At 39.8% G+C, this 118,087-nt stretch overlaps 6 protein-coding genes and 3 long non-coding RNA genes across 11 annotated transcripts; 5 read left to right on the top strand and 4 right to left on the bottom strand.

Moving 5' to 3' along the window:
• Positions 1-212: 212 nt before the first annotated feature.
• Positions 213-5,453, bottom strand: LOC122672000 (protein trichome birefringence-like 2). 2 transcript variants are annotated; one of them, XM_043869506.1, is made up of 6 exons: positions 4,695-5,453; positions 4,329-4,664; positions 3,623-3,815; positions 3,336-3,526; positions 2,945-3,103; positions 213-727 (listed from the first exon to the last, which is right to left on the bottom strand). In XM_043869506.1, the coding sequence occupies exons 1-6, from the start codon at positions 5,330-5,332 to the stop codon at positions 385-387; spliced, it is 1,860 nt and encodes a 619-aa protein (XP_043725441.1). In that variant the 5' UTR covers positions 5,333-5,453; the 3' UTR covers positions 213-384. The 2 variants fall into 2 exon arrangements, with proteins under 2 accessions (XP_043725441.1, XP_043725440.1); XM_043869505.1 differs by having other exon boundaries at positions 4,329-5,453.
• Positions 5,454-10,584: 5,131 nt separating this feature from the next.
• LOC122672811 (protein NSP-INTERACTING KINASE 3-like) lies at positions 10,585-15,942 on the bottom strand. Its single transcript, XM_043870306.1, has 11 exons — positions 15,797-15,942; positions 15,347-15,476; positions 15,144-15,215; positions 14,741-14,884; positions 14,456-14,527; positions 14,283-14,342; positions 14,102-14,199; positions 13,864-14,013; positions 12,862-13,203; positions 11,662-12,053; positions 10,585-11,086 (listed from the first exon to the last, which is right to left on the bottom strand). Exons 1-11 carry the CDS (start codon positions 15,897-15,899, stop codon positions 10,769-10,771), a joined length of 1,881 nt encoding a protein of 626 aa, XP_043726241.1. The 5' UTR covers positions 15,900-15,942; the 3' UTR covers positions 10,585-10,768.
• LOC122672813 lies at positions 13,210-14,017 on the top strand. Its single transcript, XR_006334485.1, has 2 exons — positions 13,210-13,571; positions 13,775-14,017. It is a non-coding gene; the product is annotated as an uncharacterized LOC122672813 (long non-coding RNA).
• Positions 15,943-26,517: 10,575 nt separating the features above from the next.
• LOC122670846 (isocitrate dehydrogenase [NADP]-like) lies at positions 26,518-38,815 on the top strand. Of its 2 annotated transcripts, XM_043867854.1 has the most exons (15): positions 26,524-26,800; positions 26,927-26,970; positions 27,056-27,165; positions 29,412-29,449; positions 29,747-29,824; positions 30,396-30,449; positions 30,530-30,631; positions 30,779-30,867; positions 30,950-31,053; positions 31,196-31,264; positions 31,353-31,468; positions 33,855-33,889; positions 34,371-34,513; positions 36,359-36,481; positions 38,644-38,815. In XM_043867854.1, exons 1-15 carry the CDS (start codon positions 26,542-26,544, stop codon positions 38,735-38,737), a joined length of 1,458 nt encoding a protein of 485 aa, XP_043723789.1. In that variant the 5' UTR covers positions 26,524-26,541; the 3' UTR covers positions 38,738-38,815. The 2 variants fall into 2 exon arrangements, with proteins under 2 accessions (XP_043723790.1, XP_043723789.1); XM_043867855.1 differs by lacking the exons at positions 34,371-34,513; positions 36,359-36,481; positions 38,644-38,815 and adding an exon at positions 34,277-34,313 and having other exon boundaries at positions 26,518-26,800; positions 33,855-33,933.
• LOC122670850 lies at positions 31,481-31,970 on the top strand. Its single transcript, XR_006334270.1, has 2 exons — positions 31,481-31,873; positions 31,924-31,970. It is a non-coding gene; the product is annotated as an uncharacterized LOC122670850 (long non-coding RNA).
• A 12,091-nt stretch (positions 38,816-50,906) lies between the features above and the next one.
• Positions 50,907-115,334, bottom strand: LOC122672033 (F-box/kelch-repeat protein At1g23390-like). Its single transcript, XM_043869542.1, has 3 exons — positions 115,246-115,334; positions 54,433-54,439; positions 50,907-52,108 (listed from the first exon to the last, which is right to left on the bottom strand). The coding sequence occupies exons 1-3, from the start codon at positions 115,312-115,314 to the stop codon at positions 50,907-50,909; spliced, it is 1,278 nt and encodes a 425-aa protein (XP_043725477.1). The 5' UTR covers positions 115,315-115,334.
• LOC122670847 (F-box/kelch-repeat protein At1g23390-like) lies at positions 78,722-96,189 on the bottom strand. Its single transcript, XM_043867856.1, is given in 3 exon segments — positions 78,722-79,231; positions 79,234-79,731; positions 96,136-96,189. Coding segments are annotated over 3 exon segments (954 nt in total). The 5' UTR covers positions 96,182-96,189; the 3' UTR covers positions 78,722-78,821.
• On the top strand, positions 80,827-81,342 carry LOC122670849 (60S ribosomal protein L27a-3-like). The gene has a single exon (XM_043867857.1). It carries the CDS (start codon positions 80,852-80,854, stop codon positions 81,290-81,292), a length of 441 nt encoding a protein of 146 aa, XP_043723792.1. The 5' UTR covers positions 80,827-80,851; the 3' UTR covers positions 81,293-81,342.
• LOC122670851 lies at positions 84,640-95,985 on the top strand. Its single transcript, XR_006334271.1, has 3 exons — positions 84,640-84,651; positions 90,244-90,246; positions 95,850-95,985. It is a non-coding gene; the product is annotated as an uncharacterized LOC122670851 (long non-coding RNA).
• Positions 115,335-118,087: the final 2,753 nt, after the last annotated feature.

Here is a 118,087-nt window from a genome sequence, read left to right as displayed (position 1 = left end):
CCTTTGACTGAACCAAAAGAATTTTCCACCGATGATGTAAAAGGATTTTAGAAGGATTTGATAGTTTGCTTTCACGGCTTCCCATTTCATGATTAGCAGTCTACAGAATGATGTGGGAGGAGTAGAGATTTTTCCACCGTAACTGCAAGTAACTAAAGAACTTCATAACCTTTCATATAGTATGACTAAAAATGTAAAATTTACAGATGGATTCCTCAATTTACAGAATCTTGTCCTTTTGCCAGGAATCTAATACCCGGCACACTTCACTAGCCTGTATAAGTTTTCAGAGAACTCGCTGAATTTGATACATTTGACGTAGATTTTGAGTAGAAAGGAGAGAAAATTAACAAAATTGAATTTGAAATTAATATGAACTGGTGTTCAGTTTCTCCGTAATCCTCCGGTTATCTTCAACAGAGAAGCATAAAGCAACTCATTCCATACGTCTGGTACTCCTGGCAAACACCAATGGCTACAATCCTGAGATGTCACAGCTGCAATCTGTTCTTGTACAGTCTTGTATTCCTTTCTATAAATTGAAGGGTGTCCATCTTTCCTGTAATCTGTAAGCCTGCTGATATTCAGATACGCTACAGGAGTCTTCATCTGTTGTAGCACATACTCCAGAACTCTCATCTTCGAAGGGTACTTTCCTAAGTAAGTTTCATTGAAGATTGGCTCAATTTCCTTGTGGCACTGCCCCCCTGAATTCCACTGGCCCCCTCTGCAAAGAGATAATACATCTGAGAACAATTTGCCAAAAAATCACATAGACATGCTCTCTCTCTCTCTCTCTCTCTTTACTTTCCCCACTCTCAGTGACTAGAGTTCAGAAAAACTAAGGGAAAAACTCACAGATGCATAAACCATTGCCAAGTTTAGAAGAGTTTTAGCTAATGGAGAAGCAGATAAATACTGGAAAATGTCAATGTAATTTCCTTTTGCAAAATATAGTTCAATACAAGACCTGTTGCAAGCATTGAGTTGAGAGAGATGGAACTTCATGAATAATCCATTCAATGAAACTTTATGGAGAAAATGCTAGTAATGGAATGAATGTAGATTCTGTCCATCAATGGTTAGTTTCATGACAAGGCTTCTGAGCCCCTACATATTATAAAATAGGACTTAACAAACCAAGTATTTCTGACCATAGAGGAGGAGATAAAGAAATGCTGCATTACACTTGTTTCACCTTAGTCATGAGAAGCAGCAATTTAAGTTGGGTAGAAGAAATGAATTTTCGTATAATTTTAAGAAAGTCTTAAAGAATTCCATTTTGAAGTTAAAAATTTTTTTTAACAAATTATGTTTGAAAAGTTTTCTTAAGAGTGAAATGGCTGAAGTAGGATTTTTTATATGGCTTTTTGTGTGCATGCTAGATGCATGAGTCACCTAACAAAGACATACAGTTTTCCTCAATGTGTGGCATCTTAGTTGAACTACAAGGGCTCCTTGTGGAAGATATGCTTTTGGTAGAAAGCAAACATGTTGATGCTTCTCCTACCCCTCTAGCATGCTGTGAAACTTCAATTGATACCCCAAGCTTTCACATAACACAGACTTCAGGTTGTCTCCCATTTTGTTTAGCAGAATATTTCAAGCTTCGATAGGTCTAAAATAATTTAATCCTAGTATAACAAGGAGATCTTCGTAAACTTATTTTGTAATGGAAATTTAAGAAAATGAGCGAGACAGTTTATTATACTCTCAGGCAGTCTCAACAGCTGTATTTAATGTGTCATGAATGGGTGCTTTCTGAAGGGTTTTACTCCAACAATGGTGAAGAATCAAATACTTAATCGATATTTTATGGTTTTACATCCAAATAATTGAGGATAAAAAATTCATATCCGCAAATGGATTACAGATAGAGGGTGATATTACCTATTGGCGACCTCTGCAGCTCAGATTGTGTAAAAGTGTAAAACAAGCTAAGTAAATGGGGTAACCAAGAGTAGGGTTTGGCTAGAACATGAATTTTAGTGAAACAAAACTGCCTTTTGCTTTGAGTTTTCACGGACTATGGTTTACAAAACCTTGTCATAGTAAATATAGGGCGTCAAACCTTATAGAGAAAATACATGTTCAAAGTCCATTCTTAGCATTAGATAATAAAAATTTGTTAAATCTACTGCCATATTCAAAATAATAATAATTCTAATAATAATAATCCTGGTAGTGTTCATAACACTTTCTCTTCATGTCTAGTTTTGTAAGAAAGAGCAATAATTATTATCATTCAAGACAACAAGAGGATGACTCAAAGACCCAGTTCATAAACACAGACTTTAACAACACAGCCACGCATGAATATACAATTCACCATTTCTATAAACAACAATAATGATTAACTGCCAAGCAAGAAGGATATTGCGTTTACCAGATAGAGCATACTGTGGCAAAACTGTGTCACAGTTCAATTATCTGTTAAGCATTAGATGAGGAGATAGTTTATCTTTCTGAGTAGTAGCTTATGGAAAATCTGAAAGATGAAAACGTTATACACTTTATCCTTGTCAGATGGAAGGCAAGGAAATTCTGGAGTTCCTTATTCCAGGTAATAAGCTATATATCTAAGGCATATAACTAAATTCAAGCTAGGTCGATGAAGATTAGAACCCACACTATAGCACAAACTTGAACAAATACAACTTTCAGTAGGGAAGGGAGCTCTTGATATTTCCTTCTTCTCTATATCCTCTAGACAGTGAACTGCTTCCTCAAGGAGATCAAATTCAGGTCCAACAGAAATGTAATTGCATGTACTATAAACACACTACTGGCAGAAGGGGCTAGCCCATATGGAAGATTAATTAGTTATTATTCAAGATCATCAAGAGTAGATATTTTCCTTTGAAGATTAATGATGAAGCAAAGAATTTTATTCAGGTTAAGCACACACTGCATAGTACAAGCAAGAAACAAAATCAGTCATTACCTGAAATGGGTGACTGAATAACCTCTGAAAAACACTTTAGTTCTATTGGTATTGATGTTCCCATCAACCCATCTAGCCCAAGTATTAAGAGCCCTCTTGTATGCTTCTAGGACTTTGAGTCTTGGGTACACATGATTGCCTTCCTGATAGTAGTCTTCCCTGTAGGAACCGTGGAATAAAAGCAGACAGTAAGGTTTAATGTTTCAGATAAACCACATGAGAATTCAAACTAAGTTGATTGCAATGATCCTTTTTACATATAAACTCTATTTTCTTTCAACTCTGGAATTAGAATTTTCCAGAATATCTCAACTTAGTTTGTAAAGTTTTTGTTCAACTGCTACAAGAAGAAAGATGCAAATATTTCAATAATCATAAAAATGGCATTCACCCTTTAGAAGTTTTCTCATGAGTCCACCAATGTCCTGTATTGAAGACTACAATATCAGCTTCATGATACATTGATGTTGTCCGGTCCATCAAATCCAGTCTTAGGGTCTCAATTGATTCATTTCCACGTTTAAAAGATGATTCTCTAACCAGAAACGGAGTATTCACAAAATCTATGGAACATTTATAGTCCTAAAATACATCCAAAACAAATAAGCTAGTCAAAAGTAGAAACTTAAGAAAACAATATTCTTGCCAAATTGTGAAACTAAACTCAATAGGACTTGCCTCATATCTGAAAGCATAAAAACCTTTCTTTTTGAATTCCTTTTTTCCTGAGATCTCATAGACTCTTTTCTTGTTTCTAATTCCATGTCGAAGGATACAAACAAGAGATTCCCACATATTTCTGCTCAGTGAATCTCCCACAAAAACCAGTCTTTTTCCTCTGAGTCTCTCCAGAAAATCAGTCGAGTTCAAGCTGTAGAAGAACTATATCAGTATTTCAAGCATATTTAGGAATAAATTTTATTGGTGAAAGGTTTCGCATTGAGCATAAATGGGAAACATTGACAAAGATTCACAAAATAGCCAAAATCCTTGACCTCTGTCGTGCATATCCATAATCTTTGGAACAGAAACTCCCACAACTTGCTCAATAGATGATTTCTCCTGACTAAAGGAGAATGTATACATATTCAAATATTTTCACTTGTTAATATCAATGGATTAAAAAGCACATTAAATGCTCTTCACTAAATTGCAAAGTCCAACTATTTTTCTGATTGAGCATGGTATGAAAGTTAATTGTCTCTTCATTGATTTCATGTAGACTACAGCACTCTCAATAACCTATATAACCTATAGCAAAATAGGTAAATGCGCACAAGCAACTACAATTGACAAAAAAAAAAAAAAACAGAATAATAAAATTTTGTAGGAAGAAAATTTCAGTGACTTTTTTTTCAAGTAGGAATTCAAGATGAGACCTTACCGAGGGATGTCGCATCCATTAGGCTTCCATCTCCATCTCAGAAAACCATCATCTGGCCTTCTATTAAGGTGGCAGTTGAAATCTCGATCAATATGAGGACAAGAACCTGCTGGATAATGTGGCATTCTTTTGTCTCTCACCCATCTGCCATCAAAGATGTCACAGTTCACCAAATCACTGTCAAGGCTTTCCACCTTTTTGTAATCAATAGAAGAGCTCTTGTTATCTTTTTTGGACAAATCCCCTTCATGTGTTGTCTCTGAAGCCCTTTCATATGTGCCAAGAGATCCCACATTCTCCCCATTAGAAACATTCTGCATACTAGTAGTATCAGTAACCCTGTTTTCATGACCAAGGGCGTCAGTATCTTTTCCGGCAGATTTCCTCGGGCAGGTCGGATCCACCACCAGTTTCCCTTCACATTTCTTCCCTACATTCTTTTTTTCAATACTGGAAAGATTTGCACTTGCATTGCCAACTTCTCCTGACAAGCTCCACTGGTAAGTTTTCTCAGCAACCCTCTCATCTTTACTGATCAAGCTTTCATTTTTATTCTTGTCAGAGAAATTCTCCACATGGGCTTCCCCGATAACTACATTCTTGGGTTTCTCTATGTAGTTTTCTTGATGGGTTTGTGAGGTTTCTTCCCCACTTACATTTTTAGATTTACCTTCCCCGTGGGTTTGTAAAGTTTCCTCTGTAACTACATGTTTAGATTTCTGTGAGAAATTATTTTCTTGGGTTTGGGGTTGAGGTTTAAAGAAACTAGAAGAATAATTTGCAGTTTTTGATAATGGGAATGACCAAGAAACAGGAGAAGATTTACCAGTAGGGCCATTAAAACCTTGAAAGAAGGGATTGAACATTGAGACCTTGAAGGGATCGTTGAGGAAAATCACTGCAAGAATAATGAGTGAAGCTCCTATACCCAAACCGAAACCAGACACCACCTTTCTCTTGGAATCCGAAAACGAGAGCTTTTTCAGAACCTTTTTGAAATCCATAACTGTAGAAAATCATAAGCAACCAAAAATAACCAGAAGCTCTCTGTGTTCCCACTAAATTTGAACGGTTACTGCTAAAAGTTTACAAGAAGAGATGAAGAAGAAAGCCTTCGGAGAAATTACTAGTAGAAGGAAGACCCAAAAAGGAAATCATGAAATATGAGAAATTTTCTGAAGAAACGATAAAGAAAGAAAGCAGAGAAGCAGTAGTAGTAGTAGACTCGTAGTAGCAATGGTGAGAAAGGATTGCCCTTCTTCCGTTTCTTAGGAGAGTTTAGCTCTGAGAGGGAACTGTGGTTGCGTGTTAGTACAGAATTAACCCTTTACGAGATGAGAAAATTTCGCTTATACAAGAGAGCAACACACTTAATTTAGTTGGGGAAGGGTATTAAAGTAATTTCAAGATCTGTCACAGATCCGAACACTTAAAAATGGTAGTTTGTTAGTTGAAAAGCAATTAGAGGGTAACTTTGGTCATTTCAGTTATAATTACCGAGTTAGAAAAAACTACCGAGTCACCACTCACGATTTGTATAATATCACGCCGACACACTCGACGTATTTATGAGTGACAGTTAGCAGATTTCGCTAGTTTCTTTCGCGGGTCACTTCTTAAATCGCTATCTGAAGTCTGAACTCTCGAAATCGATTCTCCTCCACACAATTCAAATTCCAGGTTCTAATTTATTAATTTCGGAAACGGGTTCGGATTAAAAAAGACCCGATACCGCCAGCGTGTACGACGAATGTAATCAAATGGGAGTGTCAGAGAGTCAGACACTCAGATCAGAGTAATTGAAATCAAAATCACTTTTGAAGAGTTAAAGAGTGATGATTACCCTTCATGGCTTACTGTGGGGCCCACCACGAGGGGTAACTGATTTTGGGCTTTGGGCCGTCCAAGTGTTGGTGTGTCGGTGGTCTGGGCCAGGGATTAAAGCCCACGAGTAGAGACGGCAAGACTTATTTGAACACGTGGCAGACATGTAGAGATCTTGAGACGAAGCTTCTGACCCAAGTAAAGAAGGGGGAGAGTTCTCCCAAGGATAGAAAAAGGCGAATGGACCGTGGTCGTGGAATGTTTGGCAAATGAGAAAAATGAAGGTGTATCAAATTATGGAAAGCAGAGAAAGAATGTTGTTTCCACAACTCGCATTAATTACAAGTTAGTTAATGAGACACATTCTATTAAAAAGAATTAATGAGCCACGTAACGATCTGACGGTCTGGATTCCTCCCAGACCGTACATGACTGGTACAGTGGCACATTATGCGCGTGGCCTTCGCCTTTATCTCATATGATATCTCCTATTTCTAAGGTTTTAAAACACAGAATCTGAGATGGATGCCGTGGTTGGTGATTCCGATTTGAATGGGATTGGAATCGACCTGAATCGATGCTCAATAAATAATAATAAACAAAGAATTTTTAGGATTTTTGAGTGTGAATCAATCGTTTGGGATCAGTGAAAATTGGGAATTGGTCTGATTCTAATTCTTAAAACATTCTATTTCATTTTTTAGGGTTTTAAGAATCGGATCGAGCCGATCTTGTATGAAAATAAAAAAAGGAAACGCGGACCGTGGCTCCTGCACTAAATACGAGGGTCAATGGGGAGGGAAAGATCCTCTCCAACCACCGACAATACCACTTTTTCTGTACGATACGTGAATTTTTAAAATCCAACGGTTGTAAGAAAGTTGCCTCATATTTGCAATGAAAATCCATTTTTGGATCGGATAAGACAAGAATCCGCCCCAGCCCCGCTTTCTTTCTCTGCTCTGCGATTTGTTTTTGGCTGAAGGCCGGCTATCTTCTCCGGTGGTTCTCTCACTGCTATTTGTTTTGTGTTCGGAGTGGAAGAAACGATTTCACCGTCAATATTCGGTTTGGGGAACTGTGATGTTGTTTGTGTGAGGTTTGGGGATAACTCTTCATCCCCTGATATTCTAGATCCTTTCGGGTTACTCTAGAGCTTCTTAGGATCATGTTTTTTTTTGTTCCTTTCTGCCAAATCCCTCCTCTTTTCCCACCTTAGATTCGTAAGTTTTATTTCCTTGAATTCAGAAGTATGTGATTGCTCCTTGAATTTTCAATCCCTTCGATCTAGATTTGATCTGCTTTTTCTTTCTAAACCTTTTTTACTGGATTCATGTAATCTTTTGGTAATTATTCGACAAAAGAAGGATACAGAATCGAATTGAAAAGCTCAGGTATTTTGATTATCATTTTTTATTATGTTCTAGTTTTTTCTCTTTGATTCCAACTAAATTTCTATAAATTTTGAATATTTTTTTCCCTGCTTGATGATGTCTGCTTTGGGTGGTGGATTATGCGGATGCTTAAGATAGTTTATTTTTCGCTAGTTTAAGAATTTTTTTTTTTTTTTGGGGGTAAGAGGATGGCCTGCGATTTGAAAGCCTCTCCTTCTTTCTGCGTTTTTTTTCCCCTCTGATTTGGGTTTACGAAGGCCTAACAAGTACTCAAATGTAAAATAAAAAATGCAGAAAGTAGGTCTAGTGTCAAACCTGCAGCTCTCCAATGGTGGGAAGGGAAGAAGATGAACGAAGAAAGGGAAATCGGAACGATTTGAAAGCCTCTCCTTTCTGCATTTTTTTTCTTTCTCAGATTTTGGGTTTACATTCTAAGGTCTAGTTTCAAAACGGCATCTTTCCAATGGTGGGAAGAGAAGAAGATAAAGGAGAAAGGTTTGAAAGCCTCTGCTTTCTTCGTATTTTTTTTTTTCTCAGATTTTGGGTTTACATTCTAATCAGGCCGGGTTAAGAGGAATCAGCTATCAAATCGGGTTATGATTCCTGAAATGGTGCAAACTAATCTCCACCACAGGGATCTTTTTATGCCATGATTTGCGCAGGGAAGGTGGTATTGCCATAATAAAGAATTGGAGAGGATTTTTATCCTTCAAAAGAGGGAGGACCTGAACACACATCTCCAACTCTTAGGATGTATGTCCAAATCCTCTCCCCAATTGGATGGGTGGTTGAAAAGGAGTTGGATGCCCAAGTTGTTGGAGTGGATAAAAAAGGGTGGCATTTCCAGATTCGGGTCCTCCGTAGCGCGACATAGTGTGTAGTGCATCATCCGACAGCCCTGTGTACTCGGGAACGTAATCCAACACATAGGTAAGGTGTTGGGTTGTGTGCCCGAGCACACAAGGCCGTTGAATGTGTGTTACACATTGTATCGCGCTGCAGAAGAGCCCAATGCAGATGTCCACCTTTAATGGGGAGTGTGGTGATCATTTTGCCCCCTATATGGGCGCTTGGATGAGAGTCATGTGAAGGGAGAAGCTTCCTTTAGTGATCGAAGAGGGGTTAGTGTGAACCTCTCGTCAAGTTTCAAGATAATAAGAATTGGTCCACAGGCCAAGTGGCAAATTAAAGCATTGAAAATTCCAAGACTACCAAGAAAGTGCCGGAGTCTACAAAGAGGGTGACCCTATATTTTTCAATGCTTTTTTGGCCCCTTGGCAAACTCCATTTAAGTCTCTTTTCATAGTGATAAATACGTTCTAAAAAAAATTACAATCAATGGTTCTTACTCTTGTCAAGGGTTGATCTTGCATTCAGGGCTGCCTCTGAAGGGCCATTATACTCCCGTAGGGCTTGACGCCGAGGAATATTTTGGGGGTTTACATGGGGTTAATTCAAGAATTTTGTATATCTTTGTTTCCCTATAAATAGCTCTATGTGTTTATTCGGGTTACGATAATTTTTTATAAATACAGAGAGGTGTGAGGAAGAGAGTGTGTAATCTTTTCTTCGTTGTTAGTGAAAACTGCTCTCATGTCTTATGGGACCAGTTTGCTACATATCACATGTGATAATGGTACAATCAAAATGACAAACAATGTTCAAAGAAAGATTGTAAAGACCCAGAGGATACGAATTCACATGTTTGATTGGATTGTGTAAACTTTGACTGGGTTAGACATGTGCCGAATCTTGATTTTATTGGGAACATTGTTTTCAAGAGGTTTCAGATGCTCATCTGAAGGTAGAGTTCTCATAGTATTTAGAGAGGCCATGATTATGATGCATGGATGGATGGGTGATAACATGTACAGACTTACAGGAGTGTTGAAACAGGTGGAACTGTCATCGAAACTTAGGAAAGAGATACAGTGGACAACAAAAGTTGCAAGCAATTGAAGTTGTGATCAATCTGGAAAGAAGCAGGTCTCTTTTGTTTTGGACTATGTGAGTGAAAGTTCTCTAATTTTTTTATTTTTTTTTATGAAAGTGTAATCGCACAAACCACACACCAATCCCAAAAGGTTAACTGACTTTTAGGACCGTGGAATGGTGAGAAAGTTCTTTAATTGGATTGTAATGGTAGGAGAGGTGGAGCAACATCACAACGTACAACATGGTGAGCTGTGCGGGGCACCCTAGGTAGGAGTATGGGCCATGATGGTTTGGGCATTGCATACACGCAGAGACAATGGCTGAGTTTACAAAATCAATATCAATCTTCTTTAGGGTGACTTGCAAAATCCAAGTCAGGTGGCAATTGTTGGGTTTCTATGTATTGTATTTTGTATTGGTCCACATAATTATTATTGAGCTTGTATATGTTTGGGTTGGGTTTTAGGTTCATTACATGTATACAGGTAAAATTGTAATTGTTTGTGGATTAAGGTTTTTTTGGATTTCCTATATATTGCCTCGATGGAAAAAACCCTAGTTAAAACTTAAAACGGAGATCATATTGTGAGGTAGAGAGTGGTGTAAAATGTTTTTTTGCATAATGAAAAAATTATCTGATTCCCAAGTAGATGTAGGCATTCGTGCCAAACCATGTTAAATTGCCCGTGTTGTGTGTGATTATTTGCTTGATTTCTTCCTTGTGATCGTGCATTCATCCCCAACAATAGGAGCAATCACCACTCTGGAATTTCAAGGCCTCATTCATCAATCCATGATCCACACATCTTAGATCCTATGATTCCTAGATGAGCAGACCACAATCATCCTTGCTCTCTGCAACTGCTTCAGCCTTCTCAACTTGAGTAACTGAAAAGAGTGGGCTTGTAAGAGATGAACAAACTACACCAAACACTGAGGGTACTGACCACCGAAACAGTCCCAAGCCCAACCTGGATGAGTGGCAGAAAAGTCACTCATAGCTCACTTAATAATAATCTTCTAGAGTAGGAGAAAAAGATTACTTTTTATCAATCTAGCACTTCACATGTTATCTCCAAATCATCAAAATTTTAAGCAGAAGCTCAATCAGCCCACCCAATTCTTTTAGTGGATGAGAAAGAGTGATAATTTTACATTATCATCCTTTTGTACAGATGAATACATGCATTGAACAACTATAAACAAACAATATATTTCTATTTCAAAGCTCTTCAAATAAAAGATATAGAATAAAGAGGTAGAAGGTGGTGACAAGGATAGTTTTAGTCACCTAGGACCAGAGAGCTCCATTGCTTCAACCACATGTGAAGTCTCTTCTATAAACTCTGAATATCTCTGAGGGCGGTTCGCAGATGATCGGAATCTTGGCGTCTCAGTCTCCTGTGAAGCCTCCCATTTCTCGGCTAGGCCATCACCTTCTAGCATTCTCGCCACTTCAGACATTTTTGGGCGCTGGCAAGGATGGAATTGTGTACACAAGAGAGCAATCTGAGCCATCTCCTCTAATTCTACTCTGTCAAAATAGTTTTTCAAACCTTTATCCACCATTAGATTGAGTTTTCCCTCCTGATGAAGTTTCTTCACCTGCACAAAATTTGAACCACATTATAAAGAGAACCCAAAGGAGACAAGAAGTTATACAGAGACCATAAAGAACCAGTCCATCATGCTCCAGTTGAGGGACAATCCTTGGAACATTACTGAATCTGAACTCATCTTCAGACATCAAGGCTGCCTCTATTAAAATTGTATAACATTCTTCAAAGAGGTACCCAAGGTACAGCCTCATATGGTTGGAAGACTTATATATGTTCAGTACATGCAGTGGGCTTTGGAACAACCATTCATTAGGCACTACTTGTTAATTCTCTGGGCCACCAACCAAAGAAAAACTGGGGGAGGGTTTCTGTTTCTGGTGGCCTGTTCACTATACTGTATTGGGACAGAGTGAAATACATGACAGAAAATGTTAAGAAGGTCTTCTAATGGTACCAAATTTTGGTATAGGTCATCAAGGTGTAAACTGAAGAATGGCGGCTCAAATTGAGGCCTGGGTTGCAATGTAATTGATGGAAAATTGGATGAAAATAGACTATACATATTTTTGTAGGGGGACAGTTAGGGGTGGGTGAAGAGAGAGAGAGAGAGCGAGTAAGTACCCAATCAAGCATTACACCTTTCTGGTTTGCTTGCCGTCCAAAATCTAAAGCCCTCTGACCTGTAATGAGTTCAAGGAGCAAGACACCAAAACCAAAAACATCAGTTTTTTCTGATGACTGGCCTGTTGACAAGTACTCTGGAGCTATGTGGCCAACAGTCCCACGCACTGCTGTTGTTACATGAGAATCCTCGTGATCCAAGAGCTTTGCCAACCCAAAGTCTCCAACAACTGCTTCAAAGTCTTCATCGAGCAGAATGTTGGCAGCTTTCACGTCACGGTGAATGATTTTGGGGTCACACTGTTCATGCAAATACAGTAGTCCTCGTGCTGTCCCTAATGCTATCCTCTTTCGTCTCGCCCAGTCCAACACTGGCTTACCATGATCATGATCTGAAAAGGAAGGGGTGGGGGACCACAACTTTACAGAACTGAAATATTGGGATGGGGATATACAAGTAATTCATTGGACATAAGGCTCAAAAATTGGAAAAGTCAGCACAAAACAAGGTTTGTGAATTTAAGCCAGCCAGTGTTAGGCAAAAAACCTAACTCAGTAAAGCTAGGTTAACATTTTTACTTAGAACAGTTACTAACAATTCTGCAGTTATCACCTTTTACAGAAAACAACATGAATTAAAAGAATGTGAAGGAACTCAAGAGAACTAAGCCAAGGTAGGGCATTTTTAAGTCCTTTAATCACTGGCATTTTGATTCAATATATCTAGAAAGTAGCATATTTACATGGGTCACAAGTTAATCCAGGTTTCCAAATATGGCACATAAACCACAAGGTCCCATATGAGTAGGGAATGAAGTCCATAACTAGTTAATCAAAAAACAATTATGAAAACTTCAGCATAACAGAAAGGATTCAAAAGCAAATTATAACCTTATCTAAAAGTAAAAAAGAGTAAGAAGGAAGTAAACACTAACCATAAAAATTTGTGATGGAAAAATATAGTGAAATATATGTCTGCATATAATTTATCATAAATGTCGAATAATCTGCTGAAAATATAATTATAATAATATATAAATACAACAGACTATGGAATAACGCAACAAAAGTTCACAAATAATATGGATAAGGTACAAAGATGGTCTGTATATTTTGGAAAATATCATACAGTGTGTATTAAAAAAAATGGTAAACACAGGAATAATTTTCAAATAATAAAAACCACCAAGTTCATCTCACCTCTTAATCGAGCTGCAACACTTCCATTTGGCATGTAAGGATAGACCAGGAGCCTTTCGTTCTCTGTCGTGCAAAATCCAAAAAGTCGGAGTAGATTTCGATGGACAGCTAAACCTATCAACTCAACCTCTGTCTGAAATTGGTGTTCACCACCAACAGCATTATAGTCTTTCAACCTTTTAACAGCAACTAGAGTCCCATCTTGCAAGCATCCTCTGTAAACTATTCCAAAACCACCCCTTCCTAAAATGTTCTTTGAGTTGAAATGGTCAGTCGCCGCTCGGAGCTCCTTAAATGAATACCTCTTCAAATGACCCAAGCATACCTTTGCATCATATTGATCTGCCATGCAAAACATAAGCTAAGAAATGCAGGCACAATCATATCCATGGACAAATACACAAGCAAATAAAGAAACATTCGCATTAAATACCATATAAACGTAGTTAAATATAGAACAATTGCAATACAAAAACAAAGGGGTAAAAAACAAGAAAACTGCAAATTGGAAACTAGAAACAAGTTCAAAAATTGATCAAGTAATCTTATTTGAAGCTGCATTAAATGCTACACCAGGTAAATGAGCTGAGATGCTCACAACTGGCTCAACATGTTAGTGGATTTCCAAAAATCGAAGATAAATCTATCAAAGTAGTTTGCTAGGGTGAAAATAGATTTCATCCAACTCCAAAAGAAATTTGTATTCTATAGTTGGATCACTAGGATCATCTCATCACTTTTTGAATTTTTGACCTTTGACCAATAAGATGTTCACAGTTACAAAATCTTGATACGCTCATCCCCAATTTCCACATCATGCATAGGTAGCACTGGCATAAAAACGATCCTTCAGTACAAGATAAAATTACAGATACAGATGGCACGTCAAGGGATGTGGATGGGTGTTTATGAGATTTAAACTATTAACTGCATCTGCATCTACTAATAAGAGAAATGATTGACCTGGAAACCGAATCGTAATTTAAGTATGAAGGAACCAACCATTGACATCGAAAAAGATCTGTTGATCGTGCCTGTGCCGCAACCAAAGAAACAACCCGACTACAATGATGATAAAAAATACAGATCCGAAGCTTAAGCCCAATGCAAGAGCTAGCCGGTGACTTTTTGTTCCCTCAGGTTCTGATTGATCTGGGAAGGCATAGATTCCAATAGATTAGAATAGCCCATCCAAGACACATGATCTTACTTTTCAGGAGAACAAGCATATTATATTCACCTCTTAAAGGATCTGTTGGGGAATAGAGTGGCTCCAGAGACGCAGCAGAACAGTTGTTCTTAGAATTTAACCCACAAATTAAAGGGTTTCCAATGATTCTGCATGGAGAAACAGAGAAAAAAAATTGATATAAATATATAAACTCCAAAAGACAAAATGCGCATTAAGGGTGAAAGCTTACTTGAATGTTCTTGCAGACACTTTTGGCAGGGAACCACTTAGATTGTTATAAGAAAGGTCCCTAGAAGCAAAGTAAAGCAAATCCAAAATATTCAGAAGCAAGCAAAAAATCCAAATGCCATTCCAATAAATGTGAAATTGTTCAAGTAGAAGACTTCAAGGATATGGAAATACACGACAATGAGAACTGTAACATTGGATAGAGACTCAGGCAACGGTCCAGAAAGGTTGTTGTTATTCAGTCGTCTGGCTTGCTCACACATGAAATGCAAAGAAACATCAGCTAGCTTTCATTAAAAATAAAACAGTAAGGAGGAAACAGAAAGAAACTCATCTAATGGAACCTTTCAAAAAACAAATAATTTAATCAACTTACAAGCTTAAAATAATTTTGAAGTAGAGACTAGGTTTAGGGCCTTGTTCTAAAAACCAAAGCAACGTGAAGTTCTTCTTACTTACAGATAATTAAGGTTCTTAAGGCCTCCCAGGGTGGTTGGTATCCCACCATTTAACTTATTGTTTGATAGATCTAGTGCTTTTAGCTTCTCCAGCTTTCCTATTTCAGCAGGAATAGGACCAGAAATGGCATTGTTCTGCAATGACCTACATGAAAATAAAAAACATTTCCAACATGTTTTATTATGTATTCATGATGAAAAAATTATGATTCTTGGACACTCAAAACACGTTTATCTGTATCACCTTAAGCACAAAGAGAAGAAAATGAAATTTAGAGCACTACACATGCTGAAGTAGCCCAGAGCCAGTAACAAACATAGGCAACTTCAAGCACAGAATTATAATATGAATCATCATTCATTTGTTTAGTAACAAGTTTAATAGAAAGGTGGCTTCAACTTACACTGTTTCCAGTTTACGGAGATTTCCGATTTCAGGAGCTAATGTCCCAGATAAGCTCTGACTAGGAAGCTCTCTGGTTGCAAAATAAAAAAACACCAAAAATGAGATTGGAGCAGAAATTGACAAGATTATTAGTTCCTTCGCCTGTATTGTGTTCTTATCAGATTACTCAGAAGGAAGGGAGGAAAGACTTTATAATCTTACAGAGAAGAGATGTAACCATCAGAGCAGGAAACAATCGGCCAACTACAAGCATCTGCAGAAGTCATGTCCCAGCCCGCCAATACGTTATGAGGATCGATTAGAGCTTTTTTTATAGCCGTCAAAGCTTCAACTACATTCAGAGTTAAAGAAGGATGAAAGGGTAAAGGGATAATTAAGACCATTCATTGTTATTCTCCTTCTACCAGAGCAAGAATTAAAACTAGATTAGAATGTCACTATATCAGAACGATATTATTAGATAAACCTGAAGGAGAAAAACTATATTTCTCACAAAATCCGAAATCTGGGGCAGAACAGAAAAGGGGAGAAAAGTTCATTTAAGCTATCAGGAATCTCTGCAGAATCCTAATGAACTGTTCTCCCATTGAGCACCATTATATCTGTATTATCAGCGTAACTAAACGGAACTTAAAAGAAAAGATTACTGACCTTCAAAGATTGAATCAGGAGAAGATAGAGTAGTCAATAAGCCCTCCATCCATAATAAAACCAGTAAACTGATTCGCCAGAAAAGCAAACGCGTTCTTTCCATGCTCTGTTTTCAGTAAAGGAAAGGATTCAACTACTCACGCTCGTCTCACCACACTCTGTTCTCCCACTAAACCACCATTCCCTCTTCAGAGGTCATACCCAGATGCTAAATCACCAATGCTTCAAAAGGAACCCTATTAGCTGAAAGAAATCTACTGCCAAACCCACCATTGCAGCAGAAGAGAAAGAGGAAAGGGACACTTCACTGAGAGAGAACTTCACCAGCAACGAGCAGGGATAGATACCCAGATGCCAAAGCTACTGAACCGACCCAACAAAACTCCCGCAAGCTGACAAAGAAAACGGAGTAAGGAACACTAGTTCTACTTGAACTACTTATCCTCATCGCCATTATAACCCAAACGGAAGGCCATGTATCATATCTGAAATTCTGAAATCCTAGAGATGATTTATATTCCTTCTACCCATTCCCCACGTATAACCTGTGGATATATGTTGTTGATTTTAACTTTTAATTCCTGCCTTGTTCATCCCAGCGATTCTCCCATGATACCCGCTTGAGCAAAAAGCGGAGAACACAAACACAAACAACCAAGTACACAAAAGCTAATACAAATAGGCCAAAGACGACATAGGTAAAGATGCAGAGAAAGGAAAGTGAAAGGTAGTAATCTCAATAAAGGCAACTAGTGGCAGTAATCAAGAATCATAAATTAAATTAAATAGAGAAGAAGAAAATTTAAAAACAGGATCTTTTCTACTCTAATAATTTTGCTGATTGGGTTATTACACTGGATGACAGTTTACAGAACAGGGGAGAAATGATCAAAGAAGAAAAAGACGAAGATATTAGAAAGAAAGCAGAGAAGGACAAAAAGGCATGAAAAGGCGGGAGGTAAATTTTGACAGTTCACGTGCTTGGATTGTCTCGGACATTATTGGCTTTTTTTTTTTGGTTTTTGGCCTGGATCGAACAAATAACTTCTAAATTAATTTTTCTTACTTTAAACGAACAAAAAAAAAGAAGCCATTCTGTTAATAATCAAAGCTTATTCTACACTGCCCAATGAGAAGTTGAAAGAGATCAATTCCCTTCAACATTCATCATCTCTGTACAATGTTTCTGTTCTGGGTTTCTGGGTTTACATTAAAAAAATTTATATTTTAAAATTGATTGGCTCTGGCTCGTTAAGTGGGGACTGGGATTCTCATTCTCTCTAACTCCATTAAAATCTCACTGCAACTGCATAGCCATCTGGTGGGGGGAATTGGATTCTAGGGAATACCCTCCTCCTTCCTGTGGTTAGCGATTACTCTTCAAAGCCTCAACTGATCAAAGCAAGCTAGTGGGTTTGTTCACTTTTATTGTGTCCTGAATCCTGGAATAAATATCAAGTAGAATGAATTCCTATTCCATCTTCTGTTTGTTAAAAAGTTGCTGCACAATTTGCACTTGGGCGGCTTAATGGAAAGGACTGGGTCCTGGGGGGCGTGTGTGGTTTGCGAAAGTTACCTTTATGGAGAAAGTTTTTTGAACTTATGGGATACTCTTTAAGTCTTATCTTTGGACTTGAAAAAAAAAATTAATTGACTTTGTTCATGGTGCCTTTTTCATATCATATTAGGATATGTTCATGAGTTCATCCTTTGTTCTTCTCTGAAACTAGATACAACTTCTTTACCCCAAAAAAAAAAAAAGAAGAAACTAGATAGAACTTCAAAACATAAATTTTCTTGTTTGATTATTAGGCTTTTTAAAATGCGGCCAGAATTTTCCAGTTTTTACAATATTCTTTTCTAAACTTGAAGAAATTAGAAATATTACAGTTTAATATATATTTTTGGTGGAGAGAGAGACCATGAACTACTGAGCTTGAGTGCTTGACAGAAGCCATGAGCTATCAGCATCAATGCATGTGTCCAATTCCGGAATTGTCTTGGATAATTTAAAAAAACCCAAAACTTCAACCAACAATCAATCCCTCACCGCTCTACCTACTGACGAGTCAATCAGTTCGACCCCTCCCTCATTGTCCATAGCTCAAACTCCAAAGAAAATTTCTCAACCCTCCCCACCCTCCCCCCAAAAAAAAAAAAACTCGAAAGAGAATATTGTATCACATGTACATGGAAGTGTTTGAATCACATCTCTGGTATTTAGAACTTGACATTCAAAATTTTTTTAACATTAAAACTAGAGTGGGTGGTAGCAGCGCTGCGGGTATTTTCGTTATAGGCAACATCTTAAATCAAGACCGTTGATATATTCTAAATCAATCTTAATCGTTCATTATTTTATTTATCTCTTAAGTTATTACCGGCTGTTACGGGTCTCTTCTGTCTCTCGTTTTTGACACTGGCTCCGGAGCTGGATTTCTCACCAGTGCCGACAGAGATCGAGAGACATCATGAAGTTGATCTCTCTCTCTCCACCGGTTACCGTCAATGAATCTCCGTCATCTTCCTAAAGACAAAAGTGAAACCCTACTGAGATGAGATGAAAAAACAGAGCATGGATAGGGACTGGGATGGGGAAGGGGATGGGGGTGAGGGCTTATGGGAGGAGTAGGGAAGAGAGAAGGCGTGAACAGGATTGAAAGAGCAATAGTCATCTCCGCCTACATGAGGTACCTATACTGGATGACTACGTTGGATTCGAGTTCTTGATTTGGGGTTGGATTCTTAGGGTTCTAAGGACTCTGTGTTTCTAATCTTCTGAAGGCTTACACCCCCAAAAAAAGAAAAAAAAAAAAATTTCTCAACTTTCCACGAAGAACAACATTGTTCAACACATCATTGATTGAGGTCTCTGACAATAGTCTTAAAAAATAGTTGGTTTTCAAGAAAAATTTTAGTCAACCCTTATGTTCCACAGTCATATTCATACATCAGTCCTTGTAGGATTTGGGTTTGCAAATCCTGAACCTGTTTAAAATCCCTTACCCTTAACCACAAAAATTAATCTATCATTAATAAAGAAGAAGAAGGCTAGCAATTCAAAGCCAATCTACCATTACTCTGTTTCTGCTTTTCTGTTTTTATCTTCCTCCATGTGTCTACAAAGTACAAGTTAGATTTTCTCTCTCTGTATTTATTTAGAATTGATGCAAATGGTGTAAACAAGGGTAGGTTCGGCCGTAGGGAGAAGAGTTGGGGCGGTAGTGTTCGTCGCCTTTGCAAAAGAGAAGGAGAGGGGCGACGTTGCAGGAGCTTTCAGCGTGTGACAAAGACGAAGAAGAAAATGATTGAGAACTCTTCTTGCTTCTTCCCTTCTTTTGAACAGAATTAGAGCTCCAGCGGCGGTGGTCCTTGGAGAAGAAAACTAGGATTTAGCCGGTTATAGGTTAAAATCTTGAACGATTAGAATTTTTTGGATTAAAATCAATGGTTGATCTTGATTTGGTGCGTTTAATGTTGCGTTTATCCATTTTATCAGTCGCACTGCGACTTTTTTCCCTTAAAATTAAGATTAAAAATAATTTGAAAGGGTGACTTATCGTTATATGATATCAAAATTTGTCATTGTCTTATACATTGATAACACAATACACAAGTGAAACTGTGATCATTTTTTGAAGAAAAAACAAATAGTATATACTAGATGGGCGAAAATTCTGAACTATCTTACGTTGGGTCAATAAAAAAAATTCTTCACCAAATCTTTTGTTTTTTTTTAACACTACTTAATCACATGGCTCTAGCAACTAGACACAAGAGCATGTGAAAGTATTACCTTACCTCTCATGAAATGAAAAATTGCATCTATATTGATGCCCCTGCATATAATCTCATTAACCCCGCATTGGTGCAAGCACTATACAACCAAACACTGATTTCTTGCCATTTTTTTATTGTATTTCCCTCTCCTATTTTGACCATGTGGTTTATTTCATCCCCTGCATCTCCCTTTCAAATATTGAAACATATTTGATGGAATGATTCTTACTAAAAGTAAAAAATTTTAATTGAAACCAATGGCAAAATCATCTAATATAGCGTGACACGACCAATACATATTGGTATCAGTATGACTGTTGGTAGAGATTGGTATAGATCTTTTCCCCCTCCCCCTCCTCTTCGCATGTAGTTGTGGTTAAAGTCCCATTAGGAAAATGTTCTCTTAAACGGTAGGATAAGGTATTTTAGCACTTTTATGTCTCTCTTCGTCATTGCCCTCCAAGGTATGATACCGTTTTACCACAACTCATAAGGTGGGTTTCTCTATGCCGCTTGCTCAGGGAATCCTCTTCCTAACGTAATTTAGGGAGAAAGAACGATATATATTTGGTTGTGTAGTGCCTCCTTATGTCTATCTCGCTCCTCCCTCCTATGAAATTACCCCCCACTATGAAAGGAGATATACAAGCAACAAGGTACTAGTGTACGCTATGCAACCGAACATGGAATTTAATCCCTTCAATTTAATTTGATTAAAATAAAATCTCTCCCAAAACGTAAAACGTTATAGTATTATGGGAAAAAGTTCTTTGTCTGGGAATGTGGCCTACGCTAGCACTCCCATGAATCTATCTCTCTCCTCCCCATGTGAAAAGACACCTCTGTCCCCTTGGTTTAAGGAGGAGAGAGATAGACATATGGGAGTGCTAGCGTAGGCCACACTCTCGTATAGAAAACTACTTCCCTAGTATTATTTACCTCTCACATAATGTTATTGATTAACAACGTTGCTTGATCGAACGCCTCCTATGCTAGGCTCAAGGTTGGCAAAATGATCAACCCAACCCCCCATGTTGGATCCTAGCACTCCCATTGGCCCCACGTTAGTGTAGGGGTCACGCAACCCAGCAGTGTTTTCTCTCTCTACAAGAATAATATTTAAATAATAATAAAAGTTTCCTCCAAAATCTAATATAATGAATCTTTTCTAAGAGTTTATTCCAGTTAACAGCTTTAAAGTATGACAAAATGGATGCAAGTCAAGTGGTATAAATGGTTACCAAAAATAAAGTTAAGTGGTATTTTAACATTTGAATTTTTTTTTTTTTTTTGGTTTGTGGGTAAAAGTCTTTTACATTGATTCTCACTACCCGACATGTCAACTTGATAAATTCAAACTATTAAATGGGAATAAGAGACGACCATGAATAGTTGATGTGGCAAAGTCTGAGGCCATAAAGGCAAAATCTTATGGGCCACATAATAATATATGAGGGGACCTACCCTACCCTACGGACCAGGATCTTAGGCTGTACCGGCGGGGTGGCGGTGCACATCTAACGGTACAGCAGAGGTCAGGTGGCACACATGACACACATGATCTCTGTTGTACCGCCGGATGTGCACCGCCGCCCCACCAGTACTACTGAGAATTTTAATACCTACCCTACTCTCCCCCCCCCCCCCCCCCATCATGGGTTGTGTCTAGTAAGACCAAGATTTTGAGCTGGGTGAGGCCCAATCCACAAGCCACTGGGCCCCACGCCAATTACTTTGTAAAATCGAAAAGCCCATGTAGTATGTGGGCGTAGGTTGAGCAATGTTTTGATGGTGTGGGTCTGTTATTGACTTAAACTTCAACCTCCTCCACCACTGCCATATTTGGCCTCACCCTCTGAAAACAAAAATCCAAGATAATTCTAGGAAAACGAATTTTACATAACAAGCATAGTGATGAATTGAAATAAATATAAGGGAGAGGGTTCTCAATGCTGGTGGTGTGAAGGGCTCACCAATGAGTTGGGCATCATGGTTCGACCATAAGAGAGGCATAGAAGTTGGAGAGCTAGAGAGAGAGAGTGTGGCGGCGTAGCATCATCGCTAGCTCGTAGATTTTTTTTTTCTTCTAAATATAAATTTAAAGCGTTATTTATCATTTGGCAAAAAGGTTTTGTGCACAGTTGTATATGTACCTGATCATAATTTACACCATCGGATGAGAAGAAGGGAAAATGTGTAATACCAACTCTACCCTTTCTTCTAGACAAAGCGCCTGATGTACGACTGCTTATGTGGACCTCTCTTTGGTAAGGGAAAAAATCAAAGAATGCTACTTGATCGTGTGTTGCACGTGGCACCTGCACCCAGACACAAGGCTGCACATCATGCCTCCATGGAAAGGTAAAAACCCTTGGGGACATGACAGTCATTTCTTATGACCCTATGTTTCGTTGCAAGGGCCACACACCGCATGATCAAGTGGTGTTCTCTTTTCCCCACCCCCCCCCCCCCAAAAGAAAGAAAGAAAAAGAACCAGTACTTTTATTGTGGGAATACTGCTCTACCACCTTTTGTCAATCACGTTTGGTATTTTGGTTTTTATAAGGTATCTTTCCCTCAGGAGGTAAGGTCTTAATAAAGGATTAAAATCCTCTACGGTGTGGGCCTAAAAGTTCGACACGTGGAAGAAACTTCATCCAATGATGCGAGCACTACAGAAGATTTTTTTTCCCTTAATAAACTTCTTTCACATGAAGAAAAAAAAATGCAGCCACTCATTCTTTGAAGTTTTATGATTTTGGTGCTAGGCCCACGTAGGAGTTAGAGGGGGACCACAAGGGGCCAGCAAAGGAGCACAATGCCACACTTATTATACCTTTAATGTAAGACTATTAGTTTACCAAAAAAAAAATAAAAATGTAAGACTATTATATGTCGAAAAGGGTGGGGGTTAGGGTCTAAGTGTCTAACCCTGACTACCTAGACTTATACCACGGCCACCGGGTGGAGGACCGGAGGCCAGCCACTGAGGTAGAAGTCCATACCAACTCGTTGTTTGAAGTTTGATTATAGGTGATTTTTAATCATAGAGACTAGAGGGTGACAGACAATCTTTCGGTCAATGGTGATGAGTTAGCGTATGGGTTTGGCACAAAAGACAAGAACGTAGGGTCTTGATCACCTCCAGTTCCCTACCCGGCCCAGTTCCCCAATTCCTCTAACAAGGTGGGACTGGATGATCACCCTACCCCTGCCCAAATACTCTACCCGTGTGGAGTCCATCACCCCCTATAAGAGGAACTGGAGAACTGGGCGGAGCAGAAAACTGAAGGAGATAATTTTCCCAAGAAAGTAAGCTCCAAGGCAAACAAATCAATCAAACCCCCCTTTTCCCTTTCAAAATCTATGTGGGCCTAAAGCCCTAAACCCTAAAAGATCTGGTATGCTCTGGCTTTTCATGGCTTGTTTGTTTCTTCAAGTTAAGAGTCATGACAGAAAAGAGGGTCGGCTCCTCTCCTATGACCACAACAGCTAGGGAGTGCCCAGGAAAACATCCAGTGGAGCTGGGTTCGCAAGGGAGGAGCTGAATCCTAAGAAAGAATGCTTGGCTTTCTTCCAAGGAATAAGGTGGATTTAACTAAAAGAAAAAAAAAAAAAAAAAAAAACTGGGTCATGGAAAGTGACTAGGGGTTTGGGTTTTAAACCCTACATCACCTTAACTTAGCCCAATCCAGATGATCTTGATAACTTTGACATTGACAGTTCCTATTTTTGCCATTTTGAGGCTAGTAGGGTTGGGCTAGTAGTCCCACACATGCTTGTTTTTTTGACTACAGGTACAATATAAGGGAGGTAGTTTTCCGTCCCATAAGGGAAGTAGTTTTCCGTCCCAGAGTGTGGCCTCCCATGTGTCTCTCTCTCTCCTCCTCAAAACAAAGGGGTAGATGTGTCTTTTCATATGGGGAGGAAAGAGATAAACTCATGGGAGTGCTAGCATAGGCCACACTCCCGGACATAGAACAGTTTCCCTATAATTATATATGGGAAAAAGAATGCTAACCTGATCGTGTGGTTCTTGTGCCTAGACACAACTCACAAGAGCGCATGAAAAGTATGTTCAACTTCAAGTGAAATCGAAAATCCCATCCAAATCAATGCCTTTGTGCGCACTATCATTGACCCTTGCACTGGTACAGGGGCTACACGACCGGTTAGCGTTTTCTTACCCATTATATAGAGGTGTCTTAGAATTAGACACCTTCATTTAATTATCCCTTATCTTTTCAACAAATCTTTAAATTAGGGGTATAAGTTTTTAAAAATAATTTGAAAACGACTTATCATCATATAATTATCAAAAGCTTAATTGTCTTGCACATATTTGGAATATATTTATGAAATAGCATTATTACCCTTATTAGAAAAATGGCGTGTTATAGTAAAAAGGTAAAAAAAAGTAAATTACAAATCATTTGACACAAAAAAAAAGTGTCAATAAGAAAATCCCTTATATTTTGTTATATATTATTTTGTTTAAGGGCTGACTAGGTTCAGGCCTCAAAATATATTAGCCGTGGCCCAGCCCACAGGCTGATAAGCCCCAGCTCAGCCACCCACACCGACACCCAAAAAAGTAAAACCTCAAAATGAGGAAAGAAAACTTATATTTGGACCTTTCCCTTGTATTTTAAATGTTATCCATTTACCTTGTAGCTTATTACTGGCCTTTTCGACCATGTATTGACCATCTTTCTGTCGGAATTGGGCTGAAATTTTAGAGGTAGTTAAGGTAAAAGGGTGCACCAAAAATTAGGGGGTCAGGCCACTGTGAGGTGACAGGGTATATTGCTCATTATGTTAGGTTTGGTGCAACAAAACCATCCATTGTGCTACACCTTGCCAAATCTTATTTCTTTGTTAAAATTGAACTCAAAGAAAGGCAAAGGTATCTCTATAAGGGACATGGCTAGACGTTTTTGGATGGGCATTGCCTTTTTTTGGGGTCATATGGAAGAATGATTTGGTAATTATGACAGGTAATTAGGAAATTGCTTGAATAATACATTTTTCAAGACAACCATTGGTGCAATGTGTAAATTTCTTCTCGCATTGGTTGCGTAGGAAACCTTCTTCCTTCAAATAAATATTGCTTGCAACTTTAGCCCAAGCTCAGGAGTCGGGAAACATATTTTTGCATACGATTCTGATAGTTGAACCTTTGCCTAGCATGGGTGAGATTTCAACATCGAGGTTGTTACTAGCAGTTGATTAACCTTCTCTTATTGCAACCAAGCAATTACTTTTGCTCCACTAGAACACTATTCTTTTTACCTTGACTCACTCAATCTTGATTTATTTTGAAATGGCACTCACAATAGGCATTCTTTGAATTGAGAAACTTTTCAATAAAAATATTATGGGCAAGAGATTGTTGTCTCGTCATGTGGTACCTACACCAGTACAAGAGCCAATGAGAAGATGTGCAAGGGTATTTATGATTTTTCATTTCACTGAAGGCTTAATGGTAGGATTTGTTTTCCTACTTTGTATTGTTGAAATCGCACTCACAATAGGCATTCTTTGAATTGAGAAACTTTTCAATAAAAATATTATGGGCAAGAAATTGTTGTCTGATCATGTAGTGTCTACACCAGTACAAGAGCCAATGAGAAAATGCGCAAGGGTATTTATCTTAATAGGATTTTTTATTTCACTGAAAGCTGAAATGGTGTGATTTGTTTTCCTACTTTGTATTGTTGGATCCATGTAGCCGACCCCATTAAATTGAGATAAGATTGAATTTGTTGTTGAAGGCTGAATGGTAAATTCATGCAATCCTATGTCTAGCACAAGAGCCACATAAGCAGTTAGGATTCTTTTTCCAAGTATTACAGTCAATCGATATTCCTCTCTAGAGAAAGTTCTTGAGATCATAGTCTTACTGTCAAATCCAACCCATGATTTTGTTCTTTCTGAGCTTGGCCCAAGCTCAGAAAACCTAAGCCCAACTCTAGACTACGCTTGGGCAGTTGGGCTAGATTAGGACAGCTCAATCTCAAGATCAAGATTGATTGATTTTGACCTTTGGGCTTATCTTTGAAGATTATCATCTCAATTTGTCTGTCCGTCAATTTCCTCAATTCCCGGGCCCTAAGGTTAGCCAGACACGCATTGGCACTATGGGCCTCCTTGGCTCCTTACAAATTGAACTCATGGTCACTGGCTCTGTAGTTTTAGGAATCCGTATTGGTAGTGGCTATACAACCAATCTTGTTGGGCCGACACTGATATTGATACCTGGTTGATATCAGATTGGTAATCTGATATAGACAGTTAAAAAATCGGTATCTTTCAAGACAAAATCATCCGATACAGTTGATATGGACCGATACATATCGAATACAGTATCGGTTTTGCAATTGGCCGATACCTGTTCCACCTTGCACTAAAACCCTTGCCACTGGACTTAAGACTTTGGAGTTGGTGGACGCAACGTACTACGGTGAGCCGATCAATCTTAAATCATATGTGTCATGAGGTAGAAAGTGGGCCACCTCTTGTAGTCTTCTGATGAAGAATCATACCGTACAAAAGAAGTTCTAAAGAATGATCTGTTGAACTATTCTGATATACGCAAATGATGCAGCTGCTGCCGATACACCAGATCGCACGGTTCTTACCTCTCTTCACGACGAATTGAAGTCAAAAGATGACACAGACAGCTCACCGGGGTGAGTGGGAAGGAATAGCGACTGGTGAATAGTCTCTCACTCTTTTTCCCCAAAAAAAAAAAAAAAAAAAGAAAGAAAAAAAGCTAGTCTCCCACTCTCTCTCTCTTACCTATAATAAAGCTACGGCGTACATGTGCTAGTTCCAGTGTTCCACACTTGCTCTCGTATACACTGTATTCTTAGAACAGAATCAGCCAGGTGGCCTCAAAGGGCGAAGTGCCAGCTTTCTTTTCGTTTTTACCAGCCCCGCTTACCAAAACCGAAGAAACAGGAATGCCTGGGTTTCGATTGGGCGCCATGGCTGGTGCCGCTCTCTTTTCTTCTTCTTCTTCCTCTTCCTCTTACATGGTAGCTCTAAAGCATCCATGCTTCTCCACTGCTTCTGCAAAACCTAAATTCTTTCATGGAGTTTGTTTCAGAAATCAAAACCGGTTCTTCCATCGCTTCACTAATGGCACTTCGCTCCGTTATTTCGCATCCGCGGTTGCTAACGAAAAGATCAAAGTTCAGAACCCCATCGTCGAAATGGATGGTCTGTCACCCTTTTACTTTATTATTTGAATCTTTATTCGATTTCCTGCGTTTTTTTTTTTTGGTTTGACCTTTCGAAGAAATTTAAATTTGTTTTCCTTGTGGCCTATAACTCCCTCAAATTTAGGCGATGAAATGACGAGGATCATTTGGAGCATGATAAAGGACAAGGTAAGTTTCTAAACATTTTATGATAGTTTTTCTTTCGATACGATAAAGGCATTTTTGGTTTGATACTTTGATAAATATATCACAGCTTATCTTTCCGTATCTGGATTTAGACATAAAATACTACGATTTGGGGATACTAAATCGAGATGCTACCGATGACAAGGTTACTGTGGAAAGTGCTGAAGCCACTCTCAAGTAAGTTTTCATTCTCTGGATTTTGTTTTTTAGGTTCAGACAATTCGGAATAATACAATTCAGCTCGTCCTGGTTTATTTTTTCTGTTTACTTTTGCAAAGTGTATAGTGCAAAATTTGTTTTTAAAAAAAAATTCAATATTCAGTTTAGTGGTTTGCTGGAAAAATTGAACGTAATTATTATCAGTTCCTTCGATACTTCAATGATATTTATACACACGGAGCAATTATTTGTAATTCTAAATTGCACACCTAATATTGGGAATTTATGCTTAAGTGAGCCCAATCCCGAGTGGAATTTGAACTACTAGGTGTTCCCACCAATGGCAAGAGGTGTTCCTTTGACAACTGACAGTTTCGTGTATTGCTTGACATATCTTTTTTTTTGGTAAATATTGCTTGACATAGCTCAACACAACGTAAAATGCATAACCTTTTAAAGGTCTCTACCCTTTAGGTTGTTACATTGATCCATTCTCTTTCTAAACTTTTGAGTTCCTGTGTTGTTATTTGGATGCTCACTTCAGCAAAGCAAAGTTCTTCTGGAGAAAGAGCCCAAACTAACCATATTGTCTGTATGAAATTGGAATGACTGGACTAATTCTAACCTTGAAATATTTTCATTGCAATTCATTCTGGCATGATAGGCTGAAACCTTACACATCAATGTTAACAACATTCTTGAATCAGCTCAGAATCATAGGATCTTGTTTGAGAGGTTTCTGAAGAACATTCTGAAAAGTTGCCAATATATGCCAAGTGTAGTAGTTTTTAACTTTCCAAAAATAGCCCGTGAGATAACTGTTAAAGATACATATCATGGGTGGTAGTCTGTTTGGTTTTTAATTCTTATAAGTTAATTCTTACCTATTGACGCTATGTTTCAGTTTCCTATTGTAATTAGGTTCTAGGCTTATCTAGATAAGAGGTGTTAGGTGTTAGTGTCATATTCCCTTTGTAATTCTTATTATTTGGTTTCTATTTATAAGGACATGAAGGCTGTACAGTAGAAACACCATCTATCGTCCAGCTCTCTTCTCTCTCTCTTCTTCCTCCATAGATTCCGGTTTGTTTTCTCTTATCTTTGTCACAATAACCATAAAGAAAAATGGCTCCAAACTTAAATAGAAAACTGCATATGCAAATTCACACTTGATTGACCTCCCTTGAATTGAATATGGACGTTAAAAAAAAAAAACTATATAATGGCTCCAAACTTGAAAAGAAAACTGCACATGCAAATCTGCACATGCTTGGCCTCCCTTCGTAAACACCGTTTCCTGAAGCTTGAGATGCTCCTGGATCAATAAGGCAATACTGGTGAATACCAGGGGAGAAATAGCCTGAAGCTGGAAAAGGACCATGGGGTCAACGAGCAAATAATCAGCTATATTGAAGTTGTATATCAGAAGATTCTTTTGACTTAATATTGATCGTTGACCCATTTATCAGAAACACAGCAGGTTTCAGCCCTCTAAAATCCATAAGAATTATGAACCAAGCAAAAGGACAACTAAATATCCATTCTCTAATCTTCATCTCAAGGCTGAATCTCTGTCCAGAAAATAATTAGGTTTCTCTCCTAAAACTCCACCTGGTTACCATGCATGGGAGGTTGGAGAACAAATAGCCCAGTAATCAAGCTAGATTAGGAAGCCTCTATTTGATGAACCAATCCATATTCCATCTAGAATTTCCTAGAGAGATTCCATTATTATATTGGTATGCCTAAAACAAGCTGAAAAAATCAGAAATTAAAATACTCATATGATTAAATGACTGACTCTAATCTAACCTAACCACATGGATCAACAACCATCCTAACTGAGTTCACCCAAATACTAAAGCATCTGTTTTGATCCTTTGTTGGCCACAACTTCCATTTCCTTGATGCATAGAAGTCTCTATATCTTTTTTTCTCCACTTGTATGGCTACCTTGATAAAATGAGTGACACCTTCTCTACCATTTGATAACCTTTACACATGGATAATCTTGTTTTTTTCTGTGTATATATTTATCTTTAAGAAAACGTACCCATAAAAAAATGTTAGTTATTTGGAAACCTGAGAAGAAAGAAGAGAAGTCTGCATCTTCCCCTCTCCCCTTTTAATTAATTTCTGACATATTTTCTTACCTTTGCTTTTTAAAATGCATGGTGAGTTTTTTTGGTTATGCTTCATTCCTAAGATTTTACATGCTTCCATGTCTTTTGTCCTACTGAAATTTAATTTTTTATGGACTGCAGGTATAATGTTGCTGTGAAATGTGCAACCATAACTCCTGGTTAGTTGGATTATATTCTTTCCAGTACTTTTCTTATCAGAAGTAGTTAGAAAATGGTTTCAAAGACATGAATTTGTTCCTTGGTAATACTTTTTTGTGACAAAAGTACTAGAATCCAAACTTTAAACCTTTAGGTGTGTGAGCTAGTTCTTGTTGCTCACTAGCTATAGCATCTAATTGGAAACATTTCGTAGGCGTTTGCCCCCAATTGGATCGGGGGATCGAATAAGTCAAATTGTTCCAAGAGAGATTTAAGTATGAAATGGTAATACTTACAGATGCTTTCCATTCATACAGATGAAACCAGGGTTAAGGAATTTGGGCTAAAGAGTATGTGGAGGAGTCCCAATGGCACAATAAGAAATATTTTAAATGGTTTGTATTTCATCCTTTGCTTTCTTTGTATTTGTTTGGTGATGGTCAAGCATATGGCATTTGCATCCAACAAATTTGAAGGCATTGAAGGGTATACTTGGGTGATCAAGTGTGGAGCATTTTACAATTTTTTTGGGGGTACTACTGGAGCATTTTACATGAATGAACTTTGTTATCTATAATTGTACTTTTGCATATTGTATTGCTTTGCTAATAGTGATGTGCATGTACCTTTTATGAGACATATTAATAAAAAATTCGTATTTCCTAAAGCCAAAAAAAGAAAAGAAAGAGGAGTTATTTGAAAATCTTTTTCATTGCATATAAAGAATGGCTTATTTGTATGACGAGTTGTATGCATAATAATGACTGAATAATTTTTTTTTTTAAAATTTATTTGTGATTTGCACTAACATGCTTCAATACAGAACCTGGACTACCTGATCCTGTAAGTCATATGTATTTGTGAACTTCACATTCCTTTTAGCTAATGGAAACTGATGTCTTAAATGTACACAGTATACTTCTCTTCAGGATTTAAAAGAAAAATATTACTCATTTTCCACTGCAGGTACTGTTTTCCGTGAACCCATCCTGTGTCGGAATATTCCCAGGATTGTTCCTGGTAATGTTCAAATTCGACCCTCACAATGTATCTGATTTATGGTGATAAAACCATTCAGTACTTATTCTAAGGATATGCAGGTTGGAAGAAACCCATATGCATTGGCAGACATGCATTTGGTGACCAGTACCGTTGTACTGACACAATCATCAAGGAACCTGGAAAGCTTAAAATGGTTTTCGGTAAGATTCTATAAACTGCCTTTTTGTTTTATAATGTGTTTTCCTTGTATGTAAAACTGATAAATACTTTTTTCCAAAAGGGAAAAAGTTTTGATTAATGTTTTGATACCAATCATTATAATGCTTGCGTTATATTGTAAATGCCAGTCCCAACAGAGGGGGGCAAGCCCATGGAGCTGGATGTTTATGATTTCAAGGGTCCTGGAATTGCACTTGCCATGTACAATGTTGATGAGGTTTGTTTTATACTTCCCTTTGGAAATGATCTTTGAGATACCTTTCCTGGCAATTTTAATGAAGGCTTTTGTAACTTATCAGTCTATTCGAGCTTTTGCTGAGTCATCAATGTCAATGGCATTTACGAAGAAATGGCCTCTTTACTTGAGCACCAAGAATACAATCCTTAAGACATATGATGGAAGGTAATGTAGTATTTCTGCTTGTGATTTTGTTATTTTGTTATTTTGGTTCCTATATGATGTAGTTATATTTTTCCTTATAGCTGGAATTTCCAAATTATGATGCTTGCACCCAATCAATCTTCATAAAATGGGCTCATCACAGGTTTAAGGATATCTTCCAGGAGGTATATGAAGAGAAATGGAAGCAGAAGTTTGAAGAGAATTCAATATGGTCAGTTCATGTCATTGATTTTGACCTTTTACCTTTATTCCAGATACTTCTTGAAATAATTAAAGAAAATCAATTGTCTGACATTCAGGTATGAACATCGCCTTATTGACGACATGGTGGCTTTTGCCATAAAAACCGATGGTGGATATGTATGGGCTTGCAAAAACTATGATGGAGATGTCCAGAGTGATTTACTAGCTCAAGGTCCATTTATGTGCATTAATACTTGAATTTGTTTTATTAATGGTGTATGTATATATTTCTTGATATTAAAATGGGTAAAAAATATGAATAAAAACATTAAGACGAGTGCTTTATGCACACAGAGTGACTGCTGCCAAGGGTTCTGAGATTATTATGTGGACGTAGGTGGGTGGAATGAGAAAAAAGGAATCATCGGACATTGTTTTGTCATGTGGAGGTAGATGGGTGGAATGAGAAATAAGGCACCCATGAAGAGTGGGATTGTGCTGTTCATTTCAAAAACTTCTAAAAGAAGAAGGGAAGCCTGAATAGGATGTGTAATTGAGGTGGTGAATGACTTGGAGGCCTATGAAAGGAGGATATGATCCTTGACTCTGGATGGTGTCATGGTGGAACTGAACTCATGTAGTTAACTCTATACTGTCGATCAAGCATTGGTTGATTATGATGATGAGAAGTTATGCATGTCTGCATGGCATTGCATACAAAGAGAAAAGGAAATTGAAAAAAATGAAGAGCATTCAATATGATTAGTGGATATCATCAGATGTGATTCTTCTTTCTCATAAATCTTGAAGTAATTGATAGTAAACTTGGACTTGAAGTATAGGCGCTAGCTCACTGTTGATGTGGTGGGTTATGCATAAAAGGTGGAGGTGGATGTATGATGCAGTATAGTAATCCACACTCTGTCTGTGGATGAAAATAGGTTCCAATATCACAATCTGCTACACTTTGTTTTGTTTGTAAAGGCTGAAAATAGATTCTTGGATGTAAAAAGAGCTTTTTGAATGGACTCAACTAAAAGTTTTCAGTTGGGTCTTACGAAACTTAACCTAGAGCACTTGGGTTTTCAAGGAACTCAAAGAAAGGAGTTTATAGTATAACATATGGTGACAGGTAGACAATTTTCTCTTGGGTAGGTGTAGCTAAGTGGTATGGAATTTCTCTCTACGACATGATAGATTTAACAAGATTCTGAGTTATTTTCTCGTCATTGGAATGGTTTCTTTGGGTTGTAGGGCTGATTGACTTGTTCCTATGGGAATTGAAAGGGGATATGAATTCTCGTATATGGATGTTTCTTGGGGTTATAGGGCTGATTGACATGTTCCTATGGGGTATTGAAAGGGGATATGAATTCTCGTATATGGATGCAAAGATTGATGGATGGGTTTTGAGGGATGGAGTAGCTGGCCCTTGGGTTCAGGTAGTAGCTTGTTATCAATGGTAAGTGGAACAAAGAAAAGAGTAGAACAAGGAAGAAACCTACGAATCCATCTAAGGTGTGAAAAAATCCACCGTCACGTCTGTGAATCTACACAGAAAAAGGAGATCAGAGTGCAAAACAAATTCAATCGGTTGTTTAGAACATGTTGTTACAGCTTCTTTATTAACAATTATTTACTACTAAGAATTAGGGTGAGCACAGTCCCATTACAGCTCATATGACACCTAAAGACTGGTCATCTGGCAGAAACGAGGAAAGTAGGAGATAATCAATACTTAAAAGATTCAAACTAATCAAATGATTTCTATTAGCGACGTTATTGCCAAACCTCAAATTCATTCTCTCTGTGAAAGTGATTGGTTTAGATATGGTTAACTCAGCTTCCAGTCAACGCTGATTATAATTTAAACCCAGCACTATTAAAATGTGATTCAGTTTACATGAGTAGAGGCTTGGGGTTAATCAAATCTGAAACTAGTCTAGCGAAAGTACAGAACTACCTAAAGTTAATGGGAATTGATTTTATTTTTTTTCCTTTCTTAATAAGTGGTGGGAATTAAATTTTTAACTGATTATAAATGTTGGTTTTGCTGAGATAGGTCAGCCAGACCTACCCCTCCTGCTTATTTGATGACTTGCCCTTGAAAGTGGACAATCATATAGCATACTACTATCAAACAACAGGGAAAACAGAAGCTATGTGAAAGCATATAAACCATGATATGGCGACTGTGAGAAGACCTTCACAGCCAGCACAAATTGAGGAAACCCCTCTAATGATTCATATCGCATCACTCTCTGCCTTTAACTGGGACCAAATGAATAAAACAGATGAGTTTCTAAATTGTAATCCCTGAAGACCCTCCTATACCAATTGGATATTAGATTGATCATATCCTTCACTGCCTCTTTGTTAGACATATGGCATCAAGTTGGATTTATATTGCTGTGTGTGTGTGTAAAATAAACTACTATATGAGATTCTTATCTATATTTTTTTTGGTGGTCAAATTCTTATCTATGCTGCATGTTTCATACAATGAATCTGAGCTTTGTCCATCACTCCATCTGCATTTATCATATTTAAATTTTCTTAAAACTTCCAGAATAGATCACTTTATCTCTTGCACTGAAAATTTGCTTCGGTGGATGCAGGATTTGGTTCTCTGGGCCTCATGACATCTGTGTTGGTTTGTATTACTTTAGCATTTCTTTTCCTTCATAGTGAATTATTTACTGATGGTAGAGGGTTGTCTGAGCAAATGGCTATTAGAGGAACGCACCGATGAGGTACTGGATAACAGTATCGTACATTGGAGGGCTGAGGTGAGGTCATTTCATGAGAGAAGGATAGAGATAGATACAGAGATGCTAGTGTACCCTGCCTCGGCGGCTCAGAGAACCTTTTCCCTTTATTGATTAAGGTAAAAGGCTGGGCACGTCGCCAGGGTGCCCAGCATGTGTCTTCCTCTCTCCTCCCCCTTTGGAAAACACCCCTTTGCCCTCCTGCGTCCAGCCCTGTGATTGGTGTATGCTGCTAATTTGCTGAGAACTGGCGGCATGGCCAACCCTCTCCCATTGATTAATAAAAACTCATGATTTAGTTATTGTTTCTTAAGATGCCCAGTAAATTTGAATACACGTGGAAAATTTGTTTTTGTTGTTGAGCAGTTATCTTCTGATGGTAAAACATTAGAAGCAGAAGCGGCTCATGGAACTGTAACACGGCATTTTAGGCAGCATCAGAAGGGACAAGAAACTAGTACTAACAGTATCGCTTCCATTTTTGCATGGACACGGGGGCTTGAGCATAGGTAGTTTTGCTTCTGTAGAATGCAGACCTCTTTACTAGTTTTTCTTGGTCCAACGTACACAAAGTTAATCCAAGCTACATTATTCATGTCTTTGCATTATACTCTATTTTTTTTTATTTTTTTGGGTTTATGTTTTCTCATCATACCAGTACGTATAGAAGGTGTACAAAGCAAGGTATCAAGCTTCACCCAAAGTACAGAAGGTGTACTCTATATATTGGGTTTGGACCAGGCCAGATTGAACAGAAGGCCCCTCAACCGGGCCCAGCATGGCCATCAGGTTGGAATTTCCCAACCCCACAGACCAGAGTCTGGATAAGCCCTACCCTGCCTTGCTGGTTATGGGTTTGCCTGCTCAAGTTGTCCTTTTTTGAATAATATACATTGTCATTTTTTGCCTCTTTAAGTGTGGTGTGAGCTGAGAATTCTCACACATACTGTCTTCTGTATACAAAAACAAAGAGATTTCTTTCTTATCCTCTCCCCTACACTGATGTAGTCCTAGGTAGGAGTAATCCCATTAGGAGCCAAGGTAATGAGTTCACCTAACAAGGCTGGCCGATTGGGACAGCTTAGGCTAAATAGGGTGGAAATTAGGGTTAGGGTTAACTAATGTTAAGGGGGTTTATAGGGTTTTAATATGCAGGTTTTAAAGGTCTTAATGAACTAGGTTTGAATAAGTTTTTAAATTTCAGAAATTTTAGGTTTAGGGTTTCGGGAATGAAGGGGGAGATGAGATTTAGGGTTTAGAGCTGGAATTAGGGCTGGAGCTCAAGGTCGAGTGTTAAGGGCAGTGTAGGGGTGTTTCGGTTGTAATATGGGCAGATTTGGATGGTTGGATTAGTCTGGGTGATTTTTAGGGGTTTAGGTTTTAATGGAGAAGGAAGGGGATTAGGGTTTTGATTGAGGAGATGGGTTTGAGGCTACAGTCGAGTGGAAGGGTTGACTCAATGATGCTGTGATTAAAATTTGAAAGCAAACAGTGGAGGGAATAGGGCTGGACTGATTATAGAAGAAGCTAGGGTTTATGGGATCGATTAGGTTAGATGGGGGGAAGAAGAAGAGAAGGATAACTTGCAGAAACTGTAAACACTTACTGGATTTGCAGATCTGCAACAACAGTAGCTTGAAGAGGCTTGACTGAAGAAAAAGGACCTCCCGATCTACAAGATGCAAGGAGTCGCCGGAGTCCACCAGCCCTCACCCTTGATATGACTCACAAGGGCTCCTTGATATTACCCACAAGGAACACTCTCAAAGAGCACGCAGCAGCATTCATGGCAGCAGCATAAAGAAACGATTTTTTTTAAAGCATAATAGGTGGGGGAGCCTCTCCCACGATCTCTTATTGAATAAAAGGCCAAAGGCCTGATTCCTAGGACTAATACAACTCGAATCTCCATCCAAAATCATGGAGAGGTACAATTAAGTGTTTTAAAACAATTCAAAAGTATAAAAAGACTCAATTGACCCTAATGACTTAAAAACAACTTAAACTACTTAAAATAAAAGAAGATTCCCTACTAGCCAATAGGATATAAGAACCTCTTAGCCAATAGGGTCACTTCACTTAAGTTAGACCAATTGAACCAATTGGATGCAACCAATTTAAACCGGTTCAATTAAAAACACAAAATAAAAACTAAATATAGAGCTAAAATAAACTAAACTAAGGCTCCTACTGAAACCCTAGGCTTAGGGTGGCTTCTTCAATTCGAGGAGGCTAGGATCTGCATCATACACCCAATAAGAATAACCTCATTTATATCATTACAGCTATTTAGAATATATCTTCAGGACCTGTTTTCTGTTTTGAATTTCTTTTGACTGCTCAATTCTCTACAGGGCTAAACTTGATAAGGATGAAAGGTTGCTGGATTTTGTAACAAAGCTAGAGACTGCATGTGTTGAGACAGTGGAAACAGGGAAAATGACGAAGGACCTTGCTCTTCTGATCCATGGACCAAAGTCAGTATTATAAAACACTAAATTTTTATAGTCCTCTTTCATGCTACTTCTTGCATTTTACCACATCTTGAATTCAGGTGGAATCACACCATATGCTTCTCCCAGGTTAATCAGAAACCTTAAGTGTTGTCTGTTCTTCGTTGCTAATTAGTTAAAATCATCAGGAAACACTGTTAAAATAAGTTCTTGTACATGACTCAGGAATCAGTTTACTGCATTATAAGTTCTGTTAGCTGACCGAGTAGACTTTCACACAATTTTCGTGAAAACTAAACTAAGCTTTGTACCATTGGGGCCTACCTACATGAATGTTCTTTCATCATTTCTCTCAATTTAAAGCCAAAGCAGTCAATACGGAAGCGATCATTTATCTTCTCACCACTTCAACCCTAGTCATTCTCAGTCTAGCCCTCCCTCCTTCCCCCCCCCCCCCCCCTAAAATTTTTGCAAGTGAGGGCATTGTCCTTTTCAATGCAGAAGCGATCAAATCCTCTTCAACCCGATAAATTTTTTGGAAATTGGGTGTTGTTGGTTAGATTTGTATGACCACCAATGTCTTTTAGGAATCCAAACTCTTGACTTAGGACTTCTCTCTGAGGTTGCAAGGCTCCTGCATCACCGGTGTCTGTGAGTTGAACTTGTATGGGGCTGGTCTCTGCAAGTGGATTGGCCTCAATTTGCATGAGAATTGGTTATGGGTTCTAGATAATCAAAATAAGATTTAAGTACAAAATAACCACCGGACAGCATCTGCAGTGATGCAAGGACAGTTAGGTAGAGAAAGATTTAATGATGAATCAGAAACTCATTATCGAAGAGTCAGATGGGAGTGGAAAACTAATCTGACAGACCTTATATTCTGTAGGATTTATTCTCCAAAACTGAGAATGATCCATCGGATGGATCTGCAGAAATTTACTAGAACAGTAATTAGTAACTATGAAACCAGAAAATTGGTAACTAGAATGACACAGCAGTAGCTTAGGATCCACTAATCAGATGGACCTCCAAATCTGGTGGAATGAAGTACTGTAAGAGGAGAATAACAAAAACTTGAGCCATATCCAAGGTCTGGATTGACTCAGATTGCTGGGCCCAAAATACAGAAACTGAAAAGAGAAAACAGTTGTCGCAGATGCTGTAACAGAGGTAAACCTTAAATAGAATAAAGGTAACCAATGACTTAGAGTATAAAAGAAAGGTTTCAGGTAAGTATTCAGATCTGAAAATCTAAGTTTCAAATCACCTCTAAACCTCCCACACAAGGCTTGTTTAATCTACTGGAAAATTAAGAAGAGGGAGCCTTGTGCTTTGTACTCCTATGCTGGCTTTGTACTGCATTGATTGGCACGTTATTCTCATGACATTTGCTCCAACTTAGAAGACCATCCATGAGAGACAAAGTTTGGAAATTCTTCATCCTGCACTTGTCTATTTGCCATGAAATTTTTGTAGAGATTCATCCAATGTGCGATCATTTAATGTTTATGCCTGTTACAGATGTGTGGACTTTTTTTTTTTTTAAATATATATGATTTATGTAATCTATTTCACATTTATAGACAGTATTAATGTGTTTATCTAGTTGTCTAGTTAACAGAAAACTGTTAGCTCGACTATTCATGCTCATTAGGTTACCAAAGTTTTAACTGACTAGTGACTATAGGTACCAAAGTTTTAACTGAAAAAGGTTACCAAAGTTTTAACTGAATTTAGGTACTATCATATTAAAAATTCTGCCACTACTTTCTGGTATCAAGCCCAGGTAGAGGAGGATTGATGTGTCAGGTTGGCCGCCGGCACTGGAAAACTACATAACCAAAACTTCAGCATGGACTCTAAAGTTTGGTATTTCTGGAAAAACAAGATCCATGCAGCCAAACCCATTAGTTGGGGAAGCCTTGGTAGCATCGGTTGAACCATAGGGACTTTGTGATACTTGAAGGTCAAGCAAGCCAGGCAATTCAGTTATCTAGTTCCTGACCCGTATCTGTTCTGCTGTGGATTATGGAATAGTTGATGGCTGCTATATAATGCTAAACAATTGCAATCCTGATTTTACATGATCATCTCCCTTGCTAATCAATTCTCAAAGCAATTGAGAAGTCCTTTTTTGTTTCCCCCCTTTTGGTTATGCTGACTACTCTTTACAATGTGTGCAGAGTAACTAGAGACTTCTACTTGAATACAGAGGAATTTATTGATGCTGTTGCACAGAATCTCGAGGCAAAGCTCTTTACTCAAGGTAGTGTTTGAATAATTTGTAGCAGCAGAGAGAATCATATGAGTCATGTGAGGTGGTTGGACTGTATATGTACACGAGCACATTTGTTTCAGTTTCAAAAAATAAAGTAGGAGCTAGTTCTGCTGTCTGTTCAATTGTTATCAACCTGTATTTGACAATGGAACATCCTTCCCTAAACACATGACGGGGTTAGCTCCTTCAAAATAAATCAGTGTCCACGCATGCACAAAATTTAGACTGATGCGTGAATGCCTGCTTTGATACCGTCCCTGCTGGGAGACTGAACAAGGGCATGTTCCATTGTCTGATTTAACATTCTTGTTTTGTTTGAGAAACAAATACATGACTGTGGAGTACCTTTTTCCTAGATGTTGGATGCTTAGTGTGCACTGGAAAATTTTAATAAGAGCTGCTTTTTCAGCCAGTTCAGAACATTCTGATCAATGACAGTGGAATTGATTAAACTTACCATGTTATGTTTTCTCTCCCTTTGGATGGTCAATTTGGTGAAAGCTTGGATTGAAGGTGATACAAAAGAGATAGTTGTGGATGGTATTTAAGGGAAAATAACTTCTTGTTTGCAAATTCACACTTATTGAAGACATTCGGATTGCAGCTCTCTTCACCAAGTGAGGTTCAGTCGTGCATATAGAGAAGCCATCCAAGCTGCAAATTGGCTTGTTAAAGTTTGAGCATTCTTAAAGTCAGGGTCCTTGTGGGATTCGTCTTTCCCCCACACTTCCCGGTCTCTATACTTTCCTTTTCCCTCGCCGTGCACGCTTGTAATCTTCCACTTTGTAATCCCCACCAATTTTTATTTTCAGAGATCTGAATATGTAACTAATAAACAACAATGAGCAAACTGTTTGTGCCAACTGGGTTTCTCAGTATCTGTTGCATGCAAGCTCTTCTATGTTGTGTATGGCCTTGGTAAAAAGGGGTATCTGAGGATTTGTTTATCTTGAAGGTTGGGATGGTTCTGCTCTGTGCAGTGTTATGCTTTTGCCTACCTTAAATTACAGGCATAGATAAGTCGTCAGATAAACATGGCCAATGATGCTGCAAGACTCTTCTGCATTGGTACAAGGCTAAGTAAGAGTTAACCATCCCCAGGTAGGCATTGCCCGAATTGCACCGATTCAGAATCAGGGCAACCCTGGAAAGATCCTAGGATTACCCAAGCTCTCTCACCTTTAGAGAATTTCTTCATCTACGGTGATTTGACCCTGTGATTGGACTCATGGGACGGTAAATCTTATTAATTCCGGTCCTACGGGCATACTGTCAAGGTCCAAAGTACTCTTCCTAGTTCAAATTAGAGGTGTCAGTCCCCTGGCTGAAGAGATTCTCTCCTCACCATGGGTGAACGAAAAGTCAGGTTTTTATCTCCCTCAAACATGTGAATTAAAAGTCATCAATTTTGAAACCATAACCAAACCGTTTATTAAACGGTTTAACGGTTTCCGTTTAAATGATTTGGTTCGTTTTCGATAAATGGTTTCGGTTTGATTTTGACACCCTTACATATAGGGACACTAATGGAGAAAATAAGTGGCTAGTCAGTGTCAATCAAGGTTAGCTTGGTCCTGAAATGGCAAAAATTACGGGTTAACAAGGTCAATCAGGGCCTACCTGGCCCAACCCAACCCAATTTGGGTCATCAGGGCCGGCTTGGGATTGGCTGAGACCGACAAGGCCGGGCTAGGATGAGATATCCCAGCCCGACCTAGATCTAGACTGAACTGGGATTGGGCTGAGTTAAGAGAACTTCGGGTTGGGGTGGGGTTTTATAAAACCAAGCCCATCCTGGCCTATTGACACCCCTAGTGCTTTCCTAACCTCCTACCAAATAGTGGTACAAGGGTGAAGCCATTTTATATAGGATTCTGCACATCATTTTTTTTTTGCCCAAAATGAGTAAAGAAAAGTGGCTCAAAACTACTGAAGATGAAATTGTTTCTTAAGGAAAAAATTCCCCACATTACTAGAGTGCAATTTTCCTCTCACATGGATTATTTTATTATTTTATCTTTCTGATTATGAATATATGGGCTTTCATGTGGATGATATCTTTTTTAGGAAACCCATTATAGATGTGACATGCAAATTCCTCCCCACATTGGCAGTGTGAGAATCCTATCCCATAATGGTGTCAATTCGGATGGTTTTCGGTATGGGTCCATACTAGTACCAATACCAAAGGTGTCAATCCCAGTACTGCCCCATTTAGTTAACAAGACCAAACCTAGGTCTCGGTCTTGATTATTAACAGGATGAGATGGTATCGGTTCCTAAATGGTTCTAGGCCCGGTAAAAAAGGAACAAGAATTTTAATGGCTCCTAAGAAGATGATTCCATTATTAGTGTTATAGATCTTTTTACTATTATGAGATCTAAGGTATTCCTTTCTTTAGAAAGCAACTTAGAATACGAAACAGGAGTGCTTCGAAGGAGCAGATGAGACGGGAGCACTTCTCTAGTAGGTAGAGTTTACTGTCGGTGGCGGCAGTGGAGATCCAAGGGCTGTTGGCGGAGTCCTTGAGCAAGAACGGCATGGGCTGACACGTCTCCCATCTGTCGGAGTTGATTTCATACATTTCGATGGCGAGTCGGTCATCGATGACGTGGTAGGTGCCACCGGCGACGAAGATACGGGAGCCGAGCCGTCAACAATGGGGTTCTTGCACCACACAAGTGGGTCTTTCACATGGTGCCAAGTCAGGTGGAAGGGGTCGAAGGAGAAGGAGAATCCATGTCCAATACAAAGCGACCCGGATTATATCAAATCAATATCGACCAAGACTGATCCCATATCCGATATTGATTTAGTCCCGTATCCGATATCGATTCCTAAATCCGTGCTTCACAGTCTAAAAGTAACAAAAGCTGAATGGCAACCAACCATGAAGTCCTGTGAGGCTGTGACTAATCTACGCATATTAGCTCTTTATATCTTTTTGTTTGGGAACCTTCTATGATCTACTTTTCTTTGGTCATGTAGGAATTCTAGGAGACCACGGACCACCCCTCTCTGGAAAAAATAAAAATTGTTTCCAGTGAACAACTACACATTAGTTCCAAAGACTATCTAGAACAAACGAATTACCTAATTTATATAATACATTTATTTTATTAAATTAATCAAATTCTAATGGTTGTGAAGTAATATATGTATATGTATATGACTTCTTATGGCAATCAATGCTTGCATAACCAAGTTGACATTAAACCCCGCCCCCCCCATTATTTGCACTCCTCAATTAAGATTATTAAAAGAGAGAACATTTGCCAGAAAGGTGGAGGCAGCTTGGTAGACAACAACTTTTTTTTACCATGTTGGAGGTTGATTGAGACCCAAATTTCACAAGAAGTAGACCAAAAGTGTTGTTGAAAATAAGTATGGGTAATATTCATACAAATTATAAAAGCTTTTTTGGGCTGACCAGTCGATCAATAATCATACACATTAGCCAGAAAGGTGGGGACCATGATGATATCCCCATACAATCAAAGCTTTTTTGGGCTGACCAGTCGGATCAATAGATGCCTTTTCTGTTTGGTTGCTCAGGAATCAACTTAGCATCTCTTCTTTTCGTGTGATATAACTAAAAGGATTTGAGCTGCGGGGTCACTAGGGCTACGCACGAAAAGACTTACTGACACCACCTCTCTAGCTGCCCTTCATAATTTATTCCACAGTTGCATAACAATGACCACTGACCATTCCTCAACTTAAAGCATTAACTGCATCACATTATACTTTATTTGGACCCATAGGAATCAAATTCTCTTTGGCCCCAAAACTCTTAACCCACACCACATCATGAATAATATTATGCGATGGGTTTATGACTTGCATCTCTATCCCTCTGACATTTAGGACCCTGCTCACACTCAAACCATATCCTTCCACCCCGCAACACATCTCCAAATCTGATTTTTTACAGCTGGGATCACAGAGTGCTTCTATTATTGTTTCATATGGTAGCTTCTGTCACACGACCAAAATTGGGGGGTGGGGGTTTTTGGTTATTCATAACAACAGCTTTTGTGCTTCTTCTGTGCATCATGGTCCTATAGGGTCAGCCCAAGAGATTGAGTTGCGAGGACTCAAAGCAAGGCTCCAAAGGACACTTCCATTGGATTGCGAAGAAGTAATTGTGTGGACTGACTCACAAGAGGTCGCAAATTGGATTGAGTACCCGGCGGAGCACCCCTGGCCGTATCATCTTTACACTTGGTTATTTGATATCTCCCACCTTTTTTCATTCCTAGGGTCTGTGAAAATTATAAAACAACCTAGATCATACATTACTCCGGTAGACAGACTATCCAGGTATGCTAGACTTAATAACTTCTCTTCTGAGGACCTTACTGTTAATGTAGGTATTATGTTTAATGAATGAATTGACGTTTTCTTCACCCCAAAAAAAAAAAAATAATAATAATAATCATACAAATTAAGAATGGATTCATGTGCATTTCTTTGACAAAAATTGAGGGTCTCACACATGTTTTATTAATTTTATTTTATGGGAGAAAGAATGCCACCCGATCGCACATTGCAAGTCATCCCTGTGCTCAAACACAAAGGCACACGAAATGACTGCCATAACATGCTCTTTTCTTTATTTTATATATTTTGAAAAGATGGGGTCTACATAGATGATATTTTTTTCAGAGCATTAATTGATGTGACGTGTAGTGTGGGAAACCCTCTCACATAAATAAATAAGGTAGTCAATAGTCATTTATGTAAAAGCGAAAATCACAGGATAAATCTAAGCTGTCCATTTTTTACCTTTTCTTTTATCCTTTAAAATCTAAACCTTAGAGTTGGGTGACTGCAAAAATAATGTCTAGAGCATGGAAGAAAAACTCGATTGAAATCTGTCGAAAGTCGAAACCACTAAGTTAACTCGGTTTCATAGATTTTCGAGACGAGTTGAAGGGGGATTTTATAAAATTCTTGGATTCGATTGGGTTTCGATGGTTTCGACTGTATTTTGGTGGTTTCGACAGATAGACTCATCGAAACTAAGGAAAACTTGGCTTGAAACTAGGACAAACAGGTATTTATGCTAGTAACTGCCAGAAACGAAGACACACACTTAGTTATGTCTAGTATCGTTCAAGTAAATGAAATTCATTTACTTAAGATATTATTTATAAATAAACAAATACCTTATATTTGAATCCAATAAAAGTAATTAAAAAATCGAATTTCAAAAGGAAAAAAAGTCAACCCCCCAGTTCAAGAACAAAAACTGAATTTTCGATTGTAGGTGCAATATTCAACTTTCTAATGCTGGGGTTTTTCTCAAATCTAAAAATTTCATAAATCTTAATATGGTATAATATTGCTAAAAATCAAAAGTGCGATAAAATATTCATTTGTTTTGATGTCCAAAAAAATATTTGCATTCAGAGCGATTTTAACAACATTCGCGCACACCAAATTAAGTTTGACCGGTATATAACTCCTGCAATATAAATCAGATTTAAGCAATCTTGGACTTGTTGGAAAGGTATCAAAACAAAGCTTTCTAACAAATCCAAGATTGCTTAAATCTCATTTATATTGAAGGAGTTATGGTCCGGTCAAACCTTATTCGATACCATGTCTAAGAACAATATACAGTATCAAACTTGGATCAAAACCACAAGTAATATTTTTAGTGTTCTCTATGTGAAATTAATGCATGGATTGGGTTTAAAATGTAAAAAATAGACAGCACAACAAGAATCAGGACAAAAATACAACTTTTGTGCCTCGAAATCAAGGTTCGAGTTAGCGTGGAGAAAGTCCTAGGTTTTGACCGGGATTTAGTCGAAACCGAAACGAACTCGATTTTTGACTGATCGAAACCTAGTCGAAACCCAAGTTTTAGAACCTTGGTCTAGAGTATTGGTATACATCCATGGATGTGTCATGTGTGACAATGCAAAATGAGATATTTGGTTGAATTAAACTTTGAAATTTGAAATGGCCAATATAGAGATCTCGACCATATTGTCTCTATCCCTATATAAATGGATATCATCATCTGTATACGTGGTAGAATAAATATCTTGTACCTTTTGGGAAAAAAAAAAAAAAAAAAGATCAATGTGACAATAATAAGTCTTTTATAAAAAAAATAAAATTTATATTACAATGTTTGGCTTCTAATAATTAATTTAAGATTTAAAAGTGAGAACTCGAGAGACCATCCCTTAAAGTCCGCTTCCTCTGCATGTACGTGCAGGTGCATATACATGTGAGATGCAACCACTTGTATTAATTTTGCTATTTACAATGTGATGAGGTGTATTTATAGAAACAAAATAAACATGTGCAAGCTCTTCTATGTTGTGTATGGGCTTGGTAAAAAGGGGTATCTGAGGATTTGTTTATCTTGAAGGTTGGGATGGTTCTGTCTGTGCAGTGTTATGCTTTTGCCTACCTTAAATTACAGGCATAGATAAGTCGTCAGATAAACATGGCCAATGATGCTGCAAGACTCTTCTGCTTTGGTACAAGGCTAAGTAAGAGTTAACCATCCCCAGGTAGGCATTGCCCGAACTACACCAATTCAGAATCAGGGCAACCCTGGAAAGATCCTAGCATTACCCAAGCTCTCTCACCTTTAGAGAATTTCTTCATCTACGGTGATTTGACCCTGTGATTGGACTCATGGGACGGTAAGTCTTATTAACTCCGGTCCTACGGGCATACTGTCAAGGTCCAAAGTATTCTTCCTAGTTCAAATTAGAGGTGTCAGTCCCCTGGCTGAAGAGATTCTCTCCTCACCATGGGTGAACGAAAAGTCAGGTTTTTTCCTTCCTCAAACATATGAAATAAAAGTCATCAATTTTGACACCATAACCAAACCATTTATTAAACGGTTTCACGGTTTCCGTATAAATGATTTGGTTCGCTTTCGATAAATGGTTTCGGTTTGATTTTGACACCCTTACATATAGGGACACTAATGGAGAAAATAAGTGGCTAGTCAGTGTCAATCAGGGTTAGCTTGGTCCTGAAATGACAAAAATTAAGGGCTAACAAGGTCAATCAGGGCCTACCTGGCCCAACCCAACCCAATTTGGGTCATCGGGGCCGGCTTGGGATTGGCCGAGACCGACAAGGCTGGGCTAGGCTGAGATATCCCAGCCCGACCTAGATCTAGATTGAACTGGAATTGGGCTGAGTTAAGAGAACTTAGGGTTGGGGTGGGATTTTATAAAACCAAGCCCATCCTGGCCTATTGACACCCCTTACTGCTTTCCTAACCTCCTACCAAATAGTGGTACAAGGGTGAAGCCATTTTATATAGGATTCTGCACATCATTTTTTTTAGCCCAAAATGAGTAAAGAAAAGTGGCTCAAAACTACTGAAGATGAAATTGTTTCTTAAGGAAAAAATTCCCCACATTGCTAGAGTGCAGTTTTCCTCTCACATGGATTATTTTATTATTTTATCTTTTCGATTATGAATATATGGGCTTTCATATGGATGATATCTTTTTTAGGAAACCCATTATAGATGTGACATGCAAATTCCTCCCCACATTGGCTGTGTGAGAATCCTATCCCGTAATGGTGTCAATTCGGATGATTTTCGGTATGGGTCCATACTAGTACCAATACCATAGGTGTCAATCGCAGTACTGCCCCATTTAGTTAACAAGACCAAACCTAGGTCTTGATCCTGATTATTAACAGGATGAGATGGGACCGGTTCCTAAATGGTTCTAGGCCCGGTAAAAAAGGGACAAGAATTTTAATGGCTCCTAAGAAGATGGTTCCATTATTAGTGTTATAGATCTTTTTACTATTATGAGATCTAAGGTATTCCTTTCTTTAGAAAGCAACTTAGAATACGAAAGGAACGCTTCAAAGGAGCAGATGAGACGGGAGCGCTTCTCTAGTAGGTAGAGTTTGCTGTCGGTGGCGGCAGTGGAGATCCAAGTGTTGATGGCGGAGTCCTTGAGCAAGAACGGCACAGGCTGACATGTCTCCCATCTGCCGGAGGTGATTTCATACATTTCGACGGCGAGTGGGTCATCGATGACATCGTAGGTGCCACCGGCGATGAAGATGCGGGAGCCGAATCGTGCAACAATGGGGTTCTTGTGCCACACAAGTGGGTCTTTCACATGGTGCCAAGTCAGGTGGAAGGCGTCAAAGGAGAAGGAGAATCCATGTCCAATACAAACCGACCCGAATTATATAAAATCAATATCGACCAAGACTGATCCCGTATCCGATATTGATTTAGTCCCGTATCCGATATCGATTCCTAAATCCGTGCTTCACATTCTAAAAGTAACAAAAGCTGAATGGCAACCAACCATGAAGTCCGCTGTGACTAATCTACGCATATTAGCTCTCCATATCTTTTTGTTTGGGAACCTTCTAATCTTTTATGATCTACTTTTCTTTGGTCATGTAGGAATTCTAGGAGACCACGGACCAACCCTCTCTCTGGAAAAAATAAAAATTGTTTCCGGTGAACAACTACACATTAGTCCCAACGACTTTCTAGAACAAACGAATTACCTTATTTATATAGTACATTTATTTTATTAAATTAATCAAATTCTAATGGTTGTGAAGTAATATACGAATATATATGACCTCTTATGGCAATCAATGCATGCATAACGAAGTTGACATTAAAAATAATGTGAATAAGCATGTCTCAATATTTTAGTGGTCTTCTATCAAAATATATATATAACTAGATATATATATATATATATTTTAGTGGTCAAATTTTTTTCTGGTAATCACATAAACTACACGTAAATCTCAAACGGTTAACCAACTTTTGCGACTATGGAATGACACATATACACAATACACATTACACATCATACTCACACACGTGATGTGAATAGAAATGGTTAAATATGCCTTCACAATTTCTGTAGATCAACTTCAGCTTGACGAACAACAAATAAGGCATCCAAATTTTGAAATAAAACTTCTAAACTATTAAAACTACTTTAAGGATCAAACTAATCTATGGTAGTATGTTCCAATTCAATGGATCAAATTTGTCTAATTGTCATGTGCAAAAAACGTACCCCCCCCCCCCCCACATCAATTTCACCTTATTTGCACTCTTCAATTAAGATTATTAAAAGAGAGAACATTTGCCAGAAAGGTGGAGGCAGCTTGGTTGACAACAAATTTTTTTTCACCATGTTGGAAGTTGATTGTGACCTAAATTTCACAAGAAGTAGACCAAAAGTGTGGTTGAAAATAAGTATGGGTAATAATCATACAAATTATAAAAGCTTTTTTGGGCTGACCAGTCGACCAATAATCATACACATTAGCCAGAAAGGTGGGGACCATGATGGTATCCCCACACAATCAAAGCTTTTTTGGGCTGGCCAGTCGAACCAATAGATGCCCTTTCTGTTTGGTTGCTCAGGAATCAACTTGGCATCTCTTCTCTTTGTGTGATATTATTAAAAGGATTTGGGCTGCGGGGTCACTGGGGCAACGCACGGAAAGACTTACTAGCACCACCTCCCTAGCTGCCCTTCATAATTTGTTCCACAGTTGCATAACAATGACCACTGACCATTCCTCAACTTTAAGCATTATCTGCATCACATTATACTTTATTTGGATCCATAAGAATCAAATTCTCTTTGGCCCTAAAACTCTTAACCCACACCACATCATGAATAATATTATGCGATGGGTTAATGACTTGTATCTCTATCCCTCTGACATTTAGGACCTTGCTCACACTCAAACCATACCACATCCTTCCACCCCGCAACACATCTCCAAATCTGATTTTTTATAGCTGGGATCACAGAGTGCTTCTATTATTGTTTCAGATGGTAGCTTCTGTCACACGACCAAAATTGGGGGGTGGGGGGATTTTGGTTATTCATAACAACAACTTTTGTGCTTCTTCTATGCATCATGGTCCTGTAGAGTCAGCCCAAGAGGCCGAGCTGCAAGGACTCAAAGCAGGGCTCCAAAGGACACTTCCCTTGGACTGCAAAGAAGTAATTGAGTACCCGGCGGAGCACCCCTGGCCGTATCATATTTACACTTGGTTATTTGATATCTCCCACCTTATTTCATCCCTAAGGTCTGTAAAAATTATAAAACAACCTAGATCTTACATTACTCCGGTAGACAGACTATCCAAGTATGCTAGACTTAATAAATTCTCTTCTGAGGACCTTACTGGTTAATGTAGGTATTATGTTTAATGAATGAATTGTCGTTTTCTTCACCCCAAAAAAAAAATAAAAAAATCATACAAATTAAGAATGGATTCATGCGCATTCCTTTGACAAAAATTGAGGGTCTCACACATGTTTTTTTAATTTTATTTTATGGGAGAAAGAATGCCACCCGATCGCACATCGCAAGTCATCCCTGTGCTCAAACACAAGGACACACGAAATGACCGCCGTAACACGCTCTTTTCCTTATTTTATATATTTTGAAAAGATGGGGTCTACATACATGATATTTTTTTTCAGAGCATTAATTGATGTGACGTGTAGTGTGGGAAACCCTCTCACATAAATAAATAAGGTAGTCAATAGTCATCTATGTAAAAGCGAAAATCCCAGGATAAATCTAAGTTATCTATTTTGTACCTTTTCTTTTTCCTTTAAAATCTAAACCTTAGAGTTGGGTGAGTGCAAAAATAATGTCTAGAGCATGGAAGAAAAACTCGATTGAAACCTGTCGAAAGTCGAAACCACCAAGTTAACTTGGTTTCATAGATTTTCGAGACGAGTTGAAGGGGGATTTTATAAAATTCTTGGATTTGACTGGGTTTCGATGGTTTCGATCGTATTTTGGTGGTTTCGACAGATAGACTCATTGAAACTAAGGGAAACTTGGCTCAAAACTAAGACAAACAGGTATTTATGCTAGTAACTGCCAGAAACCAAGACGCACACTTAGTTATGTTTAGTATCATTCAAGTAAATGAAATTCATTTACTTAAGATATTATTTATAAATAAACAAATACCTCCTATTTGAATCCAATAAAAATAATTAAAAAATCGAATTTCAAAAAGAAAAAAAGTCAATCCCCAGTTCTAGAACAAAAACTGGGTTTTCGATTGTAGGTGCAATATTCAACTTTCTAATGCTAGGATTTTTCTCAAATCTAAGAATTCTATAAATCTTAATATGGTAAAACATTCCTAAAAATCAAAAGTGCAGTAAAATATTCATTTGTTTTGATGTCCAAAAAAATATTTGTATTCAGAGCGATTTTAACAACATTTGCGCACACCAAATTAAGTTTGACCGGTACATAATTCCTTCAATATAAATCAGATTTAAGCAATCTTGGACTTATTGGAAAGGTATCAAAACAAAACTTTCTAACAAATCCAAGATTGCTTAAATCTCATTTATATTGAAGGAGTTATATTTCGGTCAAACCTTATTCGATATCATGTCTAAGAACAATATACAGTATTAAACTTGGATCAAAACCACAAGTAATATTTTTAATGTTCTCTATGTGTAACTAATGCATGGATTGGGTTTAAAATGTAAAAAATAGACAGCATAACAAGAATCAGGACAAAAATACAACTTCTGTGCCTCGAAATCAAGGTTCGAGTTAGCGTGGAAAAGTCCTAAGTTTCAACCGGGATTTAGTTGAAATCGAGACGAACTCGATTTCTGACTGGTTAAAACCTAATCGAAACCCAAGTTTTAGAACCTTGGTCTAAAGTATTGGTATACATCCATGGATGTGTCATGTGTGACAATGCAAAATGAGATATTTGGTTGACTTAAACTTTGAAATTTGAAAAGGCTAATCTAGAGATCTCGACCATATTGTCTCTATCCCTATATAAATGGATATCATCATCTGTATACGTGGTAGAATAAATATCTTGTACCTTTTGAGAAAAAAAAAAAAAGGATTAATGTGACAATAATAATTCTTTTATAAAAAAAAAGTAAATTTATATTACAATGTTTGGCTTTTAATAATTAATTTAGGATTTAAAACTGGTAACTCGAAGGGCCATCCCCGTCTAGTTCAGCTCCTCTACTTGTATGTACAAGTGTACACTTACATATGAGAGACAACCACCTGTCTTATTTTTGCTTTTTACACGAGAAGAACGGGTATATATAGAAACAAAATAAACATGTGTTTAGCTCCGATATGTATGTTCATCTGCACGTGCGTGCAGATAATCCATTCTCATCTCCGTCAGTTTCTATCGTGAATGTACGGCTTCCAGTGGCCACAGCCTTTTGAATGTCACGCATCATGATTCTGGAACACGTGAACACGAATCTCTGCATCCGGTTCCGATAATTCAACATTGGATTCACAACGCATCCCCATTCGTGGATTCCCTCCTTCTTCTTCAATTCGCATTCGCAGAAGAATATCTGTTCCGGATTCCGAGGATCGTAGATGTAAATGGAACCACCTTCCATCGACGCATGCATGGTCGAGAGCGGCGAGTTCGCCTTCCTCAGCTTCTCCACCATCTCCGGCGGCATCTCTCCGATCGGCCTACACTCGTAGGTGTGTTGGTCCACTTCCCAGAGCCCCAGGCCTTGCAAGTCCTCGGGATCCCCCATCAACCCTACCACGATTAGCCGGTCGTCGACGAAGCCGATGGTGGACTGAAACACAGGCACAGGTGGATTAATGTGTGTGGGGTTGGAGATCAGATTGAGATTAAAGGTGTCTCCCCATGTCTTGGTCTCCGCATCGAAGGAGCAGATGAGAAGGGAGCGCTTCTCCAGTAGGTAGAGTTTGCTGTCGGTGGCGGCAGTGGAGATCCAAGTGCTGGTGGCGGAGTCCTTGAGCAAGAACGGCATGGACTGACACGTCTCCCATCTCCCGGACCCGATGTTGTACATTTCGACGGCGAGTGGGTCGTCGATTAAGTCGTAGGTGCCACCGGCGACAAAGATGCGGGAGCCGAGGTGTGCGACGATGGGGTTTTCGCGCCACACAAGTGGCGCTTCCACATGGTGCCAAGTCAGGTGGAAGGGGTCGAAGGAGAAGGAGAATCCAGTGGTGGAGAGTGAGTAGAGTAGGTATTGGGAGTCGGAGGATCGGATTGCGCCGCTGGTTGTGGTGGTGAAGTGGGTGTTTTGGATGCGAAGCCAAACGCGAGAGGAAGGATCAAAGGCGAAGGCGGAGGTGAGGGAATGATTGCGGTGGTGAAAGGCGTAGACTATGAACCAGGGCTTGAGACGAGGAGAGATGTGGAGGGAAGTGGAGACGGAGCCTCGCCACGCCTTGGAGACTCGAGACGCTGCCACCAGGTCCAGCAACGTCAGGCGGGTGAGGATCATCGTCTCCAACACATCTCCATGGATTGGAGCTTCTTCTGCTTCTTCTACTTCTACTTGTAATTCATGTTTTGGAAGGATTATTATCTTAATTGAGTTAGCCATAATTTCCAAACCTCTTTTATGTGAAAACAAACAAAAAGAAAGAAAGAAAGAAAGTCAGATATGATTCTGGATATCAATCAATGAATGGGGATGAGAAGGAAAGGGAGGAGAGAGAGAGAGAGAGAGAGAGAGAGGTGTATTTATAGATAGATAGTCCACATAATGATAAAGGTGGCATCAATACTCCATGTGGACAACAAGAGAAGGAGAATGGGAGGAATTCAACTTTTCAACCTCAATTTCTTGCCATGGTGGTTTCCCCGTGGGATAAAAAGGTCGTATATTCTCTAATAATATAATACTCTCCCTTCAAAGTCACATCTAACAAGTTTCCTCTCCATACAGATAATATTCAACCTTCAACACCCCCCCCCACTCCATCGCAACAAAAAATAAATAAATAAATAATAATAATCAACATAATGGAATATTATTATCAAGGGAATTGAAATGTATGGTTTGCGTGATTATCCAAAAATAACAAAAAAAAAATTTGTGCTGGTTGCGTGTGGTTTGTGTTATGTATATCCGTCAATCTATGCTATGATAAGTTGGTTTTTTTTTTTTTTACCAAAAACAAAAATCTTTTGGGTTTGGCGTGTGGTTTGTGTGATTACCGAATTAAAAAATGTAAATGCATCTATTTGTTGAATCATGGGCTAGCTATATGACTACATAACATCAACTTTCTTTTCCCGCTTCTTATTAATCATGGTTTGATGAATCGCCATTCTGGTCTAATTGAATTGGAATTGACCAACTCTGATTCTTGCTGTTTTATATTGGGTTTCTAAGGTTAAGGCTGATTCCTGATTGATTCTAATTAAATTGGAATACATGAATGCCAATTCCGTTATGTGAACAATGTTACCCACAAACTGAAGCGCACTTTGATTGGTACACTTCCATGTTAGCACAAAGACTCTTGAGTTCAGATCAGATTCTCATACGCTGCAAGGCGCACAGATGGTATCCAATTTCTCATACGAGAACCTGATCCCCTCTCTAGACTCTCAAGCAATTGGGGGAGGGGGAGGGGGAGGGGTTTGGTGTCCAGGTTGTTGGACACTATAGGTGTCAGGGTTGATTGGGAGTCTTCCTTGTTGATCCCAGGATTCACATCTTCAAATTAATACTTCGTGGTTGAAGAGGTGGATGTGGGGTCAGGGAAGGCGGTAGTTGCAAGGGATGGGAGGGGAGGAGAGAGAGGATTGGTGCACCAGTAGTGGTAGACGATTGACACAATGACAGCGAGAGTAAATGGGTCAGATGCCTTACGAATCATTTGATATCAATAAAATGCTAGCATGTAAGGTTCTATATCAATTTCCTATTCCCTCCTTACATTATAGAGAGTATTTGAGTAACACCTTTAAAGGTGTAATTAATTGAATCTTGTTTTATTTCTAAAAGTTCTTTTAAGATAAAGATATAAAAGTGTATTCAAAAAAATATTTTGAAAGTGATATATTATTTTATTTTACATAATAAAATGACACTATTATTCTTGTTGAAAAAAATGTATCATAAAAAAATAAAATCAAAATTTATATAACACTTTGATGGATGCCAATACGAAAATCGATCCCTAAATTAAAACTTGAACCATCTCTTATGCCCAATCACATTCTTGTCTAGATAGAAACAATTGCTACATTTAATTATGAATTTAAAACGGCTTTGGGATTATCCATAGTGTAAGCATTCATAATCTTGATTAGGTGAGATGTCTATAAGAGACCACATTACCTTCAACTTCAATATGATGTTTTACCAAAAAAAAAAAAAAAAAAAAAAACTTCAATATGATGTTTCAATATTCCTTAATTGTGTTGGCCTATTAAATCTTTATTCAATCCTAACCTAAGTGTCAATTGAGCAGCCGCAACAGCGGGCGGCAAGAACATCGATGACAACCCAAGGGAGACATTTGAATTTGATTTACTGGCAGCTTTTGAATCAGTCACGAGGCACCGCCAGCACCAGCACCACCATCACCCACAATGAAAGCCTGACCCCTTATTGGAAGGAAGAAGACCATAGAGAATCTATTATCAAAATTGAATTATAAAATGGATTTTTATTTTTTTATTATTTTTCTCAATTGATGCAATTAAAAATTTTAATTTCTTGACTTACTTTTTTATTGGTGTGAACCTTTATTAAGTCTTGCACACATTCACACCAAAAATAAAAATTAGGATGCTTAAAATCATCTAGGACATGTGTGTATCTTCAACTATATGAGTGTGGATCAGCATATGGATTATAGTGTTAGTTGGTTGCGTGGTTTCTATGCCCAGAGACAGTAAAGCATGTGAAATTACCAATATAGTAGGGTTTTAAAATCCAGAATTGGTATCCGGATTGGTCTCAATCGATTTTTTTTGGGACTATCCTATTCAAATAGACCAACTACAAGTTACAGCTAAGAGGGAAGACTAAGACAACCCAACAAACCTACCACTACAAAGGGAGGGGGGGGGGGGGATGGAAATGATGCCTTAATTTAGAATAAGGATCCCTACTAGATCCCAAGGGTCAAGCCACAATTTAGTAGCTCGGTCATCATCAATGGTATGATGAATGAGGGGAAGATTTCTAAACCTGTATTTAAGGATCTTCCTCCACACCCATAAGTAGTTATAGATGGGCTTGACTGTCTAAATGGATTCGCCTTCTCAGTACCTATGATTAACCCACTTCACCCATAAGGAGTCCTTACGAGAAGCTACCCACCAAATATGATCAAGGGATCCGTCGAACCCATGACCTATTCACGGTCTCAACCGATTTAGATCAGAATCAATCAGGATCAAGAGAGACTGATCATGATCAACCTAAAGCTGTCCTAACTAACCCTAGATTTTGGTATGCGATCCATCGATCCAAATCGGCCCAAAATCAAGATCTAGATGCTTATTAATCTCCATCTCAAAGCCCAAACCATTTGCAAATACCTAATTCTCAATCCTTTATATAATGGGGATTTACTAGTTGACATAAAAAAATAAAAATGTAAATTTGAATAAGCAGATTTATATAATACATTTATTTTATTATTATTTTTTCTTTTGTTTCTGATAATCACATAAACCACACGTCAATCTCAAAAGGTTAATCTACTTTTGGGATAAAGGAATGGCGGATATACACAATACACACTATACTCACACACATGATCTGGGTAACTAGAGGTGGTTAAATCTCCCTTCACAACTTCTGTATGTCAACTTTAAATTAAATTTGACGAGCGACAAATTAGGCAACAAAATATATTGTTTAAAAATTTGAAATAAAATTTCTAAAGTATTAAAAATATTTGAAGGATCAAACTAATATATGATGGTATGTTCCAATTCAATGGATCAAATTTGTCTAATTGTCAAGTGCAAGAAATGTACTCCCCATCAATATCACTTTATTTGCACTCTTCAATTAAGATTACAAAAAAAGAGAGAAATTACATAGAATGGACATCTAAAAATCCTTTGATCGTGATTCGTGACAATAATAATTCATTTATAAAAAACAAATTAAATAAAAAAACATTTATGATTCCACCGTGAATGTACGGCTTCCAGTCGCTACAGCCTTTTGAATGTCACGCATCACGACTCTAGAACACGTGAACACGAATCTCTGTATCCGGTTCCGATGACTCACCATTGGATTCACAACGTATCCCCATTCCCAGATTCCTTCCTTCTTCAATTCGCATTCGCAGAAGAATATCTGTTCGGGACTCCGAGGATCGTAGATGTAAATGGAACCACCTTCCATCGACGCATGCATGGTCGAGAGCGGCGAGTTCGCCTTCCTCAGCTTCTCCACCATCTCTGGCGGCATCTCCCCGATCGGCCTACACTCGTAGGTGTGTTGGTCCACTTCCCAGAGGCCCAGGCCTTGCAAGTCTTCGGGTTCCCCCATCAACCCCATCACGACCAGCCGGTCGTCGACGAAGCCGATGGTGGAGTGAAACACAGGCACAGGTGGATTAATGTTGGTACGGTTGGAGATCAGATTGAGATTAAAGGTGTCTCCCCATGTCTTGGTCTCCGCATCGAAGGAGCAGATGAGACCGGAGCGCTTCTCCAGTAGGTAGAGTTTGCGGTCGGTGGCGACAGTGGAGATCCAAGTGCTGGTGGCGGAGTCCTTGAACAAGTACGGCATGGGCTGACACGTCTCCCATCTCCCGGACCCGATGTCGTACATTTCGACGGTGAGTGGGTCGTCGATTAAATCGTAGGTGCCACCGGCGACTAGGATGCGGGAGCCGAGCCTTGCGATGATGGGGTTCTCGCGCCACACAAGTGGTGCTTTCACATGGTGCCAAGTCAGGTGGAAGGGGTCGAAGGAGAAGGAGAATCCTGCGGTGGAGAGTGAGTAGATTAGGTGTTGGGAGTCGGAGGATCGGAGTGCGCCGCTGGTTGTGGTGGTGGTGAAGTGGGTGTTTTGGATGCGAAGCCAAACACGAGAGGAAGGGTCAAAGGCGAAAGCGGAGGTGAGGGAATGGTTGCGGTGGTGAAGGGTGTAGACTATGAACCAGGGCTTGAGACGAGGAGAGATGTTGAGGGAAGTGGAGACGGAGCCTCGCCACGCCTTGGAGACTCGAGAAGCTGCCACCAGGTCCAGCAGCGTCAGGCGGGTGAGGATCATCGTGTCCAATACATCTCCATGGATTGGAGCTTCTTCTACTTCTACTTCTACTTCATGTTTTGGAAGGATTCTCTTAATTGAGTTAGCCATAATTTCCTTCCAAACTTCTTATATGTGAAAACAAACAACAAGAAAGAAAGTCAGATATGATTCTGGATATCAACGGGGATGAGAAGGAAAGGGAGGAGAGATAGAGAGGTGTATTTATAGATAGATAGTCCACATCATGAGCAAGGTGGCATCAATACTCCATGTGGACAACAAGAGAAGGAGAATGGGGGGGAATTCAACATTTCAACCTCAATTTCTTGCCACGGTGGTTTCCGTGTGGGATAAAAAGGTAACATTACTTTTCTTTAATATAATAGTAGTCTACCTACAAAAGTCACAGCTCACAAATAATATTCAACCTTCAACACCCCCTCCCGGCCTCTCCCCCCCCCCCCCCAACCAAAAAAAATATAGAAAATAAAAAAATCAACATAATGGAATATTATTATCAACGTATCTGGTATGTGTGATTACTCAAAAAAATACATTCCGTTGTTTGCGTGTGGTGTGTGGTGTGTGTTGTGTATATTCATCATTTCACGCTCTCAAAAGTTGGTTAACGTTTTGAAATTGACATGTGGTTTATGGGATTACCGAAGTAAAAAAAAAAATGCATCCATGAGTTGATGCATAAGCTAGCTATATGATTATGTGCATCAGCATCACCTCTCTCCTTCCACTTCCTATTAATCATGGTTTGATGAATCGCAATTCTGGTCTAATTGAATTGGAATTGGCGGCCAAGTCTATTTCTTGCTACTTTGTACTGGTTTTTTAGGCTAATTTCTGATTGATTCTAGTTTAGTTGGAATACATGAATGTCGATTTAGTTATCAATTCCATTTACTTGAATTATGTTATCCACAAATTAAAGTGCACTTTGATTGGTGCACTCCCGCGTTAGCATATAGACTCCTGAGTTTAGATCAAGTTTTCATACGTTGCAAGGCGCATTGATGGAATCCAATTGTGAATTCCATCTGTGCGCCATGCAGCGTACTAGAATGTTTTGGATTCCATTTGTGCGCTTTGCAACGTACTAGAATGCTTCTCGTACAAGACCTAATCCCTTCTCTAGACTCCCAAGCAATTGTGGGAGGGTAGGGGTAGGGGTAGGGGTAGGAGTGAGTTGTTGGACAAGTGTCAGGGTTGATTGGGAGTCTCTATGATGAATCCCTCCTTGTTGATCACATGATTCACATCTTCAAATTAATACTTTGTGGTTGAAGAGGTGGAGGTGGGGTCAGGGAAGGTAGGGGTTGAGAGAGGAGGGGAGGGGAGGGGAGAGAGGATTGGTGCACCAGTAGTGGTACACGATTGGCACAATGACAGTGGGAACAAACGGATGAAATGCCTTACGTTTCATTTGATAATCAATAAAATGCTAGCATGGAAGGTTCTATTATCAATTTCTTTTTTTTTTCCCCCTTAAATTAAAGGGAGTGTTTGATTGGTCTTGTCCACATTTATATAATCTTAAGTCTTAATTGGTCCACCCACAAGAAAAATGAACATCCCTTTAGACATTTGTAATAATCTCTTTTAATATTTTTTCTTGACTTTGTTTTGAATTTGGGACAACTAATACTGCATATTTCGCATTTAACAACAATAATCTCATTCACATTAGATGTCATCTGGATAAATTTGAATATAGGCGCACAATATGTAAGGTTAAACAAAATTGTAATGATAAAAAACAAATGACACATTGTTTGAAAAAATTGAAACAGAAAGACAAATGCAACCACAAAAACAATTGTTCAAAATAACAATAATATATAAAATCAAATGTCTGATATCCTATGATATCTTGCTTGCTGGTTTAAAATCAATATTCTAGTTTCATTCAATTGACCTTTGTTTTATTTCTAAAAATTCTTTAAGATGCGGGTAAAAAACAGTATTCAAAAAAATACTTTGAAAGTGACATATTATTTCATTATTTTAATACACATATTAAAATGAAACTATCATCCTTGTTGAAAAATATGTCATATAAAGAAGATAAAAAAAATAAAATTACAATTTATATAACATTTTAATGGATGCCAATAAGAAAATCGATCCCTAAATTAAAACTTGAACCGTCTCTTATGTCCAATCACAATCTTGTCTAGATAGAAATAAGGGAAAATTACAAGATTATCTACAATTGTGTTTCACATTACAAAATTGACCATTCAATCTTTAGTTTAATCGTATTATCTAAAATAAACATTTGCATTACAAAAGTAGCCAAAATAGTGTTTTCTTTCATCATAGTATGTGTTATGACTATTTCACCCCCCATTTTCCTCTTCATCTTCTTTCCAATCGCCACCGTCACCGTCACCCAGAAACCCTAACCCTAACGAATTGAAAACAAATTAAATCAAACTCTTGCGATTCGAACTTCTTAGGAAGAATCTAGATTTCCAGAGAGAGAGAGAAAGAGAGAATATATCGTACCACCATAACCCAGAAATCCAGTAATGTGAGAGGTGCAGGAGGACAGTTGAACTCCCGTGAAAGGGCAGCTTCCATTCGAACGACGAAAAATCAATTTTAGTCTTTTAGAAAAAGGAAGAAATTGTCCAATTCGTAAGAGGTTGCGTACGAAAATTACTATTTTAGCTATCTTTGTAATACCAATCTTTTATATTGCTATATTAGTTAAATGAAACATTAGCTAACTAGTTTTGTAAAGTGAAACTTGATTCTAACTAATCCAGTAGTTTTCCTAGAAACAAAGAATAGCTACATTTAACTAATGTAGGTCCTCTCCTTTACTCAAAGCTATCAATAATGAAGAGAATAGAGAGTCCACCAGGGTTGAATCGTATAGTCATGTTCTATTTCTATAAATAGGCCGTTTCCGTTAACAAAGAAAATTTATTTCTCCTACCACCTTCTATCCTAACAATTTTTTTTTTCAATTTGGGAAGTGGGACCTATCTCTGCCCAAATGTTGACATTGCCACATACACAGTGCATGGCATCCAGCATTACAGCCTTTTATTGTAGACTGTTGGGTGTCAGTCTGTCAGATAAGAGTTTGAAAAAGAATTTTGATAACGTTTCTCTTTGGTTGAATTTTAATGTTAATTTTTAAGAAATTTTAGTTTTTGAGAGTGTTTGATATGATTTTGGTATCTTATTTTTTACAAAATAGAAATCATTTGAAGTGAAATTCCAAAAAATGGAAATATTTCACTGAAGTCACTTCAGCTGGTTTCACCCAATTTCACACCAACTTTATTGAGCACATGTTTGCAATGGCTCATAAAATGGGTATAGAAAATGTTGGAATTTTTTCAATAATTATTTTGACAGTTTTGGGTCATTTTTTGGTTCAATGTTGGTCTGATTTTTTGGCTAAGGGACATGTATTTTCAAATAGACATATCCAAGAGACATGTATTTTCAAAGAGACATATCCATTTGTATAGGTGCATTTATAACACTTGGATTGAAATCTTTTAATCTAATCCATTGATCCAAGAGACACATCTACACCATGGGATATCTCCAAGAGACACACCTACACCATGGGGTATCTTCAAGAGACACTTACATATAAGTGCTTGGATTAAAATCTTTTAATCCTCTCCACTCATGTCAATGGACACACCCATTCCATGAGATGTCTTGAAGGGATACATCCACCATTATAAATAGAGGTGAAATGGACAACCCAAATCATTCAATTTTTGTGGTACGATTTCAGTCAGTCAGGCATTAACAAATTCTCAATTCTCTGATAGTTTCAAGTGATTACTATCTCTGCAAATTAGTTGTTAAATCCGTGCCCAAAACCCGATTTGAAACCCGATCTGACCACCGATCTGGTTTGAACCTTTTGTGTAGAACCGGGAACGGAGTACACTCGTGAACTGTGGGTCATAATACTCAAGCCATCACACAAGATTGTCGACCGCGAAACAGGGGAAGTCCTCGAGGAAAGATCCACCGTCAGAGACAGGGGGAAAATCGTCCACGAAAGCATATTCTTGAAATTCCCTTATGATGGGGATCCGTGGGGCCCGCACCTAAATCGCCCTTATCCACTTAGCGATGACTGGGAGTAAGTCACTATCCGACTAATTCATGCCTATGCATGACCATTAATAAGCATAAGAACTAGAATGGGCTTGGGGTTAGGAGCTTAGTCTCTTTCTATTTGTAACTAGAACTTAGGACATGGGCCCAAGTGGATCCAATGGCCCAATGACTTAAACTAGACCTTAGGCGTATACCTAACCAAACAAGCTCCTAAGCAAATGGACCTAAGGACTTGAGACTAACCAAACAAGACCTAATGCCTAGATGGGTTATTAAAGACCCAAAACTACTATTCACCTCACATTACAATCCTAAATCATGGAGAGGAGAGGAGAAAAAGAAAGAAGAGGAGAAGAAGAAAGAAGAAGAAGAAAGAAGAAGAAAGAAGAAGAGAAAGAAGGAAGGAGAAGGGAGAAGTATGGTGGAGCACAAGCTATCATCATCAACCCTTGGTGAGTCTCTTTCTCTCTCTCTCCATCTCTCTTTCTCTAATTCTATTACCTAGGGTTTGAATCGGTTGAGCACACCTTGAGTGCTCCATCTACTCAATTAGAAGAGCCATTAATGGCAAATCCTTGATGCTTAACTATGAAGCACCTAACCCTACCTTAACCCCATTCACCCTTCGCCATTGATGAACCCTAAGTTGGGGATTTACCTCCATTTATGGGTTTCACCAGCCCTCTGACCATAGAGGTGTGGTTTGTGGGTTGTTAAATAACATTGATTAAAGACCCTTTCAAAACCTCAATACCCAAACCCATGAGTTTCCTTTCCATATGTATTTTAATGGAGGAAAACCTAATCGATCATGGGGTTTACAAACCCATGTTGGGTGTGTGCTATGGCACCTTGGTTGGAGTTGTTCTCACGGCAAAAGAGACCCCAAAAAAACCCCTAAGAATACCCCATTTTAGCCCAAGACTTTGGGGCTGCAAAACCATTCTCGGAATGGCATGAACATCAAGACTGGCACATGGACAGGCACATGCAAGTGCCTGTCCCTGAGAAACTAGATCTGCCGGTGGGAAGTCCGAGAGGGATAGGCACATGGACAGGCACATGCAAGTGCCAGTCCCTGAGAAAGATCTGCCGGTGGGAGGTCCGAGAGGGACAGGCACATGGACAGGCACATGCAAGTCCCAGTCCCTGAGAAAGATCTGCCGGTGGGAGGTCCGAGAGGGACAGGCACATGGACAGGCACATGCAAGTGCCAGTCCCTGAGAAAGATCTACCGGTGGGAGGTCCGAGAGGGACAGGCACATGGACAGGCACATGCAAATGCCAGTCCCTGAGAACCTAGATCTGCCAGGTGGGAAAGCCCGAGAGGGACAGGCACATGGACAGGCACATGATATAGCCTTGCTATATGTGCGGCCGTCCCCTATTTTAGCCTTGTTTGATAACTTATGGGGCCCAACTCTTCTAGTCCTAAGGCACTAATCTCTCCCCACGTTGTACACTCTCTTTAGGTTAACTGACTCGGCTCGGGGCGTATTAGTACGTGGGGCAGTGTACTTGGCATCGACGCCGATTTGAAGAGCTCCAATCTTGACGATTGGCGAGAATCAAGGTGAGTGAGTTAAGCAAACGTCTTAATTTATGGAATGTTTATGTGTCGTGTCTTACGAATGTCATTCATGCATGTGTGCTATAATATATAATTATTGGTAAGATATAGGACGATATAAATGTTTAGATGTTGATAGGACTTTACATTCTTGTCTTGCGATATTATTTATTTTATTGCACTATGGTGCGAATGGTATTGGATTTAGTTATGGGACTCGGGTGCCGGTTGGTGCTGGACCTGGGGATTCCATAATATGGACTCACTCATGGCATGTATATCTAGGGCTTCGAAAGCGGGATCCAAGTGCCGGTGGGTGCTGGGCTTGAGATTACCGTACTTAAAATTGCATTAGAGTTGTCCATTGCATTAGGTGGAAATGGGATGATGACCGACCGACTCCACCTAATGCAATGGACAACTCTAATGCAATTTTAAGTACGGTAATCTCAAGCCCAGCACCCACCGGCACTTGGATCCCGCTTTCGAAGCCCTAGATATACATGCCATGAGTGAGTCCATATTATGGAATCCCTGTGTCCAAGACCAACCTAAGCACCGAGTCCCATAACTAAATCCAATACCATTCGCACCATAGTGCAATAAAATAAATAATATCGCAAGACAAGAATGTAAAGTCCTATCAACATCTAAACATTTATATCGTCCTATATCTTACCAATAATTATATATTATAGCACACATGCATGAATGACATTCGCAAGACACGACACATAAACATTCCATAAATTAAGACGTTTGCTTAACTCACTCACCTTGATTCTCGCCAATCGTCAAGACGAGCTCTTCAAATCGGCGTCGATGCCAAGTACACTGTCCCCACGTACTAATACGCCCGAGCCGAGCCGCTAACCTAAAGAGAGTGTACAACGTGGGGAGAGATTAGTGCCTTAGACTAGAAGAGTTGGGCCCCATAAGTTATCAAACAAGGCTAAAATAGGGGACCGGCACATATAGCAAGGCTATATCATGTGCCTGTCCATGTGCCTGTCCCTCTCGGGCTTTCCCACCGGCAGATCTAGGTTCTCAGGGACTGGCACTTGCATGTGCCTGTCCATGTGCCTGTCCCTCTCGGACCTCCCATCGGTAGATCTTTCTCAGGGACTGGCACTTGCATGTGCCTGTCCATGTGCCTGTCCCTCTCGGACCTCCCACCGGCAGATCTTTCTCAGGGACTGGCACTTGCATGTGCCTGTCCATGTGCCTGTCCCTCTCGGACCTCCCACCGGCAGATCTTTCTCAGGGACTGGCACTTGCATGTGCCTGTCCATGTGCCTGTCCCTCTCGGACTTCCCACCGGCAGATCTAGTTTCTCAGGGACAGGCACTTGCATGTGCCTGTCCATGTGCCAGTCTTGCTGTTCATGCCATTCCGAGAATGGTTTTGCAGCCCCAAAGTCTTGGGCTAAAATGGGGTATTCTTAGGGGTTTTTTTGGGGTCTCTTTTGCCGTGAGAACAACTCCAACCAAGGTGCCATAGCACACACCCAACATGGGTTTGTAAACCCCATGATCGATTAGGTTTTCCTCCATTAAAATACATATGGAAAGGAAACTCATGGGTTTGGGTATTGAGGTTTTGAAAGGGTCTTTAATCAATGTTATTTAACAACCCACAAACCACACCTCTATGGTCTTCCATGAGGGCTGGTGAAACCCATAAATGGAGGAAAATCCCCAACTTAGGGTTCATAAATGGAGAAGGGTGAATGGGTTTAAGGTAGGGTTAGGTGCTTCATAGTTAAGCATCAAGGATTTGCCATTAATGGCTCTTCTAATTGAGTAGATGGAGCACTCAAGGTGTGCTCAACCGATTCAAACCCTAGGTAATAGAATTAGGGAAAGAGAGATGGAGAGAGAGAGAAAAAGACTCACCAAGGGTTGATGATGATAGCTTATGCTCCACCATACTTCTCCCTTCTCCTTCCTTCTTTCTCTTCTTCTTTCTTCTTCTTCTTTCTTCTTCTCCTCTTCTTTCTTTTTCTCCTCTCCTCTCCACGATTTAGGATTGTAATGTGAGGTGAATAGTAGTTTTGGGTCTTTAATAACCCATCTAGGCATTAGGTCTTGTTTGGTTAGTCTCAAGTCCTTAGGTCCATTTGCTTAGGAGCTTGTTTGGTTAGGTATAAACCTAAGGTCTAGTTTAACTCATTGGGCCATTGGATCCACTTGGGCCCATGTCCTAAGTTCTAGTTACAAATAGAAAGAGACTAAGCTCCTAACCCCAAGCCCATTCTAGTTCTTATGCTTATTAATGGTCATGCATAGGCATGAATTAGTCGGATAGTGACTTACTCCCAGTCATCGCTAAGTGGATAAGGGCGATTTAGGTGCGGGCCCCACGGATCCCCATCATAAGGGAATTTCAAGAATATGCTTTCGTGGATGATTTTCCCCCTGTCTCTGACGGTGGATCTTTCCTTGAGGACTTCCCCTGTTTCGTGGTCGACAATCTTGTGTGATGGCTTGAGTATTATGACCCACAGTTCACGAGTGTACTCCGTTCCCGGTTCTACACAAAAGGTTCAAACCAGATCGGTGGTCAGATCGGGTTTCAAATAGGGTTTTGGGCACGGATTTAACATCCTCCCCACCTTATAAGAATTTCGTCCTTGAAATTGAGACGTACCTAGGTATCTGCATAGGTGAGGATACTTCGACCGCACTTCACCTTCTCATTAACAAGATGCCCCTTTAATCAATGAGATTGCTCCACCGAACTTTATCAAAAGTTACAGTTTGATTGTGAGGATTACTGTCCTTATAATCAAAGTTCTCTTCAGGTAGCTCTTCATGTGTCAGTCCATGACAAGTTGATGTGGCTTTTTAGTCTTGACAATATCAATGTAGGGGTGTACTTTCTCACATCATTACGTAAAATACATTAACACACTTGCCCTCCTTATCGAAGTGAATTACTCTCTTAGTTGGCGATACTCGCAAGAAAACATAATCGCCCACAACAAACTTACTTTCCTTCCGTCTCAAGTTGGCATAGCTCTTCCATTTAGATTGAGCCGCCATGATTCGATCTTTTATCAAATCTACCATTCCGCAAGTGGCTTGTATCAATTTGGACCCCAATATTCTTTGCTAATCACTTCATCTAATATAGTGGTGTTCGGAACTTTCTATTATACTATGCTTTGAACGGTGTCATAGCTATAGTCGTCTGGTAGCTGTTGTTGTAAACAAAAACTACGAGTGAGATGTGCTCATCTCGACTACCCTTCATATCAATGACACAAACCCTAAGCACGTCCTCTAGGGTCCGAATAGTCCTTATGGTCGTTGCCTCTCCATGCCACCTTAACTCGCACACCATTGGGTACACATAACCTATCCCTGAACCGAAGGATGTTATTTCTGGACAAGATAAAATATGATTCCTCCTCCATCTCTTCCTGAATGCCATCTATCAATTTCTGTAACTCCGCATCAGTAGGTTGGACTTCCTTAATCTTCTCCGCCAATGAGGGTTGTACTGTTAGGGCGACAATTAACATAGTAGCGTCATCAATTAACACTTCCGACCCCATTCTTCTGGCTTCCTCTATAAGCCGCTCATTGACTGTTAAAGCTGGCAAGGAAGGGTTTGTGATTTCCTACTAAGTGCATCTACCACCACATTGGCTTTGCTTAAATGGTATTGGATAGTGCCAGATAGAGGGGTTAAAACTGTGCTCAACTTCCGCTCCGGGACTACTTAGTTATTTAGCTTAAACTAAGTTGTATTGATTTGTCCTCTAATAGTATCCACCTTACACAATGGTATAAATCAATTCCGGTTTAGTTAATATAAAGTCCAGTGTATATAAGGACCCAGTGAGAATCAAACTCTGAGCTTATACTTCTAGAAATAGAGAGATGCAACTGTTTTCATATACTTCATCCAGTATCTGTACTCCTAAAATTTTGGGTTGAATGACACAAGGCTGTACTACTTTGCTTACCTGGCTTTTCCTATGAGGACCTTCACTTCCGATCCTCCAATACCTAACTCAGCTTTAGAATGAATTGGAATATTGATGGAATTCCTACTGTTCACTCCCAATAACGGAGGGGACATTCAGGGACCCATTACTCCACTCATATCTATTGTTGAGCAAAGTTTTGTCGAATCCTTCAGTTCCAATTCCTTTTCGTTCTTGACTGCATTTGGCTACACTAACACCCGATATAATACTGTTCATCAACTTAAATTGCTAGATCTATCATTCTCTTCCAACTACATGATATAATCCATACCTCCTAGCATCCGTCCTAAATTATCCTTTCTAGATATCCATCGGTTCGTGGGTGTATAGACATATCGAGATTTAACTACGTGCCTATATATATATATATATTTTTTTTCACCGTTCCTTCATAATCTAGACACAAGTCTGGGGTTTCCTACTGGGCAAGGTCCCTGAACGTACCAGGCCCATACACCAAGCCAATCCCAGCATTCCCGGTAGATTTACCAACAAGTCCAAAAAAAATGGCTCTCCTGAGAGACATGTGGGCCATAGGCTTACCCAAGGGTACTTAGGACCAATACTCAAAATTTCTAGGTGGTTCCCAAAGAAAGCCCGGGCCAGTCACTAAGGCTACGAGAAAAATGAAAGATAATTTCCCCCTAATCATTAGCCTACGTAACAAGTCCTGCGAAAAGTCTCTCACCGACAGCTAGCTTACGCAAGTTGGAATTACAACTAACGACTGTGGGTGACTAAATTGAGTCGTAAACTCTAAAATCAATAATGCGTGCACAGGTGATAGGTATAGACATAAGGTACCTGCCACTGCGCCTGATGATGACTCTGCCTCATCTGTAGGCATGTTGAATACACTCCCCTGGGGTTGCATCGGACCGATGGCCTGCAGGTTTGGCACATACACGGGCTTACTGTACGAGCAAGTCTTGGACATATGCCCCCGCTTGTTGCAGTTGTAGCAACGAATGCCCATGTGATGAGTTTGAGGTGTTTGTGAAAAGGCTCAGGTGAGCTTTTCTTTTGTATAAATTAGCTATTTGCTAATCCATCTCAATGTGTAAGCTTCTTCCCGTTCCCATACCTGCTTATGGTACGATTCACTATTCAAAATGTTATTCATAATGTGCCTAACCACAACTTTTCTTCTTCTTCTTCTTTTTTTTTTTTTTTTTTTTTTTTTTTTTTAATATTTTTTTTTTTTTTTTTTATATTTTTTTATAGACCAAGGGCCCCAATCTTTGATTGGTATTGGTGTATCTTGAAGTCGTTGGGCTTATGCAACATCAATCCTATAATGTATAAATTTTCCTAATATATGCAATAGCTCTTTATGGTTAGGCTAATCCCAATTATCATTATATTTTACATCATTGTCCATGACTTTACCCTCATAAACTTTAGTATATATCTTTTTTTTTTTTGTAACTCCTAGGGTTTAGTATGTAGTTTCTCATCTTTTCTTCATTTCTAAACTGGTTTATGTTCTATGGAAGTCTCCTGCCTTTATTTGTGTTATCAAAGCATTGTTCTATCAGCAAAATTTATATATTCTCCCTTGTTCTACTGATTCTTGTTTGTGGTTAAGGCTTTTAATATTTAACCCTAATTTAGAGTAAATCGGGTCATGTGAACACTGAGTTAGTCCATGGGGTAGAGCATCACGCTCTGATACCAAGCTGTCACACCCCCATCCCTGAACCACGGGGAATGCAACTAGAGCGTATCAATACGCTCTCTAACCACCAGAATCACTGATGCAGTACCCAAGACTAACTCATTCACAAAGACAAATAATAGGTAAAAGGAAAGGATTAATATTATTGACATCAGAGTTAGCAGAAGCTAGGTGATAGCATATAAAATATTGTCTATTCAAATTTACCCCTTCATATCAATGGGTTCTAATCAGGATCTATGTATTATCACTGTATAATAAATATACTTATCAAGAAAGGAATAAAAGAATACACCTTGAATCAGAAAATAGTTTATCAAAGTGTAACAAAAGATGGCCACCAGCCAAGAATCACTGTTCCCTCGTGGAACACATCTCACAGTAGCACTCCGGTCCATGATCCTCATACTTCGAAGTCCACCACTCTTCATGACCTTCTTCAAGAGTCTTGAACTATGTGCCGTCCTGCTCGAATGTACCTGCATCAACTAAAAAATATGTTTCCTCGAGGAGTGAGCTCCAACTGAGCCCAATGAGTGGCTAAGCCACACAAGCATACACAATAATAATAATGAATGGGGTTGACTGCAAACCATACATGATGGACGGATACCAAGGTGTCCCATACCACCAAGGTAGACCGTACATCACATACAATTTGAAATCATGCTATATGAATGAATGATGATGTATAGTTTTATTGTTATCCACCTAACACACAACTAAGTCAGGTATAGTACTATAGCAACACCTTAAGTAGCATCCCCGACATCGGTACCATAAACGGATGGTATACCGGCGATGACAAACCCGAGTCGCACTGGAAGCCTGCTGTACCGGTCTCCACCAAGAGATATACGCAAACCCCCAAGTCAAATCCCGTCCTGGCGTTCGGTCCAAAATAAGGTTGGCGCCCGAACTTCCCGGGTGGGTATACCCGAATAACGGTTGGAACCCACGGATTTGACCGATACCTAACCCCCTGTCGGTAAGGGTCATAGTACTGGGTAAACATTTATCCTAGCCAATCCACCTAACACACACAACTAAGTCAGGTATAGTACTATAGCAACACCTTAGGTAGCATCCCCGACATCGGTACCATAAACGGATGGTATACCGGCGATGACAAACCCGAGTCGCGCTGGAAGCCTGCCGTACCGATCTCCACCCAGAGATATACGCAAACCCCCAAGTCAAATCCCTTCCTGGCGTTCGGCCCAAAATACGGTTGGCGCCCGAACTTCCCGGGTGGGTATACTCGAATAACGGTCGGAACCCACGATTTGACCGACACCTAACCCCGTCGGTAAGGGTCATAGTCTTGGGTAAACATTTATCCTAGCCAACATTCACCTATTGTATGAGTGAGGTACGCATGTGCATAGGCCGAGGCCGAGTCCATAGATACCGAAAATACGGTCGGTCGGCTATCCTCTCGCCCCTCTAGCCCATACACGTATACAAGTACGAGATGTGAATACCGAAGGTAGTCGGTCGGTACCTTCGGTATTCACATCTCGTACTTGTATACGTGTATGGGCTAGAGGGGCGAGAGGATAGCCGACCGACCGTATTTCGGTATCTATGGACTCGGCCTCTGGCCTATGCACATGCGTACCTCACTCATACAATAGGTGAATGTTGGCTAGGATAAATGTTTACCCAGTACTATGACCCTTACCGACAGGGGGTTAGGTGTCGGTCAAATCCGTGGGTTCCGACCGTTATTCAAGTATACTCACCTGGGAAGTTCGGGCGCCAACCGTATTTTGGGCCGGAGACCGGTACGGCAGGCTTCCAGCGCGACTCGGGTTTGTCATCGCAGGTATACCATCCGTTTATGGTACCGATGTCGGGGATGCTACCTAAGGTGTTGCTATAGTACTATACCTGACTTAGTTGTGTGTGTTAGGTGGATTGGCTAGGATAAATGTTTACCCAGTACTATGACCCTTATCGATAGGGGGTTAGGTGTCGGTCAAATCCGTGGGTTCCGACCGTTATTCGGGTATACCCACCCGGAAAGTTCGGGCGCCAACCGTATTTTGGGCCGAACGCCAGGACGGGATTTGACTTGGGGTTTGCGTATATCTCTTGGTGGAGACCGAGATGCAAAGAAAGCTTCGGCCACGACTGGTTTGTCATCGCCGGTATACCATCCGCTTATGGTACCGATGTCGGGATGCTACCTAAGGTGTTGCTATAGTACTATACCGACTTAGTTGTGTGTTAGGTGGATAACAATAAAACTATACATCATCATTCATTCATATAGCATGATTTCAATTGTATGTGATGTACGGTCTACCTTGGTGGTATGGGACACCTTGGTATCCGTCCATCATGTATGGTTTGCAATAACCCCATTCATTATTATTATTGTGTATGCTTGTGTGGCTTAGCTACTCATTGGGCTCATTGGAGCTCACTCTCGAGGAAACATATTTTTAGTTGATGCAGTGTACATTCGAGCAGATTGCACATAGTTCAAGACTCTTGAAGAAGGTCATGAAGAGTGGTGGACTTCAAGTATGAGGATCATGGGCCGAGTGCTATCAGTGAGATGTGTTCCACGAGGGAACAAAGATTCTTGGTCAGGCCATCTTTTGTTACACTTTGATAAACTATTTTCTCGATTCAAGGTGTATTCTTTTATTCCTTTCTTGATAAGTGTATTTATTATACAGTGATAATACATAGATCCTGATTAGAACCCATTGATATGAAGGGGTAAATTTGAATAGACAATATTTTATATGCTATCACCTAGCTTCTGCTAACTCTGATGTCATTAATATTAATCCTTTCCTTTTACCTATTATTTGTCTTTGTGAATGAGTTAGTCTTGGGTACTGCATCAGTGATTCTGGTGGTTAGAGAGCGTATTGATACGCTCTAGTTGCATTCCCCGTGGTTCAGGGATGGGGGTGTGACATTAGTAATCAGTCCAACCTGTTTTATTTTGAGAGGCAAATTTGCTGCAATCCAGTGTTGTAATAGGGTGCAAATACTGTCTTAAAGACAGAGCATTCTCGTTTGACTCAGGCTATCTCTTTGTCCTCTTCTTTTGGTATCAGTCTTTTTCTAACAGAAAATTTCTCTTTGTCAATCTTTCTCCTCATATTAAATGACCTCACTGCCCTTCAATATATGATGTAGTTTGATTGCACCTAGCTCATTGGTGTGTTGGCCTTTTACGTAGAGAACCCTCTCCCTATGGATAAATATGTCATTTACCCATAGGGAGAAGAAACGACCCTACTGAATAACGAATTTAAAATGGCTTTGGCATTATCCATAGTGTAAGCATTCATAATCTTGATTAGGTGAGATGTCTATAAGAGACCATATTACCTTCAACTTCAATATGATGTTTCAATATTCCATAATTGTGTTGGCCTATTAAATCTACTTATTCAATCCTACCCTAAGTGTCAATTGAGCAGCCGCAACAGTGGGCGGCGAGAACATCGGTGACAACCCAAGGGAGACATTTGATTTTGATTTACTGGCAGCTTTTGCATTAGTCGCAAGGCGCCGCCACCACCACCATCACCATCACCCACAATGAAAGCCAGACCCCTTATTGGAAGGAAGAAGACCATAGAGAATCTATTATCAAAATTGAATTATAAAATGGATTTTTATTTATTATTTTTTTTTCATTGATACAATAAAAAAATTTTAATTTCTTGAATTACTTTTTTATTGGTGTCAACCTTTATTAAGTCTTGCACACATACACACCAAAAATAAAAATTATGATGCTTAAAATCATCTAGGAAGTGTGTGTATCTTCAACTATATGAGTGTGGATCAGCATATGGTGTTAGTAATTTAAGTTGTTAGTATAATTTTAAATAAATTGATGGTTTTTATTAAAAAATTATATTGGATTAAAATTTTTTTTGATAAATAATTACATGGATTAAATAAAATTATTTTTGGTAAGGGGGATTAAATAAAATTAGAAAAGGACAAAATTTCAATTCTCGCTCTAAATCAAGTAAATGGAAACCATACATTTAAATTTTTTTTTAATTCTATTTATTTTATTGCCAAACAAAACACGGATCCGACTCCTCTACTTCCAAGGCGGGCAGTACTTCCGTGCGCCCAACTTTGCCCAGCATACAAGGCGGGCGGAAAGTACCACCTTACCCCTGCTCTAGCAGGGCGCTCGGGCAGGGGCAAGGCGGTACTTTTTGCAACCTTGTATGTGGGACAAAATTGGGCGCACGAAAGTACAGCCCGCCTTGGAAGTAGAGAAGTCTCTTCCAACAAAACACACCCTTAATGAAATATACTTTATCCGTGCATCGGTTAGTTGATCGAGTTCCAACTCAAATTCAAACTCCAAATCTAACTCCAACTCCAACAGCTGTGCTTACAATATATATAAAATCAAACTGATTAAAGTCTTCCTTTTTAAAGGGTCATGAGTTGACCTCGTGCAAGAAAAAGAAAACCTTATTTCCTAAATAAAATCTTGCTATGGGAAAAAGAACGATGTTAATTGGTTGCGTGGTTTCTATGCCCACGGACATTAAAGCATGTGAAATTACCAATATAGTAGGATTTTAAAAACCAGAATTGGGATCCGGATTGGTCTCAATTGATTTTTTTTTGGGACTATCCTAATCAAATAGACCAACTACAAGTTACACCTAATGTAGGTGCAGCGGACGGAGGGTTGCTGAGCGTGCACCCAGGGGAAAGAAAGAAAATGGGAAAATGGGAGTCGCCACCTAGATTTAGGGTCTAGGACCCATGAATGGTGCCCCTCCTTCGCAGAAGGGGCGCTAGTTTAACTCCAATGACTCAATGGATGGTCTGCCCCAGATCTCTGGGTAAGTGTCAAGTTACGGGCTGGGAAGGTGTTAGGCATCCAGCAACCGCCCGATCGACAGCCGGTCTTCCTAGACCAAATTCTGTTGTGTACTGTTGTTTTATACATATTATGTACCTAATTAAACTAATTTTTTTTGAAGATTTTTTATTATCTTAATTGAAATTTATGAACCTAGTTAGGCTAATTAAGATTAATGTTTTAATCCTAATTACTACTCCTAAGTTTGGTGAGTATGTACATTATGCATCCTAATTAAGCTAATTAATGGATTTTACCTAAATTAGAAAGCCTAACTCTATGGTCAAAAACATGGTTGACTGTAAAAAAAAAAATCAAGTTTAATTATATTATGGAAAAGGACAATCATTGATAAGCAAAATAGCTCATAGGCCAAAATCGCCAAAATAGCCAAAATTATGAGAATGCCACTAAATGGCCAAAATATGTACAAAGGCATGAAATCATATTTAAATACTGTAAATAAGCAAAACATGATTAAATAACATTAACATCATGCATTTGGATCATCAAGAGCACATGAAATGGCAAGAAAATGTGGGGTGGTAAAAATTACCAAAATGCCCCTGTTATGGCAAACATGTAGAAAATGCATGATAATTCATGAAAATACTGACTTATGCTTAAAACATGTTTATTAAATGTTAAAACATGCGACAAAAGTAACAGGAGCCTTTCCAGGGTCCTAAGCAAGGTTTGGTCACAAAATGACCAAAATGCCCCTAAGGGCAAAATGGCAAAAGTGTCAAAAGACACTTAGAATCATTGTAGGCATCGAAAGTGATGTTAAACATCCTAAAATGACTGAACACACCAAATGATATTTCCAGAATGATAGCCTAGGCCCACGTTTGGTAAATTACCAAAATGCCCCTAGAGGGCACAAATGACTTTGTATGCATATCTATCAAGCATGATGGTCACGTATGCATATGAAAACATCCTAAACCATTCTAAAACAGCATGTCATGCATAAAAACATTTTTTTCTATTTTTCCAGAATTTTTCATTATAATTAGAAAAATGACATTTATACCCCTAAATGAGGTGGGAAATGTATAAAAACTATCAAACATGCATGTCAGTGGATAATGATTCCATAAAATCAAGCATGATGAAATATGAATTCCATAATTTTTTTGTGAATTTTTATGCATTTATATTATTTTTAATATTTTTTGAAATGATAAAAAAGAAGGGAAAACAAAGAAAAATACAAAATCCCCATCAAAGATCCGAATTGGATCAAACCAGAGCCCATTCCCACTAATAAAAACATGATCTTTAACATGGTTATAACATTTTTGTCTAAATACCCACCCACATGTTCAGATTTTACATAATCCGAAATCCTTTACAGGGGAAAAAATATCACAAAAAAAAAATGATTTGGAGCTTGAGAAAATTAATGAATGTCAAATATGGTAACAAGCATCATCCCTGAAAATTTCATATTTTTATCACTCTTGAATTATTTTTAACATTTTTATAACTGAAAAACAACCTTTGTTGTAAAGAAAATCAAAACAAATACTTAGAAATAAGTAAAAAATATGGAAAAATACCCTTGAAGCGTGGAAGTGCCTGGGCTCAGCTTGAGTAACCTTTTTTTGACCGAAAGTATTGCCGGAAACCTCCAAAAGCCGCTCCAAGTGTGGTTCCTCCGAATGACAAGAGTGGTGAAGAAGGGGTATTTACGGAATTTTATATCAGTAATGGAGCATAACCTATGGATAAGAAAACCATGGATGGAAAGAGGAGATTAAGGACTACGTGAAGGTAATTTTTCACTAATTTTCCTCTGTCCCTAACCTCTCTAAAAAACATCCTATTTATAGGAAAAAAAGTATTCGAGGAAAGGTCTCAAAGACCCCTGGTGCATTAATGGCTAGAATAAGGAGTGATGGGCTGGCTTGCATGTGGCCAGGCTTGCTGCGCAGCCTGAGCTTGCGTGTGCCTAGGCCTGCTGGGCAGGTGGGCATGGGTGATGGGCCTTGTGTGGCTCAGCCTAAATGGTGGGGGTTTGTCCCCTGCCGATAGTCCAGCTGGGCAGGGTCAGACTGGGTTGACCCGGTTCGGGTCAGTCCCATCTGACTCGGGTCGGTCAAAATGTTTTTTTTTTTAATTTTATTTTTCTCTCTTTCTCAAAGATTCCATTTTAAAGGCCCACATTCAAATATTGATATCTTTCAATCCGTGTGGTCGATTTTGACGCGCCACATATTGCCGCGAAGGTCTCAACCAGTAATTTTCATCCGTGTGACAGATATGGTCAGATTTTTCCTAAAAATGGCACGGATATCGAGAAAAATACATAAATGGTGTTTCACACCGATCAAGGTCCAAATGATACCAAAATTACATGAAATTTTACGTGTAAGCACAATATGACCAAATAAAGTTATCCAAATGATATCAGGTCACATCGGCTGGCTCGGGTAACAAGAACCATGCCAGGGGCAAAACGGTCATTTTCACAAAAGTTACCCGATTTGATCGAAACTTTACGTGAAAACTTAATATGACCAAATGAGGTCATCCAAAGTATTTCGGACTAAATCGGGTGGTCCAGATACCGAGAACCGTGTCAGGGGTAAAACGGTCATTTTCATGAAAGGTGTTGGATTTGGGTGAAACTTCAAATGTGAACTTAAAATGGTTAAATACGGTTATGTTAAGGGTTTAGGCTCTATTTGGGACAGTTTGATTACAAAAAGTGGGGTAGGGGTAATTTGATAATTCTTGCCATTCAGTCACCACGAGTTACGTCCTTAACCATCATTGCCAAGACATACTTCCAAGGTGTCAAAATGTGGTGTCTACACCTAAGAGGGAAAACTAAGACAAGCCAACAAACCTACAACTACCAAGAGAACCGGGGGGGGGGGGGGAGGGGGGAATGGAAAGGGTGCCTTAATTTAGAATAAGGATCCCTACTAGATGCCAAGGGTCAAGCCACAATTTAGAAGCTCGGCCATCACCAATGGCATATGATGAACGAGGGGAAGATCTCTAACCCTGTATTTAAGGATCTTCCTCCACACCCATAAGCAGTTATGGATGGGCTTGACTGTCTAACTGGATTCGCATTCTAAGTACCTATGGTTAACCCACTTCACCCATAAGGGGTCCTTATGAGAAGCTACCCACCAAATATGATCAAGAGATCAGTCGAACCCATGACCTCCTATTCACGGTCTCAACCGATTTAGATCAGAATCAATCAGGATCAAAGAGAGATTGATCATGATCAACCTAAAGCTGCTCTAACTAACCCTAGATTTTGGTGTGCGATCCATTGATCCAAATCAGCCCAAAATCAGGATCTAGATGCTTATTAATCTCCATCTCACAGCCCAAACCATTTGCAAATACCTAATTCTCAATCCTCTATAAAATGGGGAAATTGCTCAGATCTACTAGTTAAGAAAATTTAGGACGACCATAACAAAGCCTGTTCTTCGATGGAGAAATTTCATTACTGCTTCTGTAATTCCAGCAAGGCTCAATCTTTCTTCAAGCGATGATGAGACCTTGAGTTTCTCTTCATTAATGGTGGAAAAAAAAAGACTTTTCGCATACTTTTGATGATCGAAATTTTCTCCTTAATGTTGCATACGAATTAAACCTCTTTGAAAACTTGGTGGGATTCCAACAATTTCTTCTAAATGATTTGTTTCAAATAGGTATCCCAGTTATAATTTCAGGGGTTGGGCAACGGTGATGGTGGTAGTGATTGAGGGTATAATTGGGAATATCAAAATAGGTATCCCAGTTATAATTTCACAAACATTGGGTACCCTAGTTGCATTTTATGCAAATATTTGGTATCTCAAATGTCATTTACCTTAAAACAAATATGGAACCTACTTATCTTATAATTTCAGTTTTTATCTAAGTGGATCTAAGAAATTATCCCTACAAAATAAGGGTTAATTTGTCTCATCCAAACCAATATAGAGCAATCCGGATTAATATCGAATCGATATCGACCGAGACTGATCTAATATCCAATATTGATTCCTACATCTGTGCCCCACATCCTAAAAGTAACAAAAGCTGAATGTCATCTGATATACACAAAATATACATTTTGTGTGGTGGGTCGACATAAAAGCTGCGAGAGCTAGGTGGCACCCACACCACTTAATGTAGGTACCTCAAATATTAAGCCTTTCACTCACGTCCAACTACATGAGTCATTTCGATCCACCCAACCATGTGGGGCTGTAGCAACTCACCATCCACCCAACTGGGTTATTGCTCATCCGACCTGACGTATAAAAGGAACAGTGTTATACAAGAGTAGGTAATCACATTTACTACTCTTACCTTATGTCACTCTTATGTAACTATTATCTTGATCTGAGTTTATCCCTAGAGATTAATCACGAGTTAACCTCTGACTCATCAATCTATTGTCCGTTCCGCTTAGAAGTCATCCACCTCAGCACAATCGGAATCCAATGGCAACAACAACCAACCATCACATGCTGTGAGACTCTGACTAATCTACGTATATTATCTTTCTTCATATCTTCTTTTTGGGAACTTTCTATGATCTACTTTTCTTCGGTCATGTAGGAATTCTAGGAGACTACGGATGAATCGTTATCCTATCCTGTTACAGCACGGTGCAGTAGCGCATCGTGCGGCACTGCAGAGGCCATGTGGTATAGCGGGCCCCACATGATGCACATGGCTTTGCAATCGCCGCAAGATGCATTACAGCACCGTGTTGTAATAGGAGAGTATAAAATTCGACCACGGATCACCTCTCTCTAGAAAAAAAAAATGATTCCCCTGAACAACTACACAGAAGTTCCAAAGACTATCTAGAACAAAAGAATTACCTTATTTATATAATACATTTATTTTATTAAATTAATCAAATTCTAATGTTTGTGAAGTAATATATGTATATATATATGACTTCTTATGGCAATCATAGCCTGCGTAACCTATTTGACATAAAAAAAAAATGTAAATTTGAATAAGCAGATTTATATAATACATTTATTTTATTATTATTTTTTCTTCTATTTTTGATAATCACATAAACCCCACGTCAATCTCAAAAGATTAATCTACTTTTGGGATCATGGAATGACGGATATATATAACACACATCATACTCACACACATGATGTGGGTAACTAGAAGCGGTTAAATCTCTCTTCACAACTTTTGTATGTCAACTTTAAATTAAATTTGGCGAGCGACAAATTAGGCATCAAAAATATTGTTAAAAAATTTGAAATAAAATTTCTAAAGTGCTAAAAATATTTGAAGGATCAAACTAATATATGATGGTATGTTCCAATTCAATGGATCAAATTTGTCTAATTGTCATGTGCAAGAAATGTACTCCCCCATCAATATCACCTTATTTGCACTCTTCAATTAAGATTAAAAAACAGAGAGTGAAATTAGCTAGAATGGACGTCTAAAAATCCTATGATCGTGATTCGTGACAATAATAATTCATTTATAAAAAATAAATTTAAAAAAAAAAAAAAACATTTATGATTCCACCGTGAATGTACGGCTTCCAGTGGCCACAGCCTTTTGAATGTCACGCATCACGACTCTGGAACACGTGAACACGAATCTCTGCATCCGGTTCCGATAACTCAACATTGGATTCACAACGCATCCCCATTCGTAGATTCCCTCCTTCTTCTTCAATTCGCATTCGCAGAAGAATATCTGTTCGGGATTCCGAGGATCGTAGATGTAAATGGAACCACCTTCCATCGACGCATGCATGGTCGAGAGCGGCGAGTTCGCCTTTCTCAGCTTCTCCACCATCTCCGGCGGCATCTCTCCGATCGGCCTACACTCTCGTAGGTGTGTTGGTCCACTTCCCAGAGGCCCAGGCCTTGTATGTCCTCGGGTTCCCCCATCAACCCCACCATGATTAGACGGTCGTCGACGAAGCCAATGGTGGAGTGAAACACAGGCGCAGGTGAATTAATGTTGGCGGGGTTTGAGATCAGATTGAGATTAAAGGTGTCTCCCCATGTCTTGGTCTCCGCATCGAAGGAGCAGATGAGAAGGGAGCACTTCTCCAGTAGGTAGAGTTTGCGGTGGGTGGCGGCAGTGGAGATCCAAGTGCTGGTGGCGGAGTCTTTCAGTAAGAACGGCATGGACTGACACGTCTCCCATCTCCCGGACCCGATGTCGTACATTTCGACGGCGAGTGGTCTTCGATGTAGTAGTAGGTGCCACCGGCGACGAGGATGTGGGAGCCGAGACGTGCGACGATGGGGTTCTCGCGCCACACAAGTGGAGCTTCCACATGGTGCCAAGTCAGGTGGAAGGGGTCGAAGGAGCAGGACAATCCAGTGGTGGAGAGTGAGTAGAGTAGGTGTTGGGAGTCGGAGGATCCGGATGCGCCGGTGGTGGTGGTGGTGAAGTGGGTGTTTTGGATGCGAAGCCAAACGCGAGAGGAAGGGTCAAAGGCGACGGTGGAGGTGAGGGAATGGTTGGGGTTGTTAAAGGCGTAGACTATGAACCAAGGCTTGAGACGAGGAGAGATGTGGAGGGAGGTGGAGACGGAGCGTCGCCACGCCTTGGAAACTCGAGACGCTGCCACCAGGTCCAGCAGCGTCAGGCGGGTGAGGATCATCGTCTCCAACACATCTCCATGGATTGGCGCTTCTTCTTCTACTTCTTGTGCTGCTGCTTCATCTCCTCCTCTCTTTTCGTCTTCATGTTTTGGAAGGATTTTTTTAATTGCGTTATCCATAATTTCCAACTTCTTTATCTGAAAACAAACAAAAAGAACGAGAGAAAGAAAGTCAGATATGATTTGGAACATGAATGGATTGGGATGAGAAGGAAAGAGAGGTGAGAGAGAGAGAGAGAGAGAGAGAGAGAGAGAGAGAGAGGTGTATTTATAGATAGTCCACATCATGATCATGGTGGCATCAATATTCCATGTGGACGTACAATAGACCCCAATTTCTTGCCACGGTGGTTTCCGCGTGGGATAAAAAGGTTGCATTACTTTTCTCTATTATAATAGTCTCTCTTCAGAGTCATAGCTTACAAGTTTTCTAGATGTATACAAATAATATTCAACATGATGGAATATTATTATCAAGGGAATCGGAATGTTCTGATTTGTGTGATTACCAAAAAAAAATACATTGTGCTGGTTGCGTGTGGTGTGTATTGTGTATATTCATTATTTTACGCTCTCAAAAGTTGGTTAACGATTTGGGATTGGCATGTAGTTTATGTGATTACCGGAGTAAAAAATGAAAATGCATCCATGAGTTGATGCATAAGCTAGCTATATGATTATATGACTATCACCTCTCTCTTCCCACTTCCTATTAATCATGGATTGATGAATCGCGATTCTGGTCTAATTGAATTGGAATTGGCCAAGTTTGATTCTTGCTACTTAATGTGTACTGGTTTTCTAGGGTTAAGGCTAATTCCTGATTGATTCTAGTTAAGTTGGAATACATGAAAGCCGATTCAGTTATCAATTCCATTTACTTGAACTATGTTATCCACAAATTGAAGTGCACTTTGATTGGTGCACTCCCATGTTAGCACATAGACTCCTGAGTTTAGATCAGGTTCTCATACGTTGCAAGGCGCACAGATGGAATGTGGGCCTTGCAGCGTACTAGAATGTTTTGGATTTCATCTGTGCACTGAAGCGTACTAGAAGAAACTACAGTCATCGTTTTCACCTCTTGAAGCTGTCTCTGGGCTGAACGGAGAAGACACCGGAACACTATGCGTTACCATGCGCTGAAGATGGAAGAAGGAGAAGGAGTGAGAGAGCGAGAGCGAGGCAACCCAAATGATGACGAGATTCAAGAAGAATAGGAAGAAGAGAGGCCATGTTTCTACCGGCCATGGAAGAATAGTTAAGCACAGGAAGCATCCAGGTGGTCAAGGTAACGCTGGACGTATGCATCATCACAGGATCTTGTTCGNTNANTNCNANCNANGNTNCNTNGNTNANGNCNGNANGNGNTNCNTNCNCNANTTGCGCAACAAGTTTTACTGCCCCATCATTAACATTAACAAGCTCTGGTCGTTGATACCGCAAGAAGCAAAAGACAAGACATTTCCGGAGAACGCACCTATGATCGATGTTACCCAGTATGGTTTCTTCAAGGTCTTGGGCAAAGGGGTGTTGCCTGCCTCACAGCCCATTATCGTCAAGGCGAAGCTGATCTCGAAGATTGCAGAGAAGAAAATCAAGGAGGCCAGAGGTGCCGTAGTTCTCACAGCTTAGAAGGTTATTTCTTCTACTAGTTATTGTTGGTTAATTAGTTAGGGTTTTAAATTTTGGAGATCCCCCCCTGAAATCTATAAGAGAAACAGAGTATGAATTTTGGTGCCTTTACATTGGGTTTTGTTTTGAAATTTCAATCAGAATTCTACTGATGTCTGATCGCTTGAATGAATGATCGATGGATTCGTTCTCAAAAAAAAAAAAAAAACAAAAAAAACAAAAAAAAACAGATTCTAATATAGGGTTTTGAATATGTTGAAATCAGATGTTTGTGGAAGTTCACGACCGTTCAAACCTCAAACCTAGGAATATCGTGCTCACTCTGCTCCCTTCATCTTCTCCGTCTCCGATTAGTTGCAGCGGCAGAAATATAGTATCTAATTCCAAGGCGATCGCAGCGGTGGAGTGTGGACACACTTTGTTCTTCTTCTTCTCCTCCTTCGTTCGACCAGGGATTTCAACGGCTGATTTTTCTCTAGCATCAGTTCTCAGGTACATCTCAGATCCCCATTTTATGCGTCTCATTCGCTATTGCTCAGTGAACTAAGCTTCATAAAATTGTATTCTCACGAACCAACGTAAGAATCTTCTTTTGGGTTAGTGTTCTGTTGATATCTTCATTGGTTTCTTAGGTGTTCCGATCTCTCCTGAGTAGCTGTTGGATAATTTTTTTTTGGTTTTCGCGTGTCAAGAGGTGAACTAATGGATATCTGTCTATTATTGAGTTCTGCTAATGGGTGATGATGAGTCGCTGCAAGTAATCGTCGTCGGAGAAGAAATCGCCGGAGTTGGTTGTTGATAGCTTGAGCTGGAGCTGAAGCAGCCCACGGTGGTTGTGCTCTCCTACGGTGCCTCAATGCGCTCCAGTGGGAAGAGAAATGTGAAGATGATAGATAATTTTTAGGAAAATTTACTCAAAGGGTAAATTCGACATTGTCACTTTGGATGGTAATTCTGATTAAGAGGGTAAAATTGTCATTTTATCTTTTGGGGGGTAACTTTGCTTAACGTCAGGGGGAAGGTTGACATTTTTGCAAAATTTAGGGTGTACTTGCCATTTCAAATAGTTATAGGGGGTGTTCATGAAATTTGCCCTATTCTTTAAGATGAGGTTATAAAAAGGTTTTCAACAAATTATTTTGAAAGTGACATATTATTTCATTATTTTAATACACATAGTAAAATGACACTATTATCCATTGAAAAAAAAATGTGTCATACAAAAAAATAAGGGAAAATTTCACACCCACCCCCTAAAAGTATCCAATATCTCAAAAACTTACCATACTTGGTCAAAAAGGCATAGACTACCCTTATTTTATGAAGATATTTGAACTTAGTCCACTCCGTTAGGCTTTTGGGTTAAGTTGCTGTTAGTTTTATCACAATGGCCAAATTACCCTTAGAAGGGATAAATGTACCATAATACCCCTTAAGGGTAAAACCCTCTTTTACCAATCTATGGCAGAGAACCGGCGTTCTAAAAAGCCTAATCCAGCACTGGCGGCATCCAACACCGGAATCCATCACCTTCCCTATTCTTACCGGTTCTCCTGTTTATTGACACTAGCAGAAAAGCATGAGTAAACTAAATGTGAGACCATTTAGGCATTACACCAAGGATCTGAAAGTTTCCGATACAACTGGTTTGGAAGAAGTGCACTCCCCAACAAAGAAGGAGATCAAGATGATGGGTGATAATAATCTTTCTGAACTGATTGTTCAACCCAATTTATCAATAATGAAGAAATGAAACGCAACAGCCGTTACGATCAATCCGAGAACAAAGAAAAGCAGAGAAAGATCAAATATTCCGAACAACGAATAGATCCCAACTTCTAGGGCAACCGAGATCAAATGATGAAACGGACGTACCTCTGAAGCTCACTGCTTTCCCTTCCTTAATACAACAAACAACAAATTAATTGAAACAAGAAAGCCCTAACTTTTGCAGCCAAAAGCTTTTGAAGATAGATTTCCTCCAGCGACACAGAGAGAACGAAGAAAAGAAGAGGTGAAGATATGAGAAATATAAATACATAACAGATGCGCATTGAAAGAGACACAAGATGATGTTTTTTATTTTTCTCAATTTCTTTCCCCCCTTTATTCTACAATAGATCGAACTAAGGGTGTTAAGCGGTCCGGTTTCGGTTAAACGGTTCGATTCAGTTCGGTTTTGACTGCTTGATGGTAGAAACCATAACCAGACCGTTTAGTCAACGGTCTCATAATAAAAACCTGGACCGTGTAGTAAACGGTTTCGGTTACACGGTTTTTAAATGGTTTCGGTTAAATGGTTCTATACGGTTTTACATGGTTTCGGTTATACAGTTCTATACACATTTACTACTCTATTTACTAATACTAGTTATTAGTTAATAGTTATTACTTATTACTTACTAAGTTATTAGTTTTTTTTTTTTTTGAGAAAGGAAATCATTTATGAAGAAACGTGACTACTTAGTAGTTGCTACTTGCTAGGTTTTGATTTTTTGTTTATCAAAAAAACAAATTTTGTTAGGTTTTTAAACAGTTAGACAGTTTGGTTATAACTGGTTTAATTGGATTATACGGTTTGAAACCGTTGGATTAATCGGTCTAAACTGAATCAAATCGATTAAATAAACGGTGTCATTTCTAAAACCATAATCGGACCATTTAACTAAATGGTCTGTCAGTTTTGATTTAAACGGTTCGATTCGGTTTCGGTAAATGGTTTCGGTTTGATTTTGACACCCTTAGATCGAACAAATGTTGGCGTTTATTGGATCCGGTTACTGCAAAACCGTCTTGATGTCAATCCATTGAATGAAGAGAAGTGGATTCCTGGAATGGGAGCCATTCATGAGAGTCTATACCGGAAGTGCCTCCCACTTTGTTTTGATCACACAAGTCATTTATACCTGGGAAAAATGTCCCTCCTGTACAATGATTGTACTTTTTTTCTAGATGTGTTGTGCACTGATTAAAAATTAATCCATATTGCTGCTTGGTTTTGATCCCCTTCCATATGCTGGATGGGAAATGGGAATATTGGTAGATCAGGTGAATGTTATCTGATTTGGTTGGGGTTAATTAATATACAGGACAAACATGTTTCTTCTATCAAAGGCTTTTAATTCTTGGATGTCCCTGTTCTTGCTTCTTCCTCCTTCAGCCCAGCGACCCACGAATAGCCCTAGTTTCTCAAGCCCCAAACCCAATCTTGCTGTGATGTAACTCACTATACCCAAATCTGAACCTATAACTCGAAGATGGAGAAGGAAAGGGATAGGGAGATGCCGCTAGTAATGGTCACCGGAAAAGAAATCGCAAGACTTTATTCTCGATAAAGCTGGAAGAAATCGTCGGAGATGGTTCTATTCTTCGCGCTCCAGCGGGAAGAATCTGGTCTTGCCCTAGTAATTTTTCCAAGAGCGTAAAATCGACATTTTCTACTTTGGGTGATATTAAGAGGGTAAAATTGACATTTTATCTTGGGGGGGGGGTCACCCTGCTTAACGTCAGGGGGAAGTTTGCTATTTTGACCAAGTATGGTAAGTTTCTGAGATATTGGATACTTTTAGGGGGTGTCCATGAAATTTTCCCAAAAAATAAAAAATAAAAAATAAAAATCACATTTTGTTTTTAGTCACATTTTATATAACAGTTTGATGGATATCGATAAGGAAATCCCTAAATTAAAACTTGAACCGTCTCATATGCCCAATCGCATTCTTGTCTAGTTGTCTAGATAGAGACAATTATTATATTTAACTAAGGTAGGTCCTCTCCTCTACCTATTTGTCATCTCTCTCTTTTGTGAGGATCAGGGTGATTCAAAAATATTAAAATCCTTTGCAGTACCAGCGGGGTGGCGGTGCACATCCAGCGGCACAGGGGCATCCATATTCGTTTAGAGATATCCGAAAAATAATCCGAATACTCCGATTAAAATCTGTCCGAAAAAGAATCCAAATACTTTATAATAAAAAATTAAGTAAATAATGATTTTGAGGGTTTTTGAAGATTAAACAAGTTCTAGAATATGATGAAAAGAGAATCATGAACTAAGAGATATGGATTGAGAGTGAATTGTATCTGCTAAGGGGAGAAAGGTCTGGGTTACACAAGGCAGAGATGTAAACGGATGGTTAAAAATCCGAATCCGATCCGCATGCGAATCCGTTTAGAGGTATCCGTATTCAGCCAGGGAATATCCGACTCCGATCACATCCGATCCAAATCCGATCCGTTTACATCCCTACATCCAACATTACAACTTTTTATTGTATTCTGTTGGAGTCAGATAAGAGTTTGAAAAATAATTTTGGTAAAGTTTCTCTTTGGTTGAATTTTAATGTTAACTTTTAAGAGATTTTAGTTTTTGAGAGTGTTGGATATGATTTTTGTATTTTTTTTTTTTTCCAAAATAGAAATCATTAAAAATGAAATCCCGAATAATGGAAATATTTCACTGAAATCACTTCAGCTTGTTTCAGCCAATTTTTTTTTTTTTGGTAAAGATTAATTTTATTGAAGGGGGCATGGAAAACACAAGGCTGCTTGGGAACAAGTTTCCTGTAGCCAAGGACTGGAAAGAGGCCACTCTATCTTACATGCTAAAGAGAGCGCCTTCCGGGCTAGGGTATGGGCAATGCCATTGTTTCAGCCAATTTCACACAGACTTTAATGAGCACATGTTTGCAATGGCTCATAAAAGTGATAAAACAGCTAAAGAAAAATTTTCTTTTCTCTCCTTGCATTAAATGACCTCGCTGCCTTCCAATATGTGATGCAGTTTTATTGCACCTAGGTCATTGGTGCGTTGGCCTTTTACTTAGAGAACCCGCTCCCTATGGATAAATATGTCACTTATCCATAAGAAGAAAAAAACCTATTGAGTTACGAATTTAAAATGGCTTTGGGATTATCCGTAGTGTAAGCATTCATAATCTTGAATAATCTTGATTAGGTGAGATATTTGCCGTACTGCAGGGTGTGTGGTGCACATCCTACGGCACAACAGAGGTCACGTAGCACACATGGCACACATGGTCTCTGCTGTGCCGTAGGATGTGCACCGTACACCCTGCAGTACGGCAGAGGATTATAATTACCATGTTTAATTCCTTAATTGTGTTGCCTGTTAAAATCTACTTATTCAATCCTACTCTAAGTGTTAGTTGAGCCGCCGCAACAGCGGAAACCTACAAGGAACTCGACGGCAAGAACACCGGTGACAACCCAATGGGATAATTTTGATTTTAATTTACTGGCATCTTCTGCTTGTTCACAGCATTGTATTGACATTGTTTAAATCTTTGTGATTCACTATTCTATTCCATTACTTGATTTGGATGCCTGCACCACTTAGAGTTTGAGAGAGAGAGAGAGAGAGAGATGGCTTACCAGAGGAGTAGCAGTGGCAAGTAACGGTGACAGCCATCAGAGGAGTAGCAGTGGCGAGTAACGGTGAATTAACTCGGTGGACTGACTCAGAAGGTTTTCAAGATGAGGGGATATACATGAAAACGAGGCATAGTTGAGGGGTATCCCTATATTTTCCCCTAATTTTAATAAATTGTTAGTTTTTATTAAAAAATTATATGGATTAATATTTTTGAAAAATAATTACATTAAATTGGAAATGGACAAAATTTTCTTTTCTCTACACCAAGTAAATGGAAACCATACATCTTTTCTTTTTTTTTATTATACTTATTTTATTTTCCCCAATTTTTTAGATATTTTTCTTCTTTTTCTATTCTATTCTTTTATTGCCAAACAAAACACATGCTTATGAAACATACTTTATCTGTGCATCTGTTAGTGGAGCTCCAACTCAAACTCCGAATAATTATCACCTTCAATTCGCGGGCACCTCCAATTCCTCCAATTCCTCTAATTGGGGGAGTAGACCCCACCTTGGGCAGTGTTTTCGGGCAGGGGGTAGGGTGGTCATTTCTGCACCCGTGTAAGGAATTGAAGGAATTGGAGGGGACAGCGAATTGGAAGGGATAACGAGTCTTCAAACTCCAACTCCAACAGCTGTGCTTACAATATATATAAAATCAAACTGATTAAAGTCTTCTTTTTTAAATGTTCATGAGTTGATCTCGTGCAAGGGAAAGAAGACCTTATTTCCTAAATTAAATCTTGATATGGGAAAAAGAACGATGTTTGGTTGCGTGGTTCCTATGCCCAGAGACATTGGAGCATGTGAAATTACCAACATAGTAGGGTTTTAAAATCTAGAATCGAATCCGAATTGGTCTCAATCGATTTTTTTTTTTTTGAGACTATCCTAATCAAATAGGCCAACTACAAGTCGTAGCTAAGAGGAAAGGCTAAGAAAGTCAACAAACCTACAACTACCAAAGGGGGGGGGGGGGGAGGGGGAAAAGATTCCTTAATATGACACAAATGTGATCAGGAGAGTAGTACATTCTCTTTTGTAGAATTTTGTTGGCTCTTTAACCTAAGAGGTACTTATCGTTGCAATAACGCATCACAGGTTTTGACATACCAAAGGTTGATGTCCCTCTAAACTTCATATGCTTCACTTGCTCTGTCCATCACCAAGTGGCAAACATTCAAGCATAACAAATGAGACTCTTCTTGTATCTTCAAAAAAACCTTTTATTTATTTTTATTCCACAATAACCAACAAATTATGTAGGGTAAATTATAAGCCACCCTCTGGTTTTCAAACGAAACTCAGATCACCCCCTGATTTTTGAAAAAACTCAAATCATCCCCTGGTTTAGACCCCAATATGACAAATTAGTCTCTATCGTTAGTTTTATGCTGTTAAATGATGATGTCAGCCAGTTAAATAAATTTAAATCCCTAAAATACCATTGACCAATGTTGAAGATGAAGGAAGGATAGTATTGTAAATTTAATTCTAATGTTTTAGTACAAAGGTAAAATAGTCCTTTCACACCAATAACTAACAGCAGACTAACACCGTTACTACAGAGGGAGTGATTTGAGTTTTTTCAAAAATCAAGGGGTGATCTGAATTTTGTTTAAAAACCAAGGGGTTCTGTGTAAGTTACCCAATTATGTATGATATTTTTAAAACATTCACATCAGCAAATATTGATGTTTCAATGCAAATATAAAATGTCAGAAGTGATAACAACATTTGTTTTCCATAATTGTTAAGAATTATGTGAGATAATAATAGTATTTTGGGAAAATTACATTGCCACCCCCTGAGGTTTGTATTAAATATAGAATGACCCTATGTGTTTCTAAATTATACAGCCACACCCTCTAAGGTTTGATTAGTTGTTGCAGACAGTCCTATTCTGTTATATCATTCCCGTTAAGTGGCATGGTGTTAGTAATTCAGGACTTAAAATGACTAATATACCCCTAATTCTCAATTTGTTTTCTTATTACTAATTTCACCCGTGAAACAAACTTAATGGGACCCACCATCCCTCCTCCTCCTTCTTCTTCTTCTCTGCAACCCCACTGGCTCCACCACCTGCTGCAACCCAATCTCACCCGCCCTACCTCCCTGCAACCTAACACCACCATACCCCACCCTCCCTCTCCCTCTCCCTCTCCCTCTCCCTTTGTTCCTTCCCCAACCCCCAACTTCCCCGCAAGAGTACGCTACATTGCACCTGGACTGCAATTACTATATAAACATCAAAGAAATGAGGCTTAAATGATATAGCCTGATAAGCGGACCGTGATGAATTGAAAGTGTAAAGGGCAAGCTGCACAACACTAAAGACATAAATGTAAAATAAGAAAATCTATAGAACCAATCTATTCAAAGTGGAATTGATTAACTCCGATTTTGATTAAAACTGATCTTGATAATACCTATATTGGATCAAAATCAAAAGTATAAATGATTACAGAAACTTACCTCTTGTATAGCTTGCATTAGTTTTGTAAGTGTTAGTGATGGAGATATTGTTAGTAGTTGTTGGAGGGCGGTGATTTCTTCAAGAGAACGGAGAGTTCTGACATGTTTTTGGATCGACTCTTGTTGAATTTGTGGATCTACTTTTGGCGTTTCAGATCTGTTGGGTTTTGGTTTCCAGCGAAGAGAATTGTCTTCTATTTTGGATCGACACTTTTTTAAACTGTGGATCTGTTTTTGGCGTTTCAGATCAGCTCGTTTTTGGTGCCTTGGTGCTTCTGTCTAGGTGGAGAAAACCAACCATTTTAGATCTGATCTTGGGGCTTCTGTCCAAGTGGAGAAGAAATACGTCATTTTTGGAATTTTATAGTTATTAATCTGAGATCTCAGAGGTGACGATTATCCCTTATGTTTCAAAAATCCGTTGGATATTGAGGGAGTTATGGAAACATGAAGTTCGAGTAGTTCGATCAGCTCCTTGTTTTGAAGAGTCGCTTGATTTTCTCTTTCAAAGCAGTCTTTTACTTTCTCTTAGTGGATCTGAAGTAGATATCTGGGGGGGACCATGTATCTGTTGTTGAGATCTGCTTCAGGGACCAATTGAAACAGGGCAGCTCTGATCTGATACAGAATAGAATAAAAAATCTTTGTGAGGTCTTGGAGGTGGTAGGAAAGCTGGTTAGGCTGAAGGTCAGGTGTTGAAGGTGCTGGTTTAGGTGGATCAAGCAACGGACCTGGTTGATTCTGGTTTTTGAGAGAAAGTTGAAGGTGAGAGGTGGAGTTGAGTCGAAGGGTAAAAGAAATAGAGGAAGCGGAGTTGATTCTGCAACTAGAGAAGGAGGTGTTGTCGACGAAGACCATGTTAGGTCGAGATTCAAAGTTTGGGTTTGCAGATTTTTTAGGGTTAATAGAGAATGAATGAGAGCAAGGGAAAAAAATCCGAGAGGGAATAGAGGGAGAAGAGATGAGGGAGAGAAGACATCGACGTTATAAACGAATAACTGTGCGGTGGAGTTGCAGGTCAACGATTGAGTGGGACGAAGGTTGCAGCGGTGGTGGTTGAAGAAGAACAATAAAGTTGGTGGGTCTCACTTTTTTATGTTAAAAAAAAGAAAAAATTAGAATAAGATTATTTTAATTGAAGGGTAAAATTGATATTTAAAATATATTATTTAATACCGTCGTCTACTCACCGTCCACTCAGGGGGTGTCATTGTATAATTTAAAAACACAGGGATCACTCATCATTTAATACAAACCTCAGGAGGTGGCAATGTAATTTTCCCTAATATTTTTATATTTATTTTAGTTGTAATGGCAGAAGTGATAATGATATTTTTATAATTATTTGAGTTAAGTATGATGATGGTAAAAATGATTCTATTAAGTGCCTTCCAAGCATTATTATTGTTCTTTTTATGTATCGAAATCATTTCTTACCCCTTGTTTTCAAAAGCCAATCTACTCCTATAAAAAGATCAATTCCACGTAAAAACAAGTATCGTAGAATGGAAGTGTAACCAAACACAGTCTATGATTCACTGACAGGGTCAGTGTCTGCCCGTCTCAGGTCCCCCTACTCTCTAGTTGGCGGATCTTTGTTCCCTCCAGTTCCCCAGTGCCTGTAATAAGAGGAGGGGGCACAATAACCACCCTACCCCTACCCTAACACTGCCAGAGTGGATGCACCCCCCTTATCATAGGCACTGGGGGAACTAGAGGAGATAATTTTTCTTAGTCGGCTGGTCCTCGGAGGGTCAATTCAATCCATCAATGTCAATCATCAATAAGAATTTTAATTAGGCGGGTCCGACTTCCTCATTTTATAATAGATTATGATCTCCTGACCCCGGGTAGTTAGTGTTTCCTAATCCGACCACCTTAGTAACCAAACTTTCTCTTGTTAGACTCATATGAAGATCATATATGAGAAGACTCCAAGGTTAGCTCCAAAGTCCACTTGCTCCATAAAATTGATTTCGAGTCTCACTCTCATATATTTAATTTCAGTATTTGCCTTCTACATAATACACGATCGTACATAGTAGATGTTGTATCAAAATATTCAATTATCTAGGTAAAAAATGGAGTATCCAGTGCACGAGGCTTCCTCCATTGAGGGGTTTGGAGAGAGTCATAATGTATGCAGCATACCCTCATTTCGTAGAGACGTTGTTTTCAGAGACTCAAACCTGTGACCTCTTGGTCACAATGGAGCAAAATATTCAATTTTCCAGTACTTATCCAAAATTGTGTAGCATATAGGCCAGTTTTATCTATAGTTAAATTTGAAACAAAATTTTTTTTTTCTAGATTTCTTGGGGATCTCGTTTAGATATTCTGGTCTGACTTGTTGATGAGACTTTTGGCTTTGGACAACAGAATGCTAACAGGTCATGTAATGCCTACACCGGCATTGGGGCCAATAAGAGCATGTGTAAGAGCATTTAACTGTATAAAATTTTTAAATTCAATGGGAGTTGAGCGATAATTTTACACGATCCTATGTCTAGATAACCATATATGACTGAGTCAGTCTCCCTTATAATGATATACCCCTCCCTTATATTTCATTGTGAGAAGGCACAGTGGACGTGGGTCTTTTATGACTTGGGTAGTCAACGTCCTGGCATTTCCATGTGGTTGGTGATGAAATGTTAGTTTTGGCAACATTAAGTTGGCCCAAAAAAGAGGACACTGAGACAGGAAACTTGACAAAGAGAGGTGCTGAATTTTTCTTTTGGGGGTGAGCGTGGGGGTAGGGCTAGGGGTGGTCAAGTCGGCGGTGGCAGGTGAGGTTGGGGACATGGATTTAATTCAGCGACATTGATACCGATAATGTATCAATCGTCCTCTCACTCAATATTCATTTGTACATTTGACTTTCTCCAGACCCTTATAAACACGGGAGCCTTGTGCATTGGGTACAATTTGGCCAATGCAATCAATCCGATAGCGATTCCTAAAACCGTCCAGCATCACATACAATTATGTAGAACGTAGGCTTTATTACTTGGTCGAGGTTGAAGAATGGACCCCAATTGATGCTACGATGGTTATAAGTGAAATGAAATGGACATTTTCTTGTCACTTTGGATGATCACATTAAGTTGCTCTAAGAAAGAGGACACTGAGACAGTAAACTTGACAAAGATGGGTGCTGAAATTTTCAAATGTATGGAGGTCTCTTCTGATTTGTTTCTAAATCATGCTTGATAAGATCGGATTCTAGTCGATTTAAAGTTCTTTTTTGATAAAAAGAAATTTATTGATGAGCAGAAAAGGAAACCTCAGCTGGAGGAAAACAAAGTTCCTGTAGCCAAGGAGTGGAAACAGGCCAAACTATCGATTCCTGCAACGACAGGGCCTTCCTTGCTAGAGAGTCTACCACAAAGTTTGACTCCCTAGAAATAAAAGAAAATTTACAATCCAAAAACAAGGGAGTAAGAAATCGGATGTCTGATATGATAGCTTGTTCTTCCAGACTACCCAAATGAGAAGGATTGCAGAGGAGGTCGATAGTCCCCTTACTGTATGACTCGATCTCAATGAAATCCACACCCAGAGCCAAGGCTTCCAGCATACCTGATTGGATGGCCAAGGCTTCTCCTTCCTTAATCTTCCCAAACTTTTTTTTGCTAAAGATCAGCAAAGTATGTATTGATTGTAAATTGAAAAATAAATGTTACAGAAATTTCAGTGGAATAAAAATTGTTCCCTATGGGATTACAAAAAGCTGTAATGAGATCGCCCCATAGCTTTCCAGGTGACCTGATTCACAATCAAACTTGGAGTTGTACTTATAGTCCATGACGTTTTGGAATTAGCCGCATGATTTGCTTGGGAATCAGCTGGCCCATTTCCTTCTCTGAAACAATGTGTTATCTCCCCAAACTGAGTTCTCTCCGACTTTGCAAAAAGAGGCCTTCCATCAGCCTTCCTGATAATTACCCCGATGCCTAGAGCGTCGCTTCCCACCTTTGTGGAGGCATCACAGTTTAACTTAACAAATGGATGCATAGGAGGTTTGCACAGAGGGGCAGAAGAAGCCGATCTGTCCTACCGATGGGGAGGACTAAGGGTGGGGGAAGCTTGACACTTCATGTTCACTTGCTGAAATTCATGATACGCTGCAGTTGCCGTTTGAATAATCTCTTTTGGCGTCCAAAGGCGTCTTCCTTAAGCCCCATCATTCCTTGCAATCCATAGAGTCCAAGCAATGAAACTGCTAGTCGATTTAAATCGGTCCATTGGTATGACATTCTATTTATATAATTAATGGGCATGCAAGAGATCGTTGTCTAGTTGTGTATTCTCTAGCTCCTTGTACCAGCGCAGGGATCAATAAGAGTGCACACACAGGTATCAACACACGTGAACGGATTTTTTTATTTCACCAGGGGCTGAGCTGTAATTTCAAACTCAGCATAGTGTATGGATCAATTTTAAATATATATACACACCCTATGACCTCATGGCAATCATTGTATGCATATAACCAAATTGAATTATAAAAAATAAAAAAAAAAGGAGAATTGAGAAAGCAAATCTGCTATCATATTTTAGTGGTTAAATCTCCGGATCTTTATCGTCTTCATTTATTTGTCTCTCCATTTCTTCCATTTCATCTCATAGGGTGACAGAAATAACTACTCTACCCCCTGCCCGAATACACTACCCGGGTGGGGTCCACTCCCTCCCCCCCCCCCTATTAGATGAAATAGAGTAAATGGAAGGACAGATAAATGGAGACGATAATTTTCCTTAATAATCCCTTCACAATTTATATATCCCAACTTCAAAATCCCAATTGACAAGTTACAAATAAGGCATCAAAATACATTATTTCAAATTTTGAAATAAAACTCTTAAACCACTGAATTTTTTTAAAATAGAAAGTGAATCATATGAATCGAACTTAAATTTGGCAAGAAACTGATATAATGTGGGGCCCGATCCAATTCAACGGATCAAATTTGCCTAATAGTCAAGTGCAGGATCTGTATTGCTCATCAATTACACCTTACCTGCACTCTTCAATTAGGATTAGAGAAAAAAACAGAGAGAAATTAGCTGGAAAAGTGAAAGTCTTAGACAATTTTTTCTACCATGTTGTAGGTTGTTTGAGACCTATTGAGGCCCAAATTTCATAAGTAGATAGAAAAAGTGTTGAAAATGAATAAATAAATAATATATGGACTGTATTTCCCACTCTCATGATGAAGGAGGATGGCTAGGTTGGTGAAAAAATTTCTCGTTCTCCATGGATAGGGCATGCACTTCAACCTACAAACCACCAACCAACCAATCAATTAATGAAGCGATTGTTTACAAATTTTGAGATTCAAATGTTTTTAAAAATTCAAATCGGATCACTTGAATCGGCAAATCAAAAATTCAGAATTGGCCAAGCTCAATTCTGATTCCTTTCGATCCATATTGGGTTTTTTAGGGTTCAGACTGATTTTAGCTGAATTGGAATCGAAATCGATTAGCTTGCTTGAACCTTGGTAGAATGCTCCAGAGCATTTCCTTTTGCGATCCAGAAACTGAAACACAACTCTGATGATGAAATACTACTTTAATTATTATTATTTACAATCTTATTATCACAGCTAACAGTAGTTCTTGTTCTCTTTCTTTCAACTTCTCTGATGATCAATTCAACTAACTACTATTGGTATCAGAAGACTCAAAATCTCTGCGACAGTGACAATCCATGATTCAAATTAAAAATTCTTAACAGGGTTTAAAGGGGATCAGTGAAAGAGTGGAAACTCTAAAGGCCATGTCCGTCGTCACTCGGATTCGACCGCGAATGTACGGCTTCCAGTCGCCATAGCCTTTTGAAGGTCTTCCATTCCGACTCTGGAACATGTGAACACAAATCTCTGCAACCGGTTTCGTTCATTCACCATGGAATTCACTGTGTATCCCCATTGGCAGATCCCTTCCTTCAATTCGCAAAATAATATCTGCTTTGGATTCCGAGGATCGTAGATGTAGATGGAACCATCTTCCATCGACGCCCGCATGGTCGAGAGCGGAGAGTTTGTGTTTCTCATCTTCTCCACCATCTCCGGCGGCATTTCCCCGATCGGCCTACACTCGTAGGTGTGTTGATCCACTTCCCAGAGGCCCAGTCCGTGCAAATCCTCAGGTTCCCCCATTAGACCCACCAGAACCAGCCGATCGTCGACGAATCCGATGGTGGAGTGAGACACAGCCACAGCCACAGGTGGATTAATCTTGTTGGGGTTCGAGATCAGATTCAGATTAAAGGTGTCTCCCCATGTCTTGGTCTCCGCATCGAAGGAGCAGATCAGACGGGAACGCTTCTCCAGCAGGTAGAGTTTGCGGTCGGTGGCTGCAGTGGAGATCCAAGTGCTCGTGGCAGAGTCCTTGAACAAGGATGGCATGGACTGACACGTGTCCCATCTCCCGGAGGCGATGTCGTACATTTCGACGGCGAGTGGGTCATCGATGAAGTCCCAGGTGCCACCGGCGACAAGGACGCAGGAGCCGAGGCGTGCGACGATGGGGTTGTCGCGCCACACAAGTGGGGCTTTCACATGATTCCAATTCAGATGGAAGGGATCGAAGGAGAAGGAGAATCCGATGTTGGAGAGTGAGTAGATTAGGTGTTGGGAGTCGGCAGATCGGAGTACGCCGGTGGTGGTGAAGTGGGTGTTTTGAATGCGAATCCAAACGCAAGAGGAAGGGTCGAAAGCGAAGGCGGAGGTGAGGGAATGGTTGCGATGATGAAGGGCGTAGACTATGAACCAGGGCTTGAGACGAGGAGAGATGAGGAGGGAGGTGGTTACGGAGCGTCGCCAAGCCTTGGAGACGTGAGAAGCCGCCACCAGATCCAGCAGAGTCAGGCGGGTGAGGACCATCGCCTCCAAAACATCTCCATGGATCGAAGCTTCTTCTTTTTCTTCTACTGCTGCTGCTTCATCAGCTTTTCTCTCTTCGTCTTTATGTTTTGGAAGGATTCTCTTGATAGCCTTAGCCATTACTGCCAAACCTCTTTCTGTAAAAGCAAACAGAAAGAACGAAAGAAAAAGAGGAGCAGAGCGGACATGAATGGAGGGAGGAGAAGTGTGTATATATAGTAGTATCATGAGTACTTGCCACGGTAGCCGTGTAGGATAAAAAGGTGGCCGTGTGGGATAAAAATGGTAACATTTTTCCTCTAATCTTATTATTCAAAATATATAAGGGAGAAAGAAAAAAAAAAAAACACTTTTACGCTTGGACTGAATTTTTTTTCAAGTCATGGAATTTCTTCACTACTGGCGACCATTGCTTAAATTGTATTTATTTTAGGTGTGCAAGGCCCACATTGGAGTCAGAAAACGATCCACGAGGGACCACACAACGGACCCACTATGGGCCAGCAACGGCCACTAGGCCCACTTATAAATAAGTACTTACAATCAAGGTTTAAAATCTCCTCTCGTTTCGTTATTACGGGTTGGTCGAGATTTCCAAAATATTCGAAATATATCGAAATTTTATCAAAATATGATATGTTTCTATCATATTTCGGCACTCCATCTCGGTGGGTTTTTTGTTATATTAAGGCCTGATACTTCATGTACACCCTTATTTAAGCTAAATAAACACATTTAAACCTTCATATTACAAAAAAATGAACTTAAAGTGATGTTTTGAGTTTGCATCTTTGATTGACAGTATGCGATCGGACCCTGATGTATAAATAGTTAAATATATGAAATATATCAAAATTTCACGAAATTTCAACGAAATATATAAAAATTTATCGAAATATTCCAAAATTTGAACATTTTTCATTTCGGAAACCCATCTCGTCTCAATACTATCGAAATTTCGACAATATATCGTAAAATTTTGAACCATGCTTACAACTAATACTATTATAGCAAGAAAATAGGGGTAGGAGTCGATCACTCTACCTCCTGAACTTATCCATCAGACCTTTGCCTAAGGGTGTCAATGGGTTGGTTTAGTCTGATTTCGGTTCGGGTTTTTCGATTTCGGTGTGGCTTTTATAGAAACCGAGACCAATCCAATGAAAACTTTTCGGTTTCGGTGCGGTTTGGTTTCATGTCGATTTTGGTTTATGATAACGGATTGATATCGGTTTGGATTTGGTTCGGTACCGGGTTTTTTTAAACAAGTCGAGTTTGGTTTGTGCCTATTTTCTTCTCTCTCTTTTTAACTACATAAAATATTTAAGTAACCCCACACTTAAAAAGGAGATCATGGAACAAGCATTGTTACAAATCAATTTCCCTATTTTCATAACCTCATACTCATTGATTTGTAACAATTTACCTTACAACCATAAATTTGTAACCTTATACTCATTATTTTCTTATCGATTTCATTCGATTCGATTTTCGGTTTGTTATCAGTCGGTCAGGTGCGATCCGATTTTGAACCGGTCCTGTCATACCCCAGTCCAAAACCAATTCAATAAGGATTGGTTCGATTCGGTCTCGGGTTTTTTCGATCGGATTCGATCGGTCTTAACGGTTCGGGCTAGGTTTTGACACCCTTACCTTTACCTATCTGGCAAGTCTGTTTGAAAGTAGGCTGTGGCAATATGTCGGCTCGAGTGGGCAGTGTGGATTTGATCTTTTCGGCACGAATGGGAATCTCTGTATTGGCACATTTGTGCATGCGCTTAAAATTTGTTGTGTTTACAACCTGTTCTCTAGGGAAGTGTTTGTGAACCAACCCCTAGTCTGGATGACCCAATCAATGGCATGTGAAACCAGATCAATTTTCACTCCTCGGTTTTGGATATTGTATATCCATACCTCGCGTTTATCATGTTAGCTATCTATTTTATGTACTGTGCTTTTCTTTGTTTGACGTTGGGCGCTCATGAATGAATAGCCTTTTTCTACCAAAAAAAAAAAAAAAGAACTTACATCATTCCCATTGGGTGGAGGCCTGCCGTCGAGCTAGAAGCTCATCTCTCATTGCTTGAATGGATGCTTGAGAACATTGAAGGGCATTTCAGACCTCCAACAACTAAAAGAAGATAATTATGGCAAAGGATTCATGGGTTTTGCATCAAGAAATCGTCGAGCGGTCCTACGAGTGCCATCAAATGCAAGAGGACCAAGTAAGTCACCAGAGAGAACCGGTGTGGTTTCGGCCTAGGGCTCTTCGATGCCAAAGTGAGATCTCCTGAGCAAACAGATGAATAGAGATTATTCAAGATGAGTTGAGGGTGTGAGATACCTTCTCTTTTATAGTAGTGCATGGCGGAGTAGAGAGTCCCTAGTTGATGTGGAGTCTTCTTCGTAGGTGGAGGTTTCCCTGAGTAACAGAGCTCCTCTCTGGTTGGTCGTCTTCCGGCGAGATTTAGAGTCCCAGTAGGGTTGTCCTTCTAGATGGATAGATCCTTCCGGAGGGACAGATCCTTTTGGATGACTAGGTCCTTCTTGAGTCCATGTGGGTTACGTGAGTAGTAAGCCAGGCTCCGGAGTCCTGCAGAGGTGTTCATCTTGTTGTTGACGTAGTGTAATCTAACTCGTACTTATATCCCGTTGGAGTACGTTGCCTTGGAGGAGAGGACGTCCAAGTGGATCTTCTTTCTTAGGGACATGTGGCATCTTCCGATTGGTGGGGATGATTTGTGGTTCATCATTTGCCCCCCACTCTCTTGGAACAACGTGCTCAAGAGAGTTCTTCATGCATTTGTATATCATCCAGGGGGTTATTGGCAAATAATTCCTCTCCAGGGGTGAGTCTGCAAATTATTGATGTGAGGAGGTTGTGGGTTCAAATCCCTCCTCTCACATCCTTTTACCTTTTTCCTTTCTTTTCTTTTTTGTATAGATATATATTCTTCTTCCTCTCTTTCATTTTCACTTTCTCTCTCTCTTGTCTTGTGCTTCCTACATTTTGCTTTTTGGCTTTTCTTCCTTGCCTTGTTCTTTGTCCCCATCTTGGGTTGCCCCCCAAGTGTTTGTTACATGTCCTTTCTCAAGCTTTCTCTTCCCCACTAGCCTTGGGAGCTTAGTGTCTTATGGCTTGCTTTGAGCTGGCCTTTGTGGTGTCTTCTTTGTTAGAGGTGTGTCTACGGTCCTGCTCCTTGGTTCGTGCCACACTTGGGCCTTGGCTTCGGCTTGTGCCTCGTTCTCGCCCTCATCTTTTGGTCTGACTCGATTGTGCTCAGTTGGTGACGCCAGCTCTCGATCACAGTCGCCTTGGTGCCTCACACGCCCGCCTGCTATCATGTCACGTCCGCCTGCAGTCGAGCCCTTGTTGGTGCTTGGCGCTCGCCTGCATAGTCGCCCTTTCCTTGGTGCGTGGTGCCCCTGCCTAGTGTAGTTCCCTCCTTGGCGCATGGCGCCCAAGCCTCGTCGTTGCGCCCTCCTAGGTGAGTGGCGCTTGCTTACCTCGCTGTCGTGCCCTCTTGGCGAGTGGCGCCCACCTGCCGTCGTGCTCCCTCCGGTGCATCATGCCCGCCTGCCTCATTGTTGCACCCTCTTGGTGCATGGCCCCATCCTGTCGTCGTGCTCCCTTCGGTGCGTCTTGCCCGCCTGCATCGTCGCACCCTCCTAGGTACGTGGCACCCGCCTGCCTCGTTGTCGTGCCCTCTTGGTGTGTGGCACTTGCCTACCGTCGTGCTCCCTCCGGTGCGTCGCGCCCACCTGCCGTCGTCGTTGGAATCTGATGACAGTTCGTGGTTGGAATCTAATGTCATGCTCACTCAGTTCCACCGCCCAAGCTATGAGTCTTCCGGATACATCTGGCTTGTGGACTACCTTCTTCAGGGACAGGTCGGTAAGGACTGTGACGGTGTGGGCTTGGAAGTATGGTCATAGCTTCCTGGCTGCAACCACTAGTGCATAGGCTACCTTCTCGATCCTCGTGTACCTGGTCTCTGCATCGATTAGAACCTGACTGACATAATAGATGGGCCTCTGGACCCTGCCTTTTTCCTTCAGGAGTATTGCGCTTACGGCGACCGGGGTGGCCGCCAGGTAGACCTACAGATCTTCATTGGGCTCTGGCTACCCGAGTAGTGGTGGGCTTTCCAGGTACCCCTTCAACTCCTCGAATGCCTTCTAGCACTCCTTTATCCACGTAAAGTCCTTTAGGCTCCGGAGGTTCTTCAATGTCTTGAAGAACGGCAAGTATTTGTCTCCTGACCGCGACACGAACCTTGAAAGGGCTGCCACCCTTCCATTCAACCTTTGTACTTCTCTGACTGTTCGAGGGGGTGACATCTCCCGGATGGCATTGATCTTGGACAGGTTGGCTTCTATTCCCCGTACTGAGACCATGAACCCCAGGAATTTTCCTGACGTTACACCGAAGGCGCACTTGGCAGGGTTTAGCTTCATCTGGTTCCTTCTTAGTACTGTGAAGGCTTCAGTGGGCCTGGGTGCTTTTCACAAGCATGTCATCCACTTACACTTCCATGTTACGCCCGATCTGCTCCTTGAACATCTTATTGACCATCCTCTGGTAGGTGGCCCCTGCATTCTTCAGCTCGAACAGCATGACGTGATAACAGTAGTTCTTCATGTCCTTCCGGAAGGCGGTGTAAGACTCATCATCCTCATGCATGAGGATCTGGTTGTATCCGGAGTAGGCGTCCATGAAACTCAGCATCTCATGGCTAGCAGTAGCATCGATCAACAGGTCGATCCGGGGCAGTGGGTACTCGTCCTTCGGGCATGCCTTATTCAGATCGGTGTAATCAACACACATCCTCCACTTCTCGTTGGGCTTCGGCACCATGACTACGTTCGCCAGCCAGGTGGGGAATTTCTCCTTCCTGATGAACCCAGATTGGCTGAGTTTCTCCACCTCTTCCTTGATGTCTGCTTGTCGATCCAGGGAAAAATTTTGCCTCTTCTCCTGGACGGGCTTTCGGGTTGGGTCTACATGCAGGCGGTGTTCTGCTATGGAACGTGGTATGCCAGGCATGTCGTAGGTCGACCACGCAAAGACATCCACGTTTGGTTGGAGGAGATGCCCCAACTCGTTCTTCTGCTCGTCGCTCAACAGTGAGCCTATCTGTACAACCCTGGAGGGGTCATCCTTGCTGAGTGGCCATGGGACGAGATCCTCCACTGGCCTACCCCTTCTTTCTGTTAATTCATCTCTCTGGTCGCTGACCAGATTCTTTATGCAGAGTGCCATTCCGCGGGTGTTACCATTATTTTTCTTCATGAAGGTCCCTTAACACTCCCTTGCCTTCTTCTGATCTCCCCGAACTTCGCCTACCCCATTCTCAGTGGGGAACTTCACCTTCAGGTGGAGTGGTGACACGATTCCTCTAAGGGCTATCAGGGAGGGTCGCCTTAGGAGGCCAATGAATGACACCACGGACTTGACAACTATGAAGTTCACCATGATTGTCACTTGTTGGGGGTGCACTCCGAACGTGATGGGTAGTTCTATGAAACCTCTAATGGAGGCGGTTGCACCGAAGAATCCATGGAGGTAAGTTGTCTCCGACTTGAGCTGATCGTCTTTAAACCTAAACTGCCGGTAGTCATCCAGGGACAGAACGTCTACCGATGCCCCTGTGTCTATCAGTACCCTGTGTACGGGTTAGTTGGCTACTTCCACCTGTACCACCAGTGCATCCTCATGTGGGAAGCTCAGTCCTTCTAGGTCTTCCTCCGAGAAGGAGATCATTGTCTCGGTCTTAGCTATCTTGCTTGGCTTCTCTACAACTCCCATAAACCTGGTATGGGCTTTGGCCTTCCGGGTGGACTCCTGCCTCGGTCCCCCTAGTATGGTGAGGATGGGGGCTCCCTTGGTGCCACTCGGTTCTGCTGCATCTCTCTGCCCTTCTGGACGGTCTCTCTCTCGATCCGTCCTTCTTTCCTTTCTCGATCACGACCTCTATCTGCTTGACCCGAACGACCATCACACCTTCCTTTCACGTACCTGTTTAAGCTCCCTGCCCTTATAAGGCTTTCTATCTCTCTCTTCAACTGGAAGCAGTCCTCTGTGTCATGCCCATTCTCCTTGTGGAAGAGGTAGTTATTGTTAGGGTTTCTCTTCTCAGGTCTTGCTAGCATGGGTTGTGGCCACCGGATCAGGTCACGGTCCTGGATCTGTATGAGGATTTGTGATCGGGTAGTGTTCAGCGATGTGAACTCGGGGCTGTTGGATCTTTCACTTCTCTCAGGATGACAATCAGTTCTTTCGGAGGGAAGATCATTCTTCTCCTGTCGGCACTCGGTCCTTGTCCACTTGCCTTCCTTACAGTCATCCGGTGCTGACCTGTTGTTATCTTAGGGCTTGGCCTCTATCACTTTCTTCCTGGCCTACAGTACCTCCGCCATATTGGCGAACTCATTGCACTGCTCCAGGAGCTCCTTCATGGTCCTGGTCTCATGACGTGCCCGGTCCTTGATCAGGTCCAAGTCTTTGATGCCTCCTACCAAGGCTGCATGCTGGGTCTGGTCGTCCAAATCTTGAACCTCCAAGGACTCCTTGGTGAACCTGCTGGCATACTCCCTGAGAGATTCCCCAGGGTTCTGTACCACGTTCAGTAGGTTGACGGTGGTCTTCTTCTACTTGACGCTGCTCTGAAAGCGGGTGACGAGCTGTTCGCATAGCTCTGCGAACGAGCCTATCGACCTTGGTCGTAGCCTGGAGAACCATGATGTAGCCGCACCCTTGAGGGATGCAGGGAATGCCCGGCAGGAGACCACGTTCGACCCACCATACAGTGTCATCATGCCATTAAAATAGTTGATGTTGTCATTAGGGTCCGTGGTCCCACTATATAGTTCAGGTCCCGAAGCCTTTGGTCTAACTCTTCCTCTCGTGCCTGTCCTTCATGTCCGGCAGGACACTCACTACGACCTCGTTCACGACTTCTCCTTGATGTCCCCTCCCGCCTTGAGTGTTGGCGGGATGGTGAATGGTTACATCGCGATGAACCCTGACGCGATGAGGAGGGGCTCTCCTCCCACTGGATCCGGCTGTGTCCTGGCTTGTGACTCTCCCCCAGTCGACCTTGAACCACCGACCTCCTGGCGGATCTCTCTGGGTTTGGCACCCGTGCCCCAGGTGCCATTGTCCTTCCACGGTCTGACCGCCCTGGGAGGTCTCTCGTCCTTCTAGGGTGCTGAGAAGGCTCCCCTGACGGGGGAACGGGTGTTCGCCTGGCGAGTCTCTTTGACCTTTCCTCCCGGAGTGGTGGTCCCCTAGGATCAGGCTCTTGTCGAGGTATAGGCTCTGCCCTTGCGACTGCCGACACCCTATGGCTATGGGACATCGAACGCTGCGTCAGATAGTCTCGGAAGAGTAGGCGATCATCCAGTATCTGTCGCTGCAGGTCATGGACCTGACCTACAGTTGCCGGTGCATTGGGGTCGGGTACCACCTCCACCACTGCCTCGTTGTTAGGTTCGGCTACGATGACCTGATCATCATTTGGGACCTCCGCCTCCAGAGAGACATGGTCGTGGCCATTGGTTCTACGGCGACGAGAGCTCTCCGGGGGTGGTGATCCGTTCCTCAGAACATTGTTGGTGGAGGCAGCGGTCTTCCTTCGTGGCGGCATTGTATGAGTATGGAAGTGAGCTAGTAGGTGTAATGGCTATCGTCATTCCCACAGACGGCACCAATCTGTTGCGTCAAGAAATTGTCGAGTGGTCCTACAGGTGCCGTTACCTGCAAGAGGACCAAGTAAGTCACCAAAGAGAATCGGTGTGGTTCCGGCCTAGGGCTCTCCGATGCCAAAGTGAGATCTCCTGAGCAAACAGATGAATAGAGATTATTCAAGATGAGTTGAGGGTGTGAGATACCTTCTCTTTTATAGTAGTGCATGGCGGAGTGGAGAGAGTCCCTAGTTGATGTGGAGTCTTCTTCGTAGGTGGAGGTTTCCCTGAGTAACAGGGCTCCTCTCTGGTTGGTCGTCTTCCGGCGAGATTTAGAGTCCCAGTAGGGTTGTCCTTCTAGATGGATAGATCCTTCCGGATGACTAGGTCCTTCTTGAGTCCATGTGAGTTACGTGAGTAGTAAGCCAGGCTCCGGAGTCTTGCAGAGGTGTTCATCTTGTTGTTGACGTAGTGTATTCTAACTCGTACTTATATTCCATTGGAGTACGTTGCCTTGGAGGAGAGGACGTCCAGGTGGATCTTCTTTCTTAGGGACACGTGGCATCTTCCAATTGGTGGGGATGATTTGTGGTTCATCAATGGGTAAAAAGAAAAAAAAATCCCCCTCATCTTTTCCATTAATACAGAAAAGTAATATGTAGATGTATCTGATGTCATGTTTTTATTCCATAAATCTTTATGTTTCAAGTTAGATAGCATCACATATCCAAAAAAAAAAAAAAAAGTTGGATAGCATTAATGAAAATTTTTGGTGGGGAGAGACTAAATCTTGTCAGAAATGATCTCTGATACCATTGAAGAATGCTTGTAAATCTAAGTTGTCATAATGAAACTTTGTTACTCAAACTTGGATGCGGAAGTTAGTTACCAATCCTTCTTCCTTGTAGAGTTGTATCCTAAAAACTAAGTATTTTTAGAGATAGTATATTAGCCATTAACTTTAAACCTAATCAAGATTCTTGGATTTGGAATAGTGTTATGCACATCATTCCTAAATTAAAAAGGATGGTATACTAGAAAGTAGGCATAGGGACCTGAACAGACATCTAAAAGGATCCATGGATAACTAATTGGACAGGATTCTATGTGGAATCTAGTGGGCAACACCATCCCAATTTTTATTAATAAAGTTTTAGAATTTGTTAGTAAGTAGAACTTAGAATGTCCCTTTGATTAAGTCTCTTCTCTCAACCACTTGTGTCTTAAGATCCTGAGACTAGGCATAAGGATTTCTTATTTTGTCCTTTGAATAGAAGGGGAATTCTTACGACCAAGGTTTCAACAAGTTTTTATTTTTTATTTTTTTGTTTACTCTAAATACCTCTTGTTGCGTGTCAAAACCTCCGCCACCCGGTTCGCCTGTAGATGAGCATGCAAAAATCGAGTTAGCGAAAGAGAGCCGGTGTGACTTCGGCCAAGGGCTCTCTGACGCTCAAGTTAAGTCTCCAAAGCAACAGTGGTTCAACTTAGTGAAAAGTGAACTGAGCGTTTGAGCTCCATACCTGAGTATTTATAAGATGAGAATAGGGCAATGAAGAAGAGTCCTTGAATGGTAAGAGTTTTATTTTTTGTAGGAGTCTGCCTAGTGAAGTCGTATTTGGACGTGGACTCTTTACTTGGTAAGAGTCCTTATTCGAATGTGATTCGGTCCTGCTTTTGGAGGGTGATCTGACCCGGTTGAGCGGGCGTTTCCCGCGAATGTCGGGATGTCTGACGTGGCTTCATGATCCAATTAATCGAAGCTCGCACTTGGGGGTCGGCTCTCGCACGGTTGGTCTTAGTAGATGGGGACGTTGACCTCATAGCCCAATAATGAGGGGCTCGATTTTGCTACCGACATGGGAGGGCTCGGCCCCGATGTCGGTCTCAACGGACTCGACTGGGTTATCGATCCTGGAGGACTCGGCCTGGTTGTCGGCCTCGGGGACCTCAACTGTACTGCCAAGCTCGTGGTACTCTGCCTCGTCCTCGGTAGTTGAGGACTCGCGTGTCCCGTGGCCACCTTATCCCAGGGCTAAAGGGTTCAGCTCGGCCTCGGTCATGCCACATGTCAGTCACTGGTTGGTCATTGTTTTGTGGCTCATCACCTCTCTTCAAGGTGAACACTCGAATCTTTCCGGTGTCTATGTGTTTTTTTTTTTGAAATCCAGATGTCACCCAAAATTCATGACTTTCTTATGGAAACTTTTAAACAAGGGTATTTCTACTAAAGATCGCTTAATTCCAACAAAATACTACTCCTTAATGATAATATCTTTTCCCTAAAAAAATACCACTAATGTAATATGATAACTTGAACTGATGGAAGGTTGAATTTCAAAAATTTTTATTTTCTTTGGTAAAGGTTGAATTACAATTGGGGTACCACTTAATTGACTTCTTGTAGTTCATTTGCTTAGAGAGATGAATTGGGTTGACTTCGTTAGTAGTTAATAATTGGGTTCACATTTTATTTTGGATACATAAATTATATTAAGAAGACGAAAAAAGAAAATATTAAATATACAAAAAAAGGCATCCACCTAGAACCCTTTTAAAACAGGCTTAAAAGATAGAAATGGGACAGATCTCGTATCAACAAAAGTGCCAAAAACAAGGACGTTATAACCGAAAGTAAATACAGAAATCAACATCTCCCTTAACCAATTTACAAAGTTTCTCTGGGAAGTCAACCAATCAAAAAACAGTCTCCACATCACCCATAGGTAAGGAGGCAATGTAATCGGTAAGTTGATTCACCTCCATCCACACATGCTTATATTCCACCGAAGAAAGAGATGCACTCAAATGATGGATTTTGCTCTTCAACCATTGTAATGTCTAATGACTTTTAATCTTTCCATGTAGCATGTCCACAACCAATTTGGAATCTGATCGAATAAACATTTCATAGAAACATTTTTCAATACATAATATCATAACATGAAAGATAGCATACAACTCCGTAGAAAGGACTGATCTATCTATACTTACACCTGCAAAAACAATAATGGGGGAACCCACAGCATCACGAATCAGTCCACCATAAATTATCTTTTCTTGGATAGAGAACCATCAGAATGCAAAGCAAACATAGATTCAAGAGATCGAAACCATTAACATGCCTTCGAAACAATAGAAATCCAATGCATATTAATTCCCCAACTATCAGCAAGAAACTGGTTTCTAAAGGTGTAAATCCCAATAAGAGAAATACAGAAACACCTAAAAAGCACATCTTCTACAGTTGCAGTGACAATTACTGGGATCTTTGTTCTTGTCTTATTAGGTTGACTTCGTTAGTAAACAATTATAGAGACTTTTAAGCCGACCTCAACTTCCTCATTTTATAGATTATCTGACTTTGTATTTTTTTTTGATAAATTTATAAATTATCTGATCGCCTAGGGTAGTTGGTGTTTCCTAGTCCCATCACTACCAAGCAACCAAAACTTCTCTTAATAGAAAGAGTCCAACCGTATCTGAGAAGGCTCTAAGTAAGGTCGTTTGATCGTTTCTAAAGTCTCACTGGTCTATAAAATTAAGGGAATTTAGAATCTTGGCCTTTTATTATATTATTATTATTATACACGATCGTACATAGTTGTTAGCATCAAAATACTACTCCTTCCTGTGCAGTTATCTTCCAAAATTGAAACATTTCCAGATATCTTGGGAGGGCTCTCATTTTGATATTCTGGTCTGACTTGTTGATAAGACTTTTGGCTGTGGGCCCTGTGGGGTTCAAATTAATTGTAGCCATTTGATGTTGGCGTGGGTACGGGTCTTCCGGTCTTAAATCACTTGGGCAGTCAACATACAATTTTTGCCACGTGGTTGGTGAGTTTTTATCAGTTCTACCCCTTAAAAAAAAAAGTTTTTATCAAAAAAAAATTTGGGGAATTGTTTCAATTTTATTTCATCTTGCTTTTTTTTTTCTTTTTCTTTTAGGATTTTTGGTTTTTTTGTTTTTTAATTCACTTCACATCATGGATTTAGTTCATGGTATCATGACATTATTGTTCGTTGTAAATATTGATATGTATTTCGAATAAAAAATAATTAATATGAGTTAATTGTATTGGTCCGATTTCATATCAATACATTATTTTTTCATTAAACACAATATATGTATTATATCTATCGATCCATCAATATCGATCACAATTGATACCAATATGACGAATCTAATGCCAATTCCTAGCTTCACATCAAACTATGTAAAACCTAGACTTTCTTGCTTGGTCCAAGTGAGGAATGGACGACCTGGTATGATCTTGAAATGGTTATTAGTGACATGAAATGGACATTAAGTAGTCCAGAGAATGAGGACATTAAGACAGAGGAAACTTGATAAAGAGAGGTGCTGAATTTTTCTTTTGGATGTTTGGACTTCAAGAAAAGAAAAAATTCAAAAAAATTTGAATTTAAGGAGGGAGAAAGAGATACATATATCAATGATTGTGTTTGTGTCAAGATGGATTTTATCTTATGATGTTTTTTCTTTTCTTGGAAGTGTTGGTATTGATTTAATTCACGATATCGGTTATTGCCAATACCAATATTGATATGGCCAATCTGATATCTATTACTAAAACCGAGGGTGTGCGAGTATGGCTTGGAAGGTGGGCCCAATTTCCATTGCAACCTTAAATATCATGATCTGGTTTGAGTAAAGAGATAGGGAGTGTGAGGCTAATACTTGGGAGTCCTGAGTGTGTGGTCTAATTTTTGGGTAGGTCCTAAGAAGAGTTTAACTCATAATCTCTTGATTGCGAAGTGTTGGTCTTTGTCAACCAGGGTTTTTAGAATCGTAATCAGATACGGGAATGGTCTTGATCAATGTTGATCCGGATCGTCTCGTAACAATTTGGATCAAACCCTACGTCTGTATTGAGTTATTGATATGGGGATCAGTCAAGAATCGGATGAGAGGAATCGGATGACCCCTCTCATCCGCAATAGATTCTTAAAACCAAGTTGCCAACGAAATTGTAACTTTATTGGGTGATAAAAAGACCATTAAGACGGTTCCTACAAGTTCGTTGACTAAAAGTCTCTCTTTCTCTCTCTTCTTGGAAAGTTAAGTTTCAACATCTTATATAATAAACAATTTGTTGTCACCAAAATTGTGAATTTAAAAGTTACAATCTTCTTTTAATTGCGTGTTGTCTTATTCCCTATAACTTATTTAATGCAGTATTTAATTTAAAAATAAAAAAAAATTAAATAAATGCAGTATTTAAGGGTGAAGAAAGGTTTTACAAAATTAAAAGTTATTTAATTCAAGTGTAAAAAGGAGTTTTTAAAAAATTGAAAATATTTAATACAATATTTCATACAATTTTATGTGAAATGACAAGATTCACCCTCATTTACAAAATGTGTTATATATACTAAAAGAAGGTCAAAAAACATGATTTCCGTATAACATATGAGAGTGCTATGTCTCCATACTTACAATGAAACTTTATTATTCAAAAGCTTGGATGTAGGTTAATTATCAATCGTTCTTTCTTGTGGAGTTGTATTCTAAAACCTAAGTATTCTCCGATAAATAGTACATTAGCCGTTAACTTTAAATCTAAGCAAGGTTCTTGGATTTGGAATAGTGTTATGCACATCATTCCTACTTCAAATAGGATAGTATGCTAGAAAGTAGGTATAGGAACCTCAATATATTGATCGGGATAAAGTTTCAGATTTGTTAGCAGGTAGAACTTGGAACGTCCCCCAGATTAATTCTCTCTCCTCTCAACAACTTGTGTCTATGATCTTGTCCATTCTCTAGGGGTCTTGTAATTCTGATGCTTAGATAGATCAATTGGGTTGTCTTCGTTAATAGTTAATACTGAGAATGGATCATCAGCACGTACATACAAGTGAAGGTGAACGTAGAAGTGAGAGATAACCAACCACTTGCATGTCCTTTTTCTTTCCATTAATACCCCTCCTTGTAAATGGCAAAAATAAGATAGGTGGCTACCTCTCACACATATGTGCAATAATTGGGTGGACTTTTTTATTAGTCAATTAGTAAATTTAAAAATTGCAATATTCTTTTAATTGTCTACTGTCTTATTCCCCAAAAGTTATTTAATGCAGTACTTAATTTAAGAGTAAAAAAAATTAAAGTTATTTTATTCAAGGATTATAAAGAAAATTTTAAAAGATAATTAAAAGTTATTTAATTCAAACATAAAAAGGAGTTTTTAAACATTGAAATTATTTAACACAATATTTCGTACAATTTTAAATGAAATGATAGGATTCACCCTCATTTACAAAATGTGCTATACTAAAAGAAGGCCAAAAAACATGATTTTCCCTTATAATATATGAAAGAGTGTTGTATCTCTATAGTGAACAGTAAATTTATATAAGATGGGTGTCAGTGATGCCATCCGGCCTCAAAATTAGTAATCTTTGGCATCGACGATACTTCTAGTCCTCAACATGGTTTGAGGAATCGATATCAAATCAGCCAATTCATATTGATACTGGTGATATCGATGTTTGGCCGATCCCGTATCATTGGATCAGTATAGACAAGGGTAAAAATGTAATGAAAATCTTTTTTTTTTTTTTTTGAAGAAAACACAAGTAAATCTGACCGTTATGGACCAATCCAAATTAATATCAGTCTCTACTGATACTGATTACTAAAACCCTAGTCCTTAGTCCCTATTCTACCTTGTGGATAATTTTTTTTCTCCTCTAGGCTCTAACTCGTAAATATGTATTAAAAAAAAAATTTAGAGAGTTACATTATCAAAAACAAACCTTCTTAGGTCTATGTTGTTATAACCAAAGTGGTGAAAGATGAGGAAAAAAACTTGTACATGTCACCTTTCAGAGCTTATAACAATTTAAAAAAAAAACTTAAAATAAAAATACTTTTTTTGGAGAATCCAATTTCACAAGCTACAAATAAGCCATCAAATTACATTATTCAAATTTTGAAATAAAAAAAACCTACAACTACTGAAAATACTTTAAAGAACATTGTAATAAAAAAGTGGGTCATATGATTGAATCAAGCTTAAACTCGGCAACAATCTAATGCAGTGTGACCTGATCTATTTCAATAGGGATCAAATTTGTTTAATTGTCATGTGCAGGAACTGTACTCCTCCCGCCCCCCCCAAATAAATTTCACCTTATGTGCCCTCTTCAATTGGGATTAGAAAAAAAAGGGAAAATTACACATACCACCCCTGAAGTTTGACGAAAGGATATTTTCACCTCCCAGTTTTGGAAAATTCTGCGTACCCCGCTGAGGTTTGCAAACGGTAACAAATAGGCCCATTCCGTCAGTTCATGACTAACACTGTTAAAATTAAGAGAGAAATTGACCAAACTGCCCTCATCTTCCCCAAATCATTTCTCTTATTTTTATTCTTGAAGAACCCTAACCTGCAACTGAAACTTAACCCTCATCACCCCTTCATTACCTCTTCTCCTTCTTCTTCTAAAACCTAATCGAATTGTTGCTCCACCATCACCACGTAGTGTTTAAGTAGTCGTTCTATCCCGGATTCAAGATCATTGTCTGAAATGTCATTCTCCATCTTCACCAAAAATAAAAAATGTCATTCTCCATTCCAGAGGGTCAGATCGCGTGGGAGAAGATATTTTCCCTTCACAAAAACTGGGTCCTAAACGGTTTGTTTGTATCTTTCGATACAGCCCATAAGTCCCATTCCATTAGGAAGCAGAGATCTGAGCCAAGAACTGTAAAACCGAGATCTTTTAACCGGCGAAAAGGGCAGCATCACTGGAGATCTGACACTGTAGATTTATACTAGCTAAGTGGTTTTCCGATATTTGCAGGAATTTCAAATTTCATAAAAGGGATAAGTCTTCCTTGGTTTTTTGGGCTCTCTTCTATTCTCATTCTCCCACGAATTGAAAGGAAAAGGGACGAAAAATGCAATCTTTGCTTTGGATTTTCCAATACTGAAATCTCTGCGATCACTTCGATTGACCTTCCCAAATCCTCTGCTTAGGAGACCTTATATCTAATGGGGCCGTTTCTTCTTTATCTTTCACTGGATTAGGTCAAGCTTCGGATAGGAGACTAACTGTTTCAGTGGCTACTTCATTTGCAGCTCCACCATCGCCATCTACTGATTAAGTAGTCATTCTATCCCGCAAGGACAATTTCGACAATTCACATCATACTACCCTAAATTCCTTAAGGGTTGAAAGGGTTTTGAAACCTGCAACTCATCTTCCCCAAAATCGATTGAAGAAGATGAGTTGCAGGTGTTTTTTTTTTTTTTTTTTTTGTCTCTCTTGTAGGGGCAATTCCATCAGTTCAAGTCTAATTTTTAACAGTGTTAGTCATGACCTGACGGAATGGGCCTATTTGTTACCGTTTGCAAACCTCAGGGGGGGTACGCAGAATTTTCCAAAACTGGGGGGTGAAAATATCCTTTCGTCAAACCTCAAGGGTGGTATGTGTAAATTTCCCGGAAAAAAAAGAAGAGGAATTATCGGGAAATATGGATGCCGACAATTTTTACTACCAGGTTGCATCTTGGTTGAGACCCAATTTCTCCAGGAGTAGACCAAAAAAGTATTGAAAATAAATAATAAATAAGCGCTCATGTTCTTTGTGCCGTAGCGCAGGCTGCGCCCAGACACATGGGCCTGCAACTCAGGGGGGTAGGGTAGTCATTGCGCCCACCCCCATGTGTCTAGGTGCAGCCTGCGTCCCTGGCACATAGAACATTCTCCCAATAAATAATTTATGGCTGAGGCAGCGTGTTGGGATGTTTTCTATGCACCCAGCAGTCGGATATGCGTTGTTGGGGTGTTGGAGAGGATCCTGTCCCAGTATAGTGAGGACACAAGAATCCAATCATAGGGTCATTTCATCCACGATGAAAGAATTCTTCATTCCCCATAGGTGAAGGAAAACTTTCATTGAACAAGAAAAACATTCATTTTACAATTAGAGATGTAAATGGATAATCGAAAGTCCATATTCGATTCATGTTCTTATTCGTATAGAAGAATCCATATGTATTTGAAAATCAGTTACCAAAAACCATCCCAATCTGTTCAAAAGCTAATCAGATGTGGATACAAATATTTCAATTATCCGATCCATTTAGTTTTACAATACTAAAATAACCTTATCAATTTAGGGTATATTACTAGTAATTAAATGGCAAAACAAAATTATTTATGAGGAAATCTATGTAATTTCATATATGACATTGCAACATTAACCCTAGTAGGATAGTGGATTCAGCTTTACACTTTCTTATTTTCTCCAATTCTTTGTCGCTCAACGTAGACAGTGAGACCACAACACTGCTTTCTTTAGACTCACTACTCCATTCTCTAATCTTCATTAGAATGTAAATGGATAGTTGATAATCCATTTTCGATTCATACTCATATCTATTTGGGAGAATCCGTGTTCAAAAGCTAATCTGATGTGTTATATTTGATTCGACTATCGACTCCATTATCCAGTATTGAAAATCTGCATTTGATTCGTATTCATATATATTTAAGGGAATTTGTATTCCAAAGCTAAGCAGATGCATTTATATTTGATTTAAATTCCATCCATTCACATCCCTAGTTACAATGTTTACTGTTTAATAATTTTAAGACCAAAAAAATAAGACCTAAAAGTGGGCACTTCATTAATGATTTGAATCAAAATCGACCAAGCTTAATCTCAATTCATGCCGATCCATATTGGATTTTTAGGGTTCAGACTGATTCCGACTTAATTGGAGTCTATCCCAATTTCCTGCCGATCCATATGTGAACCATGGTTGGGTTGGGGTGGGAATGGGAATGAGAATGGGGCAAGCTGCCTTTTCCCGACTTGTTTCTTCCCTGCCAAATTGAAGCAAATGGCGAAAATATTAGGGATTCTCCGTTTATTTTAGTTTTAAAGCACCATGGCACGGGTTTGAGTCACGAAAAAATCTACCTATATGACGGCGGAGTTTCTTTTTTGCCATTCTTCTTCTTCAGCCATAACCATATCTCTTATCTAATTCATCTATGCCCGTAATCCTATATCGCAATCAGGTCATATACAAAGCCGGAAAGTAATCCCTCCCGGCCTGAAGAAAGAAGATGGAAACTAGTACAATAATTTGTGAATGGAACTCAAATCCAGTTAATGCTGGAAAGATCATATCATTTATACACTATTATTACTAAGTATGATTTGTCAATAATGTCAGTGCCAACATGGCCAGGCCCTGGATCGATCGCCATTGTTGCAGTGTTGGAGGGAGGTCCTATGGATTAAACACTACTAATACTACAACAGGTTGGTGGAAACTCGAAAGGCCATGTCCGTCGTCGGATTCCACCTTGAATGTACGGCTTCCATTCGCCACAGCCTTGTGAAGATCTTCCATTCCGACTCTGGAACATGTGAACACGAATCTCTGCATCCGGTTCCGTTCATTCACCATCATGGGATTCACTCCGTATCCCCATTCGCAGATCCCTTCCTTCAATTCACATTCGCAGAAGATTATTTGCTCTGGATTCCGAGGATCGTAGATGTAGATGGAACCACCTTCCATTGTCGCACGCATTGTCGACAGGGGCGAGTTCGCGTTCCTCATTTTCTCCACCATTTCCGGCGGCATCTCCCCGATCGGCCTACACTCGTAGGTATCTTGATCCACTTCCCAGAGCCCCAGTCCGTGCAAATCCTCAGGTTCCCCCATTAGCCCCACCAGAACCAGCCGGTCATTGACGAATCCGATGGTGGAATGAGTCACTACCACAGCCACAGGTGGATTAATCTTGTTTGGATTCGAGATCAGGTTTAGATTAAAGGTGTCTCCCCATGTCTTGGTTTCAGCATCGAAGGAGCAGATCAGACGGGAACGCTTCTCCAGCAGGTAGAGTTTGCGATCGGTGGCGGCAGTGGAGATCCAAGTGCCGGTGGCGGAGTCCTTGAACAAGGACGGCATCGACTGACACGTGTCCCATCTCCCGGAGTCGATGTCGTACATTTCGACGGCGAGTGGGTCATCTATGAAGTCGAAGGTGCCACCGGCGACAAGGACGCGGGAGCCGAGTCGTGCGACGATGGGGTTCTCGCGCCACACAAGTGGCGCTTTCACATGGTGCCAATTCAGGTGGAAGGGATCGAAAGAGAAGGAGAATCCGGCGGTGGAGAGTGAGTAAACTAGGTGTTGGGAGTCGGAGGATCGGAGTGCGCCTGTGGTGGTGGTGAATTGGGTGTTTTGAATGCGAAGCCAAACGCGAGAGGAAGGGTCGAAAGCGAAGGCGGAGGTGAGGGAATGGTTGCGGTGATGAAGGGCGTAGACTATGAACCAGGGCTTGAGACGAGGAGAGATGCGGAGGGAGGTGGAGACAGAGCCTCGCCACGCCTTGGAGACGTGAGAAGCCGCCACCAGATCCAGCAGAGTCAAGCGGGTGAGGACCATCGCCTCCAACACATCTCCATATATAGGAGCTTCTTCTATTTCTATTTCTTCTGCTGCTTCATCTCCTTTTATCTCTTCGTCTTTATGTTTTGGAAGGATTCTCTTGATAGCCTTAGCCATTATTGCCAAACCTCTTTGTGTGAAAACAGAAATTAAGAAAGAGAGAAGGAAAAACAGGAGGAGGAGCAGATATGAACGGAAGAGAAGGGAAGGGAGAAGTGGTGTATATATAGTATACTCAGTATCATATCAATACCAATGTGGAGAACGGTAGACCTCCTCGTTTTCTTGCCGCGATAGCCGTGTGGGATAAAAACGGTAACATTTCTCCTCTAATCTATCTATAACCAAAATAGGAATAATGATCAACACATGGTTTTAGTACACGGTATCGGAACGGATATCGATAACACGCAAAATCGATATGGTATGAGCCTGAAGCGGCTGTATCGAAAAAAATTACCTTTGAATTTTCTTAAAAAATGAGTTTTTTTTGACCATTTTATCCCTTGTCTGTACCATGGACTACCATGCTATTGATATAGTATTGGTAACTAACAAAATCGATACGTATCACCCGATACAAGTGATACCGATACTTAGAATCATGAAGCCAAATCATATAACACCAGCAGTATTTTTTCGAAGATTTTTTTTTGGCACTTTTGGATGAAAAGTGCCGGGGGCAAGCTGTGCCCAGACACATGGGGGTGGGCAAAATAACCACCCTGCCCCCCTTGAATAGCAGGCCCATGTGTCTACGCTGTGGCACAGAGAACAACAGCCCGTATTATACCTTTTTAATCTCATTTCACATGGTGAGTCATTTTCATTCATTTATTATATTTGTTCACGAAAATAAAATTCATGAATATTCTTAAAAGGGAAAAGATTGTTTGAGCTGACGCATAGGCAAGTGGCAACGTTAGTATCTCCTCCTCCTCTCTCCTCTCCACCCAATACTCCTTTGTGATTCTGTTCAAATTGAATTGAAATTGGCCGAGTCAGATTCCGATTCTTGCTGTTTTTACTGGTTTTCTAGGGTTCAGGCTGATTAGTGCCGATTGAATCCCATAGGAAGGCCGATTCCATTTGCGTGAACCATGTTATTTACAAATCAAAACGGCATCTTGATTGATGCGTTCCGTAACTGTTACGCTATAGACTCTCAAACGGTTGTCGCAGGGATGGAGTGGAGTTGCAGGTGTGAGGTAGGGTTGAGGTGGGGATGGGAGACGTACGTGGTAGGTGTGAGGTTGATTGGGAGTCTCTGTCATGCATGAATCGCTCCTGATCGATGTCAGTCGTAGTTGACGGGGTAGGGTTGGGCTTGGGGAAGGAGTGAAGTTGAGATGCAGGGTAGAGAGAGAGAGAAAGAAGAGCAAAGGATCTTTATCCTCTCAGTTCCCTGCTCAGTACAGTTTGTCTGATTCCTTTTTTAGGGGGTCGGAAAATGACGACCTTGTCAATGACAACAGAACAATGATCAAGATCTTTATCTCGTCCAGTTCCCTATCCGGTCTAGTTCTCAAATTCCTTTAATAAGTGAGTTGAAATGACTACTTACCCTTGCCCAAACACTCTGCCCAAGTGGGGTCCACCACCCCCTATTAGAGGAACTGGGCATTGGGCCGGGCAGGGAAATGAAGAAAATAATTTTCCCTTTCGCATCCCACCCATGGTTCATCATCTCAAATTGGAACCACTGATATCGGCTGGATCTGATTGGTATCAATTGGATCTGATTGGCATCAGTAATGACTAGTCTCAATACACTACTTGGGTGGGATCCACCCTCTTTTATTAGAGGCACTAGGGAATTGTACCGGACAGAGAAACGTGATAAAAATTCATCCAAAGATTTTGGGCAATTCATATGGAGCAGTTGACGGATCGAGGTAAGAACTCTTTTTTTGTGTTGATTTTTTTCTACCACAGTTCGTGATTTAAGTTACATTGCACAATATCAATTTAGGTTACCATTTTTTTCCATCATACATCACGATGAATTGATTTTCTGACAAGCATTTGGCAACCTTGTCTTTCTACAATATGATGAGTCTTCTTTCCTCATGTAACACCATATTTTTTTTTTTTTTTTTAAAAAAACACTTCAGCCTATCCCAAGTTTTGGGATCTGGATCTTCTATTTCTGTGCCCCCTACACATAGCAAGGCGGAAAAGACCCTCTTACCCCCGCTCGGGCAGTGTTGAGTCAGTCTTTTCGCCGCTTGCTATGTCTGAGGCACACGATGCAGTACAAGCAGCTTGGTAATAGAGGGATCTGACCCAAGTTTTGGTAGAGAATTTTACAAAGCAAAAGAAAACTCCTTCTTCCTTTAATGAGGTTGCATGCATCGTTTGATTATCAAGAGCTTGTTATGTTATTGATTTGTTTGTTAGATTCTGTATCATAATGATCAAGAGCTTAAAGATACATTTTCAAGTTACTAATATTATCACAAAACAAAGAGAAATTTCATGATGATGATGATAACAATGATGTGCTTTTTATATTATTTTGACCAATACTGACTGATACCGGTCCGAACCAATCCAAATAATATCAGACGATCTATTCCAAGATTACACAACATGCCAATACTGGAACCGATCCATGGAAATTCAATTTATGAGTTTTTTTGGGTTTTAATTGATTTTTACCGATCCATATCGATATCAAATTTGGAATCGGCCTAGACTGATCCGACACCAATCCTAGGATTAAGAACCATGATCCATGATCCACCCTCCTCTTTTTTTTAGTAAAAAACTTAGTCTTTATTCAAAACGGGAGAAAGAATGCTATCTGGGCACTACTGCCCCAATGCCTAGACACAAGGGTGCATGCAATGACCACTGCATCCCATGGAAAGATGGATTTTCCCGGTGG

The sequence above is a fragment of the Telopea speciosissima genome, chromosome 8, assembly GCF_018873765.1.
Source record: "Telopea speciosissima isolate NSW1024214 ecotype Mountain lineage chromosome 8, Tspe_v1, whole genome shotgun sequence".
Taxonomy (NCBI): domain Eukaryota; kingdom Viridiplantae; phylum Streptophyta; class Magnoliopsida; order Proteales; family Proteaceae; genus Telopea; species Telopea speciosissima.
The sequence above is the reverse complement of the archived record's forward strand: the minus strand, read 5'-3'. Positions and strand labels throughout refer to the sequence as shown.

Excerpts from the sequence above, each read along its gene's own strand:
- LOC122672033 (XM_043869542.1), bottom strand. The coding sequence starts at position 115,314 with ATGGCTAAGGCTATCAAGAGAATCCTTCCAAAACATAAAGACGAAGAG.
- LOC122670846 (XM_043867854.1), top strand. The coding sequence starts at position 26,542 with ATGCCTGGGTTTCGATTGGGCGCCATGGCTGGTGCCGCTCTCTTTTCT. Across the intron at positions 31,054-31,195 it reads CTTAAGACATATGATGGAAG|GTTTAAGGATATCTTCCAGG; the intron begins GTAATGTAGTAT and ends GGCTCATCACAG. Across the intron at positions 34,514-36,358 it reads ACACGGGGGCTTGAGCATAG|GGCTAAACTTGATAAGGATG; the intron begins GTAGTTTTGCTT and ends AATTCTCTACAG.
- LOC122672811 (XM_043870306.1), bottom strand. The coding sequence starts at position 15,899 with ATGGAAAGAACGCGTTTGCTTTTCTGGCGAATCAGTTTACTGGTTTTA. Across the intron at positions 15,477-15,796 it reads TCCTGATTCAATCTTTGAAG|TTGAAGCTTTGACGGCTATA; the intron begins GTCAGTAATCTT and ends CTCTGAATGTAG. Across the intron at positions 12,054-12,861 it reads TGTTGCAGCTCGATTAAGAG|ATCATGATCATGGTAAGCCA; the intron begins GTGAGATGAACT and ends CTTCCTTTTCAG.
- LOC122672000 (XM_043869505.1), bottom strand. The coding sequence starts at position 5,332 with ATGGATTTCAAAAAGGTTCTGAAAAAGCTCTCGTTTTCGGATTCCAAG. Across the intron at positions 3,527-3,622 it reads TTTATGCTTTCAGATATGAG|GACTATAAATGTTCCATAGA; the intron begins GCAAGTCCTATT and ends GATGTATTTTAG. Across the intron at positions 728-2,944 it reads TATTCAGTCACCCATTTCAG|AGGGGGCCAGTGGAATTCAG; the intron begins GTAATGACTGAT and ends ATCTCTTTGCAG.